The 144179-nt window shown below is 31.4% G+C and overlaps 8 protein-coding genes across 10 annotated transcripts; 4 read left to right on the forward strand and 4 right to left on the reverse strand.

Annotated features, from left to right (window-relative positions):
* Positions 1-7362: 7362 nt before the first annotated feature.
* LOC123696180 (larval cuticle protein LCP-17-like) lies at positions 7363-16543 on the reverse strand. 2 transcript variants are annotated; one of them, XM_045642236.1, is made up of 4 exons: positions 16437-16543; positions 9498-9692; positions 7816-7920; positions 7363-7510 (listed from the first exon to the last, which is right to left on the reverse strand). In XM_045642236.1, the coding sequence occupies exons 1-4, from the start codon at positions 16437-16439 to the stop codon at positions 7424-7426; spliced, it is 390 nt and encodes a 129-aa protein (XP_045498192.1). In that variant the 5' UTR covers positions 16440-16543; the 3' UTR covers positions 7363-7423. The 2 variants fall into 2 exon arrangements, with proteins under 2 accessions (XP_045498192.1, XP_045498194.1); XM_045642238.1 differs by lacking the exon at positions 16437-16543 and adding an exon at positions 10095-10110.
* Positions 16189-39849, reverse strand: LOC123696178 (larval cuticle protein LCP-17-like). The gene is made up of 4 exons (XM_045642234.1): positions 39745-39849; positions 16955-17146; positions 16750-16854; positions 16189-16598 (listed from the first exon to the last, which is right to left on the reverse strand). The coding sequence occupies exons 1-4, from the start codon at positions 39847-39849 to the stop codon at positions 16488-16490; spliced, it is 513 nt and encodes a 170-aa protein (XP_045498190.1). The 3' UTR covers positions 16189-16487.
* Positions 35212-42051, forward strand: LOC123696176 (leucine-rich repeat-containing protein 1-like). 2 transcript variants are annotated; one of them, XM_045642233.1, is made up of 4 exons: positions 35212-36057; positions 40891-41041; positions 41135-41677; positions 41877-42051. In XM_045642233.1, the coding sequence occupies exons 1-4, from the start codon at positions 35379-35381 to the stop codon at positions 41992-41994; spliced, it is 1491 nt and encodes a 496-aa protein (XP_045498189.1). In that variant the 5' UTR covers positions 35212-35378; the 3' UTR covers positions 41995-42051. The 2 variants fall into 2 exon arrangements, with proteins under 2 accessions (XP_045498189.1, XP_045498188.1); XM_045642232.1 differs by lacking the exon at positions 35212-36057 and adding an exon at positions 39905-40304.
* Positions 42052-42677: 626 nt separating this feature from the next.
* LOC123696094 (potassium/sodium hyperpolarization-activated cyclic nucleotide-gated channel 2-like) lies at positions 42678-55209 on the forward strand. Its single transcript, XM_045642102.1, has 8 exons — positions 42678-42894; positions 43350-43521; positions 43735-44040; positions 44381-44582; positions 45406-45497; positions 45832-46017; positions 54161-54350; positions 54732-55209. Exons 1-8 carry the CDS (start codon positions 42689-42691, stop codon positions 55088-55090), a joined length of 1713 nt encoding a protein of 570 aa, XP_045498058.1. The 5' UTR covers positions 42678-42688; the 3' UTR covers positions 55091-55209.
* Positions 55210-57277: 2068 nt separating this feature from the next.
* LOC123696092 (PAN2-PAN3 deadenylation complex catalytic subunit PAN2) lies at positions 57278-71529 on the reverse strand. Its single transcript, XM_045642101.1, has 22 exons — positions 71296-71529; positions 70872-71032; positions 70385-70554; positions 69927-70047; positions 69093-69292; positions 68324-68540; positions 67641-67780; positions 67167-67316; positions 66639-66735; positions 66172-66267; positions 65906-66022; positions 65310-65391; positions 63775-63932; positions 62602-62860; positions 62191-62336; positions 61681-61862; positions 60958-61042; positions 60404-60498; positions 59694-59811; positions 59087-59268; positions 58486-58635; positions 57278-57681 (listed from the first exon to the last, which is right to left on the reverse strand). The coding sequence occupies exons 1-21, from the start codon at positions 71342-71344 to the stop codon at positions 58515-58517; spliced, it is 2946 nt and encodes a 981-aa protein (XP_045498057.1). The 5' UTR covers positions 71345-71529; the 3' UTR covers positions 57278-57681; positions 58486-58514.
* A 2202-nt stretch (positions 71530-73731) lies between these two features.
* Positions 73732-75822, reverse strand: LOC123696461 (dynactin subunit 5). The gene is made up of 4 exons (XM_045642629.1): positions 75630-75822; positions 75329-75516; positions 74559-74670; positions 73732-74048 (listed from the first exon to the last, which is right to left on the reverse strand). Exons 1-4 carry the CDS (start codon positions 75675-75677, stop codon positions 73845-73847), a joined length of 552 nt encoding a protein of 183 aa, XP_045498585.1. The 5' UTR covers positions 75678-75822; the 3' UTR covers positions 73732-73844.
* A 3466-nt stretch (positions 75823-79288) lies between these two features.
* LOC123696221 lies at positions 79289-85985 on the forward strand. Its single transcript, XM_045642291.1, has 10 exons — positions 79289-79409; positions 79921-79987; positions 80995-81082; positions 81157-81238; positions 81630-81764; positions 81973-82080; positions 82491-82573; positions 83860-83968; positions 84327-84465; positions 85823-85985. The coding sequence occupies exons 1-10, from the start codon at positions 79370-79372 to the stop codon at positions 85983-85985; spliced, it is 1014 nt and encodes a 337-aa protein (XP_045498247.1). The 5' UTR covers positions 79289-79369.
* Positions 85986-99564: 13579 nt separating this feature from the next.
* LOC123696222 lies at positions 99565-115438 on the forward strand. Its single transcript, XM_045642292.1, has 28 exons — positions 99565-99723; positions 99946-100088; positions 100918-101082; positions 101276-101468; positions 101545-103707; positions 103793-103933; positions 104011-104151; positions 104230-104351; positions 104482-104552; positions 104653-104744; positions 105035-105295; positions 105372-105557; positions 106269-106393; positions 107284-107445; positions 107811-107897; positions 108118-108316; positions 109172-109302; positions 109608-109731; positions 110125-110325; positions 110588-110794; positions 110951-111041; positions 111409-111504; positions 112011-112153; positions 112384-112624; positions 113398-113565; positions 114458-114545; positions 114979-115084; positions 115307-115438. Exons 1-28 carry the CDS (start codon positions 99565-99567, stop codon positions 115436-115438), a joined length of 6138 nt encoding a protein of 2045 aa, XP_045498248.1.
* The last annotated feature ends 28741 nt before the right edge of the window (positions 115439-144179 follow it).

Here is a 144179-nt window from a genome sequence, read left to right on the forward strand (position 1 = left end):
ATAACGTGACCATAACGAACGATTATAGCAATTTTTTAATTGTCAATAATTTTTCTGACACATTCAAACATCTTTAATGTTAAGGCTACGTCCACACTACGGATTACTTAAGATCTTCAGAAATTGTTACTCTTGTTTCGTATAAAATTATAATTTAATTTTGTTTGATCGTATAATATAAAAGAAGCTATGAAAGTCGAGCCCTTAAAAGTTCTTTCTATAACGTTATACTTAAGAAACATAATTTATGCATTATGCTAATGAAACGATACCTATATCTTTTGTCAAATGTCGTTTGATCATTATTTTCTTTAAACTTATCCATTTAGAATGATTTTAGAGATTTAGGAAACAGGGATTTTTAAATTAAATTCTTATACTACGTTAACATCAATGATGTAAAAATCAAGAAAGGAAAGAAGAGTCGACTATTTCATCATCTGTAAAGTATTCGCAACTTAAATTACTATACACGTTTTTTTCGCCGGAAAATTTAAGTTCAAACACTCGAAAAGTTAAGTGGTATGTAATTGATCGATTTTTATTTATTTTTAGAAATACTTCATGCATTTTTTTTTGTTTGTTTATCGTCATTAAAAATAGCCGGTATAAAAAGCCTTTTCGTTTATTTAAAAGAATAAGATAATAAGAAATTATTCATTTTTTCTCTCCTATTCCAGACCCTTCTCGGAGAATTCTTAGAATACACAGGTTATCGCAGGATATATTTAAATGAAATTTACATTTTAATTCGCATAAAAAGTTTCGAAATGCGTAAAGTTTTTACGGCATAGGGGTCGTCTATATATGTATTACGGCGTACTTCATAAGTTTATGAAAATTTTACTTACTTTAATATAATAGGTATCTTAGAAAATAATCTGTAAAAAGAAATCCTTTCTTATGGATATTATACACATAGTAGAAACAACTGCTCATCACTTTTGACATAGAACCGTTTGAATTATATTTAATAGATGGATTATAGACATAATATTACTATTGCGATTTAAAAATAAGTAGGTATATACTAAATAATAATGTGTTTATCAAACCATTTAGGTAAGCAAGTAATCAACAACATATCAAATCCTTACGATCCACTGAAAAAGCAAGCAAGAAAGAAAGGCGATAAACAAAAAGGCGTTTATTAATCTACAGTCAAGCAGCAGATGTCCAATAATGAGATTCCGATAATCATTCGTGATCCTAATAACAATGTGCAGAACTAATTGCCACTTATTAATTTATGGATGGCAGATATTTTCTTTCATTATTTATTTATTAATCTGGTAATATCAGTAGAAGTGTGTCAATTTATTTCGTAACTATCTCCTCGCTATAAGCTCCGCTCGTTGATCCGGGATAAAATAAAAATTCAGGAGGCCTTCTACTGGTGAAAGAATTTCAAAATTGTTTAACTAAGTAGGCAGTATTTTTTATATTTTTCTATGTTCATACAAACTTTAAGCATAATCAAGCTGTCTTCTTCGGAAAATGTCTATTATTAGGTAATTATTGTGATATTTGTTTATTTTTATTGAAATTACAAGTACAATTATATACAAGACTCGTATTCCGATGATCAAAACACAGTGTCCTTCAGATGCAACAATATAATTATTGTATGAAAGAGACAGAATTATTTATAAGTTAAAGTAAGTAACAAATTATAGAAATAAATTCGAAACATTGCTCTATTTTTTTGGAACAAACGGCAACGGCGGTTTGCGGGATTAGCAAAATTGATCACATATTTTGAGACTGAATATGAACGTTAATTGGGATGCAAGGAAAAATTATAGATGAGTACATATTATATCCTTATAAAGGCCCATTCAAACTAGAGCGTTATCCGCTACCGCAGTGGGTAGCGGTATCCCGTTGGGTACACGATTATTACCCAGTACCCACGGCCGCAGCGATAGCTGACACCCCTCTGGTTTGAATAGGCCATAATTATGCTTCAATATCATCTTTGTATTAGTATTTATAAAATTAATATAGGCTTTAACTTTAGCAACCTTTAGCATTTTCTCCATTTGATTCAATTATGCTAAATAATGCATAAGTATTGGGACTCAACACCCACTGGTAATACTTAGAGTAGTGGTAATAAACATGATAAAAAATCAAGTACATTTAAAGTATATATTTCGATAATACAGGTTTATATTCCGAGTATATAAAACAATATGAAATTAATAACCAGTCGATTTGAGTTTTCGACATTTTTATAGTATGTTAACTAAAGTTGTGATTTTTTATGTGAAGGTCAACAGGCAGATGTGTTACTTAATACGGGGAAAATACGACCCATATTTATCAACGAATTGGTTATATAATCTAAAGTAATGAAAGAAAAAATATCGTATTAGATTCAGCCTGTTCCGCGTGATACCACGGTGTAAAGCCTATTTTGTCATCTATATCTATAGTAAAAAATATAAATTTGATATGTTTGTTAATGAATTTTTGCATTGTTGCATTGACCAACATACAATAAAATACTTCATATATTTTTTAATATTTTCTTAAAAAATTCAAATTATGTATCTATGAGCTACATTACTGGTTGATTGAAATACGAAAGAGGAAAACAGTTTAGTATGATTTACGATGCAATTTCTTGCAGGATATAACGAATAAAAAATGGCAAGGTTTCAAGCTTCAATATTTAAAAATAGCAGTAGTAGCAGTAATAATTTTGATCAATATTCATGGTCTGATAAAAAATTTCTCAATTTTGACAGTCAAGTTACCTATATTATTTCTAGAACTAGAATAATAAGTCTTTTGGGTTATAAGATTTAGCCATATTGTCACAATGGCCAATTATTACATTATACGTAAGAAAGACCGATTAAATTAGAAATGAGCTTCCTCCGAAGCTTCATGAGGCCCTACAATAATTATTACAAACCAGTTTGATAGTATACTTCTAATATATTATGGATATTTCAAAGTATTAAAAAAAATTAAAAAAAGATTGAAGCACAACAAGTTTTTCTAGTTCTCATGTTCTAACAAGTTTTTAATAATTTTAATTATTCTAGGTTAGAGAAGCAAGGACGAATAAAATTAAAATCGAAAAGGTAAAGGAATTAATATTCGGTCATTTTGTCTCTACGATTCGATAGTGAGTAGCGACTGTAGTAGTCGCTATTTTTAAGGCAATAAAATTAATACATGTAAAAAATCCGTTGGTGAGCACAGACGACAGTCGTTTTAAAAATAAAAAAAATGCGATTATATAAATGAACTTTAAAATTAAACGTTCTAATTGAGAATATAATATCATATATATACATATAAATATGTAGAAAACCGTCGATCACACGATTTAAATTGGTCTAGCTGGGTCACAGCAAGCGGCAATCCGCTTGTTCTACGGTAGGGACGGTAGGTCGCAATTTCATTTATTTCAAAAATATCCATGATATATTTGCCGAATAGGTAGATTAGTCTTATATAAGGACATTAAATAAATGTATTTGATCAGGTAGGTACATGATATCCGTGTGCCTGAAAGCGTGATAGGTCAGTTGATTATTTTTCCAAGTAAAAAAATAACGTCGAACTACATTAAATTACCACAATTTTATTAAAAACTGGCTACTGGACATATTTAGCAATTTATTTTAATACTTTAAAATTATATAAAAAAGCTTGTTTTGGTTGGCCTAAGCTTGAACGTTTCGCAAATGTCCGCCTTTACCAATAAATACAAAATAAAATTAATATAATTTAAGGAAAACTTCCACTTATAAAAATAATTACTTATGTGCAGATAAATAATTTGCTTGAATGTATCAATATAATTGAAACATTATAACATCTTTTATACCAATTAGTCCGCCTGAAAGTAGATTCATACTACCTAATATTATAAATGCGAAAGTAACTCTGTCTGTCTGTCTGTTACTCAATCACGCCTAAACTACTGAACCAATTTGCATGAAATTTGGTATGGAGATATTTTGATACCCGAGAATGGACATAGGCTACCTTTTATTGCGAAATATGTACCACGGGCGAAGCCGGGGCGGACCACTAGTAATAAATATAGTTGAAAAAAACTGCAAAACACGCTCTAATAAGATGATATTCAATGTATTGTCATTGTCCCTTAATAATATTAGTGTACCTACCTACAAAGTTTAAATCAAATACGTCCGTTAAAAGTGGTCAAAAATAGAATCAGGAGTCGGTGACAGGCATACAGGTGAAGCATAATAACTTTACTTCTATATTTGATGCTTAGATTGAGGAAAATACTCTTCCGTAGAATAAAAACGAGTAACGGTTTAAAACTGACTAAAGTTTGTATCCTGACCACGTGGAATGTAATCATACGAACGTGACATTTATTCTCTGATATATAAAGATCACGTTTAGACAACATGCGGTTATTGTATTAAAATCTTGATACAGATGACCATTTGAATGCAGACGGAGTAGAACGTCTTTAGAAGAAATGAAATGAATAGATATATGAATAATGAATAAATTGATGTCTTGATAAATGCAGGTTTCATATTATTAGGTCAGTGTGTCAATCTGGTTATGAGGTCATAATAATAAAAATCTAAGCAAATCAAGTTTCATTTTTTAATGCAGATGAAGATGCATGTAAAGCCATCTGATGTTAATTGGTCATCATCATCAATTTTTCAGGAACTCCACATAAACAAGGTATAGAGTATTTACTTGAAGATCATATTAATTTCACCATAGCAGTAATGTAAAACAAAACAGTATATTTTTATAGGTACTACAAGTTATAGTAAATAGCTACACTGCTGGTTTCATAGAACTTTTTATTTAAAAAAAAATGTATTTTTTTAATATAACAGTAATTTATTCGAAATTAATTGAGTATTTCACATGTTAATAAAAACATACAATAACATAATGCAATTGATACAATCATTAAAAATCATCATTTAAGAAATACTTAGTTAACTAACTACCCACCATAAAATAAAAACAACAATAAAATATTTTTTTCTTTATCGACATCAAAAAAGTCTTCCTTAAGAATCTATCAAAGTCTATTCAAGTATACGAAAAGAACCAACTACGTTCATGTACCTATTACGCAAAAACAGGAAAAAGGTTTCCCTATCTTTAACAATGGAAACCTTATTTAATGAAAGATAAAAGACAAATCGTTTAGATAAAAATATAAGTAAATTAACTCAGAAACTACGGTACGGAAGTTGTATTTCGTACATTCGTACATGACGAGCTTATTTTAAGTGTGTCAGTATTTGACGGTCATGGCTATGCATTACGATATATTTACAGTTATTCTTTATCAAAATCGAATCAAATACGTCAGTTTTGAAGCTTCAAAGGTTAGCTCTTGGGTTAGCTCTTTGTGAGCTAACACGCACACATGCAAATTACGTATTAAACGAGTAGGTACTCGTACAAAAAAGTGTTGGCAAAATAATTTCTTTAGAAATATTACGAAAGAAGAGCCTGTCTGAGGTGGACAAACGGATCTCCTTTTTGGGATTCGGAGACATTATTACTACAGTCGTGTTGACCTTTATGTCATTCATTAATTTATTAATTCCCAAAATTTCGTACACGCCTTGAATTTGTGTAATATTTGTTGTATATACAAACTTTCTTTTCATTTTTTTTTTTATTATAGTGTATATTATAAGCATTGATATGGCCGGTAATTGTTCGCGCTATTTGGCGCTAGGGGTCCGCCTTCAGGAAAGGTTGGGAAAGGCTGTTCTAGATAATGATATATCAGGTCTTGATTATTATAAACTTTAGTAGCTGGCTTCACGTATACTAATTGTATCCAATTAAATTGTAAATTTACCAATTGTCTACTGTTAACACATTCATTAAGCTTTCGTTTTCACATTGTAAAAAGCAAATCGGGTCAAAACATTTTTAAACCAATCTCTGTTGTTTAGCACCTACTCCAATATTACATAAACAAATTAGGTATACCGTGTGCAACAAGTGTGTAACACACATGTTTTGCCTAGTGAAATAATAAAGCCTAAACGTTATAATATTATTTCATAAGGCTTATAGGTCAAATGTCATATCTACCACCAATTTGCACTCACAAATATGACATTTAACGAAATCAGGTATTTAGCACATAATTTACTTAACATTTATAACGTCTAGACATTTGATAAAAACTTAATTTTATTAGCAATATATATCATTAGGAAAAAAATGAAATGCCTTATAAATTATATTAACCTTGATGATAGTTGTCAAGTAAATGTAGTAATGTCCGGATAAGAATAAAAAGGTAAAAAATGAAGTTTTTGTTAATAACATGTCATTATTATAAATTGTATTAGACCGGGAGATACTGACACAAAATTTCGAGTAATTTGTAACAGGATGGCGGTTCTACAGGGTTCTTAGTACGCAATGACAAAAAGAAAAACGATGGTGTGAACGCTGGTACCGGCGGCTTAGTCGCGTGGGCGTTAGTCGAACTCGTCGGAAAAATAGCGAAAGTCAAACGATTTGTAACACAAAAATTTTAGAATTTACCGATAGCCCTTAAAAAAGAAGTAGGCGGTAGTGTCATGCCATACTTTTCCGGTGTGACTTACAGCCCGCCATACCGACGCGAATGTGTTGATTTAAATAAAACAATTATTCAACCATTTGTATCAGGCTAACTTTTGCACAGGTAACCATCGTCGTGCAGCCATTTACGAAAATCGCCATGCCATACTTTTCGGACGATTCCAAATGGTCGCCATACCGCCGAAAATCTGCAAAAAATTTTTATTTCGCCAAACTTTTTGTACCAGTATTGCATTTGGATTTTTGGAGAGTATTTGATAAAATGTGACCATTATTATATTTGCCATACTTCTAGTAGGGGGAAAAAGTGCTGTCATACTTGAAAAATTAATTTAGTGTTAATTTATATAAGTGAAGATTTTCAACACCTAGATCTTTGAAATTTTGTATTTATATTTGTTGATCCTCAAACTTACAGGAAAAATAAGTGCCATACAACTACAAATCGTTTGACTTTCGCTATTTTCCGACGAGTTCGACTAACGCCCACGCGACTAAGCCGCCGGTACCAGCGTTCACACCATCATTTTTCTTTTTGTCATTGTGTACTAAGAACCCTGTAGAACCGCCATCCTGTTACAAATGACTCGAAATTTTGTGTCAGTATCTCCCGGTCTATATTGTTTAACTCTCGTTTTCAAATATATTAAAAGAGAAATAAATTCTTACAATGTCACAAAATTAGTTATTTTTAGACTGTATAGGAATGATTGTAATAAAACCATCAGATAAAGTTATTCAAACTTTATTAAAACTTCATCCTAATTTGTACAGGATTAAAAAGATGTTAGAACTGCTTTATTTCTTCAGGTTTGCGATGTGTGGGTCTACTGTGGTCTTACAATTTCTTGACTACGGGTGGGTGGCTGGCGATGTACTGCTGGGCACGGAGGATCAGCTCAGGGATCTGGGGAACGTGGCTTCCCTGGAAGAAAGGAATAAATTGGTTATATATAATGTATGCTGTATGAATATCTTATCTTGCGATAAGCGGACATGTTTGATTACAATGTACAACTTATAAACACATAAGTTTAATTATGTTTTCAAAATAAATGTCGACTTTTAAGAATGTCGTTAGGTTCGAAATATGTCTGCAAAATAGATACACTATCTCTATACTAATCTGAAAGTTATGTATAACAAATAATATACCAAAATTAACTTCTAACAACTGTGAAACTGTAACCATCAAGTTCGTTTATGAAATAATATTTAATGAATACTTACGACAGGTTTGTAACCGTCTTGGTCGGCGACGTATGAGAGTTCCACGGGGGTACCGTCAGGGGCGACGTACTTCACGCTTCCCGTGACTTGGAGAGTGGCGTCCTCCTGCACACAAAAATACGATTTAGTATAAAAATCTAATTTATTTTCTAATCTTAGTACTAGGTTAGTCCTTCTGAGAAAGGAGACGAAATCTTGATGAAAGATATTGATTAAAAAAATACAGTGTCTAATTATTATCAAATGGTAACGGTGCAGTAACATCAAACGAGCGTATGCTCATGTCACCCCACTATGTCAAATTCTTTTATTGTAAACAGGCGTAGAGCATTCTTTCGTTGTTCTTATTGCGTTCGAAAAGATTCTAGGCAATTTTCTAATACTGAACAACACGAATACGAATACGAGTTTTCGTATACACTAAAAGATCACGAAAGAATGCTCAATTTTGCTTTTAATGTAATTAATTACTATCATACAGCCGGTTAAATTGAATAATACAATTACTTTGAAGAATTAGCTAGAATTGCATATACATATACATACCAATAATTAATTATTTTAATAAAATAATTTTTCAAGTTACAATAATTATTTATTAACTTCTAAATATAGAGAGACGTCAGGCTTTTTAGGTCTGTAAATTATTAATAATCATAACTAAGAAATTCAATAAGTGTTTAGTAACTATGTTCTTATAAACTTTTCCCTATTTGAATATATATAATAACATTTTAACCTATTATAAGTATCATTCAACTCAGCCACACATTCCTAACGTGATTAAAAGGAATTTATGTACAAACAAAAATGAGGACATTAATATCATAAGCTTTGAATAATAAATTACTGATGCTCCATTCATATATAAATTTAATATAAAATAACATCCCGCCCTTGACATATTATCATCAGGTAATAACAAAAAGAAACATACTTCAATTTTAATTATTGTAAATAAACTCTTAACCTCACTCTTCGTTTGTAGCTAGAATTATAAATAAACTAGCTTTCCACCCGCGGCTTCGCCCGCGTTTTCAAAGAAAAACCCGCATAGTTCCCGTTCCCGGGGATTTCCGGGATAAAACCTATCATATGTGTTAATCCAAGTTACCCTCTATATGTGTGCTAAATTTCATTGTAATCGGTGCAGTAGTATTTGCGTGAAAGAGTAACAAACGCACACACATCCTCACAAACTTTCGCATTTATAATTAGTAGGAAGGAAGTTGGATGTTGGACTTGCAAATATAATAAGACAACTTTCCATTGAAATTTACTTAATGATTGAAACATTTAATCTTTTGGAAATTCTATATTCTATATTTTATATCACTGAATAATTATGTCATCCGATTCCCAGAACACAAAAATATATAATAAAGAGTGACGTGATTTGTACATATAAAACGAATAACTATTTGACGCAACCATTTTTTATGAAGAATATCAAAAACAAGTACCTAATATATCGTCAGTAAGATAAATGATAAATCTAAAATGTTGATTGTCACGAAGATGTCTACAGAGCAAAAGAATTATATCTATTAAAATCACTGTCATTATTAATATCTTGACAAATATTGTAAACGCGATACTTAGTGTTTGTCTGTTTGTCTTTCTTTAATGTCGATATTATACACGTACAGTAGAAAACATATGTAAAATAAACTAAAACTCACGGTGTTGGGGTTCTTGACAACACCATCGGCTTGGGTGATGATACCGTTGCCAGTTTCGAAGGCGTAGTTGAAACCGCCATCAGGCTTCTGTTCGTTGCTGGACCTGACGATGGGCACAATGTAGTCAGCGGTGGCGACGTGGGACACGTCAGCGCTGGCGCAGGCGACGAAGACGGCGAGAACAATGATGAATTTCTGGAAGAGATGTTGTTATTGAATCATCATCATCAGCCAATGTCCCCACTGGTGGTACATGGGCCTCCTATAAGTAGGTATTGTTAGTGAATATATTGGTAGGATGTTATTATTGTTGATGGATAATAATAGGAGTCGAATATTCATCAAAAATGTTACAGTTGGAGCAAATAATAAGCTAATCGAAAATTATAAAGTAAATAAATTGTTCATAAAGAAAAGGTAAAAATTGTTAAATAAAGCTTAAAAAATACATGTTTAAAATGATCCACAATGGTCCACAGGAACTACGTTAGCTGATAGAAAACACAATTTCACTTTGTTACTTTTCTAATGGAAAAGTATCGAAAAATGTTTAATTACCAAAAAATATTTATTTAAAAATATAATATAAGCTCTTACCATTTTGTTGGTTATCAGAGCCCGTTAATGACAATGTGACGATAGAATTTCATCAAAGTCTTTATATAGGTATTGTCCAGAATCGAGATACGAATTCATTATCGTCTTGTTTCGTGCGAACTTGTAGCGTCTGGTCATAGATTAGTTATTTGATAGATACTGCAATATTAATTGATGTTCTATTTTGATCAACTTTATCAACAATAGCAAGTTAATGAATAACTTTTTATAAAAACATGCCAGGTATTATTTCTAAAAAAGTTAAAAATTTCCTACACAACCTTTCTTTAAAAGTAAATTGCTTTTTTGCATTTATAATATTTGTATTTTAATATTTATTTGAATGTTACAATAAACCGATATGTTTATATAAAAATGATTAAGGGGTCAAAATACACATTATATGCATATCGGTTTATAAATATTTTGTATATTTTTATTATGACATCCGATGACTACCTGAATGGATTTTTTTTATTCACAATATTTTATAGAAAATCAACAAAAAGGAAGCAAACGAAAATCCATATTTTAAAGGAAGAAGTCGATGTATATACATATATAATCTTAATTATAAAATTTTAGTATCATCATAAATACAACCAATAACAACATTTGTTTTGAGAACAATTGATCTCATTCCTATGGGAAACTCTCATTTGTACATACCGGTGAAAACTAGGGCGGAAAGCTAGTTAAAAATAAGTGTCGTTTCATGTCATGTCATGTCTTTTCATGGCAAACAAATATATAAGTCACATCTACAGAATAACATACTCTATGACCAAAAACCGATACAGTATTATTACCTAAGTATGAGCTATTTGCTAAATTTATGCAGAGCGAGTAGATTATCGAAGCCCTGACTATTTGTTGATTCAAGGTCAAATCCCGAATCATTATATTATACCTAGAAACTTTATGTATATGTGGAATCGTAAAAAATGTATTAATTCGCTTGTGACCTCTGTTTCAAAAGTGCATTATGTGCATGCGAGAGTACTATACGAGTTTCATTTTAAATGTGATGTTAGACGTAGCATGTTATTTGTATAAAAATTGCAATTATTGATTACTAAAAATGTTATTCCATCACACTCTCTTATATAAATATTTCGATGTTTTTATTCTCAATTATATTTGTAATCAACTTGCATTTCTTGCACATTTTAATTAATACAAGAACTTACAGTACTATGAATCAAATATATTATTACAATAATAAGGTAATCTAATATATTATAAGCTATTGTATCAAACGCTTATGCATGATATCTTTAGTATTTCTTTTACTGACTAATATACGATACAAAATATCATAATATTATGGCTTCAACCGAAAAATGAATTAATTTATAATTTTAAACCCTTGTATTTTGGAAAAGTAGGCTTTATATTTATAGGGTATGAATTGAAATAATAATTGTTCAAAAAAGCGCACAAACATTAGTATGTAGATTTTACGTTTTCATTTTTATTAAAGTGGCTCTATCATCCATACCAATAAATTTAAATGGCTTTTCTAATACAAACAATTATATACATTAAACCTGTTTCGAAAAGTCACCAATCTTTTAATTCTATAAAAGCACCATTTTAAAGGTTATAATCACTAATAATAATATGTAAGCCTGTTGCCAAATAAAAAAAAGTCTATTAAAGTTTTACATCGCCTTCGGGTATAATTAATGTCATTTACATAAAGCCTTACAATTTAATGGAAAAAATTGAAATGACAAGATGAACAAAGAATAAAATGAACGACCACGTCATGATTAGAGCTGTATGAGATTGAAGAAAAGCGACATTGTTTAAGTGAAAAAGCAAAGTTTAAAAATTACATGGAGATTTACATATTTTATTTTGACGTAATAAATTAGATTAGATTTAAAAAAAAAACATTTTCTCTTCATGTTTATATTACTAGCTGTGCCGCGCGGTTTCATCCGCGTGGCTCCGCTCCTGTTGATCTTAGCGTGATAATAATATAATATAGCCTTTAATACTCGGATAATGTAGCTTTCGAATCGTGAAAGAATTTTTAAAATCGATCCAGTAATTAATGAGCCTATTCATTACAATCAAACAAACAAAGTTTTCCTCTTTATAATATTAGTGTAGATAAAATAACATTTTCCTTTATGTCATTTTCTTTCTTATTTTCAGTACTATTCTAACCTTTTTTTTGGTAACGGGGAGGAAATCTTCAAAAGATACTCTCTTTTGGGGGAAAAAGAGAGCATGTGGGATTCTTACCCACTAAAACCTCCTCGACAGCCAAACCTAAAGCATGGTAGCAGGGACTCCGGGATCTCTTGCAGAACGCACCAGAGCTCCCGCAGCTAGATGCCAGACTATGTGGCTTCCCTGCCTCTTTATCAATTACCCAGAGTGGGCAGGACAGTCACAGGACAGGGAAGATGATAAAGGCGGCTCAATACCCCCTTGAACCGTCCTCGGTCCTAAACTACCAGTGTAGTTAAGTCTAAAGTGCAAAATCGGAGAAGGAAAACACCTTTTCTGATTATTTTTATCCTTACATAAAATTTTAATCCTTACTTAAACTATTATAACCTACTCGATAGACGATAATTAATCGTCACATTATTTTGTCTGACCCTTTTACATGCATTATTTTTGCAACACTCCATTTACAATATTAGTTACAATAGGCCTAGTAGGTAACTAGTTCATATTAAACTATGTAGTGTTGTAATTGGCCAGTACTGGCGCCAGTTCAATTCGTTAAGTATACGCTACAGCACGTAATAACTACCCATCAATCAAATGTCTCGTTGTATACAGTACTACTTTTAGGTTTTTTGTTAGTGTTACCTAATTTACGATGTGTTGACCCAATTTTTTGTGAGACTTGCAAACTTGATAGCTCCTCTTAGTATGTCTTAATGTATGATAATTGGTAATTTTGTTTTTGCGAAGTCAGTTATATTATGAATTGTAGAATGAAGCCTTTAATGTAAAGATTAAGCTTTTCTTGAGCAAATGTATAATGAGATTGTGGTTGTACTATCAAGTTCAAATAGGATTGTATCAAAAGTCGTACTTTGGGTATACTTTGCTTAGTTAGCAGCTCCTAGCTTATAATTCAGTAATGTGATGTTCAGACGTACCTATAAACCTATTAGGTAAATGTTAACATTTAGTATGATAATTAATTAATTATTATTGTTCGCAGTTTTCATTGACAATTTTCATTACGTTTTGCAATCTATTGTTGTCTTAATTATAATTTTAAGTATTTTACCTTCGTAAAATGTATAAGCCGAATGGGAAAGGGCGAGCATAATGGTAATATTATGTACGTAGTAACGATTTAGCAATCTGTGGTACCTACCTACTATCTTAGCATTTTGTCCTTTTTTCGAAGAAGATTTCCTTTAGATGATGTCAATAATTTGGTCACTTGGTGTAAAAACAATAGTATGGAGCTCAATATTAAAAAGTGTTCACAGATTACATTCACACGTAAAGTCAATCCAATCATCTACAATTACACAATGAATGGCTTACATTTGCAAGTTGAGAAATCTATCCGAGACTTAGGGGTAGTTATTGATAAAAAGTTAACTTTTATTCCTCATATAGACTCAGTAATTAAAAGAGCTTCAAAATCCTTGGGATTCATTATAAGAAACACCAAATCGTTTCGAAAGGCAGAAACCAAGATCATGCTATTCAATACTCTGGTGCGTAGTGTACTGGAGTATTGTGTTATTGCGTGGAGACCTCACTAGGTATGCAGTGCACAGTCTCAGAATAGAGCGTATACAAAAGAGATTCCTCAATCATCTTGCTTTTTCTGCAGGTAAAGCTAAAGAATTGAAAAGTTATGATCGTCGCCTAACCCACTTCAAAATAAAAAAGCTAGATAATAGAAGGAATGCATTAGATCTACTATATTTATTTAAAATTTTAAACGGTCATATAAACTGTTCGGCGTTGCTATCAAAATTCAAATTTAAAGTTCCTTTTACATATCCCAGAAATCCCGTTAACCTTTTATCTTCCCCCTTACGTAAGACTGTCCTTGGTTCCTGCTCTCCGATTCCCAGACTCTGTAGACTTTACAACAAAATATATTCTAAAGATATTGATATATTTTCCCTTAGTCTAAGTAAATTTAAGTTCCTAGTTCACCAAAAAACATATTAGATTTGTTTTTTTGTAAAACATATTAGATTTGTTTTTTTGTAAAACATATTAGATTTTTTGTATTGTATTTAAATGTATTAGTAGTTTTTTTTTCTGTATAAAGTTGTTTTAACTTTCAAAGTCTAAATTTTATTCGTGAATGTGGTGTTTACCTATCTAAAATTGTACACTTAGCTTTTAAGTTTAATTTTATGTATATTTGTCAATTTGTGTAACAATTTCTGGTAAACCTTAAATAAATAAATAAATAAATAAATAAATAAATAAGGGAACTTATATTAACTAGTTAGTTAAATAGTTATTTATCACATTTATATAGTTCGTAAAGAAGTAAAATAAAATTAGGTCCAGTCTTAGAGAAGTAAAATAAAATTACGTCCAGAAGACGAATTATAAGAAACAATACAAATTCGTGCATCATATCAAATTTTTGGTAACTTTGAATGACACGTCATTAACTATGTTGTATTTCCTATTTTTCGATTTTACGATTTATTATAAACTTGAATTTATATCAATAAATCATTTCCCATATAACCTTCAACGTTGGCATATAACAGGTGCACGTTGAATTGAAATTTTGATATAAAAATAAATCCTAAGTTTCAATGAATACCAATATTAGCGTTAGGTAATGTATAGGATTGTCCCAAGCCCCCAAAGCGGCTCGACGGAACACAGTGTGGTTTTAGTCGGTAAGAATCACAAGGGTATCTTTGGTGAAGTGGGTATCTTTGAAAGATTTCCCCACATTAAAAAAAAAAGGTGATGTATAGGATAATATACTAGATATATTATGTATTACAAAATTAGAAAAAAAATGCTTTATTTATTTTGTAAAGCTTAAAGGAAGCTTAGGAAGGATTGTGGGGGGGTTGGGGCTGTTGTCCCCTCTCCTTTATATATTAAGTATTTTATATTTTACTCATAAAAATATTATGAGCTCAACTCTACGAAATACCTACCTGTTGAATATCATGCAAGATGCAAGAATATTGATGAAACAATTTACATGACTAACGGTCACGGATATTACCGGAAATAGTAGAAATTATAATTTATAGTGCCTACATATTTTCCTTGAACTGAAAAAATCATTCCCTCAATGAAAATCAATGAGGTCACCATTTATACCACCATCAAACGATTTTTATTTCAAATCATTAATAAATTGTAGTAGATAATATGTCTTTGATTTTATTACATTGATTTAAATTTACTACTACACATTTTCAATGTCATTATGTATAACAGGTGCATGGTAACATCTTTATATATATATAGCTAATTAAATGTCATAATTTACATAATTATTATTTATATTTATATTAAAGCTGATTATTACTTTCTTGTATTTAATCGAGGATACATTATTAATGTTTACATAAAATGGAGACGCCAACCCTTTTAATATAATCGGTACAGTCTCAACTAAATAGTGTAGTAGTAACATAAATCTTTTTTATTATTTACTTTACCGTTTTTCAAGTCGGTGGTTTTTAACGTAGTTATGTTTATTGTATTCTGATAACCTAAGTATATATAATTATACTAGCTTTCCGCCCGCGGCTTCGCCCGCGTTTTCAAAGAAAAACCCGCATAGTTCCCGTTCCCGAGGGATTTCCGGGATAAAACCTATCCTATCTCTCAAGTTGGATCGAACTGCACATGGTGTGCGAATTTTATTATAATCGGTTAAGTGGTTTAGGAGTCCATTGAGGACAAACATTGTGACACGAGATTTATATATATATATTATATAAGATGTATAGGTAATAGGTATACGAGGTAATTATTTTATTTATTGATTGAAATTGCAAGCTTTAACTCTTTAACTAGAGTTTAAGCTTGCAATTTCTTTTAAGCATCTTTTTCTCATACAAATTACAATTGAGGTAATAAAATCAGACAAAAACAAATAAATCTCCAACATTATATTTAAAAAAGTCAGACTTCAAGAGTTAAAAACATCTTAGAGTCCATATTAATGATACTTTTTAAAGCTAACAAAATTGTTGTGTACGACATTAATATATTATACCTACTTCTAAGTTCTAATAACCGTGTGTCGCTCAGTGTGAACAATTGTTTGTTAATAACCTAAAATCATCGGCAATAGAATAAAACCTTTAACAGTTACAAAATAACATGTAGGATTGCCATCCTAACCATTCTTATAGTAAAAAAAACTTTTATCTGTTTCCGTTGATATTGAGCTTATTAGTTTTGGGGCTTCTGGACTGGAGGTGGGTGCGCCTCGATGTATTTCAGGGCACGGACGATGTACTCTGGGATTGGAAGAGGTTCTGGAGGTACGGGTAAATGAGAACCCTGTAAAGAAAAATAATGTTTAACAACATGGTCATACAATTTAGAATAATATATATTTGGAAGAGATTAGATGTAAGGACGGTTCAATCCCAACTGCTGAAAAAAAATTGTTAAAGGATCGTTGCCTTTCTCTAGGATGTTAACGGTTTACCTGTGGTTGGTATCCATTTTCGTTAGCAATGTACGTAAGCTCAACCTTTTGGCCTTCTGGTGAGGTGTATGAGTTGGATCCGGAAACCTCAAGGGCTACTTCATCCTGTAAGAAAATACCAATGTTTTAATAAAATCTTTCACTTAGCGCTAATCAATATAAATTTTGAGTGCAACTGCAACCTATGGCACGATATTTTACGTACCTTGCCAACAACTTTCAATTTTCCTTGGGCGCTGCTGGAGATTCCGGTGTCAGTATCATATGAGTATTGGAAGGTGCCTTGAGGGGGGACGCCTCCTGTCCTTTGCTGTGCGCCGATTAAAGAAGCAATTACGCCTTCCGGAACGGAGGCGCTGGCGCACGCGGCCAAAGCGGCAACGACAATAAGCAATTTCTGAAACATTATTATAGACTAGGTTTCCGCCCGCGGCTTCGCCCGCGCAGTCAAAGAAAAACCCGAATAGTTCCCGTTCCCGTAGGATTTCCGGGATTGCGTCATTTTCCCGGGATAAAAAGTAGCCTATGTCCTTTCTCGGGTATCAAAATATCTCCATACCAAATTGAAAATTGGTTCAGTAGTTTAGGCGTGACTGATTAACAGACAGACAGACAGAGTTACTTTCGCATTTATATTATTAGTATGGATTTTAATGGCGTATTATTATCCCGGTTCTGAACATTAAAGCGATAAATTTCTTTTTCTGTACAACAGTAGATATCACATTGATAACATAATAAAAACCATTTGACATTTGACCACTTACATAAATATTCTGTTTGCATCGCAAGGAAGCCTTTGTTTTGAAATTTGGCAATAAAAATTTTAATAATTCATAATAATGATATAATTCGTATACGCATATGGAAAAGGATTTATTTTTCAAACTTTAATAAGAACTAATATATATAAAAATGAATCCCGTTTCGCGTTGTGACGGCATCATACGTGAACGGGTGGACCGATTTCGATAATTATTTTTTTATTATATTCCTTGAAGTACAAGGATGGTTCTTATGAAGAGAAAACGTAAATATGTACCACGGGCGAAACCGGGTCGGACCGCTACTTCGAAATAAAAAGCTACATTACAATTTGTCATTTTTTTATAAAAAAATCATTTTTCATATAAAAGTAAATAAATCTGACTATTAGGAATTTCCTTTCCTTAATTTATAGTAAATATTAGACTAGTTTGCATCTTACCATATTGTCTTCTCAAGAGTCTATAATTCGAAGAGCCGGACCATGAATCTTATTTATATAAAAATGTTTGCATACTAGTTGTATCTAGGTATCAAACAGTATGTGACCTTTTCTATATGGATAAGGTCAATTTTTTGTCCTAAGCGGCTACATGCTGACAATATGACTTTTAGAGAATATGATGATAATAATACTTTCCTGTAGGTTTTATTTATTTTGATCTTTATGGTATTATCAGAAAAATGTATTTGCTCGTAACGTTTGTAAGAGATAAACTGTCGTAAGTATATATAAAGCAAATTAGGGTTCTTAACCTCCAAAGGAAAAAAATGGAAACCTTAGTTATAGGATCACGTTGTTGTCTGTCTGTCTGTATCTTTCTGAGATTCGACCAAAATATTCATTATTTACTAGCTGCCCTGGCCTCTATTACGTTTTTTCTCTCCATAAGAACCTTCCTTGTGCCTTAATGAAAACGTTGAAAAAATAATTAGCATATTTGGTCTTAATATATTTATTTATATTTAAGTATGTAAAATTATTCACAAACTACAGCATACTTACACTCCTACGTTATTGAGAAGATTGATCGATGTATGAATGTTAGCTTCCATATTTCTCGGTAACCTCTGATCAAATCTTCTGAAGCTAGGTCATCTATATCGTTCGACACTTCTCAATTATTGGCAACAAATTCTCCAAATGCCAAGGGACTTGTCGACATTGTTTGAATTAACACACTGCTTTGACTTAGTAAGCTCGTAACTAGCAAACGAGACACTGTTCCTGTGTCCTGAGGGATTCTAACTATAGCTAGAAGATATTTGCCCGAAACTTCAAACAGAAAATAATTTATATTAATATAGTAACTCAATTGGAAATTTTAAAGTTGCTTTCTTTTTTGTGTGTGGTGTTTCTCGGTGTTAGAATGGTTGCGCGAACGCGTGGTTGAACAGAAGGTTCACCCTGGTAGCGACATGCGCAAGGGCATCCCCCGTTCACGGGGATCACGATCCTCGGCTTGAGCTTTCGCTTAGTTTGCATCAATCAATATCATTTAGGTAAAAGTAACTGGTGTATGAACTTGAAATCGACTCATTATCACATCGAATCCTAGATATAAGTAAGTATCTATTAATAGAAGGAACTGTTATTAATATTTGTTTACTTGAACTGAAAAAGCTCCCTAATTAAATTCAATTAGATGATGATATTATAATATCAAACGAACTTTGTCTCAAATCATGAATTGTAGTAGATATGTTTATGATTTTATTACATTAATTTACATTTATAACTACATAATGTTTTTATTGACACTATATAACAGGTATGGTGCGGTGCATATAGGTGATCTTTAGATATTTAGTTTTATATCAAAATGTAAAATACTAATATAATTTCATAATTTTTGGTCATTCTTATTTATATTAATTGATTGTTACAGGTTCACGGATCGTTCTCAAAATTAAAAAATGTTGTGTGGTTTTATGAAACCACGGTAAAAGTGAAACTTACGATAATTATCGTACGTCACGCGACATGCGCTACACAGACCAACTTTAAAAACTATCACTGTCAAGAACAGATTCCATCTCCTGGTTCTAAGCTACCTCCCTACCAATTTTCAGCCAAATCTGATCAGCCGTTGTTGAGTTTTAAACAGTGTAACTAACACGACTTTCTTTTAATATCTAGGAAGAAAATAGGCGAGACCGTTTGTACTTAGTATAAAGCTTTTATACTATGGTTTGTATGGAGAAAATACCCATCGTATTTATCTAAACTGATGAAATATAGCCAGTATCAGTGATACTTCATCAGTTTTTCAACCGTTATGTCAGAGGCTAATTTACCAAAACAGTTTGACATTTGACCACTTATATATTCTGTTTGCATATCCCGTCTTTAATAGGCAAGCTTTTGTTTCGAAACTTGCAATTATTAATGCACTAAAAAAGAAACTTAAATGGTAGAATCAACTACTTAATCATTTTAAACTATATTTATTATTCAAGACCAGCTTCCGCCCGCGACTCCGTCCGCGCGGAAAAATTAAGAAAAGTTAAGATTTATTTTTTTCTACGTATTTTTCCGGGATAAAAAGTATCCTATTTTATGCCCAGGTTAATAAAGTATAATTATACCAAGTTTCATCGAAATCGAACGGTTAGTTTTCACGTGATGCTTGAACATACAGACTGACAGACAGACAAAAAATTGTTTAATCACATATTTGGGTTTGGTATCGATCCAGTAACACCCCCTGCTATTTATTTTTTCAATATTTTCAATGTACAGAATTGACCCTTCTACAGATTTATTATATGTATATGTCGTGGTCATATCGTAGATTTGATCATTTCATACGATCATACGATTCATATATTTTATACGATCTGGCCAAATGTGGATGACCAAATCGTGAAACGTTGACGATTTAACGATCTGATCAAACTATGTTGGCCATTTCACGATATGCGACCATTTCGTGAAATGGCCACTCATATCATGAAATGATCAAATCTACGATATGACCACGACATATAGATATGAAGAAAATTTCTTTAAATAATTGTATTGTCATCGGTCCTTAATAATAAGTAACAACCATACAGATGAAGCTAATATTACAAGCGTGTTAGAAATGTATTATGTAAAGGATAGTAACTTTAGTAAGTGATAAGGTCTCGTATACATAAGGCAAATTATTTTCTCGTAACAAATTAGTCATTATTTTGTTATTTTTGACATTAAAGTAACCATGGAAATTTATGTAATTTTTCTCCATTAAAAAAGGTTATAAAAATTTTAGAACATAAAAATTCCAAATCGTAAAATTGAATAAATATTCTCAGTGTCAAATACGATTTTTTTCAGTATTTGATAATATAAACCCTTAGGTTACTTTTTTATTTTCGTATAAACGTAAATCATTAAGAGATAATTTCAATATAGGTATATTTAACTGAAAATATATAAATACATAGTTATATTATTTCAATTATTAAGATAAATGAACTGCTACTGCTCATAAAAGTGATGCATTGAATACCTAGGTACCTAGTCTTTATTTACCTACGTTTATTTTTTCACCGCTCAAACGAAAAGGACAAAAGTCATTTGAAAATAATTTCAAACATTGAAGTTCAATTTTAAATCCATTCGACGACAAAGTACTCGTACGTGAACACAGCTTTACGTGACATTTGGCGTCCAATAGGAAACACGTTTTCGTCATTAATTTGAAAAAAAAAACGTTGCTCGCAACCGCCATTTTATTTCAAATTCTATATGTAATAATATCACAAGACAGATTTTGTAATGCGCTCGTTTTGGTGAAATACATATTATATATAGGTAATAATAAAATTATGTATTCTATGCAAATAATTATTGAAATATTCCATTTTTATTTAAAAATAGGTATTTACTCAAAAATTATTGACATAGGTATTTAGGTACCTATGTCAATAATTTTTGAGCGAATGATGAGTTTATTATGAGCATTACTAATAATACCTATAACTTGCTGATGTCAAAAGGATAAAATTTATTGCAACCTATATTGTCATAATAACGTTAGGTACGTTAAAAATAGAATTTAGAAATATATTTCAATTTTGAATAAAACATGTATTACGGTGCATTTAGATCGAACGAGCTAATACTCATTCTAACCCCACTATGTCAAATTATTTTAGTGTTTAAACAGGCGTAGAGCATTCTTTCGTTGTTCTGCGTTCGAAAAGATTCGATGCAATGTTCTAATACTGAACAACACTGAACACGAGTTTTCGTTTACAATACAAGGGGTTGTTGCTCTAGCTAGAGCTATAACAAACGAACATAGAGCTAGAGCTCTATATAGAGCTAGAGCTCTATGTTCGTATGGTCTAAATGCATTGTAATTAATTATTAAATCTGTATTAATTACGGTGCATCATAAATGTCGTAAGACTAAAACTTTGAATGCAAATCATGTATTAAAAAGGTGCGTTTAAAAACTTATGAATGTTGTACTTTTTTATTTCATTCCTATGGGTGATAACTGATAATTAAATATATATTTGGTTTCCAGACGATCATTTCATAAAGGTCAGAGGACACAGACCTGTCTTGTTAATGCCACGATGGAATTAATAGAAAAAATATACTATATTTCATTAGATGACGAGAACAAGTTTTACAAAGCAATGTGTTGTTAAATACCTTTTTACCTATATCCTGTTTTTAAAGGAAAACAGATTGGAGATAATTTTTTTTTTCTCTAACAGGCACCTTATAACGAACGTTGAATTTTAAAATGTAACAAGATATTATTGTAATCCAAAGCATCATTGAGTAAAAATAAAAATATTAGGACTTCTCACGACTATGTTTTACACGGTAACATTTTATAACCTATACATAAATATTAGGTATAGAAAATACTTGGTGGTGAATATATTTTGTTTTTCTTTACGGACCGCGACATTTTTTTCTTTTACTTCGTCCCCACCGGGAATAGAACAGAGAAACGGTCGTAAGATCGTATTATTACTAAGTATAGATACATTTACATCCCAGAATGTACAAAGCATTGAAATCAATACATTAAGAAAATAATATTCCAAGAAAACTGATAAGATCCCTATATTCAAAACGAGTTCCTGTTTTTATTTAAGCATTTCAGAACATTTTCCTTGAATACCATTAAGAACTTAACCTCAAAGCTTACCGTATACAATCGAGCTGGAAAATCTGTGCGATACGTAAGTGCTTTTAAGAAACGTGGTTCACCATTTCAACGTAAATGTTTTAAACGGTTTTACATCATAATTAATATTACAACATAGTACACAAGTTCTCTTGTAGTGATTTATATATGAGGGTTGGTTTTTAGCACGTACAAATTTAATTTTAATGAGCGCGTATAGCGTTCAAAAGTGTGTATTGACTGTGCTTGCAAAGGAGGATAATGTATACAATTTTGTAGGAAGATACGCAATTACCTATTTTTTTTGGCAGTTTTCTTGAAGGCATTGATTCGTTCGAAGCTTGTTATCACCAAAGATGTGTTACTAATAAAAATTCAATATAGAAACAACAAAACAAAAAAAATCATTAAAAAAAATTAAAGTCAAGTAAAAAAGTAAAGTTAAATGTTTCAACACATATGAAGTAATACAATAATACAGCAACCGGTTTATAAAATTCGAAATATATCTAATTAATATTTATTATTATAATTGTTTTAATTAATATGCTCATTTCAATATAAAGTTGGCGTTTATTTTGAATTTTGATTATATTATCTACACATTCAAAATTGCAAGCAGAATAGCATGTTTTGTATCATATTATATTCATCCGGATAGAATACAAAACACCGCTTGTACAAATATATATATACATATAAGCTTTTAAACCCAAATAATGATTATAAATGCAAACGAAATGGCCGTCACCCTGTTTGCTTCCAAAATTACCCTTCTGACGGAGTACCTTCTCAAGGTAACAAAATTTACTTGAAAAATGTTATTAAAAGTTCCAGATACCATAATATGATAATACGGATATAATTTAATTACTATGTTTTATGCCGTCACATCCACGTTGTCAGTTTTAATTAAACCACTGTTTATATCAAATGCTTCAAATAATATCGATTGTTACCTTTTTAAATTGTGTCAGTGTTACCATAAAAATAAAGAGTCCTTCATATTTCTGTCTAATAGAGTAGTACTTCATGAATTATTCCTTTAATATAGCGTTCTTCAAAATGTGTTCATAAATTTCCTTGTGCGTAAAATAATGTTCTTTTCATGAATACAAAAGGAGTTTAAATTGAATTGTCTTATATTATGAATGGAATAGTGAATGTAAAACAGTGTATTTGAAAATGTAAAAACCACCACTTGGTGGTTATTTATAGTATTTACGAACGTGAGGTCTATAGTTTGATTCTGAATATAAAATAATAATAAGAACTATCGGTCTGGTAAAATTCAAATGTTATATTTAATAAGTAATAATTAATTCAAAATCTAGTTTACCTATAAATATCTAATATTTACTTATATAGGTACTCTACCTATTTTCTAGAAAAATATGTAAGATACAAACACACTATCATTATTGGAATGAAAGATAATTTCCATTTAAGATTGGTAATATTTTATTTCACTGTTATGTTCAATTTGTTCATAATATAAGAACTTACTTATAAAAATAAAATTTATTTTGGTATTTAGCAAAACTATTCCGTGCAAAGAATATCTTTTTAAAGTTAATTTAATACAAAAACCTTAAATATTCCCGTATTTAATCCGGACCAGCAATTAACTCGACTAATATTGTACATTCGGCTTCGCGGCTCTGCCTACGTGACAGCCTTCCATGGAGATTAAACCAAGATTAACTTTGAATTACTTTATAGAAGTACATTTACCGGAAGGAAGTTAGCGCGGAAAGTTTTTTTTTTATTATTATTAATATCTCAAAAAATTGCTCCTTAAATGCTCCATCAGAATCTGTAATTGCTCCACTTCTATAATTCTGTGCCTCCAGTGAATAAGGGAATAACTCAAAAACAGCACTTTTCAGGAGAGACAAAAAACTATATATCAACACTAAATCTTTATAACTTCAAATTTTTAAGCTTGTATGGGTAAGGTATGATGTTAGACTTTAGTTTTACATATAAACAGATATTGTAACAACCCCATAAATATACTTTTTTCGTGTTTTTTTGTAGTTGTGGCCTTATGAACGAGTACTTCATGGAATAACTCAATGTATTCACATAATTTTTTTTTTGTTCTTTGCAATATAACGACTTATGCCCTAAAGCACTATGTTCATAGTCGCATAACACGACTTATATTATTGCCAGTTTTGGTTTTATAGAAATAATGCGACTTATCATGCTTAAAATTTGTGTACTTTATGACTCAATTGAAGCCTTTTAGTGGAACAACTATGCATGTAGCTTGAAAAACGAGTGAAATCAACGGATTTTTTAACGTTATTAGATATAATAAAAACAAAACAACATTTAGGTGTTTGTGCATTTAACCCTAGAAGTCCAATCTACGTAAATTTGATGTACACCGCGGCGAAATATCTTTGTCTTTTCTATATTTACCATCGAATCACTTCGAAATCCAGAAACAACTCATTAGCCGTCGAGACCTAGCAGTACATAGTTGGCTCTTCCCGGTAAATTCCGCCATTTTGTAGTAAAGAGGATGTTGTACGTCATTTTGACGTATAATTGGGCTTTTCGTAACTTTTACGATTGTTTAAAGAAAATTATTTTGTGATTTATGTGAATATTTTTTTTTCCAAGTCACGTTTTACATGATAATAGTATTATATACTATATATTGAGTATAAAATAGGATCCAGAAAACTTTAACACTAGGACGAAAAACCTTCAATTTTAGTAAATGACTGTTGTCCTCCGCTGGATTTGGACTCCAAGAAAGAGGATTGGGTGGCTGAGATGTTGTCTGGTGGTTATAAACGAATATGTGTTATACATTGAGGATACAAGCACTATAAAGAGTTAAGAGAAGCTCGAAAACCATATTCCTGTATGTTCAGTTACCTTACAGGGGAAGTTATAGGTGGTCTGTTATAGTCTGTTATAGGTGGTGCGATATTTTACGGCATGTGAAATTTTAACAATTTCTATATCTTATAATATCAAAATAATATAGATAAATAAAGAAAAAACAATGAGCCGCAGAGATTTTATGAAAAAATTAAGCACAGATTTGAAGGTGCCTTGGATGCAAATACGACTTGAAGAGACTCTACAAGACTGGTTATAATTTTTTTTTCTATGCGTCTATAATTATAGTATTATTGGTTAGATTAAATTTAAAAAAAAAGATTATAAACTAGTTATTTTTTAGAAAACTTACCCAATTAAAAGAAGAAAATATAAGTTTAACATAGTATAATATCATTAAATGCACTTAATGTGTTAATTAAAACTGTATTTTTACCTATTGCAAAAATTAGTTAATTTCCATAGAAATATTATTAGTATTCCAAGTTGATTGATAAATACCTTTTTTTTTAAATATAAAGATTTATTGTTGCATATTTATTGAAAAAACGATTGAAAAATATTATTAAGCAAAAATAAATAGTGTCTGTTGTTTCCGTGCAGTATTGAAATAGACCAATTACAACATGCGAAACTGTCTCATGTCGTCACTTGAACCAATGACACTAAGAGTTGTTCCTTTATGCTCATGTTAGAAAAATGACACAAATGCGTTTATATACTAAAATAGTGTTAGCACGGATGGAACAAAATGAATTATGTCTTTATTCAAAAAGTATAACTACACATACGTCCTTGTGTTCGTGGGTTATTTTGACTCGAGACGAATAGTTCCTTTGCGATTGCCTAAAATGATGGATAAGGTAACTTATACCGTTAATCACACCCTACTTATACCGTTTGGGTCATTCGAAAAAATGGGTTAGGATGCAGCTAGAGATATGTCCTTTTGATATGTTGTGTATTTTGACGAGCTGAATCCAATGGTGCAATAAAAACCAAAGGGAATAACTCGTCTTACTCCCTTATTCACTGGAGGCACAGAATTATTAGTTTATTTATAATTAATTTTTAAAAAAATCCAAATACTGAAAACTTGATTTCCCTATAGAATGAAAAATATTCACTTTTCATAAAAAATTTTTTTCCAAAAAAATTGCTCCCGATTTGCTCTATCAATTACAAAAAAAATTATTTAATTTTGATAATTTTTACAATAATTAACTGAAAAACTATGTTTGCGTAGTAAACTACTGCGCTGTGACGTCATCAATTATTGTCGTTGCGACGCATAAGGGCCATATTTACATGTATCAGCACTGCAGCGATATGTATAGACCTTAATGTTTATGTTTTCTTATTTATATTATTCACTAGATTTCCGCCCGCGGCTTCGCCCGCGTTTTCATAGGAAAACCCGCATAGTTCCCGTTCCCGTGGGATTACCGGGATAAAACCTATCCTATGTGTTAATCCAAGTTACGGTCTATATGTGTGCTAAATTTCATTGTAATCGGTTCAGTAGTATTTGCGTGAATGAGTAACAAACACACACACATCCTCACAAACTTTCGCATTTATTATATTACTAGCGGTCCGCCCCGGCTTCGCCCGTGGTACATATTTCGCAATAAAATGTAGCCTATGTTCTTTCTCAGGGTCTAAAGATTGTCTGTGCCAAATTTCATCAAAATCGGTATAGTAGTTTATGCGTGAAAACCATACATACATACATACAAACCTTTCCTCTTTATAATATTAGTATAGAAGTATAGATTAGTAGGATGGTATTACTTAAAAGGTTATTAATTATTATCATGTAATTATTTGGTTCTGATCACAGATCACAGAAACTAAAGGGTTCTGATGATAAGAATAACAAGAAATAATTATAATTTTTGTTTTATTAAGTCTTCAAGTTAGGATTGCAGGTTCGAATGATAATAATTTTTGTATACCATCGTATATATTACATATAACATAATATGGAGACATTTCATCATGTCCACAACAATATCAAGGTTAGTAATAAATATTTCTACTATCAATTATCATCAAAGTATTAAATCGGTAATAAGTATTTTTATAATTGAATTTGAATTTCTGTTTACTATAAGAAAAATTAATAGGCACTTTTTATTTTAGGGTGTGAAGGGATTCAGTCAAGGAGTTTTAAATTATTGAAGAGTGGTAATTATTTAGAAGTAGGGTTCGCGAAAAAATTGAGCCCTACTTTTATATAATCACGTGAAAATTTTTCACTAGAGTATAAATAATAAAATATGTGCTAATTATAAAGAATTTTATTTTTGACAAAAGGTTTTACATACAAGACATAACTGCGTTAAAAACAACCGACTTCAAATTTGCACTTGCAACATTTACAAATACAGACAAAAATGCTCATAAAATAAAATATTGGGCCTATCCTAATAAAATTTTTATGGGACCAATTCGACACCATCCCGCATCGAACAAAAAAAGAATCACGTAAATGATTTATTAAATAATTCACAAAACACGAAGATTGAATTTGATATTTTTGGCTTTATAAATATAAATTTATAAATATAAAGAATATAAACATTCGATCACGAAATTATGCGGGTTCGAGTCCCGCCTCGTGATCGAATTTTTTCTATTCTTTATAAATTTATAAAACACGAAGATTTTAAAAATGTAACCAATGAACACAATCAATATTAGATTAATTGTAATGGTGTATAAAAAGTATTATGTCCTATGGAATTCTACTATGGGGCAGGGCAGCAGATATAGAAACTATATTTATCTTACAGAAAAGAGCCATTCGCTCTATATATAATTTACGTGCTCGGGACTCGCTAAGAGATCTCTTTAAGAATACTGGTATCCTTACTGTACCATCACAGTATATATTTAATAATATTTTGCATGTGCACAAAAACGCCGACTTACACACAAGAGTAGGAGATAAACACTGTTATGGCACAAGGAACAGAAATAAAATTGAAATGCCATTTTACCGGTTAGCCAAAGTTAAAAATTCATTTATGGGTCTAGGTCCCTAAACTCGTACGTTTATTCGTATTATTAAAACTTCAAGTAATTATCAATTAATTTGTGTTTCAGTCGTTTGTTTCATCTTTCGGTGTCAAGTTGCTATCGTTTGCGTTAGCGGGAACTACCTATGCGGGTTTTCCTTTGAAAACGCGGGCGAAGCCGCGGGCGGAAATCTAGTGAATAATATAAATAAGAAAACATAAACATTAAGGTCTATACATATCGCTGCAGTGCTGATACATGTAAATATGGGCCTTATGCGTCGCAACGACAATAATTGATGACGTCACAGCGCAGTAGTTTACTATGCAAACATAGTTTTTCAGTTAATTATTGTAAAAATTATCAAAATTAAATAATTTTTTTTGTAATTGATAGAGCAAATCGGGAGCAATTTTTTTGGAAAATTTTTTTTTATGAAAAGTGAATATTTTTCATTCTATAGGGAAATCAAGTTTTCAGTATTTGGATTTTTTTAAAAATTAATTATAAATAAACTAATAATTATAGAAGTGGAGCAATTACTGATTCTGATGGAGCATTTAAGGAGCAATTTTTTTGCAAAAAAATTTTTTATGAAAAGTGAATATTTTTCATTCTATAGGGAAATCAAGTTTTCAGTATTTGGATTTTTTTTAAAATTAATTATAAATAAACTAATAATTATAGAAGTGGAGCAATTACTGATTCTGATGGAGCATTTAAGGAGCAATTTTTTTGCAAAAAAATTTTTTATGAAAAGTGAATATTTTTCATTCTATAGGGAAATCAAGTTTTCAGTATTTGGATTTTTTTAAAAATTAATTATAAATAAACTAATAATTATAGAAGTGGAGCAATTACTGATTCTGATGGAGCATTTAAGGAGCAATTTTTTTGCAAAAAAATTTTTTATGAAAAGTGAATATTTTTCATTCTATAGGGAAATCAAGTTTTCAGTATTTGGATTTTTTAAAAAATTAATTATAAATAAACTAATAATTATAGAAGTGGAGCAATTACTGATTCTGATGGAGCATTTAAGGAGCAATTTTTTTGCAAAAAAATTTTTTATGAAAAGTGAATATTTTTCATTCTATAGGGAAATCAAGTTTTCAGTATTTGGATTTTTTTTTAAATTAATTATAAATAAACTAATAATTATAGAAGTGGAGCAATTACTGATTCTGATGGAGCATTTAAGGAGCAATTTTTTTGCAAAAAAATTTTTTATGAAAAGTGAATATTTTTCATTCTATAGGGAAATCAAGTTTTCAGTATTTGGATTTTTTTAAAAATTAATTATAAATAAACTAATAATTATAGAAGTGGAGCAATTACTGATTCTGATGGAGCATTTAAGGAGCAATTTTTTGAGATATTAATAATTAAAAAAAAAAAACTTTCCGCGCTAACTTCCTTCCGGTAGTACATTTCTATACTTTTTGGCGCGAATTTGAATGGTACAACTTATAAACGAGCGCCATAGGACTCAACATGGAAAACTCCATGAAACTTTTAGCTTTTTACGCTTAGTAACTTTAAATTACGTAAGAAATTATCTTATCAAAAAATATGTTAACTACAGTAAATTGTTATAGAGAAAATTAGTTAAAGAAAAATTAAAAGTATCAGATGTAGAATTATATTATATCTTTTGAGTGTTATATTATGAAATTCGCAATAAATGGGTTCGTTTATCTTCAATATTTATGAAATTCCGATACGCGGTTTTTCTTTATCCTCTCTGAAGTATCAGATTGGCGAGTAAGGTCTACTTATAGATAGACTTTCAAAAACTGTTTTTTAGTATAAAAGATCGTTTGCTTTTTTAGTTTAAAAGTTGCAAATGATAAGAGATATTCTTATCGATAAAGACACAAAGCACTAATAATTAATACATAATGCATATATGTACCTACTTGATATACAATATACATACCTATCTATTATATTATAAGCTCCCACACGAACCTCTTAATATTTTACCTACCTGATTCATTCTTTATTTCTTTCACCTGTTATAATATAGAAACCACAGAACTATATAGTTCTGTGATAGAAACTATGATGCCAATGTTTACTAAACAAATTAAGTTCTACATTTCATTTAATTTAAGTTCTACATTTCATTTAACGTAATGCAAATCTGTCAATCTAACATGCAATATCATCTGAAGTAACAAGAATTCTATGATATGAAACATAAAAAAATGGTTAGTAAATGAAATAGATTTAAATTAATATTGCACAGTGAGCTCCAATCATTTCTATAACAAGATCTTTTATAACTCAAACGTATCAGAAATGCTGATTCAATAAGGCACAAATTGAGAGAAATATCATCAAACTGAATTCAGTCATTAAGAGAGCGTTCAAATTCAAATGGGAGGAAAAATCCCTTTCGTAGATTTACGATTGGCTATTGAGGACAATTTCCGACACAAATAACAAAGTTAGAACGTGAATAGATTCGTTTTAAACATTAAACGAGGAAGGTACTTAAATACGAGCTCATATAATGTAATTGGAGTGTATTTTTTATTTTATTTTAATCATAGATTCTATAAAGTGTAAATTATACTATCTGCTTTTTATTTGATACCATATTTGGAACACTTTTTTTACAAAAGGTGTAACAGATGCCATAATAAAAAAATTATCTCCTAGCCTTATACACTTAGCAAATTATCATATTACTAATTTGTGATCATTACAATCCTTATTTAATATTGTCTCTTAGAAGGTTCCTTACGTAGGTTTTAATTTGTTTGGTAATTACAAGCTTTACTGCGTGGTTCACCCTATGACGAACCCACGGGCAAAATCAAGTAGTTCTATACCTCATGTGTTATTCTGATATATATAGCCTACATTACTGTAAAATTTCATCCAAATCGATCCAGTGGTTGCGTGGACGTAACAAACATCCATCCATACTCACAAACTTTCGCGTTTATAATAAAACTAGTGGTCCGCCCCGGCTTCGCCCGTGGTACATATTTCGCAATAAAATGTAGCCTATGTCCTTTCTCGGGTATCAAAATATCTCCATACCAAATTTTATGAAAATTGGTTCAGTAGTTTAGGCGTGATTGAGTAACAGACAGACAGACAGACAGAGTTACTTTCGCATTTATAATATTAGTATGGATTAATAAATTATTAATAGGATATAATTATATTATATCAACTTAATATTTTGTAAAATAGAACTACTTACGTATGTAATAGGTAAATACTCAAGTAAGGTTATATCCACACTAACGTTTTCACGGCATTTGCACCGATTAGTTACTTTGAGATAGCAAATTGTAGGAACGGTTAAACCACAGTTGACTTCGACCAAGCTTTGACCACAAAAGCAAGAAACTACGATTTAATCGAATAGTTTATTATGAAATCGAATTTCGAGCACATTTAATATTAAATTGAAATCCTTTCTGTATTCCATTGGCTTTGTTGTTTACAAACGTAATAGGCTATTTGACAAGGTTTTGAAAACTGTCTCAAACTATTAAGATACGTTTATAGAACACACAAAACACATGTTTCTTAATTTTTTGTAGTTATTCATTGAGAAAATGGAAAATAAAAACATGATATTCAAATATGCCGCCAAAACACAATTTTGAAGAATATGGCGGCTCGCGACCATGGTGACGTCACAGCGGCGTAAACATCAACTTGCTCCTAGTACTTATTGTTCGTATTTGTTTTAATTATAGTATAATTAAGTTAATCTGTTTAAAAACCAGAAAATGAGTTCTTATTGGTGTGTAGTTCCTGGATGCAGAAATACAACTATTAAAACCCCTGACAAACTAGGTATTTATATGTGCTCCAAAAGATATAAAAATACGTAGAAAGTGGTTGCAGTTAGCTCGCAGAAATCCAAGTGATATTAGATATATCAATTAAAACAGTTATATTTTTTTGAGAAGACCACTTCGATGTAAGTATGGTTTTGAATACCTAGTAGGCAGTTTATTTTATTTGCAATACATACCTAGTATAAATCGTCTCATTACTTACCTGCTTGAGGTAAGATAATGATAATATATATAAATTGATGATGACGTGTTTGTATTGATATTGAAAATAATCAATACAAACACGTCAATCCTATAAACTGGATGGCTTCAATGAAAAACAAAGGAACCTAAAAAATGTATACTTCATAATTATTGTGCTATTGTGATTCATGTTTGTAGGTACATTTAACTAAAAATTAATGAATGACGATTGAAATATTAACTTACGTAGCTGTTTTCACATTTTTCAATTATTGAGGAGCGTAAAAATCTGGGTTGTTTTTAAAGAACATGCCAACCATTATAGCGTCCACTTTAGGTAGATTTCGACTGTCTGCTTTTTCGAAATTAGGTTCCATGACAAACAAAAATAACACATAAAGAACAAAACTGATTACAGACACCTTGAATCACAAGAAATAAGTTATACAAGAAACAAAACCAAAAGCGAAATTCAGCAACTACGTGAATAAACGTTGGGATCATTTGTTATTTACGCCGCTGTGACGTCATGGCAGATGCAGCCAATCATGGATGTTTTCGGTCACGTGGTAATTTTAAAAAATATGATGTTTTTTCTCGACGATTTATAAATAAATAAGTTATTATTTATATCATTTATTAATTTAAATCGCTTCAAAAACCTTATATATATATGGATTACACAAAAAAGTAATTTATTTTTTATACTGTCAAATAGCCTATTGGCAATTAATTGTTATAATTGATACTTACTTACATATTTTTTGTCAAAATAAAAGGAGACTTCGTATTTATTGTCTAATCTCATTTTAAAACGAATTCCTTCATGATTTTTTTTATCCGTACCAAATCTTAAATATTCTTCATTCATCTTGGGTACCATTAACTTTCACCATTATTATCTACAAATGCGAAAGTTTGTATGTTTCGATGTAGGTATCTAAGTTTTCTATAAAACCACTCGAAATCCACCGAACCTATTTGAACCTTAGCAATATTGCAACTGTATCAAAATAGTACATAAGCGATAGAAATTCCAATTTAAAAAACTTATAGCGTAATGATGCATAATAAATACCATATAGTAAAAAGACAGAATTTCGTACATCAACTCTTCATCCAATGAGACATATTGCACGCGAATAGTGATGATCAAAATTGGTCTTGGTCTTGGTCTTGCGAAAAAGCAAGACCAAGACCAAGACCTGAGACTGAACTGAGACCAAGTCTTGGAAGACCAATAGGATAAATCAGTTTAGGCTAGGCCATACTAGTTCATCCTAAAATAAGTACGCACACACCCAGGATAAACTTTACTTTTTTTAGTTTTGCAATTAAGCTTTTTTTAGAACTTGCAGATGTGAACCAAGGCTCTGAAATATAATTAAGGGTTGGACTAAAGCAAAGGGGGCGCAGGACTTAGAAAATTTTTGCACCTATTTATTATTGTTTTATCGTAAAGATTACGCTAATATAAGCATATTTTATAGGAACAACTTTTCTCTAAAATCAAAAATGGCCGAGATATTCGCCCTCAACACGGGAGGTTAGGTTTAGGTTAGGTTAGCCGTTAGGTTAGGTTAGGTTAGGTTTCTTTAAAAAAAAACTACACAGAAATAGTCCATGAATAGTCCGTCGACCCGCACAGTTTATCCTGTGAGTACGCGTACTTACTGTAGGATGAACTAGTTTGGCCTAGCCTAAACTGATTTATCCTATTGGGTATAGGACGAACTAGTTTGGCCTAGGCTATACCAGTTCATCCTATCGTGTATAGTAAGAACTAGTTTAGCCTAGGCAAAACTAGTTCGTCCTGAAATCGGGTTTGGCCGGTAACATATACACATACATCCATCGTTACAAACTATCGCATTTAGAATATATAGTAGGACTTATCAATATTTGGTTATACTTCTGTAGGTATTCTCAGGTAAGCAAATATTTGCTTAACAGTAAAAGAGAAAACAAAACACAGGTCAAACAGGACCTTACTGATGAAGACGAATCGAAAACGCCCTTAATTTAATTCAATTAAGGTATTTTTCTCATTACAAAAAAACCAAAGTTAACGTATTATAAAATAAAACATTGTATTCGTGCTATAAAATCCCTAATAATATTCCTAAGTTGTTGCTATCCGTATCGGATATTGTCAAAGTCCAGAAGGAAGCATGTTGATAAATGATAAGCAAGTAAACAATGATAGTATGTATTATTGGTATTGTGTACTTAAATTAAACATTATCATTTAGCATTCATAGGCGAAAAGCATAGATATTTAGGTACTTAAGGTACTTAGATAATTAAATAATTGTTCGAGAGCTTTTACCTAGCAAGTAACAACGGTAGTTTTACACGATCGATATAGATAAAAATTAATTATTCCCTTCAAGCGTGTCGATGTATGGAGCACTCAAGTTCTAATGTTTTGATATTATTACTGCGATAACGTACTATGTTTGCCATAGAGAAGGGGAGTGTAAAAATAGAAAATTGATCCAAGATTAATGTAAAATAAAGTTAGTGAAATACATTGTGTTATTGGATTATGTTTCTGTGTCAGCGTGAAAGAAACCAAATTATAATAAATGTATAAGTTCGCCCTGCGCCCCAGCTCCGAATCCGCACATGCGCAGTATACGCCCCACAAACAGAGAGCGAATGTCGGGAACAGTTCGCTATCAAAAACACTCATAAATATCCGGCAATTAAAGAAAACAAATGAAATGTAAACTTGCAACGTTCTAATAACGTACAGTACGTGAGTAGAAGCATTCCGAGCACGGGCTTTGTCAAAACACAGCAGCTATTCTGCGATGTAAACATGAACGAACGTAAGATCTTGTTTTTTATTTTCTTTCTCATTATTTACTGCTTATACAACGTTAACATGTGGTTTATGGCGAACAATCACGTTGAAGAAACAAAAATCGTTGCTGTCGACAACCCGCCGAAAATAAAAGCGAGTATTTCAGTGAAAAATGTACCAAAACACAATCCCATCCCATTGTTCTTTAGAGACGCGTGCAGCGTCTTGGACATATTCACGAAACCCCCATTTACTTATAAAGAGAAGAAAATAAGTACACAGAAAATACCAAGTAAACAAAAACTGGATAAAAATAATAATTCGATTTCTATGGTAGGAATCACTGTATTCCTTGTGATGTTAGTTCTGAATGCTGCATTTGATGCCTTCAAAGAGAAAGAAGAAAGGAAGAAAAAGCTCAACACTGAAGGTCGGAGGCAGTCGCTTGCAGAATTCGCGAATAAGCCTCTCAGACGCGAGTCGAGCAAGTTTGGTTTCCAGTTATTCCAAATATCTGAAACAGAAAAAAGTGGTTCTGATGAAAGAGAATCTCGTCGTAGACCATACACGAGGGGAGAGTCGATAAATTCTTATCTCAGTGATAAGAAACCGCAGACTGAAACGGCGCCCCCATCAATCGGTGACCCCACCGAACCGAAACTGGTCAAAAGACAATCCATTGCTAAGTTAATTGGTATGTATGGCCCATTTTTACTTTTTCTTCTTTGAATTTTTATTTCATAAATGTTGTTAAAGCTTTGTTAATATTTCTGATTGCTGTTAAACCTTTTTTTTCTTTAAATGTGAATTTAATACTAAAAACTGTTCTTGTTCTTGTCTAGTCAAACATATTCCGCTATGAGAATGTTTATGTGTTTTTATTGTCAATGTTTAAATTATCTTCTTTTTTATTTCGTTTTCCATACAAGGTCTCTCTAACGACTGAGCTCACGAGGTAAGATTATTTATTTATTCTCATCTTTTTATTAATTTTTGTATAGCGGCTTGTCTCCTTGCACATTTTCAACGTTATGCACTTGACAAAAACTATGTGCTGTTTTTAATCTTGGGCTAATTACAATTATAAAATTTTATGATTTTCTACCACTAATATGCTTCGTTGAATACGTCTTTATCGTTAAAAAAAATAATAATACTAATACTTATCAAGTAGGCTTTTCATGAAATTTTAAGTGACGACATATTTTAGAACTTGAGGTGTCACGTAAGAATTCTTGTAAATAAATGCATTTCGATTTTATATGTTTTACAACCTATTTTCAAATCCTATGGAAGCTGCGTCGCTCAACAGTCAATTAATTCATCAAATGTATCCAAACAATTAACAAACGTGTTGTGAATATTCAATAATTGACTGCTCGGTATTAAGGCAGAATGATACAGAATAACCATTAATTAACTGAGTGAGTGTTCCAAACGAGTGATCAAAGCTTTACCACAATTGTTGTACACATCGATAACAAAGCAGCAATATTGTGAATTTCAATTTGAATTTAAAGCCCGGAATTTTGTTTATTTAAAGGCCCCGTATCTCTTAATTGGACATGGATTATTTCTACGCCCCTCACGTTTTAAACAAGCAAGTCTTGTACCGGATTGTGAGGCTATGAATTAAATATAATGAAAATAATTTTCAAATAAAACATTACGGTTTGGTTTACATTTGGATATTAACATTCAAATGCGACATCTTCGTTAATGTTTTATTAAATTTACTGACTCCAAAAACGAACTGAGCAAAAAGAGTAATGGCCGCTACTGGTCTATGATACCAAGGTTCTTGTTTACTTATTTGAAACTGGTATTAATGAGTGATTAAGTAGTAAGGTAACTTATAGACTTCCCCCTATTTTTTTTTTTTCGTTTTCTTGGAAATTGGTTCACAAGAAATTGGTTTACAACTTGTTAGTGGACAGCATAAATTGTAGAGCGTTAACTTTGATAGAGAACTCTAGCAAGTTAGTACCCCTACGATGAAACACACTATCAGTCATACTAACTCTTCTATTTTTCATACAATCTTTCAGGAGCGCGTCCAACTCCCATGGTGCGTCGGTCCTCATTCCCAGTTCTGCCATTGAACCCAGAACTCCACGCGTTGATGATGCCCAATCGACAATCTTCCTTTGACAGTGACGACGAAGGTGATGGGAAATGTCGTAGGGTTAGAATAATACGAAGATTTTGAAAATACTATTTCAAGAATATTTACGGTGGTTCTTGTATCTAACTTCTTGGTAAAAAGCTCGAAGCTTTCGTGCAGAAAGTATACGAAGCTATGTTGGTGTATACCGAAAATGATTAGGAATCTCTTTTAGAATATTCCAATATTGTTTTAATTTCTAAATTGTTGTAGTGTAATCTTTATACAACGCTCAAGGGTTTGGTATAAATGGGTTGGTAATAAATAATAATTTATATTTTGACTTTTCAAAGTAAACATGGTGAATGCGGCCTTATTTAATAGGGCCAAGGAAAGTTTATGGGACGTTTATATCACAGATTATACGGTATTAAAGTTTACATAATCGTATTATAGTAGATATTTTGTCAAAAGAATAACAGAATAAATTTAAAACAATGGATGTTAATTTTTAATAGTGCATGTATTATGTATAAATTATAATACATAATATATTTAATATTTATATGTTACATGGGTAATTGAAATTACAGATAGGCAGTAGAAATACAAACTGTAAGATGAGTTTCATTTTTCACGAGAATATTATGTTAAAATTTAAATTACTGAGAAATCAATATTTTTGATAAATGCACTTAATTTATAAAGTGTTGATGTAGAATTCGATTTTCACTTAATTTATTTATTAATTGAAGAGTGTATGAAAATATAACGAATGTTATTTTAAAGTCTAATCTAAACTACTTGTAATATTTTAATATATTTTTTTTTTTGAACCAACACTTTTTCTGAAGTCAGTACCTAGGACTTTAGTTTGTATTGGTTTGTATTTATAATTATTTTCTTTCACTTTCACTTCTTTAAAAATCTAACATTATCATACTGTTTGAACTTAATTATTTAGACGTATTATTTCTTATTACTTTTCTACTTCGACTGAATGAATGTGATAAATTATTTAGGATGTTTTAGAATGTAATATAAAAAGTTACAATTCTTCAATGCCTATTAATATGTAGTTTAATTAAATGTTGAATAAAATTTTATGACTCTCTATTATTGTTTTATTGTTAAACATCCTATGAAAAAAAGGATACATAATATAGGTATTACTTATCACTTTTTCTTACAGCTCGTCTGAGTTATTTACAAAATGAAACTAATTCTGTTAAAATCAGTGATATAATATAGTAAATGCTAGAAAGAAAAAAAATCTCTACTTCTATGGAACAAGTTTACCTTTATTCACCTAATGATTTGTCTTAAATTCAGGGACAAATAATTGATAACCGTAGCATCGATAAACCGAATCTTTTGTTTACAATCATCTGTGTCCTCGACCCAATACATTCTATGTTTTCCTGCAAGTTGGCAGACCGCCAAATTCTTGTATCCAATACGTTAACATTTTATTGGATTGGTTTTTCATGAATACTCAGTGTACATCGTTAATGTAATTTCTGGTTAGATTTTGGAGGGAAAACTTTCACAGTTCAAAACTTGAATGATATATTGCCATATATAACAAACTTATTTTTTGTTTTTTTAAATATGAGGAAAAAGAAATGTTTTAATTACGTACCTAAATAGTTTGATATTATCTCGAAAAATACCATAACTGTCGATCAAACAACATGGAACATTTTTAATAAATTAATAATATTCAACCTATCATCAAAACTAAAGTAAGTAAGTATACGTAGATAGTTGCAGTGTTGGAAATTCCCAAACATTTTTTCACAGCAGTTTATGGGTAAAGTTAAGGTTTATATTATGTATTAACAGCCTTTAAAATGGTTAAGTATATTAAAACTCTACATTTAATCTCTACATTTTGGCGCGAAATTGGACCATGCATATAATGCACATTCGCAATTAGAATATAAGTAGGGACTGCAAAACATCATGGTATGTTGTAATAATATTATCTACAAATCATCAATCATCATCATCATCGTTTGCATAAATAATAATAAAAGAAGAACGCAATAAACACCGAATACGAGCAATAGCAGTAAAAATAAACTAAAATCGTCCGTCGTTGAGTTATCTTCCGAGTGATGAAATGTTTATGTTTACAACATTCAACACGAATTAAACTATTCCCCTAGTGATTTATGCTAATGTAGAAAGTACATGATGTAAAATTGATATGATAGCTACATCTAATTTTAAATGAAAGGCCTTGCCATAGTTTTAAAAATAATTCATGGTTACCTCACGATATAGCAGTCTTGAACGATCGGGAATAAAGGCAGCTCGCGTGGAAAACAGTTCATTTTCAGTGAACGATACAATTTTAAATGAAAGAAATCTTACCATGCAGTCAAAATTAATGCGAATTTTATACCGCAACTAGTTAAACTTTAGTATCGCAATGGATTACAATCAATGTGCAAATGTGTCGAGTGTGCTTCATTGGAATTATCGTGGCTTTACCGAGTTCCCGCTTCACAAATTGCAAGGCGAAGAAGCAGACGTTATAGACATATATTTAAAGGAGAACCTTATTTCACGTATACCGGGTGAAATTTGCAAACTTAGTAATCTTGAAAGTCTGTACTTGAGCGGTAATGATATTACGGAGTTGCCGCGTGAGATATCGAAGCTACGGAGCCTTAAATGCCTGGATATTAGCGGGAATAGATTAAGATACATCCCCGAAGAGATAGCTGACGCTAAGAACCTCAAATTTCTGATTTTAGATGAAAATGAGCTGAAACGTCTGCCGTTGCGATTAGCGGAATTGCGAATGCTGCGTTATCTCTCGGTTTGTGGTAAACAGTATATTACATATTATTTTCTAATGGTTTTATTTATTTTGATTTATTAATTCATATTTATGCAGAGCACTTTTATACTTTGATATTTTTGCATTTCTAACAGAGCTAATTAAATAAAATAAATTGATCATTTATTTCAAGAAAGAATAGTAGTAATATAATAGAAAGAATATTAAAGAATTTTTATTAAAACTGTCTCTACAATTCCTTCAGTTTTCAGCAACAACTGATGTTAAATGCTTTTATAACCGCTTTCAAAGTGGCGCGCCTATTCACTTTTTAGTGTTGCTCGTAAAACGTAGGAAGACAGTAACCGAGTTTGCTTCAGATAACAAACTGGGTATAAATCTCATTTAATGCTTCCTCATTGATTCCGAAATTTCGAAATTTGTAAGGCAGTCTATTTTGCAATATTTCATTTCCGATGAATAGTTAGGTATCTAACGTTTATTTTCCTTTACTTTCAGTTTCTTAAAACTGTTACTGCGTAACTTGCGTCTTTAGTCAATAAATGTAGCGTAGGTATATTTAGATGCTTCATCTAAATAAAATTAAAATTTCTTTCCATGTCAATTTACAGACAATAAACTAGAATGGCTACCACAGAGACCGGTATTTAACTATCACCATTGTGAATTAAGGTTTTGGAGAAATGCTGATTTAAGAACAATCCCCTATTCCCTATGGAATCACATGTTTAGAGATCAACAAACAAGAAGTCTTAATATTGGGTAACTATTATACTATCCTTAAATATATTTCGAATTTTGCATTACATAGTATAAATAAAACAGTAGGAAATAATTGAATTTTCCATTTTTCAGGTGTCTTGATCTAACAAGCAGTGGCGATATATCAAACGGAAAACATTTTAAAATCATAGACAATAATCGGAAACACGAAGTTACTATAAAAACACCATATAATTATGATACTATCTTAACCGGGAATAATCAAACTCCGCCAAGTTTATTTGAACTGAGTAAAAGAACATTCTACAAATTCCTCTGTGATATAGCAAATAAATTAAGTGACATACCAGTTAGTATATATTCTGATAACAAAGAAAATGTAAATAATAATCGTATAAGAAAACTTGAAGATAAACTAGACGGTATTAGTATTAATGAACATTCACAGATCAGTGATGTTAACGGAAATTACGAACTGAATAGAAGAAATAATATAAATTATTTTATGAGGAATAGACCGAGAATATATGTTCCAGCTGATATTGTACGAGGTTATTTTGATTACCTTCCTTATTTTATAAAAACTGACCTTTGTAATGGCCCACCGTCCAGATGTGAAAATATCTCGTGCAAAAATCCTGTTTTCGATTTTGCATATTTCGAATTTTGCATTGAGTGAGTATAAATCTGTTTGAAATAAATATTTACTTAAGATATCGATCAACGTGTCTTTAAAAACATTAATGAATAAATTGATATTAAAACTTTTAACTTTCCCACCTAAAAGATCACCTTATTTTTCTTGATATTTGCAGTAAATAGTCGTATAACATTCAAATTATTTTTTCTTATATTTTTTACTTTTTTGTTTCAGGAAAATAATCCTTATAGATAGTAAAGAAGACGTATTGCTTAGTGCTATATTTTGTTCAAAGCTTTGTGCTGACTCTTGGAAATCGGAGAAAGCTGCTCTACAATGGAGATTGGTTTAGCATTTCCTAACGACGAACCTACGTATTACTTTTTAGTTTAAGAAAATATTTAAAGATTACGGTGTTTTATTTCTTCTTTTAAAGTAATATTATAAAGAGAAAAGATTTACTGGTATGTGTAATCTTTATAATATAAAAATGAATCCCAAAATGTGTTGGTAAGCGCATAACTTGAGAACGGCTTAACCGATTTCGTTAATTCTTTTTTTATAATGTTCCTTGAAGTTCGAGGATGGTTCTTATGTAGAGAAAACGTGAATATGTACCACGGGCGAAACCGGGGCGACCCGCTAGTTATTAATAATTACGTTTCGTTAGTCGAAATGTAAGTAAGTATTGAAAATATTTTTAAAGGCTATTCCTATAATACAAGATAACAAGCACTCTATGTAAAACCTATAACTTTTATTTTACGAAATGAAACAAAAATCACATCTGAAACGTTTTGAATATTATATTTCTATCTCTATCAACCACTATCAACAAACAAAACGATACAGATGGTAAATCATTTTATGCATCTATAGAATATCATATATGTGATCATATAGGTACTCACTTATACATAATCAAACAGACAGTGAACGATACATTGACGTTAATGACAATTTTCAGCCTTTGATTTTCACATTATTATATTTTGACAATATTTTCAATATAAGGATAATATATTATAAATAAGTGATTATCTATAATGTTGACTCCAAGATTGTCTACCGTAGCCCCCGTAGGACTTAAATCTGACTATGAAACATCTCATGGCTACTTTCACGGTCATAAATGTTACTTGCCGACGAATAAAGTGGTAACTTATGAAATAAAGTGTGGGCCTCTGAAGCGGTTAATCCTGGACCTTATAACTGTGGAGAAGGATGACCCTAGAGCTCGAAAATTATATAAGTAATTTATGTTTTCTTTACTCTTTAGATATTACTTGTATACGTAGTATATTATTATTAGTCTGTGATATTACTGTGGGTGTGGAGTAGATCAGAATTTTTATGTTTCTTAGAGCTGTAAAGTGACCTAAAATCTTATATATTTTGTAGATGGGTATTAAATCATCAAAATTTTTGTGTTATTTTATTGCAAATAAATTTAAAGCGTCAGCGATTTAAAATAACAATTTATTTTAAATGCTCATGATTTTTATTTTTAGTTGCGTACCCACTCGTAAAACCAAAACCTTCTGAAACTTTGAAATGACTTAACCGATTTTACTGAGATTTCACTGAATTAATGAAATTGTAAAGCAACGTGCCTATAGATAAAAATTTGGCCTAAGAAAAAAAAAATTATTTGAGAGCAATTATTAAACTATATTTTGCTGTAGTAAAATGAATTATGAATAACAGGTCCCACGCAGCCTTATGTGCTAACCAGTACATGCAATACAAGAAACACCCATGGATTATACACCCATACAGTAAATTTCGGATTTGGTTTGAAGGATTCCTATCGGTTACGATTCTTCTATCCAATATATTACTCGCAGTCCATTATTCTAAAAGAAATCCAGGGGAATATGTATGTAAAAATTTGATTTATTGTGAAAATATGAGATATAAAAATTAAAAGCAAATTAACCAAAAATGATGTAACTAGAAAAATATCAAATAAGTAGTTAGTTAGGTATTAGATTGAAGTAAGTCAGCTATTTTTTATTTTTAGCCATAACTTATTATATCAATAAAAATGGCAGTTTCGATACATTCAAGTTGAATACATATATCATTACAGAAGTACGAAGAAGACATTATACTCACTCTCGATTCGATTTATCTATTACACATTATACTGAACTTTTTCACGGGCCACATCTCTGGGGAAACTAACCCAATAGTAATTCTAGATCTAAAGAGAATTCTCTTCAAGTATACCAGCACTTGGTTCATACCAGATTTGCTGACAGTCTCTATTTTATTCCTTAAAATGGTTGACTACGAAGATTTGCCGTTAGAATTGTTTTTGGTCACTCTGACAATTATTCGGCTGATCAATTTGATTTCGTATGTTAAGAATATAACTACCAGAATGGAAGCTGGGGTGAGTGTAAACTAAATAATACATTGTAATGATAACTAGTAGGTTCCTCTAAAATTGATAAGAAAAGCTGGTCTTTGTCGAGTATACAGATATATTTCTGGGATAAAAGCCTATATCTTAATCTGAGTCTTCAGCTGCCTACCTACCGAATTTCACTGTAATCGGTTCAGTAGTATTTGCGTAAAAGAAAGTAACAAACATCCATCCATCCTCATAAACTTTCGCATTTATGATATTAGTAGGATGTACCTTTTTATTATTATGCTAATTAACTATCTCCCTAATACCTCGTTTTACTTTTTTTAGTTTATGATATTAATCACCATTATTTTCTACCCAGCAATGCTGTGAAACAGCTCTGGAAACAATGTTACTCCTCCTTTCCTTTTTATCATGGAACATGTACCTACAATACGCGGTTGAGTACATGGCAGAGGGGGTCTACATACCTTCGTCACCCAGAGTTTGTTCATGGATAAGTATAGTAAAACTTTGGAATGCAACGTCGACCACTCGATTCGTGTTTTCTTTGGATAGAGCTGGTATGTGCTTTGCAATGATACCATTACACAAAACCAGTATTTTTACCTATAACTAACACCTATAAATGATGCTATTATACAACATACTAATTTGAAATTGTAACAGCCACTATATGATAGGTAAATAGTAGTTAGTAGAAAAAATACATTGGCTTTTCTTATTCACATAGGTACTTTTTAGGCGAAAGAGCTACTATTATGTATTCTGTGGCGAAAGCTAGTCAAATCGTGTGTGTGTGTGTGATGTTTCAGTATACAAAATTATAATTGTATCAAATATATTTACTACTAGCTTCCGCCCGCGACTCCGTCCGCGCGGATGTCGGTCTTCGCGTGGATGGTTATTTCTCCATTTTGAGTACCTCTGTCAATAACATCTTATAAATATCTATTGGACCCAATTCCCAAATACGGCTAGGCCTATAATAATACGCAACTTTTGTTCGCGGTTCTACGGAACAACGTCTATGGATAAAACTGAAAAATTAAGATTAATTTTTTTCTACGTATTTTTTTCAGGATAAAAAGTATCCTATTTTACGCCCAGGATAATAAGGTATAATTATACCAAGTTTCATCGAAATCGAACCGCTAGTTTTCACGTGATGCCTTCACATACAGACAGACAGACAGACAGACAGACAGACAGACAGACAGACAGACAAAAATTTTTTTAATCACATATTTGGGTTTAGTATCGATCCAGTAACACCCCCTGCTATTTATTTTTTCAATATTTTCAATGTACAGAATTGACCCTTCTACAGATTTATTATATGTATAGATATTTAGCAGTCATGAATTAATGTTATGTATTTTATAGTTGGTATGCTACGAGGGAACGCTAACATTAATATCCTTGAACAGGACGGATGCTTCGAATTATTTTATATTACATCTTGGTGTATAGCACAGGTGCGTGTGTGAACTTATTTCAAGCTTAATCTAGGCTAAAAATCATAAATTGTAGGTGTGGTTATCTTCAAGATTGTTCCTATATTCAGTAATAGATTTCCGCCCGCGGCTTCGCCCGCGTTTGCAAAGGAAAACCCGCATAGTTCCCGTTCCCGTGGGATTTCCGGGATTCAGTATTTAAAGTAGTATGAATAAGAAGTTATCCGTCTTATAGTTTCTAGGACGAACCCACTGCTTTTTTCAGATTTTAGTTTAACTGCTTCGTAACTTATTTTGTCCACAATTGATTTAGTCAGTGTTAAAGTAAGATTCCTAGTCTTGTTAAATCTTCCAGGTATTAGTGTTTCATTGTGCCTTCAAATACGTTATTACTATATTTGGATCAGAATCCGCGCGGGCTCAATACTTCATAATGTCGAAACAGGTCGAAATGTACCTCAACCAGAAAAGATTCCCCGCAAGAATTAAGAACAAGGTTCTCAGGTTTTACGCTATTGGTTACCAATCGCATTTCTTTGCTGTAAGTAATATTATAATTAGACATGCACCGGAAGGAAGTTAGCGCGGAAAGTTTTTTTTTTATTATTATTAATATCTCAAAAAATTGCTCCTTAAATGCTCCATCAGAATCTGTAATTGCTCCACTTCTATAATTATTAGTTTATTTATAATTAATTTTTAAAAAAATCCAAATACTGAAAACTTGATTTCCCTATAGAATGAAAAATATACACTTTTCATAAAAAATTTTTTTGCAAAAAAATTGCTCCTTAAATGCTCCATCAGAATCAGTAATTGCTCCACTTCTATAATTATTAGTTTATTTATAATTAATTTTAAAAAAAATCCAAATACTGAAAACTTGATTTCCCCATAGAATGAAAAATATTCACTTTTCATAAAAAATTTTTTTGCAAGAAAATTGCTCCTTAAATGCTCCATCAGAATCAGTAATTGCTCCACTTCTATAATTATTAGTTTATTTATAATTAATTTAAAAAAAATCCAAATACTGAAAACTTGATTTCCCTATAGAATGAAAAATATTCACTTTTCATAAAAAATTTTTTTTCAAAAAAATTGCTCCTTAAATGCTCCATCAGAATCAGTAATTGCTCCACTTCTATAATTATTAGTTTATTTATAATTAATTTAAAAAAAAATCCAAATACTGAAAACTTGATTTCCCTATAGAATGAAAAATATTCACTTTTCATAAAAAATTTTTTTGCAAAAAAATTGCTCCTTCAATGCTCCATCAGAATCAGTAATTGCTCCACTTCTATAATTATTAGTTTATTTATAATTAATTTTTAAAAAAATCCAAATACTGAAAACTTGATTTCCCTATAGAATGAAAAATATTCACTTTTCATAAAAAATTTTTTTGCAAAAAAATTGCTCCTTAAATGCTCCAACAGAATCAGTAATTGTTCCACTTCTATAATTATTAGTTTATTTATAATTAATTTTTAAAAAAATCCAAATACTGAAAACTTGATTTCCCTATAGAATGAAAAACCGGAAGGAAGTTAGCGCGGAAAGTTTTTTTATTATTATTATTAATATCTCAAAAAATTGCTCCTTAAATGCTCCATCAGAATCTGTAATTGCTCCACTTCTATAATTATTAGTTTATTTATAATTAATTTAAAAAAAAATCCAAATACTGAAAACTTGATTTCCCTATAGAATGAAAAATATTCACTTTTCATAAAAAAATTTTTTCCAAAAAAATTGCTCCCGATTTGCTCTATCAATTACAAAAAAAAATTATTTAATTTTGATAATTTTTACAATAATTAACTGAAAAACTATGTTTGCATAGTAAACTACTGCGCTGTGACGTCATCAATTATTGTCGTTGCGACGCATAAGGGCCATATTTACATGTATCAGCACTGCAGCGATATGTATAGACCTTAATGTTTATGTTTTCTTATTTATATTATTCACTAGATTTCCGCCCGCGGCTTCGCCCGCGTTTTCATAGGAAAACCCGCATAGTTCCCGTTCCCGTGGGATTACCGGGATAAAACCTATCCTATGTGTTAATCCAAGTTACGGTCTATATGTGTGCTAAATTTCATTGTAATCGGTTCAGTAGTATTTGCGTGAATGAGTAACAAACACACACACATCCTCACAAACTTTCGCATTTATTATATTACTAGCGGTCCGCCCCGGCTTCGCCCGTGGTACATATTTCGCAATAAAAGGTAGCCTATGTTCTTTCTCAGGGTCTAAAGATTGTCTGTGCCAAATTTCATCAAAATCGGTATAGTAGTTTATGCGTGAAAACCATACATACATACATACAAACCTTTCCTCTTTATAATATTAGTATAGAAGTATAGATTAGTAGGATGGTATTACTTAAAAGGTTATTAATTATTATCATGTAATTATTTGGTTCTGATCACAGATCACAGAAACTAAAGGGTTCTGATGATAAGAATAATAAGAAATAATTATAATTTTTGTTTTATTGAGTCTTCAAGATAGGATTGCAGGTGCGAATGATAATAATTTTTGTATAGCATCGTATATATTACATATAACATAATATGGAGACATTTCATCATGTCCACAACAATATCAAGGTTAGTAATAAATATTTCTACTATCAATTATCATCAAAGTATTAAATCGGTAATAAGTATTTTTATAATTGAATTTGAATTTCTGTTTACTATAAGAAAAATTAATAGGCACTTTTTATTTTAGGGTGTGAAGGGATTCAGTCAAGGAGTTTTAAATTATTGAAGAGTGGTAATTATTTAGAAGTAGGGTTCGCGAAAAAATTGAGCCCTACTTTTATATAATCACCTGAAACTTTTTCACTAGAGTATAAATAATAAAATATGTGCTAATTATAAAGAATTTTATTTTTGACAAAAGGTTTTACATACAAGACATAACTGCGTTAAAAACAACCGACTTCAAACTTGCACTTGCAACATTTACAAATACAGACAAAAATGCTCATAAAATAAAATACTGGGCCTATCCTAATAAAATTTTTATGGGACCAATTCGACACCATCCCGCATCGAACAAAAAAAGAATCACGTAAATGATTTATTAAATAATTCACAAAACACGAAGATTGAATTTGATATTTTTGGTTTTATGACATTCAAATACTTTATAAATATAAATTTATAAATATATAAAGAATATAAACATTCGATCACGAAATTATGCGGGTTCGAGTCCCGCCTCGTGATCGAATTTTTTCTATTCTTTATAAATTTATAAAACACGAAGATTTTAAAAATGTAACCAATGAACACAATCAATATTAGATTAATTGTAATGGTGTATAAAAAGTATTATGTCCTATGAAATTCTACTATGGGGCAGGGCAGCAGATATAGAAACTAAATTTATCTTACAGAAAAGAGCCATTCGCTCTATATATAATTTACGTGCTCGGGACTCGCTAAGAGATCTCTTTAAGAATACTGGTATCCTTACTGTACCATCACAGTATATATTTAATAATATTTTGCATGTACACAAAAACGCCGACTTACACACAAGAGTAGGAGATAAACACTGTTATGGCACAAGGAACAGAAATAAAATTGAAATGCCATTTTACCGGTTAGCCAAAGTTAAAAATTCATTTATGGCCTTTATGGGTATACGCTTTTACAACAGAATTCCACATTGTATTAAAGAGTTTGGTAGTGCTAAATTCAGGTAAAACTCATGTAAAAAATATATTAGTTCAGAGAGCCTATTATAGCATTAAGGAATATATGGAAGATGAAAATGATATATTATGAAGTTAGATATAAGTTACAGATTATGTAATATTGACATGATTTTAAAAGAGCAACTATTTAATATGATTAATTACCTTAAAATGACATTAATAAGTTTTATGCTGGGAATAATAATATTATTATTTAATACTTAGTACTTACCTTATGTTGCTATTAATTATACTCTAAGAATATCTAGGCGCCATATTTTAATTATTATTGAGTTTTCATCTAGCAAAATTTCAAGGAACATATATTATTATGTACCTATTTAAATCATTCTTATTATAGGTATTTTATAAACATTTCCCTACCCATCCCTAAACTCGTACGTTTATTCGTATTATTAAAACTTCAAGTAATTATCAATTAATTTGTGTTTCAGTCGTTTGTTTCATCTTTCGGTGTCAAGTTGCTATCGTTTGCGTTAGCGGGAACTACCTATGCGGGTTTTCCTTTGAAAACGCGGGCGAAGCCGCGGGCGGAAATCTAGTGAATAATATAAATAAGAAAACATAAACATTAAGGTCTATACATATCGCTGCAGTGCTGATACATGTAAATATGGCCCTTATGCGTCGCAACGACAATAATTGATGACGTCACAGCGCAGTAGTTTACTATGCAAACATAGTTTTTCAGTTAATTATTGTAAAAATTATCAAAATTAAATAATTTTTTTTGTAATTGATAGAGCAAATCGGGAGCAATTTTTTTGGAAAAATTTTTTTTATGAAAAGTGAATATTTTTCATTCTATAGGGAAATCAAGTTTTCAGTATTTGGATTTTTTTTTAAATTAATTATAAATAAACTAATAATTATAGAAGTGGAGCAATTACTGATTCTGATGGAGCATTTAAGGAGCAATTTTTTTGCAAAAAATTTTTTTATGAAAAGTGAATATTTTTCATTCTATAGGGAAATCAAGTTTTCAGTATTTGGATTTTTTAAAAATTTATTATAAATAAACTAATAATTATAGAAGTAGAGCAATTACTGATTCTGATGGAGCATTTAAGGAGCAATTTTTTTGCAAAAAAATTTTTTATGAAAAGTGAATATTTTTCATTCTATAGGGAAATCAAGTTTTCAGTATTTGGATTTTTTTTTTAAATTAATTATAAATAAACTAATAATTATAGAAGTGGAGCAATTACTGATTCTGATGGAGCATTTAAGGAGCAATTTTTTTGCAAAAAAATTTTTTATGAAAAGTTAATATTTTTCATTCTATAGGGAAATCAAGTTTTCAGTATTTGGATTTTTTTTAAAATTAATTATAAATAAACTAATAATTATAGAAGTGGAGCAATTACTGATTCTGATGGAGCATTTAAGGAGCAATTTTTTGAGATATTAATAATTAAAAAAAAAAAACTTTCCGCGCTAACTTCCTTCCGGTGAATGAAAAATATTCACTTTTCATAAAAAATTTTTTTGCAAAAAAATTGCTCCCGATTTGCTCTATCAATTACAAAAAAAATTATTTAATTTTGATAATTTTTACAATAATTAACTGAAAAACTATGTTTGCATAGTAAACTACTGCGCTGTGACGTCATCAAATATTGTCGTTGCGACGCATAAGGGCCATATTTACATGTATCAGCATTGCAGCGATATGTATAGACCTTAATGTTTATGTTTTCTTATTTATATTATTCACTAGATTTCCGCCCGCGGCTTCGCCCGCGTTTTCAAAGGAAAACCCGCATAGGTAGTTCCCGCTAACGCAAACGATAGCAACTTGACACCGAAAGATGAAACAAACGACTGAAACACAAATTAATTGATAATTACTTGAAGTTTTAATAATACGAATAAACGTACGAGTTTAGGGATGGGTAGGGAAATGTTTATAAAAATACCTATGATAAGAATGATTTAAATAGGTACATAATAATATCTGTTCCTTGAAATTTTGCTAGATGAAAACTCAATAATTAAAATATGGCGCCTAGATATTCTTAGACTATAATTAATAGCAACATAAGGTAAGTATAAGTATTAAATAATAATAATATTATTATTCCCAGCATAAAACTTATTAATGTCATTTTATGGTAATTAATCATATTAAATAGTTGCTCTTTTAAAGTCATGTCAATATTACATAATCTGTAACTTATATCTAACTTCATAATATATCATTTTCATCTTCCATATATTCCTTAATGCTATAATAGGCTCTCTGAACTAATATATTTTTTACATGAGTTTTACCTGAATTTAGCACTACCAAACTCTTTAATACAATGTGGAATTCTGTTGTAAAAGCGTATAACTAGACCCATAAATGAATTTTTAACTTTGGCTAACCGGTAAAATGGCATTTCAATTTTATTTCTGTTCCTTGTGCCATAACAGTGTTTATCTCCTACTCTTGTGTGTAAGTCGGCGTTTTTGTGTACATGCAAAATATTATTAAATATATACTGTGATGGTACAGTAAGGATACCAGTATTCTTAAAGAGATCTCTTAGCGAGTCCCGAGCACGTAAATTATATATAGAGCGAATGGCTCTTTTCTGTAAGATAAATATAGTTTCTATATCTGCTGCCCTGCCACATAGTAGAATTCCATAGGACATAATACTTTTTATACACCATTACAATTAATCTAATATTGATTGTGTTCATTGGTTACATTTTTAAAATCTTCGTGTTTTATAAATTTATAAAGAATAGAAAAAATTCGATCACGAGGCGGGACTCGAACCCGCATAATTTCGGGATCGAATGTTTATATTCTTTATAAATTTATAAAACACGAAGATTTTAAAAATTTATAAAATAAATTTATAAATTTTATAAATTTATATTTATAAAGCATTTGAATGTCATAAAACCAAAAATATCAAATTCAATCTTCGTGTTTTGTGAATTATTTAATAAATCATTTACGTGATTCTTTTTTTGTTCGATGCGGGATGGTGTCGAATTGGTCCCATAAAAATTTTATTAGGATAGGCCCAGTATTTTATTTTATGAGCATTTTTGTCTGTATTTGTAAATGTTGCAAGTGCAAGTTTGAAGTCGGTTGTTTTTAACGCAGTTATGTCTTGTATGTAAAACCTTTTGTCAAAAATAAAATTCTTTATAATTAGCACATATTTTATTATTTATACTCTAGTGAAAAATTTTCAGGTGATTATATAAAAGTAGGGCTCAATTTTTTCGCGAACCCTACTTCTAAATAATTACCACTCTTCAATAATTTAAAACTCCTTGACTGAATCCCTTCACACCCTAAAATAAAAAGTACCTATTAATTTTTCTTATAGTAAACAGAAATTCAAATTCAATTATAAAAATACTTATTACCGATTTAATACTTTGATGATAATTGATAGTAGAAATATTTATTACTAACCTTGATATTGTTGTGGACATGATGAAATGTCTCCATATTATGTTATATGTAATATATACGATGGTATACAAAAATTATTATCATTCGAACCTGCAATCCTAACTTGAAGACTCAATAAAACAAAAATTATAATTATTTCTTGTTATTCTTATCATCAGAACCCTTTAGTTTCTGTGATCTGTGATCAGAACCAAATAATTACATGATAATAATTAATAACCTTTTAAGTAATACCATCCTACTAATCTATACTTCTATACTAATATTATAAAGAGGAAAGGTTTGTATGTATGTATGTATGGTTTTCACGCATAAACTACTATACCGATTTTGATGAAATTTGGCACAGACAATCTTTAGACCCTGAGAAAGAACATAGGCTACCTTTTATTGCGAAATATGTACCACGGGCGAAGCCGGGGCGGACCGCTAGTAATATAATAAATGCGAAAGTTTGTGAGGATGTGTGTGTGTTTGTTACTCATTCACGCAAATACTACTGAACCGATTACAATGAAATTTAGCACACATATAGACCGTAACTTGGATTGACACATAGGATAGGTTTTATCCCGGTAATCCCACGGGAACGGGAACTATGCGGGTTTTCCTATGAAAACGCGGGCGAAGCCGCGGGCGGAAATCTAGTGAATAATATAAATAAGAAAACATAAACATTAAGGTCTATACATATCGCTGCAGTGCTGATACATGTAAATATGGCCCTTATGCGTCGCAACGATAATAATTGATGACGTCACAGCGCAGTAGTTTACTATGCAAACATAGTTTTTCAGTTAATTATTGTAAAAATTAACAAAATTAAATAATTTTTTTTGTAATTGATAGAGCAAATCGGGAGCAATTTTTTTGCAAAAAAATTTTTTATGAAAAGTGAATATTTTTCATTCTATAGGGAAATCAAGTTTTCAGTATTTGGATTTTTTTAAAAATTAATTATAAATAAACTAATAATTATAGAAGTGGAGCAATTACTGATTCTGATGGAGCATTTAAGGAGCAATTTTTTGAGATATTAATAATAATAAAAAAAAAACTTTCCGCGCTAACTTCCTTCCGGTTAGACATGCTATTGCTAAATCATAATTTTTTAAATATCTCAATAACAAAGTCACAAATCACCAACTTATACCAACTTAGGTCTACATAATAATTATTAATGGGAGAAGCCACTGGCTCCTGAGACACAGTATTTAACTAATTCAGGAGCCTATGGATTCATATATAAGCTGTACCTATTTTTTATGACAATAAAGTTATTTATTTATTTATTTAATTATTTCTATAGATTTATCTTTTGTTAGGTACTGTGTTAAATGTATCTTTGTTTTGTTAAAAAAAAATTAGTTTTTAAACATAGCTGAGACATGTGAGACAAAGACAACATTGACAGAGAGAGAGAGATTTTCTAGTACTATCCCTTTCTCTCGTGGTCAAAATTGTTTTCTAATCATAACATAGATATTATATTTTCCACTAACAAGATTTTTATAGGAATCCCGTATGATGTCATGTGTTTCGGGGCAGCTTCGTGAAGATATAATTATGCATACGGGCAGGCAACTTGTAAGAGACGTAACATTTTTAAAGCAATTGCCGGGAACTTTGCTGCTGCAAATCGGAATTAAATTGAGAATTGTTATTTTCATTGCTGGAGATATTATAATGAAGATTAAAACTATAGGTGAGTTACGTTTATATTTTATCCCATTGAGCCCCGAGCGGGCCGATCGGTCCAGGACACTTTTCTATTGTGTCTGTGATTCCGGGGCCTGAGTTATTACAGATTAATTAATTACCACAATTGAAAATCTTTGTTACTATGTTGCTTATAAAAAATTGGCAAAATTTTAAAATATGTTATTGATGATAATATCGATATTAGAAAGAAAATGCATGCAATAATTTAGAAACACTAATTCTAGACATAAAGCACTACACAAATTATTGGGTAGGTACCAAAAAACGATAATATAATGATAATTAACAATATGAAAATAAAATGTTCACTAAATACGTAGTTATTTCCTTAATAATAATATATTCACTTACCAAAACTTCCCAGGAGACTGCCTATACTTCATCCACAAAGGAACTGTAGCTATTTACTGCCAGTCCGGCAAAGAGGTGTGTCATTTAGAAGATGGAGATTTCTTCGGAGAAATAGCTCTTGTAATGAGCCACAGACTAAGAACAGCATCGGCTGTAGCAGTTACTAACTGTGAACTTTTTAGACTGGATAGGGAAGATTTTGAGAGCTATGTAGCTTGTTATCCTACTGTTTATGAGGATATTAAAAAAGTTGCTATGGATAGATATGAACGATCCAAAACGCTGGACGAACATCATAAAATCGAACTTAGTATGAAAAAGAAGAATAAATTAGAAACTGAATATGATACTGATAGCCAATTTTATAATTGATAGATTAAGTTGGCTCAATGTTTTCATTAGGTACTTAACTTGTACTTATTTAAGTTCAAAAGCAGCAGATATTTATTTGTTAAGAATTTGTAAGGATAGAAATTAAACAAATTAATATATTTTTACAGCGTTTTATTCCAGCCACCATTTAAAATAAAATATAAAAACAAATAATTTTAAAACTAATATCGCCCGAAATACTGAATGTGTTTAAAAGAAATTGTAAAACGTCAATTTTTTTTAAGAATGTTAAAATATCACAATACAAAATTTGATCACAAAAAATAATAATGTCTTTCTAAAATATTTATGATAAACAGCTGCATTTTTCTTTGTATAAAAATAATTAGAAATATAGGTTATCTCCCTTTTCATCTGTGTAAGTCATCGTATTATGGAAGATATTATTAAGTTGGGTTATTTTCTACAAGTGCATATCGCAATCGCTTTACAGATCGTAATAAAATCAGTTCAAAGAATCAAAATATAAAAAGAGTTCCATTTAAAAGTCCATCTTAATACAATTAAGTCTTTGAGTAATTGCTAAATATTGACTTCTTTTTATTCAGGCAAAGGTATTTGCAAGTGCAAACTCATGAACTTTTTTTCATAATATTAAATCTATTTATGCACGTTTCATTATTTAACAAATTCGATATGCACATCCAAATGTAGAAAATATTACCCAGCTTCAGATCAATATAACTATATTCAGCATTTGTTTATTAAAATTGAGAAACATTTAAGCTAGCATTACTACATTTAAAATATTTTATCACTAATTTTTGTGCCTAAATTTAATGGAACCTTTTACCTAGCAAAATCAAATAATTTATCTACGCTACTTAACCTAATATTCGTACCGCTGTGTTTATGTATTGCTTCGAATTTATCGCAAAATATTTATCTATATGTAATTTGTTTTGTCTGAATAGCTCCCAAATTGATTCAAGTGCTCTTGACGTATTTAATAACAACAAAAATATGATATCGGTTGACTTTCCCGCTCTAATAATGTACCAAAAATAATTGACATTTTAAAACCGTGTCGCTTACGTCTCGTATATGAGTAAAAAACTAGATTTAAACTGTGTTTTTTTTCTTTGACCAGTTTCTATAGTCAGGTTAACACTTTTCAAACTTTAATGGAAGTAATGTCTTAACATTTTAACATATTATTATGTTTTATACGTTATTAAAGCGAGATAGAAAATTTAGTTAGTGACAACACTAACTTTATAACAAGGTTATAATTCTATATAGGCCCTATCGAGAGCCAAGTTAGATCTATCATTCGCATTTCCTTTATAGTAAGGATTGTTTGCCAGATTTCGTTCTCGGCAACAACGGGCCGGAGCTTACAAACAATCTCGTATCTCGCTCTAGCAAATACTATTTTCGATTGATAGAAAGAGACAGATATATGAGTAAAGGTCTCTACGTAGTCTTCACTATGGAATTTGACGCTTATTTCTTTGACGATTTTCCACAAACAATCTCGTATCTCGCTCTAGCAAATACTATTTTCGAGCAATAGAAAAAGACGGATATATGAAAAAAAGGTCTCTACAAAATCTTCACTATGGAATTTGACGCCTATTTCTTTGACGATTTTCCGTACAAGTCTTTTGTTTCGGGCTTTTGAATATTAAACTGCTTGGTCATAATGCTAACACGCTTTCCATTATACCAAGAAGTAATATTCTCACACGTTAATATCTTTAAAGGAAAATACGGTTAACGATAGATAGAAATAACTTGACCCTAAAATTATACGATTACGCATTAAATGTGAACACAAGGGGTCTTTAAAGGCAGAATTCGTAAAATTTGTTTCATTATTATGCATACGCTTATTGCACTACTTTCGTAGTTATTTAGAGCTAACGCGCAAGATCAACTTTTGTCTTCGAAACTATTTTGTCTCTTCCATCAACTCTATGGGCTAGTAAGAAAGTGCGCGCACGTAGCGACGCAACTCCCGGGCATTGAGACATATTATGGAGACGACACCGCCTACATCACTTATATTCCGCTCAACATACGCCATATGGCGTAACTGCACGCTCATTTTTTATTTGTTTTAAAGTGAAACACATCAAATATGCCTTCGTGTGTGTTACGATATTGCACAAATAATACAAATAATACGGAAAAGTGCAAAGGAATAACTTTCATCGGTAAGTACCTAACTATATAATAATTTTTAAAACTTAGAGCAAAAAATGGCGCACATATTTTGTTCGTGGTGTCTCCTCCATACGTAGTAATATTATCTCAATGCTCCCGGGAGACTTTTATTAGTCCATAGAGTTGATGGGAGAGACAAAATAGTTGCGGAGACAAAAGTTGCTCTTGCGCGCTAGCTCTTAAACGATATAAAACTATAACTCGAATCATTCTTTCACCACACAAAGCTCGGAAAGCTTCAGCATTTCGTTCGAAATGCAACGGAAAAGAGCTTTATCTTAAATGTTAAAATCAATGCTCTCGCATTATAAATACTTATCAAGAATAACCTTATTGGACATTTGAGAAGCGTTTCAAATATTTATCGGATATATTTGACATCTTCTTCACCTGGACCGTTGCTGAAACAAATAATTATATTGTAATAACATTTTTTATAGCAAAAACAAATAAGTTAAGTACATATTTTACTTCTAAAATAATACTTAACACAACATTGCATATTAAACATCTGATATTTCATACACAATTGGATATTAATTTTACATATCACAATCACAATCTTTTATTATAAAAACTAAATAAAAAAATATGAGAATTTTTTTAAATCTGAGATAAATTCGATCTCGAGGCGGGAATCGAACTATGTCTTTCGCCTTACCGTGGCAACGCCTAGCCGCCCGTAACCATAAAAATGTTACATAATATATCCCATACATAAAACGTTGCTAGATTTAGGAATATTCTTTTTACTTCTAGTAACTCGATTATAAATGCCTTAACTAATTTTGGTAGCAGCATCTTGGAATTTTATGCCCGGCTTCTGTGTTAATATTTATGATTTCTAAATTGATACTTTTTTGTATTATTTCAATAACTGTGTAATGTAATGTAACTCTTGTATTTGCCTAACGGATCTTAGTCGTCCATTAATGTACTTACATAATAGTTCAATAAAGGATATTTTTTTTATTTTTTATTAAAGTGAAACTTTTATTACATCGTCTCAAACTTTTTGGTCTGTGTAGCGCATGTCGCGTGACGCACGATACGTACGATAATTATCGTACAAATACGATAATTTTTAGTTAAATGTCTATAGTGTGAAAAAAGTTTCACTTTTACCGTGGTTTCATAAAACCACACAACATTTTTTTATTAAAACCTATTGTCATAAAACTAAAAACAAAATAAAAATCGCATACCAAAAAGCGAACGGCCCGTAAAACAACAGCTAGGAGAGCGTTTTCATGTCCTTCGCGTGCAACACCCGCGAGCTCGTGTAGAACAACACGCATGGGGACTTCCACCACGGGCTGAATTGGGACACTTCTTCCGCTGCTACTTGTACTATGCTGGAATTTGATTTTGTCATTATTATATAGAACATGAGTATAAAAGTACCTTAAGTAAGTTCTGGAAATGGAAAAACCCTGTAGAATATTTTAATATGAATTCTGTAATAGGGAATGCATAGCATTAATTAAATTTACAGATCGAGTCTACTTTATGGAATACTTATTTCTGGATTTGACTTATTTTTGTTTGATACTGTAACGGCATGCGCAGTCAATTTAACGATATAATATTAAGCTTAGTGTGTCGACTTGTACATGTGCTCTTGTGTATGCCAGAAATATCCAGGGCAAATATTAATTTGGGTTTTTGTCTTCAAAAAGGACATAGAACAGATATTATGCCGGAAATTCCACGGGAACAGGAACTATACGGGTTTTCCCGTACTACTCGGCCAAAACCACGGGCGGAAATCTAGCAAAAAATATATATGAATATTTTTGTACTAACCTCAAATCATTGTACAGATACCAATTCGCGTCTCCCTTGTCCGCTATTCTTACATACGCGACGAGATTCTTCGGATTATCCTCGATACAAAGCACCACTGCGGTTAACGTGTACTCGGCGTCCGAGTGCGTGCAATTCGGCTTCTTTTTGTGTTTATCCTGTTTGTCTGTTTGCGTTTCGAGCTGGAACATTTAAAAATTGCTACATAAAGGTATACTTTTGATATTTATTTAAGCTAAATATCTTAACTTAATCACGCTGTACACTTTTTAATGCTTAAAGAAAAATTAACCAAAGTTTAAAAATTAATGAACGGTATTAAAATATGTTATTTATTAATTAAATACCTTTATGGAGTTGAACTTCCAGTATGTAAATAATAACAACAAATTACATTTTAATTATTTACTGGAAGAAGAAGAAAGAGGAATTACAATACAACACATAAACTCGGTTTATTCTCGTGTTCGATTGTGTTTAAAATCCGTTAAATTCTTTAATTTCTAATGTATTATACTCGCGTAAAATCAAATACAAAGAATACAACTTACAAAGCCGTGTAAAGGTGTATGTATGGACATAATAAATATAAAAATTAACTTATTACCTTGTCGTTAATAACAATATCACCATCAGATTGCAGCCGTATGTGCAAGTGCAACGGAATGATACAGTTGATGTCTTGCGTCTCGCTCTTTGAATTAACCTGCGTAGAACTAGACGGCCTGAAATATATTGAGCGAAGATATGAATATATCCTTAATAAAAGGTCTGTAATGAGAAAGAGTCAACAACTTTTTAAGAAAGTCATATAGGAAGCTATAAAATAACTATTATTCAGGTTTGATTTTTTAAATTCCTTTAAAATTCATGGCTCAATATTATTCAAGTGAACTATGTGAACTAGAAATATCGTAAGATAATGTCAAAAAATGACAAAATACTAAGATAATATTCAGTATTTTCTCAAACATATTTTCCAGATAAATAATTCTAAAGTGAAACTTTTATTACGTCGTCTCAAACTTTTTGGTCTGTGTAGCGCATGTCGTGTGACGCACGATGCGTACGATAATTATCGTACAGATACGATAATTTTTAGTTAAATGTCTATAGTGTGAAAAAAAGTTTCACTTTTGTCGTGATTTCATAAAACCACACAACATTTTTTTTTAACATTTTTTTTAATTGCTTTCATTGCCTACCAAACTTTACCTCAAATCTCTCATATCTATATCGCTATGGCGTCGTAAACATGAAAACGCAACAAAACTTAACAATAAAATATCAGACAAGATATACATAACCTAAAACTACCTTTCTGGATGTTTGAATCTGCACCCGGGCCGAGCGCAGTGTAACCCGTAGCGACACGGTTTTCCGTTACCGCTGCGTTTCATTGGATCAACTATCTATAATAATATAAATATATATATATATTATATATTGTATAATAAAATTAAGTTATCGCCAGAATAACTGATTGGAAAATTAACGCACAGCACAAACTGCTATAATAAATAATTAGAAACTTTATAGTTTACTAAGGACTAGAAAGATTTATTAAATTCGTCCATTAATATAAAAAGGGGTAAGTTTGTATGAAACTCAGTTTTTAAGCTGTATTTATATATATTTTTTTTTTTACCACCCAACGAAGTGATCACAAGCAAAGAGTCAATAATAAAGAAAGTAATTTGAATAAAACATTCAATAACAAACAAACTTTTCTTTAGAAAAATACAAATACGAAAATGTAAATAAAATGACTTGATTTATTAACGAATACAATTGATAAGTACCAGTAAGAAAAAATACTTACCAACAAATCTTTTAAGCAAGGTTGGTTTTTAATATGAAAGACACTTTACCATTTCCTTCGGAGGTCCCTTCGTCCAATAAGCCTTTTCTTCAGCAGATACTCCTCCGCAATTGATCGCTAAAATTGGCGGCAACCTGACATGAAATATTTTATACAATACAGAGATCATAAGGCACAGGGGATCAAGTTAGCTCTTTGTATAGATTCATCAACATGCATTGCAACTTTTCTATCTGCAAAATACAAAATATTAAATGTCAATAAAATGGTATGAGAATTTCTTTAATCACTAATTTTATAATCTATTGAGATCCATCCATGAAAAAATTATATCTTCTATTAACAGTTATAGTTATTATACTAAATCACAATCCTTAAATTATTTACTTTGCCTGTCCGTCTATTCACTTCAACCCATCTCTGGTACTTCGAACAATATTGACACGAAATTTTTGTGATGATGTCGATTATAATATATACTAATATTATAAAGCTGAAAAGTTTGTTTGTTTGTTTTGCGCTAATCTCGGGAAGTACTGGTCCGATTTGAAAAATTCTTTCGGTGTTAGATATCCCTTTTATCGAGACAGGCTATAGGCATATATTTCATCACGCTAGGATCAACAGGAGTGGAACGCTGCGGGTAAAACCGTGGGGCACAGCTAGTTATCAATAAAATCGTGATAATGACGGTACTAAACGTGACGTTGAACGTGAACTGATCATAACGTTAGCTGTGGTCATTATAATGATCATAATAAAGATGACTAACCTCATAAGCCTTCCTCTCTGCGTAGTAGGTGTAAACCTCGAACACCGTTCACACCACGCGGGAGTCGATCGTCTCGCACAGAGCGACGCACGCACGAGCTCGAGGAACCCGCACGTGCGCTCGCCGTCACGGCTCGACGCGTACTGAAGCGCGCAAGCCAGTACTACGGACTCGCGTTCTTCCTGTGCGGGTAGATTTGGGAAAATTTATTGATATGTAGGTACCTATGTGGATAACTGTGAATTGGTCTCAACGTTTTATATAAATGTATCTTAGCTAGATCGATCTGCTGCATATTCAATTCAATAAATTTCATGAAAAAAACACTTATTTTGATGATGAAGTAACCATTTGTGCAATTTGTTAATTGTGTAACAAATTAGTGGCATAATTAACATAATAATAAAATATATTTGTAACAGAAGCAGACAAAATGGCCGCCATAAGTCGCCAAAATCAACTATTGCTTATTTAAAAAACTATACTATGCGAAACATTACAGCAACTCACCTCCTTATTACACTTAAGACACCTATTCAACTGTTGCCGCGCGATCGCAAATAGCTTCGAAATTTCAGACTCTTCTCTCTCGGAGTTTGTGTGATTCGACAGTTCTTTGTCCATTGAGCATTGGAGATTCTCCATGCCAACGCTTCCTATAAAACGATAAAACATAATATTGTAAATATACTTCGATGACATCATCTTAACGAATTTTGTTGTTGTATCTCCGAAATTAAGGTACAAATAATTATAATTTAATATGTATAAAAGATTATTCTACGTGAGACTTTATCGAATGAAAAAATAAATAAATATCGGTCAATAACAACGTGGCAAAGGGATCGGCGAACTTACACTTAAATATATAACCAGTTCCTTTTTTTGAAGTCAGTTATAAACAAGAAATATATACACTACCTTCATCAATCCCATTTTCTTTCCACTTCTCGTCCAATCCGTTCTTATATTCGTGGTCATATTCAGAAGGACCGAGGAATTCCAATTCCGTATACTGGTACTCTTCGAATTGTCCATTCATTTGCTTCTTCAGGTTATTCTTTAATCTTGCCGGTTTCGGCGGACTAGCGTTCTGAGCCAATATAGCTAGCTCTTTTTCTTTCTTACGCGTTTCCAGAAGCTCGTAATGTATTTGATGAAGAATAAATCTGTTCCAACTCTGTAAATGGACAGCAATTCACAAGGTATTTGAAAATTTTATATAGATATAGGCCCATCGTAACATTCTTCAGTGACATCTAAAGAATATTAAGCTCGAGCGGCTCAACATTTTAGTGCCATTCATTTTGGGTTTGTTACCCTTATTGTAAAACAATATTGAAAAATCGGTTAAGCCGTTCAAGATCAAAACAGAGTTGTCTTAATGCTGATGAAGCCAATATTCAAAAAATTTGGATGACTTACACTGTAATTTTTGTGGTTCAGACTTAGTCACATGCAGCCATTATAATAACCAGAATGTTTATGTCTGAGATGACGATATGGTACTGTATCTATTGATATTAAATAAGCGAGACGCAGAAGCATCCAAGCTACTAATTATGACCACTAAGCACTAACTCTAGCCGAAAACAAAATGATGAGTTGATAAAAAAACCATCAGTCCTATGGAACATGAGGCATTTGACCATAATACTTTATTGTTACTTCCCCTGTGTGTTTCCTCTTTGTGTGGTGCAAGCTTTATGGTAATAAGGCTTGTTTATGGTGAATAATGTACACCACATTAAGATGCTTAATATGGTCGAAAATATTCACTATAAAAGTTAATTAAAAACAGTGTTTGATACACTCATTAATTCGAGAAGGTACCTTACTTGTACCATTCATTCTCGGTAGGAATTTAATATACCACTAATTGAGTTATTGAAGTATTTATTCATCACTTCTAAGAGTTTTTATCTAATAACAGAATCTCAATTACGACCTCAACGTGCCCCTCCACTTGCTGTTAAATTCCTCTTGTCATTATGAACCCTGTAAAGTTCCTACCACGTATTCTGAAGACCAGGACCATTTTGCTACCAGTCAACGCAAAATCAAGTCGAAACCCATGCCTTCGCCCTTCATTACCTGTATCAAGGCAACAAGATCGACTTTCCTATCAGTCCCTCGATCGGGGAGTATAAGTCCCAACGCGGCAGCTTCGGGCACAGTGCGAAATGCACGTAAGAAGTTATTCGCTTGGCACGGAGCTCCTCCGGACGTGTCTAACATTCGGAATAGGAAACCTGGAAAGAATCAATAACGACACTAGACCAGTACATATGTTTTGTTTCTTTAGGGCAGGATAGGACATGATCGTAGAATTTGGAGGCATATTTTGAGTTATTGACAAGATTTGAGTTGAAGGAACTGCATAGAAGAAGAATATACCAGTCCTTGTTTGATTGAACATTGTGGACATTGTAGCATCTATTTGGAATGAATGGAAATATTCTGCGGTACTTTAGTATTTACACAATTCAATGACGGTATATTAATTTATAGAAAATTTCGAGCACTAGAAGCCCAAATGCATTTTTTAGAAAATGTGGTCGCAGAAGCATTTTAAGCATACAAAAAGAAATTGCAATGCAATCGCTTTGCCATAACGAAAAGTTGTTTGCTTCATAAAACTTTGATATCATTTGAGATGAAATGAGCCATCTTTTATTCAACTTTGGGGTATTTGAATTTTGAATTTGAAAGCCAAAACTTTTGTTTTTTGATGTCGTTTGGAAGATCGTTTATACCATAAAAATATTCTACGCTTACGTAAAAAAATGAGGGATGCAAATAACAACTTTTTTTTCATAATTTTCCAAATGTTTAAAAATAAAACACTTATAATGTTCATGATATATTTGAAAATTCAATTCGGTTACATGTTTCGTCTATGCTAACACTGATTACATAATCGGCTTTTGCCTGGTATACGTAATAGATAATTCATTACAAGCTTTTTTTTTTCTATTTTGAATTTTAATTTTTTTTTTTTTTTTTGTCTTTTTACTGTAATTATTTCGTCGTATTGACAACTTTTAGTGAGTATAATAGCTGATTAATTTATAACGCAATACTGTAGATATGAGTATTGTTAATTCTAATCAAATCATTAAATCTAACACTTCTAGGGGGAATACACATCACTTGTCTTTATAGCTACGTTTTAACATTACAATATGCTTATCCGTAAAGTTAACTAAATCTTTGGACACAAAAATACTGTCGTAATACAATGACAATTTCTAGATGAGTTAATCGAATGAGGGATAAAGTGAAATGGATCGTTATAAAAAAAATAAAAAAAACAGAAAACTTCAACGAGGAGAAAAAATAATAGTAGGGTGAACCATAATGGCGATTTGAAAATAATGAAAAATTTCAGTAAATAAAAAAGGAGATAGCGAGAAAAATTATGTACAAACACGAAACCGTGTCATTTTTAAATGAAAAAAATGATCAAAATAAATAAACTATTTCATACTATAGACTAAAGTATATAGCAGCAAAGTGGTGATCATAATAATTAAATTGATAGATTCCAAGTGCCTATTCTTTCAATAAGGGCTTGAATCTCTTATATAAAGCTACGAGAATAAAAAATAATGAACTAAACAACAGACCTAATTCACAAGTGAGACAAAACTCCTTGGCGCAAGTATGAGCTATCAGCGTCGACTTCAATGGTGGCATGTTGTACAGGATCTGGAAGATTATTATATGTTTAGTATCAAGTTGAAAATAAAAATAAAACCCCAACAAAATAAAAGTAAATCATGTACTACTTACTATGGAATAGTGTAGGTATTAGTGGAATGGAATCTTGCTAATATAATATAGACTGTAGTGAACCATCACAATAAATGTAATCCTTGTTTTTTGGGGTGTCTAGCAGAAATCACTTACAGCGATAAGACTGCCCTCTGTACGTGTTTTTACTTGTATCGCTCTTATTTAGTAATTCTATACTTAGTATGCAATAAAGAATTTTTCATTCATTCATTCAGATATTCAGATAGAACTAGCTTTTTGCCCGCAGCTTCACCCGCGAAGTCAAAGAAAAACCCGCAAAGTTCCCGTTCCCATGAGATTTTCGGGATTAAAACTATCCTTAATGTTAATCTAAGTTACCCTCTATGTATGTGCTAAATTACATAAAAATCGATTCATTTATAAATTAAGTAGGATACTGACATATAAGTACATTCAAAATTGTTACCTGTATCATAGGATTGCAGTATGAGTTAGGTAGTGTGGCTTCAATGCCCGGCAGGCCAGTTCTATTGCAGTTCTCCAATTCTTCATTTGGTTCATTCTTGTTGTATATGATTTCCAACTGGAATAAAGATAACGTATTCATAAATTGCCAATGTTTAAAAAACAGTTATTACATTGCCATCCGGACACATAATATATTTTTTCTTATAGATAGCATGTTTATGCTTGTTTTTAAATCTATAAATATAGATCTGCTACTAACGATACCTTCTGATATTCCTTCGGAATTGGTTTTGCATTCGCTGAGGTGTCATGAAGTCTGCATCTATGCAAGTCTTCCATATTATCATCTATGTATGGATACTGTAAAATAATAAACAAAACATGATTGAAAGGAACATTTACGTTCCTATTGTATTAACTTTACTAGGAATAAAAGTTTGATGCACAGACCCTATATACGTACTTAGTACTTGTACAAAATTATCATGTTCTATATTCAATATTGATGAAGTATGTTTTACAAAGTACATATGTTACATATGTAATATTTTTCAATCACAATATGATTGGTTGTAAGATGTTAAATTGAACAGAGTTTTTTTATATATCTAGGTACCATGCATGCTAAGATAATGCTATTGTTAAATATAATATATTCATGTTCATGAAAATATTATAATGTTAATGTTCTAAAATATCAAAGTTAACGAAATTATACTTTTTTTTTGTACCTCATTACGCCGTCTTGTTCCCGGGTTAGGCGCATACCCAATGGGTCCTTTCATTTTCATGGTCTTCAATACTTCCGGATCTATCGGCTTTGGCTTTCTGAAATTGTACACAACTTGAGATTTTAGTTTTCATCTCTATATGAACAACAAGACCAAAAAAATCGATGATATGTAAACTAGCTTATAATTAATGTTTAATTAAATATAAGTTAAATATTTTATTACTTCATGGATTGTGTGACATTAGAACAATATTATTATTTACAATAATGACAAATTAAAAAGAATAAAATAAATTATTTCCTTAAAATTATAAGTAATCTCTGTTATCAACCTCCCATACATTATGCAATCACTATTCACCCATTTTATTTTGTAATATATCATGTTTTTACTCTTTATATAACCTGGTGACGTTCTTAACCCATTGAGCCCCCAGCGGCCCGTTCAGTCCATGACACAATAGATTTTCTATTGTGTCTGTGATTCCGGGGGCTGAGTTATTACAGTAATTTTTTAGTTAATTACCTGAACACCTTCTTGAAGAACTCCTCAGGCAGTTCATGGAACCATTTAGTGCCAGTTGTGAGCGGCGGCAGCGGGACTGACGAGAATCTGAACGACGGGTCGTTTATACTCGCGTATGGCAACCTCACCGGTGTTGCAAACTCTGTTTCTCTGTAATTTGGATTTTAATTATTGTTTGCGTGGATTTGTTATGAAGTTGGAAATTAAATACTACTGTAAATAAGTCATTTAAAACAAATTTATTTTTTACATGATTAATTTCTATTAATTTTAAAAGTATAACTTGTAATTTAATTATATTTTAAGAATGCTATTAAAAAATCTACGATATCTAAAAATCATTCTTATATCTTTAATTTAATATTGATAAATTAATTAGTTTATTAATTGATGGGCTTACCATCACCATTATTCATATTATATGTAATCTCAAAGTCATATAATACCAAAAATAAATCAAAATCATAAACTTACCGAGAGAAGTTATTGAAAACTGGCTCATTATTATGTTTAGATGAGAACAAATGCAGATGGCCAGCTTGATCCCCAAATACAAAAGCTTGGCTCGTTCCAGACACATCCATCACACTGCAGAATGAACCTTGTGTGTCCACCTGTAGGTACACATAAACAATTATTTTATGCAAATAAAATCTGTAAGCTGTAACACAAGTTTAATTTTTTTATTATCCTTCAAACGTTTGCATATTATTATTTTACTAGAAGAGAAACTCATAATTTTCTTAATTACCTTTATATTCTACATTGAAATTTTGAAACATAATTAAACAGGAAATTGCTCTTACAGCATTGTACAAATTAAATAAATAATAAGGTCCCCAAAAATATTAATTAAAGATAAAGTTAGTAATTGCTTACTGTTATTTATATCAATACTTACACGAAAGTTCATGACCACATAATATTGAAACATTATTAAAGATCTCAACGCATAGTTTCCACTACAAATTAATACAGTACAATTCAAACTTAATGGCGGCTCATTGTACGATCCGATGCGCAGAAAACAATTTTAGGTATTAGCAGGATGTTGAGGGTCCCGCACTCGCACCTGCACCTATGACCTAACTTCCGAACCGCCTTTAAGTTTGATTCGAACGTTATAAAAAATTATGAGTAAAATCTGGTAAAAATACCTGGAACACTGACTGCTTTTCCGACTCGCTCCTATCGTTCACATGCAACAGGGCCACGTGTCCCGCGCTGGACATGGCCAGAGCCCTGCCCGATATAGCTGGTAGGAAGTGCAGGAGGAACGGTGGTGAAGCAACGGGGATCGTCCATGCACCGGTTCCTTTGAGGTGACGCACGTCCCATACAACTACGTATTGTTCTGGTACTGCCATTGTAGCACTAGAAGTATGAAAATATAATTATCAATAAATAGATTTCCGCTCCCGTCGTCACCCGCGTTTTTAAAGAAAAAATTTCCGGGATAAAAAGAAGTCTATGGCTTAATCGGAGTCTTCAGCTGCATACCAAATTTCATTGTTATCAAGTATTTGCGTGAAAGAGTAACAAACATCCTCACAAACTTTCGCATTTATATTATCGCATTAATAGGATTTATTGATACAGTTATCTTGATAGACAAAAGCTAATGTCCATCTGTATTCTCTTTTTCTGTTGAGATGGGATGGTGACTGAATAGATATTGTTGAATTAAGTTTTAATATTTTAGTAAGTTTAGATTAAAAAAAAAACTTAGAAAATAAAGTAACAATCAAATACCTACAATATTTGTCATAGTTCATTAATTTTTATTAAATCAACAAGTATGTTGTTAGCAAAATTAAAAAATAATCAACAATTTGACGATAATTACTTCATTTAAATCAACTATACACTTTTTCAATATTTTCATCATATCTATTTAAATAGTACTATAAAACTAAAAACACTTACGATTGAGCGAACCCAGATGTAATAAGCAGATCCCCTTGCATATCCAAATCGGACAGGCACGCGGTATGCGCCTTGAAAGTGTGTTGCGCTACCATCGGAGTTCTGAGATCTCGCAATGACACCGTTCCGTTCGCACTACCGCAAGCCACTAGTGATCCACCCCCGCTACGGAGTACGGCACAACCGTCCTCTGGAATCGGCTGAGAGAAAACAATATGGCTGGTTGCAGAGCTTGACCGACTGTCAGTGCGTATCGTCGGTCCTGACGATACGCATCAACAATTGTATGACTATGACACTAATGCGCATGACAATACGCGTGCGTATGGTCGGTCTAGCTATGAACGGTTTTATGAATTTCCATACATATGACAAGCGCGACCGACGTACGCATTGATGGTCGGTCAAGCTCTGGAACCAGCCTATATATTAGTTCTATATTTTTAGTTGTTTAGCATTATAAATATACATTTTTAAAGAATAGAAAAGTTCCTTCATTGATGGAATTTAATCTATTGTACTTTAAAAATTTATAAGATTTATTAAGTGTTGAATGTTGATTTTGATTGTTTGTTTTTATGCTTGAATGGATGGTTTGGACTATTAACTGTTTACAGAAAAGAAAAATATCATTGAAAATGTTCATTGTGTCCATGCTGTTTTTCCCTTTCAACAATATATCTCAAATATCTCTTGAATTCAAGTCTCAGTTATTAAAATGTTGATAGAAATTCCTGTTGAAGGGGTCTACAATAAATACAATATAGTTAACATCATAAAGCTATTTGCAATAATAAACTACTAGTTTAACAATTGTACATTTTAAATACTTACAATAACGGATTCAGTCATCTTGGTGACATCAAAATCAATGAGTTTGTCTTGGTGTCCACCCATCAGCAATTTTGTAGGGCTTGGTTGGAAGAGACACTGCATTTCGGTCATGTTCACTGAACTGCAAATTTAAATCTTAGTTTAGTTCCATTGATTGGTTTGTAATTTTTAAAGCTAGCAAGTTACTTGATCACTTAAGAATTACAGAACATATTTTGAATTAAATTGCAGGAAAACTATCAAAAATAAACTTTTCAAATTTTTCTATTGTTTTAAAGAGGTTAGTTTTGAAAGACAATATAATCTCCTCTTTTTCCATGTTATGTATTGAAGTTATAAAATGTATTTTACAAAATTAAAATATTTAAAAAAGTGTAGCTAGAATAAGACTTGCTCTTTGTTCATAATATTGACATCTTAACTATATATTTTAAGTGACTAGAAATGAAATAATTTACGTGTGAGTATGTTTAGGCAGTCCCCTGCGAATCTGATGCCGCAGCTGTGTTTTAGACAATATGAATAGACCCTGCTCAAGGGTTATAATGTCCCTTATTTCTTCCGTCATGTGAACTTGAAATGAAGTATACTTTGTCATCTGTGGTCCGTGATATGATGTTACATGGCCCTAAAAGTACAATCAAAGATGAATTGTTTCACTATGTATTAGAGTTTTTAAGTTAGCATAAATACAAAGACAATATTATAAGGGTACAGTTCCTAAAATAAGCATTTTTTAACTAAGCAATAAAGTAAAGTTAACAAAAAATTGAATTGACAAATGTAATAGGTACTTCATTAGTTATTTTTTATTTTCGTTAGTTACTTGGTTATATTATATACTAGCATTTATTTATTTAATTAAGCTGTTTTTGACTATTGAATATTACTAATATCCTAGACTTTAAGAATACTAATTCAGGCATAAATTTTATTTTCACTTACACCAGCATTGCCCATCCATATCAATTCTTCAAATTTATCAAATGTCACAGCTGAAACACCAAATCTATCTCCACCATCGACCAGCACTGAACTACGGACCTCATAATCAGCATCGGGGTTTTGGATCATGTATGATCTAGCATACTCCGGAATGTATTGTTCTGTTATAGATAAATTTAAATAAAATACACGCACGGTGTAAGCACAATTACAAAGAATTTGATTTGAATATTATAGTGTCCGCAATAATTTTTAAGATCAAAATAATATATTTACAAACAATATATGGTGGGTACTACAGCATTAAACACCTGTTATCGAAATACTGTTTCATGAATTTAGATTGATATTAATGCTGTACATCAAATGTAAATTAACGACATAAATTAATAATCATCATATACAACGAACAAACAACTCTCACCATTCATTAAATCTGGTGTCATACCCATATCAGAGTAATGGTAAGCCATGATTAAAAACTCTGGGTACTTAATAAGACAAAAGTGTCTGTACTTGTTTCAAGATACAAAAATATCACTCTGTAGATGAAATTGTCCTGTTTATTACATTATTTTTGGCATAATTACGAAAACTAATAATAATTTTATTAAGTAAAGCCGCTACTCCAATTCCATTGCATTCGTCAATAATTGTCTTGACAGTTGACAATGACAATTGACATTACCAGGCTGGTTTATACAGAATACAGATAACAACGGGTCTACAAGAATTACATTCCTTTTCCATTTTGTTGTCCCTGGATGTGAAAGTGGTTTTGAATAATTTTATGCATACGACCTATAAAACTATTATTAATGGCCTTAATAAATTGGCTTTAGTTTTTTCAGTCTCATTTTACAGATTTACAAATAATTCAAGTAGAAGGATTTTTTTTGCTAACAAATTGACACCGATGCAAATTTAGCACACCATCAATGGAATTTTGGGTCGAAAATGACCTTAATCGATAGGTCTCCGTTAGGTCCTTTAAGGTCTCACAATTTTTTTGTAAGTTCCTTTTTAGTTTTTTATAAATAATTTTTAAATTTTGGGTAAAAAAAAAGTACACTTTAGCACCTCATCCATAGCAAAAGTGGCGAATTTTATCAAAATCGTATTCTTTATCGTTAGGTCCGTACAAGTCAAGAAGCTTATATATAATACACTGGAGATTGCACTATGAACATTAACTTGTCACAAGAAAATATGACCTTGTATGACGCCTGAATGTTTTTTTATCCCTTTCACACCTAACTTGGCAACTTGGTGTGAAAGGGTCAATCTCCAGTGTATTAGATAAAAACTTTTTGGTACAAGCCCATCATTGGAATTGTTAAATTATTTATTTTACTATTAATTATGTATTTATAAAATAAATTAAAACCTGTGCATGCGCACATCATACATAAACAGCGCGAAATTTAAATTGGTATCGTTTCATTTATGAAATCAATAAATCAATTGTTCTAAGAGTGCTTATTTATTAAAAACCTACTTTTCAATCCAGAATAATTAATTTACCTGGTATTAGTGTCAATATAATGTCTATGCATTATACAGACCTTGATACAGACATATACAGTACGCCCAAACTGATAAATAATGATAGAAAAATAATTCGTCACTGTTCGGCACAGTTCGGCAACTGTCATATTTCCCGAGCCTCCAAAGACAATATAGACCGGGAGATACTGACACAAAATTTCGAGTCATTTTTAACAGGATGGCGGTTCTACAGGGGTCTTAGTACGCAATGACAAAAAGAAAAACGATGGTGTGAACGCTGGTACCGGCGGCTTAGTCGCGTGGGCGTTAGTCAAACTCGTCGGAAAAATAGCGAAAGTCAAACGATTTGTAACACAAAAATTTTAGAATTTACCGATAGCCCATAAAAAAGAAGTAGGCGATAGTGTCATGCCATACTTTTCCGGTGTGACTTACAGCCCGCCATACCGACGCGAATGTGTTGATTTAAATAAAACAATTATTCAACCATTTGTATCAGGCTAACTTTTGCACAGGTAACCATCGTCGTGCAGCCATTTACGAAAATCGCCATGCCATACTTTTCGGACGATTCCAAATAGTCGCCATACCGCCGAAAATCTGCAAAAAAATTTTATTTCGCCAAACTTTTTGTACCAGTATTGCATTTGGATTTTTGGAGAGTATTTGATAAAATGTGACCATTATTATATTTGCCATACTTCTAGTAGGGGGAAAAAGTGCTGTCATACTTGAAAAATTAATTTAGTATTAATTTATATAAGTGAAGATTTCCAACACCTAGATCTTTGAAATTTTGTATTTATATTCGTTGATCCTCAAACTTACAGGAAAAATAAGTGCCATACTGTTACAAATCGTTTGACTTTCGCTATTTTCCGACGAGTTCGACTAACGCCCACGCGACTAAGCCGCCGGTACCAGCGTTCACACCATCGTTTTTCTTTTTGTCATTGATATACATATTTTTCTTAGTACTCATTATATTTCATGAACCGTATAATATTGAAATTAAATAATCTATTAGAGAGAAGATGTAGTCCGAATTATTCACAGGAATTATTAATTTCGATTCTTCTATTCACCACTAGATGTCTCTGATAATTATATATTAGTATTGCGTCAAGCGGCCCGATCGGTCCCAGACAATAGATTTTCTATTGTGTCTGTGGTTCCGGGGCCTGAGTTATTAATAGATGGAGTGATTCAAGAGAAAGGTTTTAGTATAATATAATTTATTAGGTTTTAGACAATGCGGGCGAAGCCGCGGGCGGTAAGCTAGTACATTGTATAGGACTGTAGTTTTCAATAAATTATATAAGTTTACTGTGGATTTAAAATGAAAACAACATCATGGTTAATAAATTTATTGATAACTATAATGCATCATAAAGCAAATTAAATATCTTAGCAAAAACTTACTTAAATAAATACTTGTATAAATAGAATATAATATCTAGTGGTTTAATTCACTGCGGTTGTAGGTAAAAAGTGCTGATAATAGCTTTTGGTAAACTCAGTCATTAAATCGGGAGTAGCTTCTGGCAATGTTGTCATTAATCTTGCTGGACTGCCAGAATATCTCGCAAAAGAAGGGACCACTGTTTCAGCTGGTAACACTGAGTTATCTTCAATCATACAACAATCTTTGAGTACACATCTTCGCCCCTGAAATTATGAAATATTGTTAATTCCGTACTACATTTCTAGTTGCTTAGTTTTATTTTAAATCAAACAATAATATGACTGACATTACTATCTATCCCAATTAATTTAAAGTGAATCAAAATCGAGTCTAAACTCTAAAGGAGTCAGTTTAATCATGTGCAGGGAATAATAGTTGTTGAGATTATTCAACAATGGGAATTTCTCAGTTCTGTTAAATTGGAAATTCTGGTTATAATTGACATATCGCAAATTATTTTGATATTGAGGTTGTGTAGTTTTTCTCATAATACAAGTGAGTCTTCATTGTCTGTGATTATTTAATTATCTACAACTTGAGATGTAGAACATACTTTAACCTATTTATTATTGTCTTTTCTAAACTGATAAACTATGTCTATTTTAAACTATTGGTCTCTGTAAATTATTATTTTTCTGTATTTTGATTATTCAAGAGTGCTTCTTCATTGTTAAATTATAGTTGAATAAATAAATGTTTGAGTTTTTACTTACAATGACTACATTTTTTCCAATATATACATATGAACCAACTACCGCTGCATTCACAACAGTATTTTCACCAACAAATACATGATCACCCATTTGTAGAGGGAAAAAGGCTACACTGGAAAAACAAAACAACTCATATTACTCAATGTATTAAATAGATAAAAAAGAAAGATTCATTCATTTTCTACTAGCTTTTCACCAACTGCTTTGCCCGCATGGTCAAAGAAAAACCGGCATAGTTACTGTTCACATGGGTTTTTTGGTTTAAAACCTATCCTTTATCCTACCTTAGGTCTCAAGCTATTTCTGTACCAAATTAAAAGTACATCCATGCATCGTTTTTAAGATTAGCCCGCACATACATATACATACAGACAAATAGACAAAATCTAGTAACTATATTTTTAGCTTCAGTATCTATTGTAGATCAAGCCGACGAGTATTGTTTTAAAAAATGTACAGTTTTGACTTTCCTATGATTTTACTATTAATGTAATAGATTTAGGTTCACTTCTGATACCATAAAAATAATCTTTAATTGTTAATGATGTAAATTGTGCAATAGTAAGCTGGCTAACCTCATGGATGTTAATTGCAATTTTTTTTTTTGCTATAAGTTTGGGGTTTCATTGGAATGATTAAGATGATATATAGTTATTTGCCTTGTTTATTTACATCCAGCACTGTGGAATGTTTTATGTAAAGTGCACAAAACGAGTATGTGAAGTATGTATTAATAAATTCTATGAATGAAACTGTGATTATTAACATACCCTTTACTGAACTTCTTAAATGGTGGCCTTAGAACCGAACCTTTGCTTATTATGCAAAATCTTCCTGTTTTTACATTTGCTAGATCTCCTCTTATAATAGCATCACTTTGTACAATAACTTTTCCATGTAGAACTATATTTTGAGAACCACATAATACGGTCTGACGACTGACTTTGTTACCTGAGGCCTGAAACATATTATTTACTCGAAAACTTTAGTTTGATATAATTTTAAGGTAATAAGAGTGTACTTAATAATTCATAAAATATATAACAAATTACAAAAGAATAAATAACATACTGTTTCGACGTATTCAGATTTGTTGTAATACGTATCTTGAAGTTCCATTTTTTGTTTAAGCAAAATTTGGTAGTTAATTGATGCCGGCGAAAACTTAATATATATTTTGAAAAATAAAGTTAAGTAAAGCAGATTTCCAGTGCAAAATAATCCTTTGATGATTCCATAGAAACATTTTTTTTATTCATGTCTACGTCAATTTGACATTTGAAAATGACATTAGGAGACGTCTTTCCAGCTCCTTTCCAGTCAAACCGCATTCGTTCTAAAATTTTCGCCCGTTTGTAAGGACTCTTCCTACCGGAAGGAAGTTAGCGCGGAAAGTTTTTTTTTTTTAATTATTAATATCTCAAAAAATTGCTCCTTAAATGCTCCATCAGAATCAGTAATTGCTCCACTTCTATAATTATTAGTTTATTTATAATTAATTTTTTAAAAAATCCAAATACTGAAAACTTGATTTCCCTATAGAATGAAAAATATTCACTTTTCATAAAAAATTTTTTTGCAAAAAAATTGCTCCTTAAATGCTCCATCAGAATCAGTAATTGCTCCACTTCTATAAGTATTAGTTTATTTATAATTAATTTAAAAAAAAATCCAAATACTGAAAACTTGATTTCCCTATAGAATGAAAAATATTCACTCTTCATAAAAAATTTTTTTGCAAAAAAATTGCTCCTTAAATGCTCCATCGGAATCAGTAATTGCTCCACTTCTATAAGTATTAGTTTATTTATAATTAATTTAAAAAAAAATCCAAATACTGAAAACTTGATTTCCCTATAGAATGAAAAATATTCACTCTTCATAAAAAAATTTTTTGCAAAAAAATTGCTCCTTAAATGCTCCATCGGAATCAGTAATTGCTCCACTTCTATAATTATTAGTTTATTTATAATTAATTTAAAAAAATCCAAATACTGAAAACTTGATTTCCCTATAGAATGAAAAATATTCACTTTTCATAAAAAATTTTTTTGCAAAAAAATTGCTCCTTAAATGCTCCATCAGAATCAGTAATTGCTCCACTTCTATAATTATTAGTTTATTTATAATTAATTTTTAAAAAAATCCAAATACTGAAAACTTGATTTCCCTATAGAATGAAAAATATTCACTTTTCATAAAAAAATTTTTTGCAAAAAAATTGCTCCTTAAATGCTCCATCAGAATCAGTAATTGCTCCACTTCTATAATTATTAGTTTATTTATAATTAATTAAAAAAAAAATCCAAATACTGAAAACTTGATTTCCCTATAGAATGAAAAATATTCACTTACTCTTAAAGAGATCTCTTAGCGAGTCCCGAGCACGTAAATTATATATAGAGCGAATGGCTCTTTTCTGTAAGATAAATATAGGTAGTTTCTATATCTGCTGCCCTGCCCCATAGTAGAATTCCATAGGACATAATACTTTTTATATACACCATTACAATTAATCTAATATTGATTGTGTTCATTGGTTACATTTTTAAAATCTTCGTGTTTTATAAATTTATAAAGAATAGAAAAAATTCGATCACGAGGCGGGACTCGAACCCGCATAATTTCGTGATCGAATGTTTATATTCTTTATATTTATAAATTTATATTTATAAAGCATTTGAATGTCATAAAACCAAAAATATCAAATTCAATCTTCGTGTTTTGTGAATTATTTAATAAATCATTTACGTGATTCTTTTTTTGTTCGATGCGGGATGGTGTCGAATTGGTCCCATAAAAATTTTATTAGGATAGGCCCAGTATTTTATTTTATGAGCATTTTTGTCTGTATTTGTAAATGTTGCAAGTGCAAGTTTGAAGTCGATTGTTTTTAGCGCAGTTATGTCTTGTATGTAAAACCTTTTGTCAAAAATAAAATTCTTTATAATTAGCACATATTTTATTATTGATACTCTAGTGAAAAATTTTCAGGTGATTATATAAAAGTAGGGCTCAATTTTTTGCGAACCCTACTTCTAAATAATTACCACTCTTCAATAATTTAAAACTCCTTGACTGAATCCCTTCACACCCTAAAATAAAAAGTGCCTATTAATTTTTCTTATAGTAAACAGAAATTCAAATTCAATTATAAAAATACTTATTACCGATTTAATACTTTGATGATAATTGATAGTAGAAATATTTATTACTAACCTTGATATTGTTGTGGACATGATGAAATGTCTCCATATTATGTTATATGTAATATATACGATGGTACACAAAAATTATTATCATTCGAACCTGCAATCCTAACTTGAAGACTCAATAAAACAAAAATTATAATTATTTCTTATTATTCTTATCATCAGAACCCTTTAGTTTCTGTGATCTGTGATCAGAACCAAATAATTACATGATAATAATTAATAACCTTTTAAGTAATACCATCCTACTAATCTATACTTCTATACTAATATTATAAAGAGGAAAGGTTTGTATGTATGTATGTATGGTTTTCACGCATAAACTACTATACCGATTTTGATGAAATTTGGCACAGACAATCTTTAGACCCTGAGAAAGAACATAGGCTACCTTTTATTGCGAAATATGTACCACGGGCGAAGCCGGGGCGGACCGCTAGTAATATAATAAATGCGAAAGTTTGTGAGGATGTGTGTGTGTTTGTTACTCATTCACGCAAATACTACTGAACCTATTACAATGAAATTTAGCACACATATAGACCGTAACTTGGATTAACACATAGGATAGGTTTTATCCCGGTAATCCCACGGGAACGGGAACTATGCGGGTTTTCCTATGAAAACGCGGGCGAAGCCGCGGGCGGAAATCTAGTGAATAATATAAATAAGAAAACATAAACATTAAGGTCTATACATATCGCTGCAGTGCTGATACATGTAAATATGGCCCTTATGCGTCGCAACGACAATAATTGATGACGTCACAGCGCAGTAGTTTACTATGCAAACATAGTTTTTCAGTTAATTATTGTAAAAATTATCAAAATTAAATAATTTTTTTTTGTAATTGATAGAGCAAATCGGGAGCAATTTTTTTGGAAAAAATTTTTTTATGAAAAGTGAATATTTTTCATTCTATAGGGAAATCAAGTTTTCAGTATTTGGTTTTTTTTTTAAATTAATTATAAATAAACTAATAATTATAGAAGTGGAGCAATTACAGATTCTGATGGAGCATTTAAGGAGCAATTTTTTGAGATATTAATAATAATAAAAAAAAAACTTTCCGCGCTAACTTCCTTCCGGTACTCTTCCTCATAATAATTTAATGCGTTTTACTTATTAGTGAAACTACAAAATAAATTGCTTCTTTAAATATCATAAGACAAATAAAAAGTTTAAATTTGTTTCTTTTAAGATGGTCACTGAAATAAAATCACACTGCTATTTAAATAATCATTCTAGAATGATATATTAAAGATGACCATATTATGAAACTTTTCTTCATATTAATGGTTTGAAAATAATCTAACAAGAATCTAACGATTAGAGGATTCATGAAATTGGTCAAGTACTTCCCGACTTTCAAGAGTTCAAAAAAAAAACCACAATAAAAAATAAAATCACATTCCCTTTATATTTTTTGTCTATGCTTAAAACTGGCAAATAGTCATATCTTCTTGCCATGAAGAAAGAGAAAAAAAAATCCTCTGTGTCTGTGGTTGTGGTTTTGGCGGCAATAAACAGTAAACTTTTTTCGTTTTTACGTTTATCTATTTATTTTGCAAAACTTGTATTCGATAAAAAATAGAAAGCATGGACAGATATATTATTAGAGAAAGAAGAGCTGAAGCAGGTTAAGTATCTTTTAAATAAATACCTACTTGTCCTTTGATTTAATAATTCTTAACAATAAGCTCCTGTCCCAGCAGCGAGAACTTATTGAGCTGATGACGAATGACGATGATGAACAGTTGATGATCAATTAAAATTATAAATTATTTAGAGCTACCTAGGTACTGCTCAGTAATTTTAAATATTATCTATTATTTCGTATCTTTTAACGTTTATTTTTTTTTTTATCAATTTTTTAAATACTTAGTCTTTTTCAAGTCTTTTTCTTTCGGCACCCCACTATGCTTTGTACGCTCGTCTGAACTGTAATTACCTAAGTAATGTTATTATTTAACTAACAATTATATAACAAATGGATTAGTGAGATCACAGAGCAGATACAGGAATTATAACATATACGGTCTTCTGACTAAACTATAATTCATATAAACTTATTATCTAGTGATAAATAAAGCATGGTATCCGTGTAAATTATAAAATGTGAATGAAGTATGATAAAATCCTTGTTTCAGAGTACCCCCAGGGAAATCAAATGATTGCGTTTTCACCAACTAGCACAGGAGGAAATAATATTACTATGTAAGTAGCTTCGTATTGAGGTAGACTGATCCTATCCCGCGGGAGATAATGTAGCTTCATGTTATCTTCTATAATACGAGACTTGAAAAAAAATAATGAGTACATAGAATTATTGAAAAAAGTACAAACTGATTATTGTAGTAACTTTGTTATGGTAAAATTTAAAATCGATACAGTAGATTTGAGTTTTTTCGCTACATATTAAAATAAGTAGGTACCTATATAATTTCTTCATGTTATAGGTAAGTGACGATGAGTCCCTTTTTCGCGACCCAGTGTTTTTGCGTAAAACCGATAGATATTAATACACATGCAAACTTAAAAATTCATAGCATTATTTTGTGGTAGTATCAAATTACTTTTTAGTTAAATATCCGATATAGTTACCTATCCCTAGCTCTATGTTCATTTATTTTTAATTAAGAAAGCTCCGTCAAAGTTTATCTTTACGTAAATCCTTTGTAAAACTTGGCCGATAAAGTTTTAGGAATCGCTCCTAAATGAACAACATATTCCTTCATAATACATAAATAATGAATTAAAATGGAAGCTTAGGTATCTTGTTGCATAAAATTTTATTAGTGTTGTACCTATTGAATAGAATCGGTTCCCAGTAGTACGGTGTTTTAGCACTAACCACATGAGTGTGGTTATTAAAATTTTATTAGATGAGACTGTAAATAGGTAATTAACTAAACTTTCATCTATATAATTTAAAAAGCTCAATTTAACCCACCAATTGTTTTATCATCATGAATTTTTGTAATTTTCCTAACTTAAAACGTTCATGCGGTGAAAGCAATAGAAAAATATTATAGTTTCTACCATTGAGGTCTGGCGAAACCTAGTAGGTACGGGCTCATAAGATTTGTTTAATTTGTCTAATTTTATTTACTGGAAAATGTGTCTTTAGTTATTTAATTCTGTATAACAACTAGGTATAACTTAAGCAGAAATTAGTATAATTAATATTCGATATAGTATATTAACAATAACGTGTATTCCAGGTATAACCACCAATACCCGAGCGCTCAATGTATGAGCGGGAACTACGTGCATCCGCAAATGACTGCTCCAATAAGCACGTTCGGAAATGTATCTAGTCTGTTAAATGTAATAAATGAGGTTTCATGAAATGTTAGGGATTAATATTTTTAAATTTTTTTTAGCAAAGTAATGTTGGCGTTGTTTCGGGCATTGACCCCCGGTATTTGGCTGCGTATAATGACAATAATGCAACCTTTATAGCAGGTTAGTTTACAGTTTATTTTCATTTAAAAAGGTAGGTATTTTAGAGGACTCAGTTTGATTATTATTAAGAATGAAGCTTATTTAATTGAAAATAAATTATTCAAAAAGGCATAAAATGAAGTATCTTCTGCAATACCTAGTAATATCAAAATGTTAATTTAATACTAAAGCTGTTTTAAACACGAATTATATAATTCCTAAGTATAATACCTATACTTAAATATTTACTAAAACTGATATCCTTTAATAGTTTCATTTTTTAACTACCTGATAATTATTATGCTTGACTATTATAATAAAATACCATGCATAATAAATGGATTAAGATTTGAAACTAAATATACAGTAAAACAATTTTCAACAATATTCATCGGACATATTCACGTCACAGGAATATCTGGGAAACAGATGCAAATGGAAGCGAATTCAATTCCAATGAATACGTTCGGTAGCGATTATCAGAATCGCAGTTTTGTCGGCGCTCAAAAGTTCGAAAATAAAGCTTATCTGCACAAGCCTTCTGGCAGTAAGTGTGGGATATTTTTAAACGGTGTTATTACATCTTCATCATCTACTTTTATAAAAAAAATAAGTAAAAGTGTGAAACTTTACATACATTAAGGTCCATACTTATGCTTCAAATGGTAATTGAACTTAATAGGTACCTAAATTAATTAATTTAATTATTTTATAAGTTATAAGATAATATTATGATATCTACCCGTATCAAATAGATTTGAAATATCCTGATGTGCCTCGATATAAACCTCCGATGAACCAGGGAAGCAATGAAATAATTACGGAAAATAACCGACATTCATTTCAAAACAAATCCAATTCTGGTAAGATATTTTTAGATATAATTTTATATAATAACAGTATTTTTTTCTCTGTTGTCATAATCTCAGATAAAAAAATTACACGAAATAAAATTTACACTCAACTTTTTAATTTTATGAAATAAAATAAAACAAATTTTAAACCACGATGAAATTTTTAAAGAGTTCATTAGTATAAAGGCAAGGTTGGGAAATCTCGACACCTTTTCCCTGGACAAAAATATCGTCTTATTCCTCTTAACTCTTTGTAACAAGCTCATTACTCAACGCTTTATGAATACTGAAAGACAAAGTTTTACGACGAAATTTTATATTATATCCATTTACTTTAGAATTATTTTGGGTACTACGGAAAATAAAATAATGCTTGATATTTAATAAATTTTGACATTTACCTTCTTATTAATTTTTAGATGTTTTGAAGAAACAATCGTCGGTTAATGCAATCAAGGATGACAACAAAGTTCAAGTTAAAACTCGGTCTGAGAAACTAAAGGTACGAACGAAAAATATAATAGATCCTATTAATTAATTTTTTCTTTTAGCGATAGAAATGTATGTTAAAATATTTTATATACTATGTAGACTATAGTTGGCTAATGCCAATCTAATGCCATCTTTTAATAACCAAAAGTAACTGAGACAATTTATTTTAACATCAATATTCTAGTACGTAACCTAATTAGCTGCTTAACTTGCATGAAATCTGTTTCAATTTAGCTTTATGTGCCATAATTTAAATTTAAGGAGAGCACCTTGAGTACGATCTTAATTAAATCTTTACGCATCGTTGGAGGATCGTTTCATCAAATAGCTATCTTGGCGTGAAATGAAGAAATTGTCCGTCATAATGTGAATGCACTTTTCTTTTTGCTGCAAGAAGTAATAGATTCGCTCGTAAATAAAGGGACTTCATAGTTGAAGTCGGTCGGCTCCGATGCAATATCCGGTCGCCTGTCGTTGTCTTTAAATGCTTTTATCGATCATTGTTGTGACAAGAATAGCTGTAGCCTGTATTTAACAGTTTTGCATCACGATGAAAGAATGGGGAGTGCGAAAAAGACAAAGTAATTTTTGATGAAAAATTTCAAATAAAACGTTGTTGTTACATGTGTAAAAAGCTAATTTAATTTCCGCCATCTGTGCCACCTACTTGTACGACAAAAAAAAAAATAAAAACAACCTTTCAGCTTTAAAACCTAGTTACTTCATTATTCGAAATAGTAACAAATCAGCAAAACTATGTTGTGGCTGTTATATATTCTTGTTAATAAGCGCAAGCTAGTCTCGTATAGTCGATAGTGCAACCATTAGTTATCGATAATCTCTTTAATCCCCAAATAAACAAGCCACTGCACTTTCCTGAAAATTGCAATATTACCGGACGTTTGTGGGCAACGACGCAAACAAGCAATGAGCGCGATGCTAGCTCTAATTAAATGTTCTTAATTAGGAAAATTAATATCGTGCTCGTATTTGATTTTGGACATGAATTCTACAGAGGATAAATATATAATTTCTTTAATAAATTTTTAGTAATCGGTAGGAAACATATTCGTTATTGTAGTAAGAATCATGCGTATATTTCGACATAAGAATGGTGGTATACATTTCAACTTCTTATTTTTACTCTCACCTGTGTACAGTGTACACTCTTATTTCTACGAATTTCGAGAATGTCGCAATCTGGATAACACGAATCATCCATATTCCATGTAGATTGTGTTACATTAGAATACGGGAACAGTATTTTCTCTTATAAATAAGCAGTATTTCCTATAGGAACTGAACAAAAGCGGCCCAAGAGCGTTCTCTGGTCCTGTGGAGAAGATTTTAAAATGGCATAAAAGTTTACAAGACATTGGAGTATTGGTGCTGTATGAAATTGTTGGTAAGTCTATAAATTTTTAAAATTTTTGTAATCCACACTACTGTAATAACGACTAAAACAAATCTGGGAATAATTATGCTATTAACTATAATATATTCTGGTAATATGATTCTGATCTATAAACGTTTTTGTTATATTATGTATTTTGTTATTTATGTACTAACAAATAATAATTTATAAGACTAACCAATATCTAACCTATAAATACAATTTCTACTCGATTAATATCTAAGTATATCATTTTGCCACTGTAGTAGGCTATGAATATTAATTAATTGAATAGTGAAGACTACAAAGTTCTTACCTAAAAGTCTCATAATAATTATGTAAAAAAAGTGATTTAAAATAATTTATTTAGCAAAATGTGTGAACATAAGAGCCGGTGAGTCGTGCGCCAAGAACTTGCTAGTGAGAGATGAGAATGGCCCTGCGATGCAAGTCGTTTATTACGAAATAGATTTCCTCTTGCCCGAACTGAAACCGCCGTGCACTGTCCGGTAAGAAATACGATTCTAACTTCCGTAAACTATTTAATGTATAAATTATTGGTATTTGAGGTTTTTTTTTCAATATAAGTGTTCCTGTACATGATGTTGTCTCCACGTGTAAATTGATTTTCTCGTTAAGTTCTGTCTTTTCTGTTCAGACATTATATTTTCCTAAATTTTTTTGCAGACATTTTCTACTGGCTCATACCTTGTCTAGTCCTATTTATTTATAAGCATCCATAAATTCTGTTATCGCGTGTCGACATTCTATTTTAAATATTATATCATTCCGATATTTGAAACAATAATATCTTGCACCATGAAACCACAACTTTACGATGATAGCATTTAGATTTTGCTTTTCGACCATCAGCATTTGAATTGCCAATTTCCATGCGAAACAGTTTTTAAACTTGGCAAAGCCAGCCTCGGTTAACGTTTTTTGCGAAATTGGCATGTTTCAGCAAATTCACCTCATAACTGTTCTGAAAACTCCGTGGCTGTAAATTGCATACGTAACAATAGTTTTTCCCTTTGAAAACGTAACGCGATTTAAACGAAATATACCTACTTTCTTTGCAAGTGCAGTCTGTGCAGATGAAGTTGTACTTTCACTGAGGTTTTTGCTGGTACATTACATCTTTTCTCTATAAGAATGATCTCGATGATCTCGATTTAATACTATATTGAATGATCAATATAATATTAAATCGAGCATCAAATGAACAAAACATATAAGTACTACGTTCTTCCTGCCTACATCATAAACGGTTTTGTAATTATTAAAATGAGAAGGATATTGGATTATAATATTCATTTAAATGATGACTCATAAAGAACCGAATACAATGATAATAATTTAACATAAAATCTCGCGAGTCTGTTATAATTTTCCCGACACAAATTGACACAATTAGTGAAAAACCATGCTCGACACCCATTATAAAGGGTTAATTCGTAATTTTATAATTATACTTCCGCGTAATCTACATCAATAATGGTAAAGAAGTCTGCGAAAGTACCATGCTTAATCAGAATTTTTGCTAATAATAATTGTATGAAAGTAGTAGATAATAGTATGTATTATTTGATTTATATCATGCCATGTGATATTAATTGTTATTCTTAATATATGTATATAAATCTCGTGTCACAATGTTTGTCCTCAATGGACTCCTAAACCACTTAACCGATTATAATAAAATTCGCACACCATGTGCAGTTCGATCTAACTTGAGAGATAGGATAGTTTAAACATGTAGGTACTACGGGCGAAGCCGGGGCGGACCGCTAGTAACTTATAAGTACGTGGCTAGGTCATGAATACATAAACACATTTTATTTGACTATTTAATTATATTTCCAGCATCGTAGGTCGAATGGTCGCAGGTACAAATCGTTTCCAAGCTTTCAATGTCCGCCTTGCGTCTGGCGACGACGTTGCGACGTTGCCGCGTCGTGCAGCAGTCGCAGCACATCACGTCGCTAAATTATGCAAAGATTTTGGGAATAACACTGAAAATAAATAAAAAGCCATTATTTTTTTATTAAAAATTTGCTATTCGTAATTTTAAGGAGAATGTTTTAAATATTTTATCGTTGAAATTTCGTTCGTAGAGCTAACTTCACTAATGAAACGTTCCTTGCAGGTTAATTCAATTATTTCTTGCTTTGAAGTTATAATTACTAATAAAGTTATATTTTGTAGTAAATAATATGAAATTGTTTATCTTCTTGTTGTAATATCTTGGATGAAATAAAAATATTTCAGCATATTATCGTTAAGTATTTATAGTTCTAAAGCATTTCATTGAACCTAACTTTTCTTAAGTTCTAAGTTTATTTTTATTGGTTTAAGAGGGCTTATTCAATTTAACGCAAGTCAAAATCTCCGCGATCTATTACGATAGATCGCGGCTTGCGCTATCCTTTTACTATGAACAGCATAGGTCCACAGGAGAGCGCCGAGCAACATGTCCTCTCTCTGGAAAGGCTCGCTGCCGACTGATGTCTGATTTTAATCGGGTCGCGCGCAGTGTTTTAAAGTATGAAAATAATCATTTTGTCGACTATAATTCCTTAAAAAATTCACATTGTTCGGATTTTAATTTCGTAAGTTAGGGGTCCAAAATAAAAAAATCTTTTAACTATTTTAATAAGGATTTTTGCAGTTACCAGTTAAAAAAAGTGTGTGTTAAATCTGTCAGCAATTTCAGATATTTTTAGCTTCAAAATTGACACTAAAAGTGAAATCAAGTAATCATCGGCTCAGTTATCTTGATGGTATTCATAAATACTGTATTAATTGAAAAAAAAAAAAAACTCTTAACTAACTACATAGACAATAAAATTTCCTAAAATTATTAGTAATTCATATGTTTGTAAGATAAGTGGTTGATGGACAATCTAGTTTGAAAAATCACATATTTGAGCCAAACAGCGCACGGACCGCGTACACGGCCTTAAAGTTCTTTGCAATGTAGTGCCAAATTAGTGCCTCCTTAAATACCCTATTAAGTGGCAAGAAATTCTCAGCGTCAGCTCTTGGGTTACGTCCAATTTCCACTAGTACTTGAAGGAGTGTCATTAATTACACTAACTTGGTATAAAATATACCTTTTAAACAGCGATATTGCCAAATGTGTAATCATCTTTAATTCCTTACTAATTAATGACTAACTAAGATTATAGCCCAAAACGGTCTATTTCTAATTAGGTACAGGAAAATACCATTATACCTTAATGTTTGAAGAGCCATTTTAAAAGCAGTTTCAATAAATAAATTGAGCAAATAATCCTGGATTAGATAGTCGAGTGACACGCATTAGGGAACAATACAAACTGTCGCAGGTGCCAATCCGATTTGGCTTGTTAACGTTACTGTACTCATGGGATGCATTATTTGCTTTAAATCCTTATTCCGCGTGTTTTTTAACTCTTTGTGTTGACACTGATGCTATAAGCTCGTGTATGCTGCAATGTAGCTTGTGATATACTTATACTTTCTTACGTAAAAGTGCTTTTACTTATAATATTTTTATTTTTTATGGAAATGTTGTTTCTCTCGATGTTATATTTATCAAAGAAGAATGAATTTAGAAGAAAAATTAAAAGAAATATAGTATAACATATTTCTTTTAATCATAACCATAACTATGATAGAATATAATTAATGAATGAATGTAAAATTTTATAATGAATACTAAATACGGTATTACAAAATAAGAGCGATACAAGTTATAATATTATGTAGAGAGGGCTATTCTTCTCGCTATAAGCGATTAATAAAGATTATTTTTTTTTTTAACATATTTCTTTTTGAAGTGAAAATTTAAATATTACTTAATATTCAAATTTTATTTGCAGTAGTAACAAATAGTTTGAGAGTAAGTTCAGTATTAATTATGGATGCACTGATTAAATCATTATAACTTATAAAATAATATATCTACACATCTATATACCTAATACCGTACTACACCGTACGTATTGTGAACAACACATCTAAAAACAATTTATTCAAATGAATGTTATAAGTCGTTTTATTGGCGTAGAATTAAATTATCATAGAGCCTTTTAAAAGGGGACGGAATATAATTTTGAAATTCATATACTTTACGAGTTTAGTGGTTGTAAAGTTACAATGCGTATTTACAGGCCCACAGGTGGAAGCCATAGTCATCGTATTAAACAATGGAAATTCAAATGAGAATGTACGTGCGTTATTACGCACGTACATTCTCATTTGAATTTCCATATTAGAATACTATTGTATTCTTTTGTATTATTATAATCTTATGAATCATTATAATGTATTATTAAGAACCTGGTTAAACTTCCGCGGCTAAATAGATCATAGTCATTGTTCCGTAAACTTACTCTTAGGTCCAAGATTAATTTGAAAGTTCACAAACTTTACAAAGAAGTCAATCTAAGTTTGGAATTTGTTCGAGGTGAAAATTTTATTCGTGCAGGTGTTATTGTTTGACATTGTTAGTCTTTCTGTAGAACGGACCATTGAACTGTCCTGTGTTGAACTGGAGCGTTACATTATTGTTTGCGTTTATAGACCCCCTTCCAGTGACTATAATATGTTTGAGACAGTCATGGAAGAAATATTAAAGCGTTTAAGTAGGAGTAAAAAAAAAGTTATAGTATGTGGTGATTTTAATATTGATATACTTTTACAAACACAAACGGCTACACGAATTGTTAATTTGTTTCAGTCATTTAATCTGTATAAACTTTTTAATGAACCCACACGAATTACACCTACTTCTGCAACCTGTATTGATAATATATACTGCGACTGCTTCTGTTTAGAGAAAAATATTCTCAATACACTCACTTCGGATCACTGTGGCCAGAAAGTAGTTTTTGAATGGGATTGCTTACCTGAATTTAAAAGAATTAATGTTAGGCCTATAAGTAAAAAAGGCATTAATAAATTTAGAGATAATATTAATAAAAACCTGCCCGTACTGAATGATCAATCCTGTAATAATAATCCTTGTGAAATGTTTAAAAATCTTTTCAATTTAGTTCATAATGAATTTGAAAAAATATTTAAAGTTAAATCTTTAAATATTACCAAGGATTTACCATTTAGTAAATGGGCGACACCTAGCATACATAGGTGTAGGATCGTTCTTTATGAGTTATATGGTATGAAGCAATATAATAAAGACCCATCTTTTCTTAGTTATGTTAGAAATTACTCAAAAACTTTTAAAATTGTTTGTTTTACTGCGAAGCGATTGTATATCAGAGATAAAATACGCGAATCGGATAATAAAGTTAAAACAGTTTGGTCTATTATTAATGGTGAAATGGGTAAAAGCAAATCAAGTAATACTATAAAACTTGTAAATAATGACAGGGTTATTGACAAAAGTGCTGATGTTGCGCTTGCTTTTGAAGAATTCTTCAGTAGTGTCCCTGTTACTATTACTAATAGTTTAAATTCGTCTTCAGCACTTGCAGAAACCTTTTTGAGGGACCATGTTGCGGGGTGCAGTACATTATTTGAATTACGACACGTAACTGCTAGTGATATTGTTACTGCCTTTAAGACGCTTAATCTAAAAAATACTTGTGATCTTTGGGGAATGTCCGTAAATTTAGTTAATAATATCATAGAAAATATTGCGAAAAATTTAGCTTTTATATTTAATAAGTGTTGTGACTATGGTACATTTCCTAATTTACTAAAGCTTAGTAAAGTTATACCTCTATTTAAGAAGGGCGATCAAGAAGACTGTAACAATTATAGACCTATCTCTATTTTACCAACATTAAGTAAGGTATTCGAGAAGTTAATATTAAACCAACTGAGTAGTCATTTTGCATCTAATGATTTACTGCACACCAAACAGTTTGGTTTCACAAAGGGGCGCTCAACCACAGATGCTGGGGTTGCACTTCTAACACATATATATAAAGCATGGGAAAACTCAAAAAATGCTCTGGGGATATTTTGTGACCTCTCCAAGGCATTTGACTGCGTTGAACATTGTACTTTGTTACGTAAACTTAATCACTATGGAATTAAAGGAAAAGCACAGAACCTCATAGCGTCATACCTGCATGATAGGATACAGACTGTAGTTGTTAATGGAGAACGTTCTAGCGGTGCGTCAATTAACATTGGTGTTCCACAGGGGTCAATTTTAGGTCCCTTCTTGTTCTTGGTATATATCAATGATCTTCCCTATTATTTGCAGGATAGGTGTGAAATAGTTCTGTTTGCAGATGATACCTCATTAATTTTTAATGTGGATAGGCATGACCCAAATGTTGACGAAGTGAACAGTGCTCTTTTACACATATCTGAATGGTTTAATGCCAATAATTTATTATTAAATGCCAAAAAAACCACTTGTGTTGAATTTTTACTTCCTAACGTAAAAAAGTTGAACAGAGATATTACCTTGAACGGGGAGGTATTGCATCCTACTGAGTCTACTGTATTTCTAGGGTTAACATTGGACGAGAAACTACAGTGGGGAGCCCATGTCAACACCGCTGCAGGTAAGCTCAGTTCAGCTGCATATGCAGTCCGAAAAATAAGGCAACTCACCGATGAAGATACGGCTAGACTGGTTTATTTCAGCTACTTTCATAGCATTATGTCCTATGGAATTCTACTGTGGGGCAGGGCTGCAGATATAGAAACTATATTTATCTTACAGAAAAGAGCCATTCGCTCTATATATAATTTACGTGCTCGGGATTCACTAAGAGATCATTTTAAGAATACTGGTATCCTTACTGTACCATCACAGTATATATTTAATAATATTTTGCATGTACACAAAAGCTCCGACTTACACACAAGAGTAGGAGATAGACACGATTATGGCACAAGGAACAGGAATAGAATTGAAATGCCATTTTTCCGATTAGCTAAAGTTAAAAATTCATTTATGGGTCAAGGTATACGCTTTTACAATAGAATTCCTCACAATATTAAAGAGTTTAGTAGTTCTAAATTTAAAACTTATATAAAAAATGTATTAGTTCAGAGAGCGTACTACAATATTCAGGAATATATGGACGATAAAAACCCATGGAGGGTTGTCGCGTAAAAACCACAAGACAGTTCATTGGCATATTATGATATATTATGTAGTTAGATATAAGTTTCATATATTGTAATATTTACATGATTTTAAAAGAGCAACTATGGAGTTTCTTGCCGATTCTTCTCCATAGATCACTGCTTTCCGAATCGGTGGTAAATGTTAAAATAATTATGTAATGACGATTCGAAAGTGCTACTAAATAGTAGTCTAATTGAATAAATGAATGTTTGAGTTTGAGTTTGAGTTTTGAGTTTAAGGTTATGAAAATCAAACTGCAATAAAAATTAGCAAGATAGTTAGTTAGTTATAATGAATTTATCTATTTATTTAATTTCAATCCAATATGATTAAACTTTAGTAAAATGTACCTTATGATCAAAAAGCATATTGTAATAAAGTAAAAATTAGTTTATCTATGTTAAAATACATTTATCTCATAGAGTTTTTAAATATTTTATTAATCGTAATTTAACTGACACTAAAATTTATAAAAACTTTTACTAACCCCAAAGAATCGTGTCGAAAATTAAGATTTCCGCTTGAATGGACTATTAACATGCAAATTCCATATTAATTTTGCTAAAATGGCCGGCTATTAAAAGTTAATATTAAAGGATCAAAGGCTCGCTATCCGTTGAATAAGCTCTTCGCTTGTGATTAACAAAAGATTAAATATTTTCAGGCCTTAGTTTGAAACAGGCTTAGACTCATCCTGTAATTGATTGTAAATACATTAGTGAATCTAAGTAAAAACTTTAAAGCCAGTAAAACTTAAATTGAAGTAAGTAAAACACTTTAATTGAATTTAAAATATCTTTATACGTAAAAATATATTTATAAAAAAAAAAAAAACAAGAATCCATGAAAGAACAATTGAAAAATGATAACTACGAAGAAGATTTAGGTACAGAAACTTTATGTCTGATACCCGAGCGGCCCGATCGGACCACGACACAATAGATTTTCTATTGTGTCTGTGATTCCGGGGGCTTAGTTATTAAACGACATTGTGCGTTCGTGAATAAAATAACAAAACATATTCTTGAACAATACTACATCATAATATTCTAAAAACACAAAAGATTCTTTCATGCGACAAAGAAAACTGACTTCGAATAACGGTCTAGCATATTTTTCCTTCCATGAGTGACATATTATTGCATCGTTTTGCAAATTCCCGCTTAGTTGAAATTCAGTGAAATTCAAGCGAAACAGAGGTAGTAGTGATTTGCAGTGGTGAATGCAGGCAAATTGCGCTCTTTTCACGGTCGACCGACGAATTTTCCTTGGACGTATTTCTTTATTGTCTAAAATATGAGATTCATTTTGAATGTTGTGTTTTCTTTTAGCGAAGAAAAAGTGAATAGGGGTTTTGAAAGGGCCGTAAGCAGAACGATTTCACATGACATTCCACGTTGTCTATACGTTTTATATTTCAGTAGAATTATTTTATTGAAAATGATAATAATAATGGGCGTAGGGATGTGACGACCCCATCGCCCGTGCAATCAGTCAACCCGCAGGACACCTTGTGGCGGGGTGTCGGGGAGTAGCGACCCCGCGGGAACCGAGTGCTCCCGGGGGAGGCCCCTGTCTTCATCTACGGCTTGCCTTCACCGGCCGGTCGGAGTGAAGCCTGACGAGGACAGGACCCCCACTTCTGGCTTGCCTTAACCGGCCGGCCAGAGTGGAGTCGCGAGAGCTTTTAGCTCGAAGGGTGGATGCGAAGCGTAAGTGGCGAGTGGGCACGTGATGCTGGACCCTCAGGGAGCGCGTGATCGTAGTTTAAAGTCCAGGGACGCCTCTCCACCCTTAGCTGCTCACAATATGTTGCCCCCTTGTCGCACTATTGCAGTGACTTATTTCGGGGGCCCATACAGTGAGAGGGCGAGTCACCACCTGCCAACAAATTTTTACTTCCCTTAAGTAGAAAGGCAGGTGCCATAGTTTCCATAGTCCCCAATGCCAGTCCATGTAGCATCCCATTCCATAGCCCGGTTTATTTTGCTTCCATTTCTCACAATAGTCCTACATCGGTCGCGGACTGCCTAGGACTGTATCTCTATAGTGCAGTCATGGGCAGGCTGCGGCTGGTGTCCCACAACACAGTAAAAGTCTCGAAAGGGCCTCTGCGTGTTGGATCCGTGTCCCCACTAAGCCTTCCAAAGGTCCGGGTACCGTCCTTCTGGTGGTACCCGAGTATTATGGAACCGAGAAACATAATAATAAATAGGATGATTAAGTTTTAGGTATCAGTGAATAATCACAGAGTTAAATGAATAAATTTACCTTATAGAGCAGCACATTTAGAATAACATGTACTTAATAGTTTTTAATTAATCCATACTAATATTATAAATGCGAAAGTAACTCTGTCTGTCTTGGTCTGTCTGTTACTCAATCACGCCTAAACTACTGAACCAATTTGCATGAAATTTGGTATGGAGATATTTTAATACCCGAGAAAGGACATAGGCTACCTTTTATTGCGAAATATGTACCACGGGCGAAGCCAGGGCGGACCACCAATAATTTTCATCTGGTGAATCTATTTTGGACGATGTATCAATTCTGAATGTCTTCGTTGAAATATTTACTTTAAACTAAATGTTAAACAAAATAATTACATAAGTCAATTCCATTCATTTTTAACGTTTGCCAAGTATTTATATTGGATGTGTATATAATATACCTACCTGTCGCTAAAGGCGTTTACGTTTAAAAATGTAATTTAGAAGCAGTGTTCGTATTTATGTTAACTCGCCCGCAAAGGTACCTCGTTATAAGGCAAAGTAAACAATTTTGCGTCAACTTTGTTAACTCCCATGTTTTCGTTCACAGGTAGTCCGCTGTTAATACATTGCACTTAATACTTGTAATAAAAATGTAAAAACCTTTGTGATTTACGCTTTAATATTATCATTATGGTTTATTATTGGTTTTTACTATTTACTATTTACCAGTTTGTATAAAAGTAAAGAAAGCTTGCGCTTGATTTCTCTTCTCTGATCGCGTTCGATTTTGCTCTTTACATTAAAGTATGGGGAGCGCATTTATTTGAACATAATAATATTAAGTTCAATTTGCGCTCTACAATGTTACATCGGTTGTTAAAACTGTGGATCATTTTCTTAGATCATAAGACCATATTAGATGTCGTGGCCGAAATATATTCAAGAACCGCGAGGGGTTAAATATTGAAGCGAAAATGGTATTCGTATATTTAAAATTATATTATAATTTACATTTTACGATTCATAAAAAACCTGACGTAGCGTAGTTTTTTATATTCTTTTTAGATGTCGGCTGCTTCTCGATGTACAAGCCTGCGGTTCAGTACTTTGGCGTTTTATATAATCTGAAGGGATTATAGCCTATAGGGTACATATTTTATCACTTTATATTCAAATCATAGCCATAACACAGCAGCTGCTCAGGTCACTACAACATAGTACGTAATAACGTCACGTGCCACGTGATTTATCATACTTGTAAATACGAATGACCAAAATTATTTGCCATTACCGTGATTCGTGAGTTACCTAATGTTGTTGTAATAACTAATAATGGTATTTTTACATTTACTAAATATAAATTTAGGCTAAAAGCTTTCGTAAATAGGAATTTAGTTAGTAGGTAAGTAGGTCAATAAAATAATATAAAATAAAATACTTAAAAAGATAAAATTAATAATTCAATAATTGAAGAACCACATGGATTGTTCAGAAAAGAGTTTTCCGTCATCGACAGGAAACTTACTTTCTCAACAATCAAATACAAAAGTATCAAATGCAAGAACCATACGACGAAGTTCCACCAAGAACGCAATTAAACTGGGCGGTCAGAGTTGACCCCTGCGGTCGTCCCTTCGCGGGCACAATCAGTGTTAAACTACAGCCACTGTAACTTGTATAATTATCCAGTTGGTCAAGACTCAAGACGTGGATTTGGGGACGCTAACGTTGCGGCGAATAACTTAGAACATTAGGAATAAACTCTTGGTCAATCTTAGATCCATTGGGATTCAATGGTCAATAGAAATTCGGGGCTATTGGGTCGTGCATTATTTGTACGAAGATAAACATTTTGTCAATTGATGTAAATAATATTTATGATGATATGAGAGTCAAGAAGAATCGCTTGGAATAGTTTCTTTCGTTTCGGAAAGATGAAAGTGCACTTTAAAAGCTTTTAAAAGTACTTCACATCAATTGACAAGGCCTTTACAGCGTGCAAACATTGATAAAGTCTGTGGTAATAGTTAAAATCTTTTCAGGTATTCCAAAGGACCCTATTTTACCTATCTAATTTATTTAACGGGTGGTAATTAAAAATGATATGCCAACATTTTTCGTGTTTTCATGTTTCTTGTATCATAATTATTCTACAAACAGTTAGAATTTACGCAGTTATCAATAGAATTAAATAGAATATCGCAATTGAATTAAAAATAAACTTGTAAACGTGAATTAAATGAGCATGAAGTGAAATCAATTATAAGTGAAACAATACCAACTAATCCTCCATTCGAATGAATGTAATTAAATCTGTAAATCACTTTAATACGATTGTTATCGGACCGTGTCAGGAGTATGAAATAATGCAGATTTAATCCGTACAAATAAACTGCTGTTTGTTAAATTATAAACGAGAACGGAAATCGTGAGCTCAGCTATTTGCTAGTGTGAAGTATTGATTTTCGGTTGGTGTAAACTAGTCAAATAGTGAACTATTGAAAATTTTTATATTGCCGGTAAGTAACTACAGGTTTCTTATTCCCACATAATGCCAATTTCTGACGATAGGGCATAAAATATTATACCAAAGTAATAGGATTCATCAGTCATTCAGATGTATCTTACTTCATAATGTGGACATCTATTATTAGTAAAGTAAATTATATACATACCAATAATGTAAAATGGTATAAATCAAAAAACATAGATGTTAAAAGCTTAATGTTTTCGATGAATGAGATTTTTATATTAGCATTACAATTGAAGCGGGTTTGCTCATTCAATACACTACCTACAGTATAAGCAAAACATGGAATTGTTGCTTATAAAATGGTCCGGAATCCAAGGATCGAGGGAACACCGGACAACGGGCTGATTTATTACAGCCTCTAACATTACAATCGAAGAGCGTATATTTATGTTCACAGCTTATTCAAATGTGAAAGATTCAGCGGGAATAATATTGTATAAAATGCTTGGTTGGTCACAATTTATAGCATCATTATACGTGGATACGTAAATGGTTAAAGGCGTGTAGAAGGTAAATGTAATTTAAAGGTAAAATTCATTGAATATTAGGTAGTAGATGATGTGATTTCGTAATTTTATTCATTAAAAGTAAACACAGTTTTCTTTAAATTTCACCTAGATTTAGAATCTTTAATCTATCTTTAATAATAACCTAGCAAAGTAAGAAAAATATACCTAGGAATATAAAATTTTCCGCACTCGTATACGGTCGTGGTATACATTTATTTAAATTACATTATATTTTGTTGATTTAAATTTTAAAGGAAAAAAATTGTCATTACAACCCTAACAATGTGGTGGTGGTGGGATTTTAGTGACATAATCTTGTTTTTCTTTAATTTAGGTACTATGTTCTTTATTATACCCATCAACTTACCTAAATTATGGAATAAAAGTGGAGGTGCTATAATATTACAGCACTCGACTCCTGATTCACAATTCCATTACGGGTGACGGACATACGACGCAAATCTTCCATAACTCGGAGTAAATCAGCCATGAGATCTCGCTTTTCCGATGAGCGCATATATTCAGCTAGCTTCAGAGATGATTTATGAAAACGGCGGAAACTTTAACTAGAGTTGGTGATGAGATAGATAGAGAGATAAAATGAAAAAGTTATAACGTTCATGAAAAACTGTGTTTACTTTGTATTATTAGTTAGTTTGGTTAATTTACCAAAAAATATGAGATAGCAAAGATTCTTCTATTCCGTTGTAATATAAATATAATTACCGGTTCATATATCTCGACATTAAACCAGAAGAAAGTAATAAAATCTAACTATGAGATAATATTGTAAACGAAATCTAACTTCAAAAAGAGTATAAACCATGAGAATAAAAATATTAACACATTTTATCATGTATGATATAATTTCATACTTATTTCAAGTAAGTATAAAATAATAAAATTAAACAGAGATAGTAAAATTACACACGCAAGCTCTTAGCGCATGAGGTAATACGGTCGCTCTATTACTTGACATAATGGCACCTTCTGATTGGAAGAATTTCTATGACGGAAAAAATGTTAAATCCGCTTCCAATTTATTTCCCGTGGCATCAGCAAATCCTCTCATTCTATTTTAACTAGAATAGACGAGTTTTAAGATGATTAAGTTCAATAATAGGAAACGTTTTAATTCATTGCGAGAAAGAGGTTCCAAAACAAAAGAGCAGCGTATTTCCCTTACGGTATTTCCAGAAGGCTCGTCATAATTACGAATTGGTAAGCTATTATCTTTTTAATTTCATGATACACTAACTTCCCTTATAACAGTAACGATACCTAATATCAATTCTCTCGATTATACTGTTATTTTAGGCCGATTTATCCGAAGTCATAATAACGTTTTATAGGAGAGCTTTGGGGAATGGTGGAATCTGCAGTTTAATCCAATAAAATAGTTTCATTTCAACATTCGAGACTAGATGAGCCGTATAAATACTGTATTGAAATTGTAACATTAAACACAATGATCCGATAGCCATTGTCTCTATAGTTTGCTATTTGAAGTAAATAAGGCCCAATTGTTATTTATTGTACTTGTATTTAGAGGCAAAACGGTAACGATAGGTACTTGACAGTTTCAATTTTAAATGATTTAAATAAAAAGCATAGAAAATATCAGAAAAATAAAAACTAGAAATATAGCTTTTAGAGCTTTTTATTAGATACACTCATCCTTCACTCATCATACTACACACAATTCGTTTTTTTACATGAACATTTTGACAATTACAGCTAATTTTCTTTTGACACATTAGTGTACAGAGAAAGCTCTGTATTAGTGTATAGTCATTACAATCAACACAGATACAAAGTGTTCTAAACACGTCAATTCAAAACGAATTGAACCGAATTCACGTAATAACTTGTGCAAATATCAAAACATCACGTTACATGACAAGCGTCGAGATTAAAAAGGAATCCAATTTCCCTCACCCTGACGTGGCCATCAAAAGCCAAGCACGCATTATCTTAATTAAATGGCATTGCGAGCCGGACTGTTGGGTATTCCGCAGGCCATTCTAGACATGTTACCAATATATAACTATTATTTGGGTAAATAGATTGAAATATAAAACGTATACCTACGGTATAAGGTATACCTAATATTGTACGCAGTTATCGCCTCATTAGCGATTTATGGAAAGAGTTATTCTGTTATACTTACCTGATCATATAATTTTCGATCTTTATTAAAAAACGACAAACAAACGATTACACCAAGTAGATTGAAACAGTATAAATATGTAATTAATTTAATACCTTTCAACATAATATTATTGTGTTTGAATAAAGGCTAAAATTGGAATAAAAGCGGCGACAATAATAAATATTATTTGATTAAATAATAATTATGCGCGACAGTTATAAATTAATATTGGAAGTGGGTTTTAACAAAAGTGTTGGTATTCAATTTCGTTGAACGGCAGCTGTTCTGAGATCGTATAATTAATATTTTTAATAAAATTTCATATTTTTAATAAAGCTAACTACTTAGTAGGCACGATTTATCTGCGTTGTGAAGGTTTCCAATCTTCATAAACTAAATAAATAATAATTTCTCAAAGATTGTTAAGAATTATATAATTATAGTAGGTCACGTTAATTTTATAAGTGATGAAAAATCTTTAACAAAATATAATTTCGATCATTACGGCAAGCCCTTTAAGAATTGAGTTTCATTTTTCTCAAAGCCATCTTGAGTGGGAGACAAAAGGGAAAAACACTGCTTTTTCAACTCGATGAAAGGAACTTAATTAACATTTTTCCTGTTTTGGTTTCTATCTGAAGTCTTAAATTACTTTGAATTTTCGCCTAATTGTTTTACATTTTAACGATATCTTTTGGTTTAAAAAAAATTTACTAAAAAATTACCTGCTTTGTTTTTTTTCGTGGGGTATAAAATAAAGTTGACGCTCTGAATTATTATTGGGTAGATATTACTGTTGATAACTTTATAGATGAATTGCTGATTCAATAAATAAATTAGAGATTAGAGACAAAAAATTCCTGTGTTAATTTTTAAATCAAATACAATTTTTTAATTTTTCTATTTTTCTCTGTGATATAAAAGTAAATATTTTCTGTGATATTTTCAGATTATTTAATTATCAGCTGTGGTTTGGCTGTGGTTTGGCTGTGGTTAATTATTATAATAAAAAAAAAACTATCAATGAATGCCAATATTATAATGATGACAGGGATGACATGAATTGATAATACAAAATACGCGTAAATTCGTGATAATGTCTGTAAAAATGTTACCATCGAATTATTACGAAGATGACGAAGACGAAGAACTGAATGAGGATCAAAATATATGTTGGAGCAATTTATTGTTTCTTCCTTTCAATCCAACTTTCAAAGCCATCGTCTTGGTTGTTGTTATTATAAAGACTGTTTTGGTATGTAGGAATTAGTAAATTCAATTGTACCTACGAATCTATTATATTTTGTTTGTAACTATATATTTAGTAAGTAATAAAATTACCTCACCTATACTTAAAAATAAATATGTATGTATAGGCATAGAAGCATAGAAGTCAAAATGCAATATATTTTAATAAGTTCGTCCTAAGAAACTTAAGCATTTCTTTAAAGGATATAATTTAGATTGTTTATTCCAGGGTCCGATTCAAGCTGTATATCCGATAGTATATTGTTGGGATACATTGGACTATGACACCAGTTTAATACTCTTGAAAAGCGCTTATTTGTATTTATGTGATCCTATCTACAGCATTGATACTTTATTACATATTCTACACAGGTAGGTATTTAATATCTTGCGAGATGTTTGATTATTATTTTAACCCATAAATATATTTATTTGTTCAGATTTCTTGACAATCGAAATCCTTATAATCCATACTAATATTATAAATGCGAAAGTAAGTCTGTCTGTCTGTCTGTTACTCAATCACACCTAAACTACTGAACCAATTTCCATGAAATTTGGTATGGAGATATTTTGATACCCGAGGAAGTACATAGGCTACTTTTTATCCCGGGAAAATGACGCAATCTCGGAAATCCCACGGGAACGGGAACTATGCGGGTTTTTCTTTGACTGCGCGGGCGAAGCCGCGGGCGGAAACCTAGTGTAACCATACTAATATTATAAATGCGAAAGTAACTCTGTCTGTCTGTCTGTCTGTTACTCAATCACGCCTTAACTACTGAACCAATTTGCATGAAATTTGGTATAGAGATATTTTGATACCCGAGAAAGGACATAGGATAGGTTTTATCCTGGAAATCCCACGGGAACGGGAACTATGCGGGTTTTTCTTTGACTGCGCGGGCGATGCCGCGGGTGGAAAGCTAGTGTAATATAAAGCTATAATTATTCCATTAAGATGACTTTCATAGAAGCTATTACAATGTCCAATTCACTATAAAAATTACGTCTATATATCTAAAACAAGCAAAGGTGGGTGCCCATATCTTAATCACAGTGTCATTCTTTCTACTGAGCAAAGCCAATGTAGATTGTGAATCTAGAAAGTTCCAATAAGAACGGTATTGGCGATTAAAGCAAGACCACCAATTTAACGAGAAGCGATAGTTCTATTTATAATATAATTTACATATTTTAGGCAAATAACCGAAGAGGCATTAAGAAGAGAATACTTGCCCAAGTCAGGTTTTTTGATATTATTAGATATAATATCTTTGATACCGTTCTTTAGTCTTCTGCGAGATGTACCATGTGCACGGATACAATTCTCCCCAAACATTTATGCTTTTACAGAAATTGTAATGTAAGTCAGATTATCTTCTTGCTGGGTCTTCCATATAAGTAGTATCTACCTATAACTAAGAAGTATTTTTTTTATTTATTCACATCTCGTGCTATTTTCAATGTTCATAAGATGTTTGTCAGTGTGTGTTTGTTGTGCCGTGCTTGTATTTGCGTTTTTTTTTCAAGTTCTACAGTTTTACGTACTTTTTTAGTATTTACAGAATAGCAGACTATTTTTCTATATTAAGTTCGCATAAGCCATGGCAAATTATTGTTGGATATACAATAGTTTTTATCATAGCTATCAACGGTCTCACGTGCTTCTTTTTGCTTTTAACTTTTCTTGGATTCTGCAACAAATGCGATGTTGGAATTTACGACTGGCGGAAATTCGTTTATCGTAAGGTAAACCGGAATATTTAAATCATAAATTATGGCTACTCATTTCTCAAAAAATAATAATACTTTATAATACTTTCAGTTAAAGGAAACAGATCTATCGTATTCAACGTATATATACGCCTACTCATATATTTTAACATTTTTCATGAACGATCAAATTGATGACACTAAACCTTCGACTATAAAAGAATACATTTTTATGAATTTATTGATGATTGTTGGCTACATTTTTATAACGTTTGTAATTATCCCAAAAATGGTTGCTGAATCGATGCTTAAATTCCGACGTATGGGTTCGTTTTATCGGAAAGTTCAGAAAATTATTGAAGAAACTAAAAGGAGGAATATTTCTCCAAAAGCTCATATTGATGTAAAACAGTTTTATTGTTTAATGTGGAAGAAAAGAAGTGGAATTACGAGTACTCCAGAAGTTATTTCAGAAATACCTCGATATTTAAGACTCGAAATTCGACAGGATTTAGTTTGGCCAGTATTTTATCACAGTCCTACGTTTCGAAAAACATCTTCCCCCTATAAGCGTTGGTTATGTGAAACTATTCGCATGGATTTTAAGCTACCTGGTGAAAAATTTTTCGCTGGCCCTAATTGTAATACTCATCTTTACTACATTAAATCTGGTAAATTGCAATTAATTTCCAGTGATGATGGCGTAACGCCGTTGATAACTTTAACAAGTGGAACTCTAATAGGGGATATAAGTTTTTACGTTCCGCCACAAAAACGAAAAGTAATCGCCCAGTGTATCACGTACTGCGAAGTTTTGTATATAACACGGGTTGATATTTTGAATTCTCTTCATAAACATCCTGTAGATCGTAAACTAATTTTAAGTCAAGCCATGGAAAGGATCAGGCATGCAAAAACTTTATACACTTGTAAACAACACGTAAGAGGTTTAGATAGATCGGAAGATGAGGGGCTTGCTTGGGTAAAAAAGCGCTGGTGGGAGATCTCAGATATCGTTCGTAAATCTAAAAGATTTTACACTCGAAGAGATGTTTTCCGATGCCAGATGCCAGCAGAAGATAATGTTTATCATTGTTCTAAATATATTGGTCAACTCGTGCTTTCTAGTGAAAAACAGCTGTTAACTAAGTCTTCTTTTATTTATACAAGGTTTCCCTGGATTTTTGTTCCGAACTCATGTTTCACTTTGGCATGGCATAGAGTAGTTGTAATCACAGTGGTTATGGTTCTAATATTTTATCCACCATATCTTTCGACTTCCGCAGCACCTGTATGGTTTGAGTTCTTTCAGTTTTGGACTAATCTTATTTACTTGTGCGATATTTGCGTGACGGTGCTCACAGGGATGGAGGACCAGGAAAATATAGGCGATAATTATACGATTGTTATATTTGCACATTGTAAAACTGTGAAATTTATATTAGACGTGTTGTCTTCTGTTTGGATAGAAACTTTTGCAGTTATAAGTGGTTTTCCGCAACTGTATAATCCTCTTCAATTTAATAGATTAATTAAAATTTACATATTGTTTTCAAAATGGGACTTACACAACGATCCTTTTCTTCACGTCAATATAAAAATTGGGCTTATTATCGTCTCCTTTATTTATATATCTGCTTATTTTTTATTTATGATCGATCGTGCATATCCATTACTGAGCACGCCGTATTTTTTTGGCGAATTTTTTTGTGACGTGTCCGTTCCAAAAAGTGAATGCCAATTGGAAAAAATCCATCCTTTTTATATAGTTTTGGCTTGGTTGCTAGAATTTATATTTTACGAATGCTCACCTCAAACTTTAATGGATACTTATATCATAACAATTGTTACTTATTTAGCTTTCTTGTTTTATATCAATGGAAAGACTGATTTAGTAGCTATGTTTTACTTGAAGTACAGAGAAATTCTTAACTATCAGTACTTTGTGGACAATATCAAGGACCACTATCGACATTTTAAAATTCACCCTGGCTTATTATCACGGCTAAATAAATATTTAAATTGCCATTGGAAGTACTTTAACGGAATGGATGTTTTACATCCAAATTTATTAAAGAATGAACCGTACGATATATTTTGGAAACTACACGGAGAAGTTGCTGAAAAAATAATAAAGGAATCATGCGCATTTGCATTTGCGGATCATTCATTAATAAGAGAATTAGCGTACAAAGCGAAATTCTTGTTGTTACCGAAGAATTGTACGTTGTCAGTATTTGGAGTTCATACGAAAACGTTGACATGGGTTGTGCAAGTAGGATATTAATTTTTATGCCATTTTCTGTATTTTATGATTAACCAAAAATGTAAAACTGTCTATTAATCAATTATTGTTTTAGGGCTATATCCTATCAGAGTATCATGATCTTCACGGTGATTTACATCAAAGAACTTATAATCCTGGAGAATTCGTTTCAACATGTGCAGTTTTCTTGGGTAAGCCAAGCCTAAGGACTGTGTATGCATACACTGAATGTGAGGTAAGTTTTAAAGAATAATTTAATGTCTGACAATGATGAAAAAATTATTTTCTTCTTAATATTTTTTTTATTTTCAGGTCTTGTATGTGAAAGTTCGAGATTTTTTTAACATTCTAAAACACTTTCCCAACGAAGTAATTCACTTCGAGATGTGTTTAGAGAAATTTGGACCCACATACGACAAAATGTTAGGGGATCATATTAAAAAATATAAACATGTAATGAAATTTAATATCATGATGCAATCAATTTTTTTATTAATTTGCAGTACATGTGTGATATGGTTTTCGTTTTAGGACCGCAAGAGATCACGATTTTCTGTTAGTTCCGTAAAGCGACCACACGGAATACAACATAAATCGAGGTCTCGTTTAAAATTGTATAATTTTAGTCATTGGTGGTTTGATCCAAGTTCAAGGTAAGTTCAGTAGGATTCTCATAATATTGGATGTTATATTATTATTGTCGGCATTAAATATTTGTTATTTTCTCTCCCATCGATATTTTGTTGTATTTTGTTGAAAAGTAAAAGGTACTTATAATTTCAGGTTTATTCAGATTTGGATGATTTTAAGAGTCATGATTGCTATCCTTGCAATCGTGGTCACGTCGTTGCAAGGTAGAATTTATTAATTTAGAAAATACATTTTTCATGATATGCTTACGTTATGTACAATATGTAGATACATATATATATTATATTCTTATGTTCTCTTCAGGAGGAAGCGGAGCATGTATTAGAAAGCCTTTAAAAACGATAGGCGACGTTTGTGATTTCATTGGCTATGTGGATATATTCATAAAATGCCTCGTAAAGTCTACATTCTATATAATAATTTTTCTTTCAATCCGTTTTGCTTAAATACCATTTTAATATACCTACTTTGATTATGTCATGTCATCGAGCTATTTTGTAGTGTTTAACAGAGTTTCGAAGAATTATTTTTTCATGTACCTATTACTTGTATACGTAGTATATTATTATTAGTCTGTGCTATTACATACATATTTTCAAGTGTAACTATAAAGCACTATAAAGCTTATAGAGCCAAATTACAAATCAATTTTATTCCTGTTTTTCCTCATAATTTTATCTTGTAGCTGGCTTACTATGACGGAAGGGGTTTGCTCATAACCGATTTAAGTAAACGACTCAAACATTACATTAGTCGGGGTTTCATTCTCGACGTGATTGGTTGCGTTCCCTTACACCCACTCATCAATGTTATATTATCGAGACAAATCGACGGCAATGAGGAAGCTTTGATCAACACAACGTCGAAATTTGCTCTAATGTATCTCATTTTGGGATATTTCAATTATTTAGCTGATTTGCCGCATAGGAATAATGCGTTGTATATGGTTTGTAGAACACTAAAGGATATTTAACTAACCTACAAATAGGTACTTACCTAACTAAGCTTAGATAATGTTTTAGATATTAAAGCTACAAGTATTGACGATACTAGTGTTACTTGGAACGAGTCATTATTTTGTGAGTAGATGTATTTCTTTCAATTGGGATAGTGACGGTAACTTGCAAAATATGACAAGCAGGGAGCACTGCTGGCTACCGAGCTATCTAAAGCTTGATAAACACCCGACTATTCATCAGTTGCATGTGGTAATTTTATTAAAGTCCATACTATATAGTTATATACTATAATATTATAAAGCTGAAGAGTTTGTTTGTTTGAATCTTAGGAACTACTGATCCGATTTGAAAAATTCTTTCGCCTATTTATCGTGGAAGGCTATATATCATCACGCTAAGACCAACAGGAGCGGAGCCACGCGGGTGAAACCGTGGAGTGCAGCTAGTTTCTAATAATATATACATTTTAAGTTGCAGATTTGTTACGGATAAAATAACTATGAAACATGCTATTTATCCTTATTTTCAGCAAAATTTAATTATTTTGTACCTACTTGGTTTTGGTTTAGCGTTGATGTACAAAAAAATTATATTTTTTTTACATTCCTGAAGACCTTTTCTTGTTTGTTTTGGCTTCGTTGCTATTTAACTACTATGTTACGTAAGACGTGCGTACGTGCCACGTGAGACCCTTAGCACACGTTCTTCATTAATTTTATGCTTCAGTTTGTTCAATCAATTCACTGATAATATCTTTAACAATCTTCTGTCGAAGATCACAATTTTATAAAACCCAAGAAAATATGCTTTTCCCTAAACAAGTTAAACTGTACACTAATAAATTGCTCTTGAAAGTTTGAGATAACGAAATAATTTCCAGTTTCTTTTACGGATAATAAGACCCTTGTAAATGTTCTTAATATTTATAATAAATATGTTTTCGTATTTCTTAATATAAAGGTATATGCGGAAAGCTTTAATCTCGCTCAGGGTGGTCTCATGAGATTCAACCTTGGCAAATTTCGCATAGACCGTGAATATTTCGGAATGGGAATCGTTTTATGTGTTCTTGGTGTAATGTTCTGGTAAGGAATTTTATAATGTTTAATTCTGTATTTCTTATTTAAGAGGTAGCGAGATTAAGGTTTGCAAAATTAAGCTATGTTTTAAAATTCTCTCTATTTTTTTTGAAGATAAGTTTATTTTATATCTCTTATGATGTGAAACTAAAAGCTAGATTAATTAAACTGTCTAATGTTTTTAAAGTCATCGCCATACTTAATAAAACAGATTCACGTTGATTTCAGCATTTCACTATATTATGCCCTATAGCAAAAATATTGTATTAATTTCATTAGTCGAGTGTAGATTTCTTAACAATCGTTTACTTAATAAGTAAAGATTATACAAATAACTATGTATTGCAACAATATAAATATAACGATAAGAGCACTTGAACAAAACCGCGAGCGCGAGCTAGTTATACATAAACACACAATACCCTCTTTACAATACTAATATTTAAATAATTATATTACCAGTATTTATCCCTGTTTTTGTTGGTCAGGAAAGTGGAACCGGAGGTACAATTCCTTCCACCCTTAACATTTCCTTCCTGTGGTGTTAACCCCTCATATTTAAGAGAAGGATAAATGTTCGTAACTAAAGCTGAAGAGAATTGTCACCATAATTAGATTATTTAGTACTCTGGGCGCTTTCGTACTTTTTGTTGTATAATTTATTATAGTTTTTTGGTCTTTTTATAAAGTTTGTTTTGCTATAACTAAGGGGTTTCATGTTTGTCATTAACGACTACCACAGTATAAAACATAATTCTATCACTATTTCTTTTCCCTGCGAGTTACGCGAATGCCGAATAAGCACCAATTTATACAGAAAAGATCCGTTTATAAAGAAATGCTCCAATCAGAAAATACTATTGCAAAATATTATTTATTTTATTTGAAACTTTCAGGTATGTTATGTGCTACTCCCTGACTCTACTCGTGTTAAACTTTCGTGGCAACACGATTTTCCAACACGCAGTTAGTCAATTACGAAGATTCCTACAAGCGGAAAGAGTTGAAAATAAAATAATTGACGGTGCTATCGCTCATTTTCGATATTGGTGGTTCAGGTAAGACATTTTATATTTCTCTTCATCACTAATTTGTTTAAATTAGCTTAGTTTTTTTTTGTACTATACTAATATATAAATCTGAGTTTGTTTGTTTGAACGCGCTAATCTCAGGAACTACTGGTTGGATTTTAAAAATTGTTTCGGTGTTAGCTTTGGGTGTTAGATATCCCAATTATTGAGGAAGGCTATAATATAGTCTATAAATATATCATCACGCTATAGACCAATAAGAGCGGAGCAATGTACCAAATTTCGTAAAATCCGACAAATTGATTTTTCGCGAAAGAATAAAAAACGCACCCTACATTCTTCTTCGTACAAAATAACATACAAATCAATAAATTAATAATTCATTATTTCAGAACGAAGGGAATAAATATTCAAAACCTCATGAATGAGCGCATCGGTGTTGTATTCCGACAAGACTTGGCTTACTATTTCTTTAAAAAGTAACTCTTTTGGTGTTTCCCGTTTACATTTCATTTCGTCTATGTATTATTATTTTACTTCAATAACGAACAAGTTCTCAATTAGACTCATTTTCTTATTTTGTTACTTCAGAACTTTCGTCTTGTTGAACCGATTTGACGATTCATTTTTTATTTGAAAGCTGGTATTAAAAATAGTTGCTGTATTTTAAATTATTAATTCTTATATAATTAACTTTAGTACAATAGAAACTGCGGACACATTATTACGTGGTGGAGAGAATTTGCAAAGACAAATAGTTAGTGTGGCTGTACAATGGTACTTCTTGCCGGATCAGACGATAATTCGCGAAATGGACTTAAGTCCCTGGGTGTATATTATTCATAGAGGAAATATCATCATAAAACAAGATAATCAGCTATTGGCAAAATTGTCACAGGTAAAATTTTTGTCTAGTCAACTTTTGATGATAACGTATGTACATTCAATTTTATTATAATTTTTTCTAAGTTTTACTAGAGAAAGGACATTAATCAATATTGCAAAAAAAACCTGCAAAATTCACTGCGAAACGTAAGTGAGATGCAATACAACAATCATATTCCTTTTCTAAATATTATTTATTTAATTTGATAATCCTGTGCATAATGTCAATCAATTCTGCGTTTTAGATTTAGCACTTTTAATTCAGAATCAAAATAATGTACAACGTTAAAGATAGAGTAATAGTACCTATAGTCGAGCCCTTGGTCGAGCCAATTTAATAGGCAACTTTTGACGTCTATCAATTTTATCTTCGAAGAGAGGTAACCTGCTTAAAAACATCGATTAAAGTGAATTAATCGATACGGATTTGAAACATTTGTCAATCGAATTTATTAATTTATGATGATTTTTATTCACAAGTAATCAATGCATTCGATTCTAGATGTCAGATTTCGATTTTTAGAGTAACGTCTCTGCTATTTAAAAAGAAAAAAGGTATATTGACACAAAATTGTAGCGACGTCAGTTCTTCAATTCAGAAATTGTTTATTATGTTTAGTATGGTTTATCAGTAGAATGAAATCTTAAAATTACTTGTATCGGTCATTATTATTATAAATATGTAATCATAATTGAAAAAAGTTAAGCAAATGTGCAGTTCTAACAAAACGAAATATCATGTTATTCTATGTCGTCGTTACTAGGTTACGTTGTTGAATTTTGTTGAACTGTCAAATGTTGCCTATTAAAATGGCTCTACTATAGTTACTTCGTTATGTACAGAATACTGTCAGGGAAAAAATTCCAGGGTTCCATTTTCGGCCAGTTAGATGGAAATAAGCCAAGGCCGGTTCGGATTACAGCTGTTTCGGATGGTTACGCCGATTTATTGCAAATTCCTATTAAAGACTTTCAGGAAATTATCGAGGACGAGGTTAGGTTACTTCTGACTCGTGTTCGATTACCCTCTTGTTTACTATTTTACCTTTTAGGGCTATTCAATATTTTGTCTGTTGTTAATACAATTTAACAATACCTTTCAATTAAAATAATTATAACGATAAAATATTTTCACAATCATATAATATTAATATGTACCTAACTTACAATAACTTAGTATCATATTATATAGAAGTAACTCAGTATACCCAAGGAAAATTATTCATGGTATAGTATGGTAAGAAGTCGGATTTAAAATTCATACTGAAATGCTATTCAAACACTTATATCTATTCCCAGACAAGAGAAATAATTTTCAACAACCCAGAATCCAAATTCGACTATTTGGCAGCAAAGAAGACCGTTGTCGATACTCCCTATAACACCATTCCGTATATACTCCGTGGACGTAAAACTATAAAACTTCCAGTAAGCGGATACTTAAATCTAACCTCAGTACTTCCTTTGGTTTAACATTTTGCGATAAAATTTTAGAGCGGCAATGATTTGAAATAAGCTTAGAGAGTAGTATGCAGATATCTTCTCCCAATATGAAGATCATATAATTGGAATAGAATCATTCTGAACCCTGATAAAGCGATTAAATTAGTTTGTATCCTTTCTTTCATTTTTTCCTCGCTTATTTCTCTTGCATTGTTTAATCATAACGAGAACCAAATTCAGTTTTTCAAAATAAAAAAGGAAATTCAGAAAGTTTGAAACCATCTCACCTACCCTATCAATATGACTAATGTTTCTATGTGCTAGACAAGTAATATATTGATTTAGTTTATCTCTAGCAATTTCGTGATTTACTTTTAGTGGATGAAAGAATCATTCCGAGCTAGGACTAGCTCCTGGTATGCTCGTTGGTTATGCTTCTGTTGGCTATTCCTTCCACTCGCGTCTGCATTCATTGTACTTCTTGCAAATGCTATGCCAGAAGTTGAGGGCTATATCTATTGGATGCTTTTCGTGTTGGATGTTTTGTTTGCTTTGTATTTGGTGTCAGAATTCTATACGGTAAGTGGTTTGTATACGGTTAGAGGATTGATGCTATTTTAATTTTGATTTTTGTGTTAGTACCTACTCCATAGATGATGATTGATAGGATCAAATGTAATTCAAAAATACACGTTTCTTTCATTTGGGTGCCAATTTTTACTGTATTTAGAAACAAAATCTAACTACAAAAGATAGAAATTTCAGACGTCATTTTTTTGGTACTTTTAGCTTGAGTAAAAGTAGTGTTTTATATTTTAATATGCCTAAATTTTGATTTTAGTTGGAACTCCAGATTGAGAATGATAGATGTGTGGAGAGAATTATTAAATTTAGAATGTTCAAGAAATGGGGTTATTATGTCGATATTTTGTCTTTAATTCTTCCGATTTTCACTCATATAACTGGAAACTGGAACTATAGATTTGCAAGATTGTTGAGATTGAGGTTATTTTATTATTTCCATCTTCATTTTTGTAAAGGATTTAAGGTTGGTAGTTTTTACTATTTTTTATGATTGTACATTAGCAACTATAATATTTTTTTTGTACTTCTTGACCAATAATTTTTGTTTAATTGTTTATTTCTAAAAAAATGTTACTTGTACGAATAATTGTACTATTAAAAAGGAAAATATATTTTCTAGAGTCAAGTTGCGCCCGCTGTGTTAAAATTTGTTATCGTATTTTTAACGATTCACGGCATGACCTGTGGTTGGATATCTGTTGCGTGCCACCGTAAGTTTTTATTAGTCTACCCACAAAGGTATATTTGGTTGTTGTTAACGGAATATTTGAAATTGTGGCTTAACCGTAAACGTGACTATTTAACTTCGTAATAGTAAGTTCTTACCACAATTTTATTTTGGTTTATGAATTGAGAGAAGAAAATGGAAAGGAAATTACGCTTATCATTAATACTCCTCCAGCTAAATTCTGGCCTATAAAATATATACCTATACCGGTTTTTTTCCTTAGTACCACTATAATTTAAATGCACCCGGTTTTTATTAAGCTTGTTTTAATTTATACGTAAGTTTAGACTTTAGAACATAAAATATGTATATTTTATGACGATTATATAAACTGTACCTTCTAATTTTAGACAAGAAGTTCCCTCTAGAACTAGAAGTAGTACCACGAGATGTAAACCGAACGATTGATTACGACGAGTGGGCGAACCCAAGAGACAGGCGGGGAGGTAAACTTTTGGGTCTACTGTACAATGTACATCCGTTGAATATTGCATTGGTGTATCCTTTAATAAATTAATTATTTGATGGATTAAGATTCAATTGGAACTAAATGGTGAATTTTGTATACCACTTGGGAATTTAGTTTAACTGATTTCTGGAGTTATTAATCTGAGAAGTGTAGTTTCATGTAGGTAATTACTATCTGCTTGTTCAGGATAAAAGTCTAGATGATTTAAAAATTTTATTTTACTTGATAAACAAAATTTCAGACAATCAGAATTTCCTTTATATAGCCAGGGATAATATTAGTTTAGGTAAATTAAAATTTCTTGAGAAGAACGAATAGTTTTGTCCGTATCTGTGTACCTATACGGGTAGTGGTTAAGACCACATGATCAAGTAGATAAATAATGACGGGTTCAATTAAATTTTAATGTCTATGATTATTGATTATATTTTCCGTGGCTGTGCGATTTTAAACTTTATTCTCTCCCGTTCTGGATTATTTTAGGTTGCGCACGCATGACAAAGGAATATTATAACTTTAACGGGACCTGGATATCCAGTTTTATTGTTCCAAGGAATTGGACGTCAGATTATATAGTGGCCATGACGTACATTTTGGTCATGTACACGCATACTGAAATCGACGTTGTAAGTTTAGTGTGTTGACCCTTAATAGGTTTGCTACACAGGTTTGCTAGAAACGGTTTTGATAACGTTGACAATTTATCTATTAACACTGTGATTAACACGAAGAATTTATCGACGAAACAAATTTTATAATTAGCTTCATTATTAATCTGTTCAATGTTGATAAGCAACGTAATTTAATAATGACGCCGTCATAAAAACTCTTCCTTAATGACTCTTTCACTTGTTAGGTCCTTGCTATTACTCTAGAGGAGATCTATTACAAAGTATTTATAAATCTAATCATCTATCCCTTCGAAATTTGGATATTGAGCATCGCAATAAGTGCAACGTATACGAAGTTTCGTGAGTTGTACACATATGATTATGATGTTGAGAGTCTCGTATTGTACTTGGAGCATACGGGATTATGTCCAGTTTTGCTTGACTCACTGAAGAATTATACTAAACAATTGTGGGAGAGACAAAGAGGTATATATTGTAGTAAATATTTACTTGGATATAGGAGGTATTGTAGTCAGATAAAAAAAGAATTCAGGTTTTCAAAAGTTGTCAAATGTTTCAATTTCTTATAATCAATATATTATACTAAGCTTATAATAGTCTATTTACCACAAATCCGCTTTAAAAAATTACTAAACTGGTCTTTGTAATGTAATGTAATAATTAAACAGTTTTATAAACTTATCGTTTCCGTTTTTAAGCTATTGCATAGCTTCTATCGCGGGCCTTGAGCGCGGGTACCGAATCCAGAAATTCCGTAACGAAAAAACCTCACGCTCCCCACTCCGACGGGCACGGAGGTGTGGCTTGAAGACATGCTATGCAATAGCTTTACCGCGGCAGTCCCCGAGTGCCACACGTCTTTTTATTTTTTTTTATTTATAACATAATATAGTTGCATGACTTGGCCACACGGAATTTCATAATTCATAATCGTATTGTTAACCGACTTCAAAAAAGGAGGAGGTTATCAATTCGGCCAGTATTTTTTTTTTTTTATGTATGTACACCGATTACTCCGAGGTTTCTCAACCGATTTACGTGATTCTTTTTTTGTTCGATGCGGGATGGTGTCGAATTGGTCCCATAAAAATTTTATTCGGATAGGCCCAGTAGTTTTTATTTTATGAGCATTTTTGTCTGTATTTGTAAAAAATTTTGCAAGTGCAAGTGTGAAGTCGGTTGTTTTTAACGCAGTTATTGACTTGTTCATATCTGGTTTAATCATTTTCTTATTATAGGAAACTGGCTTCCCGAATTAGCTCAGCAAGCCCCTCAATGCCTCCGAGAGGACATGCTGAGTGCTCTGTACATGCATCATTTGGAAATGCCCACACTATTTAGAGAGCTACCCGAATATTTTAGACGACAACTGGTCACTAAGCTGCAAAGGGTCGTTATTTTTCCTGGTAAGTGACGTCATGTGTTATCAAAACTATAGATAAAAAAATAGAATTTTAAGATTTTTTAAAAGATCATAATAGAATAGATTTTTCATAATATATTGTAAGTAAATTCGAAGTAAATTTTCTCTTATAGAACTAAAAAATACTCATTAATTATTAGATACGTTTATTTTTACTGTATAATATTATAAAACTCTGAAATGATAGATGATAAGTATGCTAAGTCACCACAAAATATGTCTAGCAAAATAGTTACATAGTTAAAGGCATCTTGGTCTATGCTTTATATAACGATATTCAGTGATAGATCTTTTTTATTAGCTTCTATCATACATAGTATCTAAAATGTTCAAAATCACCCGAATAGGACCAATTTATATCACTCTACATACACTTTATTGCATATATTTTTGTCTTTTCGTACACCGCCTTTACATTTTGCCAGTCAGCTTATCACGCGACTGCATTGGCATCTCGCATTTCCTGCAAGACACATATTGGGTTCAATAAAATGGGTTTTGTTTAGAACACTGAAACCTTTCTCGGAGCTTCCAAATTTTTTTTATATCGACTTGAAATGTAAAAGTTTATCATGATCATTTTATTGCATGTTTTGAGAAATAAGTAAACTAATCTAAATAATAGAATGTTCGCTTAGAATAAAATCTGCTTTTTATTATAATTTGCAATTGGAGTAAGCCGATACTAAGAAATAATACTTTTGCACTATGTCTAGTGATCTTTTAAATGCATAAATAATTCCCAATACTAGGAATTTTATAAATTGTGGAAATAATTATCATTAATCAAATAAAACACAACGCATTTTATGATGAAAATAATTGTTGACAATGGAAGCAATATTCAGTTCATAACTGTGCTTTATTTATTTAAGGTAAATTCATAGTTCAAGAAGGAGATATATTTTCATGTATGTATTTTATACATGAAGGTGAAGTTGAAAAATGGTATACTGATAAAAGGTAATTAATTATAACATTTTTCTAATTTAATTCTGTTGTATTTAAAATCTTCGTCCATATTATTCAACTTCAAAGCGCCAGAGACAATAGATATTAACAGTTAATTGTTAAATTATTCAATTAAGCAGATTCAACTTTGATATAGAATATTCAATAAGAACTTGTTAAATTGCATACAACTTCTTGCTAAATAATCTTTTATCTCTAACAATATCGACTCATAAAAACGTCACGATTTGTTCTATTATGCTTCTTTTAATGTTACTGGCTAATAGACAATATCAGCTCACACTTCTAAAGTTCGATTATCGGTAGGAAAAATCTGCAGTCTGACTAGTAAGACTCAGAAAAACGATCCAATTATTATCTTTATAATATTAAACATGGTAATTTTCAAAAGAGTTTTGAAAATATACTTACATTATTGTTTTAGTGGTGAAAAGAAGATGCTTTCATTGCTAACTACAAATGGATATTTCGGCTTGATTCCGGGCCTGTTTCCAAATACGCCTTACCAGTTTTCTTACTATTCACGAACGGTAAGAGACAATATTTTACTGACGCTACATAAAATATGGTCAAGAATATAAAATTGATCTAATTCATAATTGAATCTCCAATTTTATAATTAAGAGATGTGTACGTTTTCTTCTAAGTATTATTACTTTCTGTTTAATATACCTTTAATATTGCTATAAATATTTTCATACTAAATTATCAAAAGTTTGTATAACGATAAATATTCTTTTATTTTTATTAAGGTGGTAGACTTTGTTTTCCTTCGATTTCACGATTGGCAAGAGTTGCTACATGGGTATCCAAAAATCAAATATGATTTATATACGGGAGCCAAGCTGTTGAAAAAGGAGCTGCAAAAGAATTTTATGTTTTAACATGTGATATGAACGTGACTTAATTAAATTTGTGAAAAATATACCTATTCGTTTCATTTTGCAAGTATATATTTTCAACTTCATCTACGGTTCTTCTCGCGATTTTCAATAATCGTGTTATTTTAGCAATAAATATTCCAAACTAACATTTAATAAGTTAGACCGGACTCTCAGTGGAGTTTCGTTTGCAAAAATAGCGGACCTAAATCTGACTTTTGATATATATTGTATAGATCCCAGACATCCTATAGACAGATGTTGCCAACCAGTTTTGTGGTCCCCCTCTCCCCACCCCGGGAATTAAATATGGCATACAAAGAAAAAAATAAAAATTTCCAAAACATTCCGTGTGGGGTATCAAATGAAAGAGCTTATTGAGTAGATCACGAATATATAGCATACTATAACATTTCTTACACTTTCTCTAAGATTTTTTAGAAAATTTACGAAATTGCACCATTTTTGAGCTAACTTTAAACCACTATAGATTGAAAACTCATGAATATATTTTTTAAATTATTATTTTAAATAATTAACAATAGTCCATTGTTTACGATTCAATAGTTCGTACAGTGAAATAGTTGCATGGGGGAGTGGGGGGAGCATTCAAAGATGGCGAGTATATTTTCAAGTTTATGCCAGAAATAAAGGCCCAATACAAAAATATCGGTGTCAGGGCTTAAAATAATTATCTCTGCAATATGGCAGAACATTCTGGAATCAGCCTCTGTGTGATTAGATTTCAAATCGGTAACTTCAGTGAAAGTTGCGCCTTGCAATTTAAAACATTTTGTGGGGTCATCAAATCCACCACATACATATAGCTCACTTATATTACGAACTATTGAATCGTAAACAATGGACTATTGTTAATTATTTAAAATAATAATTTAAAAAATATATTCAAGAGTTTTCAATCTATAGTGGTTTTAAGTTAACTCAAAAATGGAGCATTTTCGTAAATTTTCTAAAAAATCTTGGAGAAAGTGTAAGAAATGTTATAGTATGCTATATATTCGTGATCTACTCAATAAGCTCTTTCATTTGATACCCCACACAAGATGTTTTGGAAATTTTTATTTTTTTCTTTGTATGCCATATTTAATTACCGGGGTGGGGAGAGGGGGACCACAAAACTGGTTGGCAACATCTGTCTATAGGATGTCTGGGATCTATACAATATATATCAGAAGTCAGATTCAGGTCCGCTATTTTTGTAAACGAACATCTCCTTGGAGCCTGCTCTAAGTACAAAGTTTAGAAATAAAGATAATTAATTGATTGCATACTACTCTGTAGATCATCGAAGAAGATCACGAAGTTTGGAACATTGAATTTGAATGTAAGCCTTGTACTACCCCTCCTCCTTATAAAAGTCCAGAAAAATAATTCTCATGTCGGATATGATGACATTTTAATTTAAATGAAATACTGTGTTATCGTTTAATATCATTTTTATTTAATCGTAGAGCTGATCCCGAAGCGCTCACATAATTATAAAGGTCAAACTAATATAATTTCCTGCCAATTTCAGTTGGGATTTTAATCGCAATTTTTCAGCAAAATAATCTTCAAAATTTGCAAAGATTACCGCGATTTAATAAATTTGGGCTCGACGCAAATTCGCAGGATATTAAGTAACGCTCGAAGAGTTTCTGTAAGTTTATGGAATTAATACACTTGGTGTTTCCTGCCTACTTCAGTAAATTCGAAATTTAAGATAATTTGCCTTTGAATGTTTTATCCGAAATAATGTTACAATCTAATCGGCTTTTTATTAAGGTTCAACAAGCGAACGTCTTAAAGTTCGCCCGTTTTGGGGTGAAATAATATTTTTATTTAAGCACTTGAGGGTGCGAAATTAATTGGTGTTTTTGTTTACGAAATTGGTTCCTTTGTATTGTATTTTATAAACGGTAAGTAAGTTATTATATTGTCTTCAAAATGTTTAAGCACAAATGTTATTTATATTTGATTATTTTGTCTGTGATTTACAATCTTAAATGATATCATCGCGCGTTGGTATCATCTTAATAAGTAATAGTAATTGAAATTGTTTATTAATATTTAATAAATTACTTAAGATTTAATATAAGTACCGAATATTTGATACAACAATATCATTTTTATTTGATAAAAATACGTAATATGAAGTGCTGTTTATTCTCGATGATATTATGAATGTTTATGAATCTTTCAATGAATCGTCATAAGTGAATTTTGTAGAGAGATTTGTACCTACACATCAGTCATCGTGGCCATGCATTCATCTTGTATCAAATGTTATTCCAAACAAAATAATTGTTTACTATGGAATAGAGTATTGGTTATAATTTTATATTGATACATAGTTATACTGCTAGGAATTTCTCGATACGATAAAGCCGGTTGTAACAATTTTTCAATTGTCTCTACTGGAGCCGTTACCTCCTTCAGAGCAATCCCATTTGTAAATTTTTCATTCTATTATGGAAGCAATAAAAGTCGTGGATATTTCATCTCGACCGCGGTTTATGGCCGATGAAGCTTATAAAAGGTACAATTTCAATTATCACTTCGCTTCTTTCGAAGGCTATTTGTTTCAATTTATCGTCACCTAAATGTTGCCTGCGAATCGTTTTATTTGGGAATGGAAATTGCAAATGATTCCAAGAGTGTTCGTATGTAATGAATGCGCGATTACATTTTTGAATATACGAGCATCCGTATTAAAAATAACGATTGTAATATTATATTCCGCTGCCTAACTCGTATAAGTTTTTGTTTTTTGATTCAGATTCATATCAATATTTTTAAATCTAAGCAGAGTAAAGTCGCAAAATATTACAAACTCAAACATGAAAATAGAATTAGCATTTAAGCAGATATTTAAAAAATTAGCTTCTATTTCTTATAAGTTTTACAGCAGCAAATTCAGAGCTGCTATTTTAAGCTATATTATAAACTTAGCCTTTTGAATTTAATTACGGATAAATTGTTAGTAACGTCAAGGACTAATTTGCCCGAAGCGGATTAAATACTAAAGTTAATTCCACTTTCTTCGTCATTTCATATTCAAAATATTCTCGCAATATTAAGCCACATATTTTAACATCTAGAATATATTCTTGTTTCAACCATGTCTCGCGTGAAATTAAACTGGATGGTAGTTCAGTGTTAGTTAAAGTTCTTAGATGAGATTGAGCTCAATGCTTCAAAGCATCTGCAGCAGATTAGGTAAATTACAAGCCCTCTGCTCTTTATGTTATTAGTTGCGCTTATACTTCTTTTGTTTTTCTTTTTGGTATAGTACATTTTGTTACTTTAATGACCAACGAAGAAGACACAAAGATACACACGCGCCGATTTTTGACATATAATATATTTTTTACATGCTTTTTTTTGCAGTGGTGACGCTGATAATCTCACGAATCACATGATTTAGCTACATTTATTAAAGTGGAGAATGCACTTAGGACACCCAGTGCTCGGGAAAATCGAAAAGCAGTGTCCAACCGTCGAACTCTCTCGGTTCCGATTTTCGATATATCGCTATATCCTGTAGGATCACGGGTATTCGATGGAACCGCGACCGTTACGCCGCCAGCATTATGTGATTTACCTTTTCCAATGAGATGCTTCGTTTACATAATGAAAAATAGCAGGTACCTAACTTCTTTAAGATAATAAAAACCCTAATCGCATGTTATGTTTAAAAATATACGATACACAAATAAAGGTCATTTACCGAATGCTTAATAAGCAACGTATGCTCACTTGTAGCTTTCATGAATATCGATGCGACATTCATTGGCCCATATGTACACAACAAGAACAGTTTCCGCTTTTTAATATTGAATCTCAATCCGCACTGATTGCAACTAGCTGCAAACGCTTGTACTAGGTATATCTACGTCATTCTGCGTTTATTTCAGGCATGTTTTTCATCATTGCATCGGCATTTATATCTCTAAGTTAAACCGATATTTACAACGAGGTTTCTCTGGAGATTTTTTCATAGTTAACACTGTATTTTAATTATTTTTTGCTTCAAAGATTTCAATGTTTTAATCAAGCCTCAAATGAAATTTCTTTAAGATACCAGTTTTAGCTTAAATTTGTAAATGTTACATCGAATAGAAAAATCTTTAATCTTTTGGTAGCTAAGGACTTTATCATTCTTGTAAGATAAGAAGGTTCTTAATTAGAAGTTATCCTGTTTTGACAATCTTTGTTTATCACGTATAAAATAAGAATATCAATTTTATATAGCTCATTTTCATCTAAAGTGGTACATAAGTTAGTGCCCTTACGCACTAGCGGTTAACCGCGGGAGCGACTAACCGCGCTTTCCCATTTTAATATGCAACCGCTTTATGATTAGTGCGTACAATCATAAGCGGTTGCATATTAAAATGGGAAAGCGGCTAACCGCGCGGTTAGCCGCCCCCGCGGTTAACCGCTAGTGCGTAAGGGCACTAAGACATACCTATTACTATCTAGGTACTTAACAATTTAACATACATAAACTCTATAACACGTGCCAAATTTATACACGTACATTATTATGAAAACAACTGCACAGTTTTTGCTTTGCGAAGGTAAGCACGTTTGTAATTAACAAGAAACAATATTTCTCTAACACAATAGCCGATATTAACAATAGCTTAGCGCGAGCAGCGAAGTTTAAATTGAATCTACAGGAATAGTTGGAAACGATAGCTTTTGTGGTTGTTAGGCGGTTCTTCATTCTTTATGTTTAGAGGATCGATTGTTGTAGTTCCGAGCGTGATGTATGTAGCGGAATGATTTCAAGTTTCTGCACATGGAGAGCTATATTTTAAAATACTATAAAATTGTACTCTTAAGTTATTAGGAACTAGGTATATATTATAAACTGTGTACATCGTGGTTCATGTCAGTTGTTTTCTCGTATGTATTTCAGAGTGCTTTCCAATCTCTTCTGTACAGTGCAATTCGTTTTCCTATTGCGATGCAGATTAGTCAAACGTATGTTTCATCGCGAAACGTGCATTGCTTTTACTGACGTATTGTATCTATGTTACTTTTAACGTAGGTAGATGTGTCGTTATAATTCGGAATATTCACTTTGTTATACATACTTATATTCATTCTATGTTATACTCATATTCATTCATTGTTATGATCTTTTAATGAGTAAAGTGCAAAGGTGAAATTGTTGAAAAATTTTAAATCATAGTAAATCTATGAAATTTTATATATTTCGTATTCTTAATTTCATATTATTGTACTAGGCATTAGAAAAGTCGCAAAATTAATTGTGTATTGCACTGTAAATATCTCTATCCAATAAAGTCAATGCATACCTAAATTGTGTTCCGAAATTGTATCATAAGTATTCAATTTTAATACAATCACCCTTATTCACCTTATATTAATAGGATTCTAAATAAATTTGGGTTGTTGTAAATTGTAAAATGTATCTATTTGTAGATCTTATAATCAACAATTGTATAACGTGAATAACGATCACGTTTAGTCTCATAAGGTTTTGCAAAAGAACCTTCTAGAACCAACACATTTAAACATTTATACATCGTTAAGCCAGTCTTCATGCTGCACAACTACATATTTATTTAAGAAACAAAATATTTCCAACTGCATGCTTTTAGGTCATTATGAGCTGTTGGGATGTTGTAAGATAATTTATCATACTTATATGTTTATATGCTATCATTATACTACGTTACTGTGAGAGCAATGCAATTACTGAAGTAGGTAGGTGTAATAATTTAAGAAGGTTCAATTTATACTCCTTATTTAAGTAGCAACTTAAATAAGAAAAAGCTTAGTAGTAAAATAAGAACTTACGAGGTGTTTCATATTTCTGAAGAAAAAAAAGAAGCAATATGAGGTAAGCGCTATATTTTTCGCACTTTATGAAAGAGTATTAGATGCACCATAATAAGCTTACTCCACAATACGCAGCATCAAGACAAAGCGCCGAGCCGAGCATTAACTTGATTGAGTTAAATGGACTACGGTTTACTTTTCTTTACTTTACCTGCAACGCAATTTTAACTTTATCTCTTCATTATACAGATCATTTTTCAGATGCCGAGATTCATCATGTTCGTACACTAAGGTAAAATAAATGGCAAACTATGAAGTTTTCACAAACATTCTGTTAAAAGGAATGTCTGTGGACACATTACATGTGTTCTTTTGATTTATTCCGAGTACATAATGGATATTTTGTAAAAAATTTCATATCGTATTAAATATGTATTTAATAAACAGAATTAAGCTATTTATAGTTACAGTACCTAGAGTATTATTATTTCAGTCACAGTTCAAATATCACTTATCGTGCATGTTAATTTTATTCCACCTTGACAACGTTACTACTTCAAACCAAATAACATTATAACCAAATATAATGACTCATTATTTGTAATTTCTTCTGTCTTGATTTTTTTACAAAATTGAATCGATGACTTAATTAATTAATAGATATTCATATCTACTTAAGGAGGACTAACTTTATCCTTTATCCACTTTATAGCTAGTGTTCCGTCAATTGCCTGCAGGCTGCACCTACTGTTCTATTAAATCTGTCCCAAAAGTTAATATAAAATTATAATGATACATAACGTAAAATCAACTGTTTTGTGATCACATAGAAATATGAAACTATTTTAATAGGGGCTTATTAAAAATTCCATTAGCTCCACGTGCAGGTTATGAAAACATCGCTCATTTTGAAAATATTCTATACATAGTTCAGTATACAATAGTAGTAAATACTGAATGTTATGTCAACCTGTGCTGTATTAAAACTATGTAACTAAAGGTTCAATTAGGTGTACTTTATATAGTGACTTAAATAAAATTAATAGACTAATGTTTTCTTATTGTAAATTGTAGGTATATGTGATATTTTGGATTTGTAAATGCTTCAAAACGTTGTTATTAAATATGAAGCATATTCAAGAATTAATCTTCTTATGAATATATAACAGTTTATTGAAACTGTTCAATATTTGGACTAAACATTTGTGGCTTTTATTTGTCGAGTTTAATATTATGTGAACCATAGTTACGTACCTACATAATATACCGCTAAATATCATAGTTAAATTTACCTAAAGTCAGTTAAAAAAAAACAAAAGGTAACTCGAATACAGACTTGTTTTTACATCTGGCATTCGATTAAAGTTAAATAAGTATTTTTACTCACGAAAAATCTATTAACGTTGGAACAAAAGGGCTCCACACGAGGTAATGGCGTTGTCACTTATTCAAGCGTAGTGCTCGGGAAAATTGAAAGGAGTATTGGTTTTGTGGCAGTACATTAGCCCTTCTTGTGGCGACGTTGAGCGAGAGCACTTTGGAAATATCTGCGGCGATCAGTTTCATTTCTAACCCCTTGGCGGTTTAAATTTCGTTGTTGAGAGCGCTTGGAAGACTTCATTTCATTATTGATCGTTTATAATTTGGTTAGGAACGAATGAGTTAAGAGTAGGATTTCGGATTGCCTATTTAAAAAAGGGATGGAGAAATCGTAAATCCTGCGTTATGTGCAAATATTTACCTATTTATTTAAGTAAGTAGGTGCACAAAATATATAATAAGCCACATTAGAAACAAAATCTTTACATAGGTAAGTTCTTAGTTATGTATACAAACTTGATAGATATTATAGGTACCTAAAATAAGTCGATTGTTAGTGTGCATTGAATAATCTTGAAAATTTCTAACAAGTTTACTCATAAAATTCCACAAGACAAAACATTGAACTTTTTAATTTGTGTAGTCAGCTTGGAAGTTGCTCTTTTTTTATTTATTGAAATAATTAGCCTGAAAAGTTTTTAATTAACATTCACGAAGTTAGCGATTGCGATCGGTTAGCAATCTGTAAATGGATACTGAGCACTGACCATTTCAACTTACTCTATTTAAGACGGAGATATAAACTACTAGATGGTACTTTAATAGCAATAATTTTTAAATTTTATCATAATGTTCCAAATAATAAGCTGGGTCCACACAGAGCGAGCATTTCAAGAAACATTTTCAGGAAGAAGCAGCTTTGACTTGACGGACGTGTTTTCCTTGGCCGTGTCAGGTTCACTCTGACCAAGCTGCTTCGCACAGAAATCATTACACGAGGCTAAACAAAAATATTGTACAATACTATTCTTGAAGAATTGAGAAGCTAGAGCCCTGTCAATCCCTTTAAATATTCTTAGCTAAAAATGATGAGGGTTGTTATTTGTAAATGGCAAAAGAAATTTGATATGTATCATAAACGTTAAACGTTAGTTCTAAAAGTTCCTAGTAAACAAATATTATGAAGAATATTATATTTGACAGCATTCTGGTTATTAATTTTGTTTTTCTTCTGAAGGAATATCGACAGCCCAAGTTTTACTTGCTACGGCTTCGTGCTACGTCTAAGTGCTACGTAGGTTCTACGACCTACGTATTGTATTATATTATTATTATCTGTGGCTTTACTCATTTGCTTGATCTTTGCCCATCTTTGCCATCAAGAATGCCATATTGCAAATTCTATTGACGTGGTTACAGCTGTATCACACATACACGTGTCGTTGTGTGTGTGTGATACAGATGTGAATGCTATGATATTTCAAAATTCAAACACAACACAAACAACGACCAACCGATACCAATAAAAGGAAAATGTTAATAGTATTTTGCTCTATATCTATGTTACTTTCAAGTTTCAAGCAGTGCACAGGAATCACAGTGTGCATCCAATGAAGCTTAAGTCTCGTCGTATTCAGAACTTTGTGAACGAATAATATTATCATATGGTTAAGATTTTGAACAGTTTATAAATAAAAAGAATGAATGCAATTTACATGTAAAAAGCAATTATATCTAAAAAATCTGTTTATTGCCGAAATAATAATATGTTATAATGTGTAATACTTTTATTTTTCTTCTCGAACTGAAATTAAATTACACGTGAATTATTAAGATTTAACACATCAATTAAACCAATTAAAGGATGCATTTAGGTACGTCATGTCCAAGTGATTTCTACGGACTCATCATATTATATCTATGCTGGCAAACGTCACGAAATATGGCCGCAATTCTCAAAGATCATCTTCTTGCAGTGGAAATAATAACTTGACTTGGCTGTAAAAGATAGTGTCTTATTATTTTAAAAAATTCTCATAGCATTATACATTTATATATGACTTATATTAAATTCAATTTGTACCTATACAAAGCGTGACTCTAGCACCTCCGAAATAGTACCATATATTCAACGTATTTGTTTGCTACGGACGTTGTTGATACATCGCTGGAGCGTGATGTGAGATCTTCAATACATGTCCAATATAATTGTTCTCCATGTTTAACTGGAAACTATATTATGTTATTGGAAATGTGTTGTAGTTCAAAGATACTTTCTAGAACTGTACGAGGACGTGTTGTTTGTTACAAATTTTATACTTGTATTACCATTATTAAATCTATCGTACCTATTGCATATATCATTTACGGAAAGAAATACTTAGTGGGTTCTGTTAGTAAACAATAATCTTTTAGTGAATTTTAAGAATGTATTTCTGGTGTCTGAAACGTAATTACACAAAAAATTAAAAGCCTTTTTATTTGTCTACAAGATGGCGTAGTGAAACAAATACAAGTATAATAAATGTTTCACATTTATGAAACGTTATAACGAAATAATTATCTCTAAGTAATTAAGAGCTAAGGTAATTATGAAAAGCAGTCAAAAATTATAATACACTCATACATTTTCATAAGTGCCAGTACTTACTTTAATTTAATTTCCGCATTCATATGTTACATACCTCGCGACATTAAGCCTTGCAGAGTTATATTTAATTTTGCCGTCCAAAAATCTTGTGCAGCTTAGCGTTATAAAAAGTACAAAATGTCGAGGATTAATTTCGTAGTGTAACACATTTTTAATTTAGTTTTAAATTTGGGATATACCTAAGGAAGAAAAATTGATTTCATCTAGTAAGTAAGTATATGCAATTTTACCATTTCGTTGGTTTAAACTTTAAAGCGTGATTTGATAAATAGGTAAAGAAAGGGATTAACGCGATACTAAAGTATCCCGTAAGAACGTTTAGACGATCTTTATATAGTTCATAAAATATATTAAAATTAAAACTAATTTATTGAGACGTACGATTGACATATTTGCTCGACAAATATGTAATTTTTACGAACAGAATATTTAAATAACCACGCCAAAAGTGCTACCCGTTCTTTACGGTTCACTTATTCCGAAAATCGGTTCACATCCAAATAAATGAAATGAAAATTCCCTTATACCGAAAACAAGCAATTTGCTACTCTTCAAGAGCTTTGTGAAATTAAAAGAAGAATAAAATAGACGTCTATCGAGACGAGCAGTTCGATTTGAAACTGTATTAAAGCCTTCGTGGGAATTGAAAGTTTTCATCGGGAATTTTTTTTGTTTTGACACCAATTTCAGTTTGTGATAAACGATAATATTGATAATATGACAAATCAAATATAACTCTTTCGTGACAGGATGACTTCTTTAAGTATACCATGGCAAGTATATCTACAATCTACATCCTACCATGGACCCAATAATAAATTAGTCCATGATCCTACTTAACAATTTAAACTTACCTAAGATGGTCTCATAATTGTACCAACAGAATCATTAGATACCTTTTATCGAATAGTTAAAATTATTATTTTGATCTTTCTTTAAAAATGCCCCATAGGTAATTTATTCCACAATCATTATAACATTTTATTTATTTATTTATTTATTTATTCACACATATCAAATACCATTACAGGATTTCCTAATTCGGTACTGACTTAAAACTATAGATGTTATACATATATATTAAACTAATACTACTAATACTTATACTAACAACTTAAACTAATAACTTACAACCTACTAAAAGAACATACAATTAACACCATCCAATAATAACAATATAATTAATAACAAATGACATAAAGAAGAACCTTTGTTAATTCACCCAACTTGCATATAAATATATCCACTCTCCCATGGAGGTCATTAAGAACCCGGAGCGCTCGAACAAGAGAAGACTTCGCGAGCAGCTTGGTTCGTGCTTGAGGCACGCAGAATAGCGGGGGTCTGTGGCGCTTCTCAATGTACTTGTCCGGCACACATAGAGAGAGGGATTGGAGTAGAGAGGGACATCCTTCGATTCCTGAATCCCGACGAAAGCCATGACTTCCAAAAGACCGTTCCCTGAAAATCTCGCTTCCCTTTAAAAATTTATGGATTCGTATTCGTATCCCGGCGTCTAAGAAACATTTGCAAAAGGGATATAATTCTTACATTTCGTGGGCTGCGAAAATGTTATTTCAATGTTCGACTCACTTAGAAGTGTCTGGTCACGTACAAGCGTATGCAAAATGTGGGGATTTCGAGTGTTGATGGCTTTCTGGGAAGGAACGTATAAAGTTTTGATGTTGTTACATTTGTATGAAGGTTGAATTTAAATGGCGGTAAAAATTCTATTGTTGTAAAATAATAGAATTTTATTTACCATCAAGTGAGTATAAATAAAATTTCACTTCTACATGTTATAATAATTAAAAACAGTTCTAATTATCTCGCGTGACCTTTGGCTTACAAACTGATTTCTACTTCTACTTACCTATATAATTATGTAAATTATCTTCAAGTAAACGGTTTTCATAATCAGTTCAGAGAAAATCTACCTAAAGCTTGGAAAAATGGTTGCTATTATATGAAACTGTATTTATAATATAGCTATAAAATAATAGACAAAGACTATGAATTCATAGCAGTTCTTTTACTTAATAAACGCAAATAATATGACGGAATAAGCTTTCATCTCATTGGAGAAACAATTTCAGATCAACAATGCCATTTTTAAACAATGTAAAGCCTCGACTCTCGACTTACTGTGGCTTTTAATTGTATATTATTAAGCGTAATGTTCTGTTAAGGCATTATTTTAGTTCTATAGAAAGTTTGAATAATACCTCATTAACAGAATTTGCTTGTTAGTGCGAATTTTAATTTAGAATAACGCTACAGTTCTATTAAGTTCCTTCAACTACAAAATACAAGATACAGTCAATAAAAAATAAAAAAAATCGTTAAGTGCCTAAAATACTAAATATATTTTCAGTGTGCTAAGGATCTTGCAATCATAATATAATCGCATTAAAATATTTAAAAAAAATTATTTTTCAATTCCAAAAACAGATTCTTCATTTGACGAAGATAATCAATAGGCGATAGACCAGAATGAGCCCTAAAGTTACCAGCTATAAAGGTAATTCTTGCATCCACTGCACTTGGCAACTCCGCCTGTCTCATTAAACTTTAATCAAGTGATATCGTCGAAAATTGAAGTCTCTCACGTTTTTAGCACGTTATTATGCACGTGTTAATACGAAATACTGTGATAACGGTCGTAACATCAAGTATGTTCATATTTTAGGAATGCTTTCTTAAAAAAGGAACTAACTATGTATGATTTAAAAAAGACGATCTTTTTTATTATCATTGTTAGGGATTCTTATTTACCTTCTGGTAAGGCAAAGAAAACCAAATAAATCTTTAAATAATAGATACCTATTTACAACAACTACGCTGTTATGACGATTTCACAATTATTATATTTTTAAATGTCATTGAAAACATTAAGATTAAGTAAGTAGGTACCTACGTAATTAGCCCAACCCTCTGCATTAACAAGCTTATTAATTTATTTTAAGAATTTTTAAGATGGCTACTAAAACTTTTTCAATTTTCTTGTATAGGAACTAAATTTAAAATAAACATTCTATCTCCTTTAATTTGATTTAAAAATAACAATTACACAGGAAAAAATCTACAAGGCCGCTAACGAAATAGGCCACAGAGTCTCCATTGTTCTAAGCGATTCAAGAGCCACTTGTCGAACGGATTTCATTAAAAATATATTTATTTAACAGACTCAATTTAAATCTTATTTCCGGTATCTGTTTTTTACATTTTTAACGAACGGGCAACGTCAGAGCAAGGTCAGCTCCACAAATCAAAAGACGAGCTCCAAATTAGTAAGATAAAAAGTACAGTCGAGTTACGTGACCCCAACGAGGCTGGTTAATTAATTTTTAATCAGAGCTTCAGTCTTCGGGCGAGATTGAGTTTGTTCCGCGATTTTATGAAACTTCATCTTGCTCGAAATGCTTTTATATTCAATGGAAGATCTTTTATCGCTGGGTTATTGTTATAGTTTATACAGCTCGCTTGATTAAATTGTATGGTTTGACGTGTCGTTTGTAAGGATGGAATAAGGTTTCATGGTATGTAGCTTTAAATTCGCATTGAGGTTAAAGACATTATAAACTGTCCCGATTGATTTATTAGTTGATTTGTAAGTCCCAACTGGATTTTTTGCTTCTCAACTACAATAGGTACTTGCAAAATAAATGGTATTAGGCGTCTTATTTCTTATCTAAATTTCATTTCACTTGTTAGACTTGTTAAGAAACTTGTTGAGAAAAAATATTTATTTTATAACAAAGAATCACATAAATAGAGTGACGATTTAAAACTGCGATTCAAATGCAATTCAAAATAGGTGAGGCAGAAATCGCTTCATTAATTAATGAGTAGATGAACTGAACTACATGCGACTTTAATACAAAATGAACCTGGAAATCGTACTAAAGTTTAGTATAATCGAATTGCGGTAATTCCTAGAGTTAGGGTTTATGCCTCTTTATGATTTCAAGTTATAATCATAACTGTTATTTCGATAGTAAAGGAATAGGTGTGAAATATGAGGACCCTAATAATAAAATTTATTATGATTTCAAGCGTCGAGTTGATTACTGCGACACAATAAACCTTTCCCTTTTGTGTTATGATCTAATCAGCACATAGTGTCTAACTCATAATAATAAACTACATAATAAATATAATAAATTCTTTATTACCTACATTGTTAAAAAAAAACTATTACACTTGTTGTCAAAGAACAAACTACTTAAAATTGTCAAACACAATGGATTGTGATAATTATTTGCTTAACAACGTAAATCCTTTCCTTAAAACATTTATTTAGGTCGCTAAACAACCATCACTTTCGTTGTGACGTCACGCGGACCCTAGTCCAATAAACTCTGATTAAAATTTAATCAAGCGTGTAGCGTTTTATTAAGAGATTTATAATGCGTTGTCCATTATGAATAATAATGAATTTATCAATATTGTTAGCATAGTTTTACGTACACAATTTATGATCCAATTTTCACACAAATTGTAGTTTGAGGGCAAGAAAAAAGATTCTTTAAATCGAAGCTTTTATTTTAAACAGTTAAATTCTTTTCCACATCATTACAAGTATTGTCACAGTGAAATGCGATGTTCAAACGATGCGTAAATTACAAAGGGCTAAAGTTAGGCCTCTTATAGTAGGGTCATGCTACAATAAAAAGTGCGTAGCTCAGCATCATTAGATACAAAAACACTTTTGAGGGCTCTTCTAGCGTCATTATTTGACGAAGTAAATTGGAAAGGGACGACTATTCCATATGAATAGTAATCCAAGTGGAAAAACGTTAGCATGTTGGAATGATATTTAGGAGAATGCTAGAAATAGAGCGTGATGGGAAAATAAAAGGCTATAGATTGGGTTGGGCATTGGCTGAAAATATGGTTAAGTACATAAAAGATAGTTATATTATCATTCATCAGGGTAGATGGATTGTGAGTTTCAATCTATTATTCAAATCTATAGTTAGATTTAAACTGTCTACATTTCTTTTGTTGAGTAGTAGTTCAATAAGTGTCTACTCAAAGCGGAGGGTGATCAATAAACCCATTAAAAAAAAAATACGTGTGGCACTCCGGGACTGCCGCGGTAAAGCTATTGCATAGCATGCTGCATGCCTTCAAGCCACACCTCCGTGCCTGTCGGAGTGGGGAGCGTGAGGTTTTTCGTTACGCAATTTCTGGATTCGGTCCCCGCGCTCAAGGCTCGCGATAGAAGCTATGCAATAGCTTAATATAAAATTATATTATAAAACCTTGTAGGTACTTTAAAGGTTAATAATCTTTTATAATACAAAATAATATCACTTACGCGTGTATTATATTATCGAACAACACAGTCTTTATTTTAATAGCCAAGTTACAAAGTTCCGCCTTTTGAAAGCGCATTTTCATATCCCTAAAGATTACATTGAATAGATAAGCGTGCAGCCACAATCTTACCTTGCAAAATGGCGATGCGCTTCTAAACATTTAAGATAGTCTAGCTCTTCACTCAAAGGGTTAATCTTAGCTATAAAGGCTGTATCGTGGAGCTTACTTACAAGCTAAAAATACATAGTTAACAGCGGCATAATTGTATCACACATGTTTAAGACTTTGTATGAAAGCTTGATTTTTAATATGGGAGACATTTAAGAATGATGTCTTAAATGTCTCCCAGTTTATAATCTATATCTATACATGTAATAAATCTGTAGAAGGGTCAATTCTGTACATTGAAAATATTGAAAAAATAAATACCAGGGGGTGTTACTGGATCGATACCAAGCCCAAATATGTGATTAAAAAAATTTTTGTATGTCTTTCTGTCTGTCTGTCTGTCTGTCTGTCTGTCTGTATGTGAAGGCATCACGTGAAAACTAGCGGTTCTATTTCGATGAAACTTGGTATAATTATACCTTATTATCCTGGGCGTAAAATAGAATACTTTTTATCCTGGAAAAATACGTAGAAAAAATTAATCTTAATTTTTCAGTTTTATCCATAGACGTTGTTCCGTAGAACCGCGAACACACGTTGCGTATTATTATAGGCCTAGCCGTATTTGGGAATTGGGTCCAATAGATATTTATAAGATGTTATTGTCAGAGGTACTCAAAATGGAGAAATAAACCATCCACGCGAAGACCGACATCCGCGCGGACGGAGTCGCGGGCGGAAGCTAGTATTAAAAAAGCATTTGAAATTGAAATTGATTCTCTTGGATCAGCACTATATATAAGAGACGAAATTCCTATAGGGAGGCACTTCTGGCTAAATCTGTATGGCAATGATTAAATGATGTCGTAGCTACCTCAATTAATTACTATTTACTTTCATTACTGCGGACTGCATTTATTTCAAACTAAATAAAATCATCAAATTTACAAGTGGATCGAATAGCTCTTTTATTATATTTGAGTAACCTTAGATGCATGTAAAAAAAAAACTAAGATCGATTACACACCAAAAAGCGGCAAAATTAAAAAGAACATAACATTTCCTTAAGTGAAATACATACTCATACATCATCCTACACGTCGGATGTACGTACTTATATTTTTATGCCCATTAGAAGGAGGTCCTTGAGCAAACTTAATGACCCGTTAACACTACAGCTAATCGTGAGCACGGGGTATGAAACTATAGAGTAGAGATAACCATTGTCATTGTGAATAGATTGCTGGGATTGTGTTTTTGTTTATAACTTTTGTGAGTTAAGTAGGTACCACAAACTGATGAAAATATTAAATTAAATAAATAAAAATTCTTTATTGACAATAGTTTTACATTTTGAAATACTGTGAAGTCTCTGACTCCCAAACTAGGTAAAAACCTGTATGTCAGGAGCCAGCGCCCTCTTCCAAAGAATATTCAAGAAATGCCAATAAGAACAAAATATTATGTATCTCGCAGAAAATACATTATGGAGCATAGGATCGATAATAGTTCAGGATACATCGCCCATTTTTGCAAGTCACAAAAATTTATCCTTGTTATCTCTGTTAGCTACCACAATCAAGACTTTCGTACACGAAATTATTGGGTGTCTCATCAAAATAAAGCTACAAACGGCAAATTAGCTTGATAGTAGTCACTTGCAAAAATGGGCGATGTATCCTGAACTATAAGAAATTTCCACAAAATAAATTACAGCATTTTATAAAAGAGGATGCTAAAAAACGACGATGGCAAACCGAATTTCTTAAAAAGTTTTCCAAAGCTTCCCAGTCTATTCACAAATAACCTATCCTCAAGCATTCACACAACAAATGCGATAAAAATAAACTGCACTCCATAAAAATATATCAACTTACACCTAGAGCAAGTTGTAGGAAACACCACAGTCACAGATAACGAGTTGATTTCAGTTTGTTATTCAGCTCGGCTTTGTTTAATGCTACAACTTTGCTGCATTCAAGTTGCTATTGAAAATGGAGCTGTTGAAATAGATTACAGCGTTTGAAATAAATCCTTTCCACTTATTCTCTATAGCGTTTTCATTTCGCCGATTTATTATTCGCGCCACTTGGCCGAACGCTGGCCTTTTATAGGAACACAATTTTTTGTAGCAAAGCAAACTGACAAATTATGAATAAATGCATCTATTGTTGATAATATTATATCAATTTATACGTAGATGCAAATATAGTTTTGGTTGGAAAAAAGTAGTACGATTAAAAATCGGTAACTACCAGTACACAAGCCTATATACTATAGGTTTGAACCCAAACTTTTCTTATAAAAATTGTAAATGATCAACATGATAAATAAAATAAAAAACACTTTATTTGCATACACAAAACAAAACAAAATCTAACAATAATAATACACACTGGAGCGGTACAAATAGGCGGCCAATAATGATACTTATATTGAGTAATATTAAAGTAAGGTATGAACAGCCACGATTAAAACTGATAACATACCACAACAGTATTGTATATTTTACTGGATTTCATTATTTCCTAAATTGGAACACATCTAATATCAAAACAACGTGAAGCTGTTATGCAATAGCGAAATAATGAAAATATCGGCGGCCGAGTGAGTTGCAACAAGTTTGCGCTGATTTCCAATATCCCGTAAACTATGGCTGTGCTATGTTAGGGGACATTTATATTTGTTTCGTTTATTTGTTGTTGATGAAAGTTTTATTATTAAAACACTGATACCTTTTTGATTTGTGGCTGCTTTGCTCTTTGTTTATTGTTAGTTCAGTTTTTTTATAGCTAGAGCGGTTACCGTGGACCTCATTCTTAAAAATTGTCTCGATTCGAATATACAATTTTTTATTATCATATGTACAAATGAATATAATATCAAAGGTAGTTTATATAAAATACATAAAAGTAGTTTGGTCATAAAAAATAAAAGTCATTTGCATAGTTTGGTTTGGTTTAATACATGGTTTCTTTTTCCTATTAATTTCCTATAAATATACCACATGTAATTCTGAAACAAATATGCAATCTCCTTTACGTAGCGAATGCAGTCGTCAATTTCGTGGCGCAGTTAGAATTAGCAACGCCAGTCGAATGCGGTATTAGGTTAGTATCGACATATTGCAAGTGTAAGCTTGACACGTCAGCGTAAATTGGAAACACTCAAATAACTTCGCAGTTATTGGAATTACGGTACGATCACTTTGTTTCGATGGTTCGTGATTATTTTAATGTGATATAGAAATATTAAATTGAGCAGGTAATCTATTGCAATAAATAACAATATTTATGTATTGTTATTTAAGATTTGTTGGAAAAGCTACGAGTTCACAATAAATAAATGTTGTATCTTATTAGTAACTTGTTCATGCAAAATTCTTCTCCAATAAGAGAATGAAATATTACCTCCAATTATTAGTTTTCCTACTTATAAAATCGGCCACACTATAATCTCTATAATACAACCTTTGATTACGCCCATAAAAACTACCTACATTTTCAACTATCTATCTCGTTTGTTTTCATCGTATTGTTATTTTTAACAACATTACTATTATAAACCTCATATTTAAACTGTTTTCTTGACTGGCATCCTAATTAGCCAGATAGCTTGAGCTTTCCATACGTAATCTTGAGGGATTTGTTGGAGCGCGCAGCTCATAGCAAATGTGGAAACATTTTAAACGAATGTTTCTACGTAATAACATTTCGAAATGGTCATGGGTGGGATTGTAACAAATATAAATATAATCAGATGAAAAGAAATTAATACATCTTGTATTCATATAGATTGGTGACAACTTATTATTTTTCAGAATTACCATATGGTTAGTATATATCTAATCTTATTTTCATTTTAAATACAAAATAAAAATATTTGATCTTTACATAATAAATTACATAAATTTAATAATAGAGTAAATAGAGAAATAACATAAAACCTTCCATTTTTATCACATAGCGTTCTTATCAAATACCTTTTCGCGAAGCATTTCAAAGAGTTATAAATAAATACACGGATCTATACTCTATTCAACATTTGGGGCGATGAACACGGCTGATTGCTTCTTGATTGCCCCGTCTTTCCATGCTACTATTATCTGTAGCTCACCCCACTGGGATTAATGAGCTATCGTTTTGAAGATACTCCGCACATCCAATTGTTTCATGATTGCCTGGTACAATGAATAACATTGCGGATTATTAATCAACGCGAACGTTGTAAATGTATATCAAAATTAAATGTAACAATATGATTTGTAACGAAAAAAATTTGTATGTGTTGTATTTGAACAGGTGACTGTGCTGGACACGCGTCGCTTGAGTGCGGATAAGACGAGCTTTTTGCTACGAAAATCCTGGAAAGATTCTCTCAATCTCAAGATTATGACGGTATATATATTGTACATTATACATGTATATGTAAATTGGGCCTTTAAGGTGCAAACAATGTGAAGTTTCAAAATTTTTAAAGAATCACTTTTTTAATTAATCATTGCTGCAAGATTAAAAATGAGTTTGCAAGAGTGTGCTTTCAGAACTCTATATTATGTATTTTGACACTACTGGATCGTCCGACTGTTCAGAAAATTTCGCTTCAGTTATGCTGTAATCTACTCACATCTTATCCTTATTTAGATCCTAGACTTAGAGCTAATTATTATGAACGAATTTGCCAGAGTTTTAAATTCCTGAAAATGAGATTATAATGATCTAATATAATTTATACATAATGAATGAAAGTCGATGTTTATGTACTTCGCCTTAAGTTTTAATCTGCACACTTATATTATTATGCTTTGATGTTGAAAGTAAAGGTAGTATTTAAAGCGTCTCAAAAGACAGGGAAATACCTCCGAATATCTTTCATGTCGCGAAGTTTGAATCTCTTAAATTTCCACAATGACAATGAAAGGAATTTTGAAATTTGTCCTTATGTTAATAACGTGTTTTTGTTATATTACTTACCGCTACTAAGAATCTCCCGAAATGTTATCTTTGAAATAAAACACATCAAAGAAACATTCAGATCAGCTCTACATTTTAAGTGAATATTTCTTAATTATTCTTAATATTTATTCTTTATTTTTCATTAAATAGTTTAATGATACATTATTTTTAGAATAAGCTCATATTATAATAATATTCGTCATTCTTAATTCTTTCGTACAATTAAGCAAAGAATCAGCAAATCGCAAACCAGTTTTTGCAATACAGAAAACGCATTTAACTATACGCTAAGTTTTCTTAAGTTTAAGTGATAGCTGTCGGTCGTATCCAAAGTTATAAGTGGCAAACTAAATTCATAACACAACTGTGCAAGTGACAATAATCTGAGCCAAAACTTTTTTTGATATTTTTATTAAAACCAGCGCGACAGTTTATATAACGAAGCCGGCAGTTGCGACAATAAAGTCGGAATATAGTTATATAAACGAACTTTTTTCATGATTTGTTATTGCTATTTCATCTCAAGCATTTTTTTAATAAAACACAAGTCTTATTGTAATGATTCTAAGAGTAATTAAGTATTAATAAATAAATAAACACATTGTCTTTTACGTTTTATTTGACGCTGTTTGGATTAGTTAAGTTTCATATTTAACGGAAACGTACTCATAAAACTCCAAGTACTCTACATATAAAACTGTATGTAGAGAAGTGAGATTGATTTGGTATATATCTCTATGTGAATTGTGAATTTAGTTTGAAGACACTACAAACGGACTATTTCTATGTGTAGAAAATAAGCATGCATATACTATGATTAAGATTATTAAGACTGATCTCAAAACTCTCTTTCTTCGTAAACCGGCTCAGGGGCACCCTTGATATTGATATTTTTGTCCAATATTTTATACAAGGACTAAATTATTACATTAACTTATTAATAGATAGTGGAAACCCGTGATGTAGGATTTCCTAAAATTGTCTTACAAACTCACGAAACTCCTGCTCTAAATTATCTATAGTCTATACTCTATACTGTTGTTCTTTCTGGTGAATTTTGTTTTATTTAATACCGTAACTTTTGACCAAACATCGTTTAATTTGTTATATACACAATATACATATATAATCCGAGATTCACTCCACGTAATTTTTAATACTATTATACCTATTATGGTGTTTTTTTATATAACATTGACTACCAACGAAGTGTCACTATCACAATAATCTAAATCAATAATAATGAAATTCATAAAATTAGCGTTACTAAATACTCTTTTACATGAGTCATATTACATAACTATCTATTGGGAATATCGGGACCTAATCCATCCCATTAAAATTTTAAGTGTCCTCAGATCCTTCGATTATAACTCATATCTCGAATCCAAATTAAAGAGCTCGTAATAACTTGATATAACGACGAGCAATTATGGTCATTCTATAAAATACCCTTATGGTTATTGGTTTGAAACAAAAGGAATCGATATGTGATATTATAATTTATATTATTAAGGAATTAATTTTACTAAAGTGAAAGTTTTGCATTATGTATTCATTATTTTATGTATTCATTATTTTTATTGACAAAACACTCTTCGATATAAAATGATCTGACGTAAAAACGCTCACTTTTTATTAATATAGAACCATCCTTTTAAGTATTGATATAATATCATATACTACAGTTCATTAAAATTTCACACCACTAAGTAGTTAAACGAGAATAATACCTCAAAGACAAAACAAGCATTTCCTCTCAGTTCTCACTTCATTCGTTGAACTTCACTCAAGAGCGATTTGTTTTACAACCTCCTTTAAGAGGTTTCCACAAGAAATCTCTAAACTAAATGAGAAGTATCGCTTCTGAATATTTAAAATGTTTCCAACGTCAATTTTAGCATCGCGTCGTTGAAGGAAATTTCCGGTAAGTAAACATGAACGGAAAATGTTTACTATTAATTTTGAAATGGAAGAAAACATGAGTGATACATGTTAATACTTTGTGTTTGCATTCATGCACGGTTTCATTAATAATTTATATTGAAATATTCTATTTCTAAATTAGATATGAATTTTGTGAAGAAATTTAAACGTAAGTAGTCGTTTATAACTACCTATGCTTTCTCTGTTAGTGTTTCTTTATCACAGAGATAGATAATTGGTTGCAAATAAAAGTTATTTCAAGCGTTAAAATTTAATAGATATCTGCTTCGTAAAAAAATGAGAGTAGATTTGATTCACTTAAGAGGGTTAATTAATTTAGTTAAAATGAATAACGAAAGTTTGACGAAGTTTTAGTCAATCAACTAATTTATTAAATAATATCATTTATTAGCACTTTCGTTTCACGAAAATATTTAAAACGCACAAATGTTTTAAATACCTACCTCTACATATAATTTACATCAGAACTTTTAGTCGCTATCTTAATTCAGCTGGCGGTCACTGCAGGAAATTACTAAAACTTTACCCATTACTTCCCTGAATGTCTATTGTCTAATCACTTCATTAATATGAAATAATCAACAACCCACGGCTTTGATAGCGTCATTAATGACTATGATGTTCTCTAAGATTATATGAACAAATTCAATTTTAAATCAGGTTCAAAGCCATCCTTGCACAGAATATCTACAAAAAGAGAAAGAGATGTGCATGAACAACTAAGCATCGAAGACTTTAAAGAAAGTTGTTAATTTGCAGGAATAATAAAAAGGGTTTTAATTTTTTTGTTTGATTATTTATTTATACTTAAACTACTGCACTGTTTGAAATTATTTGCCCAGTTAACCTCATTTTTCCTGAGTGACATAAGTAATTTTTTTTTCTGTTTAACTCTACATAGCATAAGCTAGTATCTAATCTGTGACAAAGGCTTCATTCGAGGCGAGCGCATACCTATTTGATAGTCTCAAAATTATATATGTAGCTACTTATAAACTTATATATTTATAGACGATGCTAAAACCAAGATTGTTCATTACAGCATAAACATTTACCTAAAAATGTGATTAAGGTTTAAGGATCTAAATCCACAAGTTAAAGCCACCTGAAGCGTAAACCGTAAAACCCGTAAAATATTTAAATAACAACTTTATTTTTCAGTTCACTTCGACAAGAATAAAGTTATGAAAATAAAGTTTTATGTGCGATGTCGCGGTCTCGTAAAATTGTGCTTGACTTCAGTAATAATCTTTCTTATTGCTATCATATTTGTTGATATAATTCTTACCTTGAATATGTTGCGCGAAATAAGTAAATTTGGCTTTTGGTAATTTATGATCCGGATATTACTTAAAGAGCAATTTATTTGACAAGAAACTTATTTATTGATAAAAAAAACAGTTTATTTTAACATATTTTTTATAAAAATTTGTTCGAGCATGTTCAGAAAGATATCTTTGATAAATGATAAATATTTATATTTTAATTTCAGATCCGACAAACGGAGGGCTGCCTGATGATTTTTCTCTGTTCGAGCTGGCCTAATTCGTGTATAAGGGTCCCCTACTGCTAATGTAGTATCAAATTAAATCAAGCAAAAATTATTTATTATGCAACAATCAATAAAAATAAAAGAGCATCACAGGCAGTCTTATCGCTAAAACAGCGATCTCCACCAGACAACCTTTCCTTTCCTACCAGGTTGCCTGGAAGAGATTGCTGTGTAGCAATAAGGCCGCCTATTGTGCAAAATTGTTGTACCTTATTAGTCTGTACTACATTTCTTAAATTGTTTTGTACAATAAAGTGTTATAAATAAAATATAAACCTGGTGGACTAGTGTAAATACACAAACTTATCATCTACCTCATATAGAAGTATATTAATAAATGTAATTATATTTATGGTTAAAAACTAAAGACACCTGAAGCGTTGCAAGCAGAAGTTTGGGGAATTCAGTGTAAATGCAATGCTGTTTGACTTCAGTCTTCAGTGGGCTTAGAGCGAGTTTACATTATTCTGTTCGCTAACGAGAGATAAAGTTTGCAATGTATTTTACACTGGTGCTCAATATTATAGTTAACTAGTTCATTTTGAGTTTTTGTCTTCATATATAATGATAACGGCTTACCAATTACACTCAATATAATGAAAGAGATGGTTATTTACAGTTTGACATCGGCATTATTTCTGAACTAAGATATATTTTTCCAAGAAATATAGTATTAGCTAATATTTATCATAACCTAATTTAATTGCAAAGAGTACTTGTGGTGAAATTACAGTATTTTATTAATATACGAAAAGATGAATTTTTGGATATAATTTAGGATGAGTATTTGGAGTAGGGGTAAAGCTTTGAACGTGAAATGAAACAAATAAATATTTGAAATATTTTTTTTACACAAATTAAATATTTTGAGTGAGTTTGTAAGCATTTTGTCAGTGCATAACATATTTCGTCACGTAGAAACCCCCTGACTTTGAGAACGTGACTGGAACGGAAATATGGCTGCAATATTTTTACTTACAGCCATTTATTAAAATGACAATTTTCTGTGATCTTCACACATTCACATCTAATTCTTAATAATCTATTCTATCCGGAAAACAGAGTTTCACTTTACAAATACAGGTCTAAACAATCTTTGAAATTGTTTTGAATGGAGCATTTTTATGTATTGATAGTTATAATAATATCATATTTTATATTCTTATGACTATTTTAAGTACTTAACAATGCACAACTTCTACTTTATGCTCTTCCAAAAATATAAATCCTTGTAATAAGTACCTATCCAAAAAGGAGGTATCGTGCGTGGGGATGACCAGAATCTCTCTTTAATAATTTAAATCAAATCCTTGCTTGTTAACATAAATCGTACACAAAACACAAGTAATGCAATAAAAAAAAAGAAAAGACAAAATTAATATTAAAAAGAAAGCAACTTCAATTCTTTTACACCGTCAGGTCCAGACTAATTACCAACATTGCAACGAACGTTAAATTATCTAGACTAGTTATTTTACTAATTGTCTCCTACACTTGCACTTTAAATAATTAAGTGTAATGGCAACACTGCAGCAAGTGAGATTTGTGTGAAATGGTACTGCAATAGCAAAAAGGTACCTATGTTGTTTTTTTAAATAATAAGAAGATAATACAAAAAATATTAACAATTATAATGAATGAGTAAGGACATAGAACGGAATATTAATAAAAGGTATTGAGAGAAGTGTCTTTATTACATCTGTCTTGGATATTATATATTATGTTGGATTCTAATAAGCAATCCCATGATTATTTACTTGTCTAAGTTTTGATCATCGCAGCATGTCCAAGTACGGGGCTTATTTCTTTACTAGCTTCCGCCCGCGACTCCGTCCGCGCGGATGCTGGTCTTCGCGTGGATGGTTTATTTCTCCATTTTGAGTACCTAACTCTGACAATGACATCTTATAAATATCTATTGAACCCAAATACGGCTAGGCCTATAATAATACGCAACGTGTGTTCGCGGTTCTACAGAACAACGTCTATGGATAAAACGATATTTTTTTTCTGCGTATTTTTCCAGGATAAAAAGTGTCCTATTTTACGCCCAGGATAATAAGGTATAATTGTACCAAGTTTCATCGAAATCGAACCGTTAGTTTTCACGTGATGTCTTCACATACAGACAGACAGACAGACAGACAGACAGACAGACAGACAGACAGACAGACAGACAAAAATTTTTTTAATCACATATTTGAGTTTAGTATCGATCCAGTAACACCCCCTGCTATTTATTTTTTCAATATTTTCAATGTACAGAATTGACCCTTCTACAGATTTATTATAATATGTATAGATTAAAGTTTTCAACCTAACAGAAAAGACTCTCTGTCTTACACATTTGTAACCCAGGATTAAACTTTCATTTTATTTCTATTTCTAATGTGTAATACGCTCCATGTGTTTACGATAGTCGCACCATTTCAAAAGATTTCTACAAACATTGTCATAATTTCAGAAGTGGTATCGAAGAAACAAGTGAAATGGAGCGTGCGTTGATAGGAACCGCGCGACGCATTTGTTGAAGGTAAAGTTGGTAAACAACGTTTGTATATCTTTCTATGCATTTTATTCGATTTTTATAGAAACTCTCAATAACAATTTACGATGTTTTGGGTGCGATCGGGGGCAATATTTGTGTTTATGATTTATAAAGTCAAGTATATCTTGTATCTACTGTTATATTATTCTGTTGAGCGTATAAGATTTGTTTTTGATTTGATAAGATCTTAACGAATGAACTTTCTGCTCATTCTTATTATTTATTTTTGTTTTGTGACTTCCGAGTTCCTGGTTCTCTCGATACTAAATAAACATAAATTATTAATTCTTACAGGAAACTAAAACATTGTTTATGTTTTCAGTGCAAGTACTTTTTACTTATATTTGCTCAACACTTCCAGTCTACGCTCATCAAACAAATGAACCCATAAACTATATATTACAGATTTTCAAGACTATTTCCTCAATATTTATTTGAAGGCTATAATTCATTACAAATCATATCCTGAAAGGTAGGGGCGTGTTTGCAAATGGTCTCCATATAATTTGTATGCCGATGGAAAGTGTTGGATGGTCTAAGTTACAGCATTTTGGATTGAAAAAGAAACTTGTTAAATCGAATAAACCTTAGGCGATGTTTGGACCATTTAAAATATTATGAAGTAAATAAATGGGGATTTTAAAAAAATAGTTCGTTCATTTAGGTAGGTACTTACTACGTTGTCTATACACTGGAAAAATACCTTATTGTAATCAAAGCGAAGCCGCTGAATAAAGTAGGAATAATTATTATGAATAAGAAACGTACAATAAAATAATGTAGAGTCAATATTTTTTGAGACTCACAGATATTTAAAAACAAAGAGATGAAATTACGAATTTTATTAAGAAGATTACGAAATTAAGACCAATAACGCCTTCGGGATTTCAAAATAAGCTTGGCGGTATACACTATACAGTCATAGTATTAAAATATGAGAAATATTATTACAAGGTGCATTTATAAATTTTGAAGGTTTTAGGAAAATACTAGTTATAAAAAACTGACCAATCATCAGTATGGGGTACATCGATAAATCAGCGTAGCATACAGAAAGTGTTATTCCACCACTTCATACAAGCATAGTCTACAAGAGTTGCCATCAACATAGCCTAAAACAGCTGAATATAGTCATTTTCCTTTACACCACACGACATACCTCACAAGTATTATTTATTGTTAGGAATTCTTCACACGACAGCCGAATCCTGCTTCCACGTTTCCGTTCCAAGCAATTCGCCTGTCCCTATTGTGTACAAAAACACAAATAAATCGCGAAAACAACGTCAAAAGCAATCTCTTGTCATTTCGGATTGTAATTACGCTGAACGGAGTGTCGTTAAAATGCGCTGTTTTTTTTTCTTCTTTTAAATATTAAAGGTACAAGGTATTAATTACGTAGTAGCTATTAGTAATCTGATGCTAGATGCCATAAAGTTTTGTATTAATTTATGTAGTAGGTAAGTATTTTGGAAATCAATGGTATTACGTTCAAAGTACGTTGCATTGTTTTATATAGCTTTACATTCTCGATCGATAAGCATGTCATTAAATTCTCTAAATAAATGAAATCAAGCCTAAGGACCTACCTATTTGCTATTCATAAAACGAGAGCTCTTTACAACCGTCGAAATATCGTGAAAATAAAAACGATTCAAACATAAATGCTGTTTTCAGGAAATAATTAACGAACATCGTAAAGGCTGTATTTAACTAATTGGTGTTATTTTGTGTATTTGAATTGAAATTAATAGCATCACCGACACTAATTACGCTACATTTATGTTTTATGAAGATGGAAATGGGTGATAATTCTAAATATTTGCAAAGGTCGCTGTAATGTTTTGTGAGTAAACGAATTTATTAGTTTTTTTCAATTTATCTGTTATTTTTTTATGTTTATAATATCACCACTGCTTGAACCGTGAGGGAAACATCGTGAGGAAACCGGCATGCATGTCGTAGAATCAAAAGTTCGACGACATGTGACATCTGCCTGGATGTGTCCCTGTACTCTGTAGTGGGAACATAATAGGCTGATGATGATGAAATGGATTGTAAACTACACTACTGTACACTTCTGGTAAAATCAAAAGGTTAAGTAGATTATATTAGATTGGTATCCCTCTAGAGACCATTATCAGAATTGCAATTATATTTTAAAGTTTATCATTCTATTAACTTAGCTATTTTCTATTACATATTATTACTCTTTATGGTACATACACCTTCTCTGCTTTCATTTATTTTTATGTAAATTTATCATCATCATAACGAAACAAAAAAAAATGTGTGCGTGTACTAGTAAGAAGAAACACGTAAGAAGTGAAACTACTTTATGACCTTATTTTTCAAAAAATAATTTACTATATGCAACTTTACAGAAATACGTCGAATCACGCGTGGTAGGGATAAGAAAAAGATGGTGCATAACGGAAAAATGTCACGCGTAACGAAAAATTGTTACACTAAATTTTTTTCCAACCCCGATAAAGAAGTTTCACTTCAATAAATAATAATAA

The sequence above is a fragment of the Colias croceus genome, chromosome 12, assembly GCF_905220415.1.
Source record: "Colias croceus chromosome 12, ilColCroc2.1".
In the NCBI taxonomy this organism is placed as follows: Eukaryota; Metazoa; Arthropoda; class Insecta; order Lepidoptera; family Pieridae; genus Colias; species Colias croceus.

Coding starts and splice junctions, on each gene's coding strand:
- LOC123696180 (XM_045642236.1), bottom strand. Junction 7,921..9,497: donor TTGTCAAGAACCCCAACACC/GTGAGTTTTAGT, acceptor TTTTGTGTGCAG/GAGGACGCCACTCTCCAAGT. Junction 7,511..7,815: donor AAGACGGTTACAAACCTGTC/GTAAGTATTCAT, acceptor CCTTTCTTCCAG/GGAAGCCACGTTCCCCAGAT.
- LOC123696176 (XM_045642233.1), top strand. CDS start 35,379: ATGAACGAACGTAAGATCTTGTTTTTTATTTTCTTTCTCATTATTTAC. Junction 36,058..40,890: donor ATCCATTGCTAAGTTAATTG/GTATGTATGGCC, acceptor GTCAATTTACAG/ACAATAAACTAGAATGGCTA. Junction 41,042..41,134: donor ACAAGAAGTCTTAATATTGG/GTAACTATTATA, acceptor TCCATTTTTCAG/GTGTCTTGATCTAACAAGCA.
- LOC123696178 (XM_045642234.1), bottom strand. CDS start 39,849: ATGGTAAGATTTCTTTCATTTAAAATTGTATCGTTCACTGAAAATGAA. Junction 17,147..39,744: donor CAAGACTGCTATATCGTGAG/GTAACCATGAAT, acceptor ATAATGTTTCAG/AAATTGCTTATTGTCGTTGC. Junction 16,599..16,749: donor AAAATGGATACCAACCACAG/GTAAACCGTTAA, acceptor TTTTCTTTACAG/GGTTCTCATTTACCCGTACC.
- LOC123696094 (XM_045642102.1), top strand. CDS start 42,689: ATGTTGACTCCAAGATTGTCTACCGTAGCCCCCGTAGGACTTAAATCT. Junction 42,895..43,349: donor AGAGCTCGAAAATTATATAA/GTAATTTATGTT, acceptor TATGAATAACAG/GTCCCACGCAGCCTTATGTG. Junction 45,498..45,831: donor CATCTTGGTGTATAGCACAG/GTGCGTGTGTGA, acceptor TAAATCTTCCAG/GTATTAGTGTTTCATTGTGC.
- LOC123696092 (XM_045642101.1), bottom strand. CDS start 71,344: ATGGCTTACCATTACTCTGATATGGGTATGACACCAGATTTAATGAAT. Junction 70,048..70,384: donor CTGCCTAAACATACTCACAC/GTAAATTATTTC, acceptor TTAAATTTGCAG/TTCAGTGAACATGACCGAAA. Junction 58,636..59,086: donor TATCTGTACAATGATTTGAG/GTTAGTACAAAA, acceptor ATCAAATTCCAG/CATAGTACAAGTAGCAGCGG.
- LOC123696461 (XM_045642629.1), bottom strand. CDS start 75,677: ATGGAACTTCAAGATACGTATTACAACAAATCTGAATACGTCGAAACA. Junction 75,517..75,629: donor AATCTGAATACGTCGAAACA/GTATGTTATTTA, acceptor AATATGTTTCAG/GCCTCAGGTAACAAAGTCAG. Junction 74,049..74,558: donor TTGGAAAAAATGTAGTCATT/GTAAGTAAAAAC, acceptor TCATAATTTCAG/GGGCGAAGATGTGTACTCAA.
- LOC123696221 (XM_045642291.1), top strand. CDS start 79,370: ATGGACAGATATATTATTAGAGAAAGAAGAGCTGAAGCAG. Junction 81,083..81,156: donor CAATAAGCACGTTCGGAAAT/GTATCTAGTCTG, acceptor AATTTTTTTTAG/CAAAGTAATGTTGGCGTTGT. Junction 83,969..84,326: donor GGTGCTGTATGAAATTGTTG/GTAAGTCTATAA, acceptor TAATTTATTTAG/CAAAATGTGTGAACATAAGA.
- LOC123696222 (XM_045642292.1), top strand. CDS start 99,565: ATGTCTGTAAAAATGTTACCATCGAATTATTACGAAGATGACGAAGAC. Junction 107,898..108,117: donor GCTTACTATTTCTTTAAAAA/GTAACTCTTTTG, acceptor AATTAACTTTAG/TACAATAGAAACTGCGGACA. Junction 108,317..109,171: donor TATTGGCAAAATTGTCACAG/GTAAAATTTTTG, acceptor AAAAAATTCCAG/GGTTCCATTTTCGGCCAGTT.